The sequence below is a fragment of the Callospermophilus lateralis genome, chromosome 1, assembly GCF_048772815.1.
Source record: "Callospermophilus lateralis isolate mCalLat2 chromosome 1, mCalLat2.hap1, whole genome shotgun sequence".
In the NCBI taxonomy this organism is placed as follows: domain Eukaryota; kingdom Metazoa; phylum Chordata; class Mammalia; order Rodentia; family Sciuridae; genus Callospermophilus; species Callospermophilus lateralis.
The window spans coordinates 210,046,995-210,178,192 of NC_135305.1; the positions used below are offsets into that span (position 1 = coordinate 210,046,995).

General features: G+C 56.0%; 8 protein-coding genes across 15 annotated transcripts in view; 3 read left to right on the forward strand and 5 right to left on the reverse strand.

The window, feature by feature from the left end:
• The window catches only part of Unc13a (unc-13 homolog A), a 51,764-nt gene extending 43,064 nt beyond the window's left edge, over nucleotides 1–8,700 (forward strand). For all 4 annotated transcript variants that reach the window (XM_076870422.2, XM_076870431.2, XM_076870449.2 and 1 more), the window contains 6 exons: nucleotides 1,060–1,116; nucleotides 1,474–1,554; nucleotides 2,183–2,330; nucleotides 5,846–5,938; nucleotides 6,713–6,872; nucleotides 8,400–8,700. In XM_076870422.2, coding sequence (XP_076726537.1) covers nucleotides 1,060–1,116; nucleotides 1,474–1,554; nucleotides 2,183–2,330; nucleotides 5,846–5,938; nucleotides 6,713–6,872; nucleotides 8,400–8,700 — 840 coding nt within the window. The remainder of the gene's footprint in view (nucleotides 1–1,059; nucleotides 1,117–1,473; nucleotides 1,555–2,182; nucleotides 2,331–5,845; nucleotides 5,939–6,712; nucleotides 6,873–8,399) is intronic.
• Nucleotides 8,701–17,862: 9,162 nt separating this feature from the next.
• On the reverse strand, nucleotides 17,863–36,559 carry Colgalt1 (collagen beta(1-O)galactosyltransferase 1). Its single transcript, XM_076846257.2, has 12 exons — nucleotides 36,231–36,559; nucleotides 35,043–35,153; nucleotides 34,116–34,233; nucleotides 28,628–28,762; nucleotides 27,119–27,323; nucleotides 26,035–26,154; nucleotides 22,491–22,567; nucleotides 22,314–22,420; nucleotides 21,987–22,119; nucleotides 20,758–20,885; nucleotides 19,584–19,790; nucleotides 17,863–19,460 (listed from the first exon to the last, which is right to left on the reverse strand). Exons 1-12 carry the CDS (start codon nucleotides 36,509–36,511, stop codon nucleotides 19,193–19,195), a joined length of 1,890 nt encoding a protein of 629 aa, XP_076702372.2. The 5' UTR covers nucleotides 36,512–36,559; the 3' UTR covers nucleotides 17,863–19,192.
• A 3,961-nt stretch (nucleotides 36,560–40,520) lies between these two features.
• On the reverse strand, nucleotides 40,521–51,457 carry Niban3 (niban apoptosis regulator 3). 2 transcript variants are annotated; one of them, XM_076870469.2, is made up of 15 exons: nucleotides 51,293–51,457; nucleotides 49,654–49,784; nucleotides 48,926–49,051; nucleotides 48,491–48,605; nucleotides 46,486–46,653; nucleotides 45,766–45,881; nucleotides 45,585–45,689; nucleotides 45,307–45,469; nucleotides 44,822–45,012; nucleotides 43,829–43,987; nucleotides 43,369–43,485; nucleotides 43,185–43,292; nucleotides 42,427–42,544; nucleotides 41,044–41,127; nucleotides 40,521–40,914 (listed from the first exon to the last, which is right to left on the reverse strand). In XM_076870469.2, the coding sequence occupies exons 1-15, from the start codon at nucleotides 51,345–51,347 to the stop codon at nucleotides 40,898–40,900; spliced, it is 1,773 nt and encodes a 590-aa protein (XP_076726584.2). In that variant the 5' UTR covers nucleotides 51,348–51,457; the 3' UTR covers nucleotides 40,521–40,897. The 2 variants fall into 2 exon arrangements, with proteins under 2 accessions (XP_076726584.2, XP_076726575.2); XM_076870460.2 differs by lacking the exons at nucleotides 40,521–40,914; nucleotides 41,044–41,127; nucleotides 42,427–42,544 and adding an exon at nucleotides 42,554–43,064 and having other exon boundaries at nucleotides 51,293–51,419.
• Nucleotides 51,458–54,003: 2,546 nt separating this feature from the next.
• Pgls (6-phosphogluconolactonase) lies at nucleotides 54,004–62,014 on the reverse strand. Its single transcript, XM_076870477.2, has 5 exons — nucleotides 61,630–62,014; nucleotides 58,492–58,599; nucleotides 57,767–57,868; nucleotides 57,217–57,357; nucleotides 54,004–54,364 (listed from the first exon to the last, which is right to left on the reverse strand). The coding sequence occupies exons 1-5, from the start codon at nucleotides 61,915–61,917 to the stop codon at nucleotides 54,227–54,229; spliced, it is 777 nt and encodes a 258-aa protein (XP_076726592.2). The 5' UTR covers nucleotides 61,918–62,014; the 3' UTR covers nucleotides 54,004–54,226.
• A 6,303-nt stretch (nucleotides 62,015–68,317) lies between these two features.
• On the reverse strand, nucleotides 68,318–93,344 carry Slc27a1 (solute carrier family 27 member 1). Of its 4 annotated transcripts, none has more exons than XM_076846287.2 (13): nucleotides 93,127–93,344; nucleotides 91,363–91,530; nucleotides 79,144–79,538; nucleotides 78,771–78,932; nucleotides 78,625–78,694; nucleotides 77,781–77,872; nucleotides 77,590–77,699; nucleotides 73,485–73,694; nucleotides 72,394–72,520; nucleotides 72,165–72,302; nucleotides 71,920–72,084; nucleotides 71,431–71,577; nucleotides 68,318–69,547 (listed from the first exon to the last, which is right to left on the reverse strand). In XM_076846287.2, exons 2-13 carry the CDS (start codon nucleotides 91,527–91,529, stop codon nucleotides 69,390–69,392), a joined length of 1,941 nt encoding a protein of 646 aa, XP_076702402.1. In that variant the 5' UTR covers nucleotide 91,530; nucleotides 93,127–93,344; the 3' UTR covers nucleotides 68,318–69,389. The 4 variants fall into 4 exon arrangements, with proteins under 4 accessions (XP_076702402.1, XP_076702393.1, XP_076702385.1 ...); XM_076846278.2 differs by having other exon boundaries at nucleotides 93,046–93,344; XM_076846270.2 differs by having other exon boundaries at nucleotides 92,432–93,344.
• A 2,104-nt stretch (nucleotides 93,345–95,448) lies between these two features.
• Nxnl1 (nucleoredoxin like 1) lies at nucleotides 95,449–98,774 on the forward strand. The gene is made up of 2 exons (XM_076870488.2): nucleotides 95,449–95,774; nucleotides 98,186–98,774. Exons 1-2 carry the CDS (start codon nucleotides 95,449–95,451, stop codon nucleotides 98,472–98,474), a joined length of 615 nt encoding a protein of 204 aa, XP_076726603.2. The 3' UTR covers nucleotides 98,475–98,774.
• Nucleotides 98,775–102,957: 4,183 nt separating this feature from the next.
• Tmem221 (transmembrane protein 221) lies at nucleotides 102,958–108,328 on the forward strand. Its single transcript, XM_076870500.2, is given in 4 exon segments — nucleotides 102,958–103,277; nucleotides 105,028–105,049; nucleotides 105,051–105,114; nucleotides 107,859–108,328. Coding segments are annotated over 4 exon segments (876 nt in total).
• Nucleotides 108,329–119,907: 11,579 nt separating this feature from the next.
• Nucleotides 119,908–123,534, reverse strand: Mvb12a (multivesicular body subunit 12A). The gene is made up of 9 exons (XM_076870522.2): nucleotides 123,346–123,534; nucleotides 123,175–123,273; nucleotides 122,962–123,058; nucleotides 121,868–121,994; nucleotides 121,365–121,484; nucleotides 121,178–121,284; nucleotides 120,797–120,858; nucleotides 120,441–120,497; nucleotides 119,908–120,286 (listed from the first exon to the last, which is right to left on the reverse strand). Exons 1-9 carry the CDS (start codon nucleotides 123,433–123,435, stop codon nucleotides 120,224–120,226), a joined length of 822 nt encoding a protein of 273 aa, XP_076726637.2. The 5' UTR covers nucleotides 123,436–123,534; the 3' UTR covers nucleotides 119,908–120,223.
• Between the last annotated feature and the right edge of the window lie 7,664 nt (nucleotides 123,535–131,198).

The window sequence follows — 131,198 nt, forward strand, 5'->3', positions numbered from 1 at the left end:
AGCGGGGCGCCTGGGGGACGGCCTGGCATCAACCTCCAGCTGGGGTGTGGCCCAGGGGTGGAGCACTGGCTGAGGGTGCTCAGGCCCTGGTCCCCTCCCCAGTCCCCCCCCCCCAGCACCACAGGAAAGAAGAAAAACCAACCCCACCTGTGAATGGGTCCTCTCCCACCAAGCCCACCCAGGACCCCACTGCTCCTCAGCCCTGCCCCCTACCCCCATTAGCCAGTGAAGGAAACCAGGCCCAGAGAGGCTGGAGGACATGGCTGAGGTCCCCTGGCACAGTGACGGAGGAGGTTGGACACCTGGCTTCCAGGCTGGGATCTGGTCTCAGCTTTGCCCGTGACTGAGATGAAGCAATGATTATAGTGAACACTGAGCAAAGACGCAAAGCCACAGAATGGGTGTTGTTTCTGTCATTTGCAAGGGAACACTGAGGCTGAGAGAGGTTAAGTAACTTGCCCAGGGCCACACAGCAGAGCTGGGATTTGAACCCAGGCCCATCTGACTTGGCAGAGCCATAGCCGTGTTGCCATCTTATTTTGTCTGTTTTGGGGGAGCAGAGGGGGTAGGGGAGGACCCTTCATTTTAAAGGTCAGACTAACAGCCCTCAGCATTACAGAGTGAATCCCCCACAGAGGGGATGGCTATGGGGGCCAGGTTTATCAGGGCCATTTCCTGAAGCCCAGCACTGCCCACGGCTTTCCCAAGGCTCCCTAACTCTAGAGCTCACACCCACAGTGTTCCCGTCTGGGGTTCCCCCTACCCACTGTCCCCCACAGCCCAATCCTTGCCTGTTTCTCTTCTGTGTCCCACAATCCCGGGGCCATGGTGGAGGTGCAGTGGTGGGTAGTGTTCCCATAGGATTGGGACTTCCAGGGTCAAGGTCGTGACCTTCTCCTTGGCACTTTGGGGTGGGTGGCTCCAGACCCCTATCTCTGGGACATGGCCATTGCCCTTCCCAGAAACCAAGATGGTGTCCAGGGCTGGGTGTCGTCTGGGTGGATGGGGAGTGGGTTGGGGGACCCCTCCTCACCCAGCTGTGTCTGTTGTTACTTGCAGGGGACCCAGATGATCTTCAATGCCGCTAAGGAGCTCGGTCAGCTGTCCAAACTCAAGGTGAGTTGAGAGGTGGGAGCAGAAGAGGCAGGAGATCGTGGGATGGTGACATGCTTTGCAGGCTCAAGGGACAGAAAACTTACTCAGTTTTCTGACTTAAACGCGATTTATTTGCTTCATTGTGTTGGGAAGATGTGCATGGTTCAGCTTCAGGTACAGTTTGATCAAGAAGGCAAATAATTTTGCCTACAAATAGGCATGGAGCACCTACTGAGTGCTAGTCGCTTGCTGGGCACTGGGATTGAGGAAAATGACTCACAGTCCAACTCCCCAGTGTTTAGCAAGGGGGAGACCTATAGGTAGATCCTGAAGTTTGGATCTGCCCTGCCCACCTGGCCCATCTCCCCATCCATCTAGGACCACATGGTACGAGAAGAAGCCAAGAGCTTGACTCCGAAGCAATGTGCAGTTGTTGAACTAGCCCTGGACACCATCAAGGTGAGAGTCCTGTCCGGGTGGGTAGGCAGAGTGCATGGCTGGTGTGGACGTGACCTCGGCTCACCTTGGACCCTCGTGGATTCATTCAGTTTCTAAACACTCTGGGTTCCTTCTCCGGTGCTAAAACTAGACCGACTGAGGCCAGGACTTTGAGGGGCCCAGGTGAGAGGACATGCTGGACAGACACCCTCAACCTGGCGAGGTCAGGAATGGGAGGGAGGCAGGATGGGGGCAGCCCAAGGAGGGAGTAACCAGGGCTTTTGGAGGGGACCTGGGGAGATGGGTCTGCAGAATGCACAGAGGTTCGGATTTAGCAAATGGGCAGGGGGCAGAGAGGGCCTTTCCCCCAGTGAGTACGGGAGGTCTGAAGTCCCCATGGTGGGCAAGATCTAGGGAAGGCCTTGGAGGGGAGGCCCGGAGAGGTCTGGATGGGTGTAGTTCTGAGGGTGCTGGGAGCCGTGGAAGGTTTGGGGGGCCGGTGGGGGAGTAGCAGGGGGTCGTCCAAATGCTGGATGTGGAGGAGGGGGAGGGGACAGTGGGAGTGCCTAGTCTCATGGCTGCGCAGGGCTTCCCCCTCAACCCCCACCCCACCACACCCCCGCCTCACCTCCCTCATTGTCCCCCACAGCAATACTTCCACGCCGGTGGAGTGGGCCTCAAAAAGACCTTCTTGGAGAAGAGTCCCGACCTGCAGTCACTGCGCTATGCCCTGTCCCTCTACACGCAGGCCACCGACCTGCTCATCAAGACTTTCGTGCAAACCCAGGGAGCGCAAGGTGAGGGCGGACGGAGGGTCGCCACCACGCCCCCTGCCGGCATAGGCAGCCCCGCCCCCGTTTTGCGCAGCAGCCACTGGCCCCGCCCCTTATGACACCATGAGCTTGGGTCGAATTGACAGTGAAGTTCCACTGTCCCTAAGTCAAGAAGTGATCTACAGCATCTGGGGGTGGGGCCCCGACCTCAAGGACCAGAGAGCGATGGCATCAACTTAGAGGTGGAACCCAGGGCAGCGGAGGGCTCTGAAGTGATTGTCATCTGGTAGGATCTATGATGTCCCAGGACCATTGAGAGGTTGACAGCTACTGGGACGCCTGCGTCCATCAGGGAATGGTTGACAGCTCCAGGGGCGGGTAACTGGAGAGTGATTGACAGCTCGTTATGGGCGGGACCTTGGAGGTCCTAGAGGCAAGGAATGATTGGCAGCCCCGTAGACCTCTGACGTCATGGGCCCAGACCGCGATGACAGTCCCCAGGGGCGGGGTCTCCATAACGTCTGGGGGCTGTGGAATGACTACTCCAGGACCGGAAGGACCCCGCCTGGGAGCGGGGAGCACGGAGGAGGCCCCATTTCTCGAACTCTCTCTCTGTCTCTAGCTCTCGTCTTGTGCTTCCGCCTCTGTCCCTCTCGGGCTCACACCGCAGCTGGGGCTGAGGGCGGGACTCTAGGGGCCTATTTCCGCTCCCTGGGGACCCACCTTTTCAAAACTGGTGTAGACAGGACAAAGACGTTTGGCCCCTGACCACAGGCTTTGCTCCAGCGGCGGAGGGGGAAGGAGCCCGGTGGCCCCCTTCCCCCACCGCGGCCCGGGCGTCGGCTCAGTTTCCCTCCGAGTCCTCACTGCTTTTAGTGTCCTTGGTGTTCCCGAAGCGGGAGGCTGTCTGTCCGTCCGTCCGTCCGTCTGCCGCTGACGTTTTTCTCTCTCTCTTGTTTTTCCTCCCTCTCGCTCTGCTGTCCCCTCTCCGCGTCCCCCGCCCCCGCCACGCACACTCCTCCATCCCCACCTGTCACTCGCTCTTCTCCCTCCTCCCCGACCCTCCCTCCCCCCTCCCACCCGATTAGTCCATGGTGGAAAGGGGACTAGGTTTACCCTTAGTGAAGACATTTATCCTGAGAAGGGTACGTGCCAATGCCGCCCGCCGCCCGCGCCCGCGCCCGGTGCCCGGTGCCTGCGCCCCTCCCGGCCCGGCTAGTAAAAGGCCCGTCCTTCCGCCTCCCGGGACTGGGGTGCCCCGGCCAGGCGGGCGAGGGGGAAGGACGCTTGCTGGTTCCACATGGAGAAGGAGAAGCGATTCCCCAAGAAGCGTCTCCTAAGCCAGATCCCAGGTCCCCAAACAGGCACCTTCAAGGTTAAGAACTGGGCTCAGGTCCTGAGTCAGTCATTCCGCCTGCGGGGCACCACCAGGCAGATGAGAATCCACCTCCCTGCGACTCCATTTTCTCATCTGTAAATGGGGACAGGCAAGGAATTAATCCCAGGGGATTAATTTCCAGGTTAGAAGAAATTAAATTGGGAGCAATTCCTGGCCCAAGGAAGCTCACGATTGTTAGCTAATGTTGTTAGACTCAGCAGCACATTTTTTGAAGTAGACAGCAGCCGACAAGCTCCAACCCACAGCCAGATTCTGTAGGGTGTATTTCTTGGAAAAATCTCAAAAAGATTTCTCCAGCTGTCCCGGACAGCGTCCATCACCTTCCACATGAGGAGACGGAATGTCCAACAAGGCTAAACCACTTGCCCAGGGAATCTTCTTCCCCTGCAAGGGGACCTGGGACTTGGGGAGCGGGGTGTGGGGCTAGGGGAAGCACACACAGGCCTATAAAAGACCCTTCTCTGTGGAGCCAGCAAACCATGGGAGGGGGTGCTCCGCACTGCCTCCTCCCCCTTCTTACTAGCTTTGGCCTTGGTCTGACCTCTCACCTACCCACCACCGTCTAACTCACCCCTGGCACCTCAGTTTGGCCCGGATTGAGCTTGCTATGAAGCATCAGCCTTGGGGGAGGGAAGGGAGGGGAGGCTGAGCATGTGACTGTGGGGGGTGGGAGCCTGAGACGATGAGGAAGGTGGCCTGGGGTGGGCAGCAACCAGGGGTGATGAGGGTCTCCTGGCCCCTCTACTCCATGACCCTCAATCACTTCCTGTCCAGTGTGAGGTAACCTGGATCAACCTCTTACTGACCTCTCCCCCACCCCTCACCTCCAACTTTCCTATTCCTGTCCCATGCATGGGTGCTCCAGGACTAGGGAGCTGCCTGGGGGGTGGGGTTGGGGAGGGTCTTGGTGGAGGTGCTGGCGGTCACAGGTCCACAGGCCCAGCAGGATGCCCTTCCAAGTCACAGGGGCGGGGTGGGACTGAGACAGGAGCTTTAAAGTTGTGTCTTCCATAATCCCCATGAGGACCGTTGGGGATACTATATTAGTTAGAAAGAGTGACGTCACCATGACTCAAGCTGGCTGTGGAACTGAAAGATCAGAGGGTTGAGATGGCATCAGGGAGACCTCTGTGGGACAGGCTGCTCCTTATTGGGCAGAGACAGCCCTTCCCACTTAGCACCAGTGAGGGACACAGCGAAACTCAGGCTGTGCAAACAAAGTCCCAAGTCTAACTCCTATTGGGTCATGGGACTGTCCCAGAGCCAATCACTTTCAGCCATAGGCAGGGACTGCTTTGATTGGACAGCCATGGTTCATTCCGCCCTCCCTGAATGGACACGGAATGGCCCCGCCCCATCTGAGCCCCAGGGTCTGAGCACAGGTCAGAGGTGAGGCCGGGAGCCTTTCTCAATGGAAATTTGAGAATCTGGTAGACGGGAAATCAGGACCAGGAACCTCAGATGTGTCCAAACAAGCCGTCACTTCAGGAGGGGTGAGGATTCTGGGCCAGGTGATCCCAGTGTGTCGGAGGAGCGGTGAGGAGGCCGTGGGGTGGAGAGGGAGGACTGGGGGAAGGGGAGCAGTGGGGGAGGTTTGAGGCAGGGGAGGTGGTAGTACTGGGGGGCGGGCCGCAGATCCCACAAACACTGATTATCCCAGCGTGAGATGGGAACCACAGGAGGGTTCTGAATAGAGGAGGGATGTGACACTGAGGCCCAAGAAGTCTACTGCAAAGTCCAGATCCGCCCTGATAGAGCTGGATCAGGATGGAGGTAAAAGATATGGGTCAGATTCTGGGCGAAGGTAGGACCCTGGGACCAGAGACTGCCAGAGTGTAGCAGAAAATAAAGAGTCTGACCACATGAGAGTCAGTGGGATGAGAAAAAGGAAGGCAGATGCAGTAGGCTCAGAGAGGTTAAGAGATGGACCTGCCTGAGGTCACACAGCAAAGTAGTGAAAGGCTAGAACCCAGGATTCTTGGCTTTCCAAAAGCACCTGCCATCCCACCCCCTTCAGTGCCTCCCTGTCAAGGCTGATGACCTGGTGCCGCCAGCACATGGTGAGGGGGAGGTGGCCAACGCCCTCCCAGGCAGTGGGAAGGAACTGAGCTCACAGCTGTATTCTCCCCTGTCCCACCAGGCTCTGGGGTAGAAGACCCTGTGGGTGAAGTCTCCGTCCACGTGGAGCTCTTCACCCATCCAGGCACTGGGGAACAAAAGGTCACGGTGAAAGGTGAGTGGCCCGAGGCAGGAGAGGAGGTGCCTCAACCAGGAGTCACCAAGTCCAAGACAGAAACCAAACTCCAGCTGGCTAAAGGGACAAACATTTTGCTTAATGATTCATAAAAACGTAAAGTGCAAGCTGGATGTGATGGCGCACACCTGTAATCCCAGCAGCTCGGGAGGCTGAGGCAGGAGGATCTCGAGCTTAAAGTCAGCCTCAGCAATTTAATGAGGCCCTAAGCAACTCAGGGAGACCCTGTCTGTAAAATAAAATAGTAAAAGGGTTGGGGATGGGGCTCAGTAGTTAAGCACCCCTGGTTCAGTACTCATTACAAACAAACAAAACAAAAGAACTGACGGGTGCAGACGTGGGTGGGCTGCTTCAGGCATGAGTGGACCCAGAAGTGCATTCACAGGGTTTGAGCCCTCTTTCTCCATTTCTTGGCTGTGTTTTCATTAGTTTTGGTTTGTTTTTGTGGGACCAGGATTGAAACCAGGGCCAGACCAGGGCTAGGCAAGCGCTCTACCACTGAACTACATCCCCAGCCCCAAAGAGAATGTGCATGTGTGTGTGTGTGTTTATTTTTAGCTATTATTTTGTTAACCAGAACATGAATTGGGCTGGGTATTTTTTTTGTTTTGTTTTTATTTTTATTTTTGATACTGGGAATTGAACTCAGGGGCACTCAACCACTGATCCATATCCCCAGCCCTATTTTGTATTTTATCTACTTCTGTCATGCTGTGTGACCTGACCAGCCTCCTCTTCTACTTCCCCCAACAGTGGTGGCTGCTAATGACCTCAAGTGGCAGACTTCTGGTATCTTCCGGCCATTCATCGAGGTCAACATCATTGGGCCCCAGCTCAGTGATAAGAAACGCAAGTTTGCAACCAAATCCAAGAACAACAGCTGGGCCCCCAAGTACAACGAGAGCTTCCAGTTGTAAGTTTGGGGTGTTTGGAAAGCGTGGAGAGAAGGGAGGGGCATCTTTCCGGGGAACCTGAGGGCCAGCTAGGTAGGAGAGATGTCTGATGGGCCAGTGGCACCTGGATGTGGGAGTGGGAAGGGCCACGACCTTCATGTGAACACTGAAAAGTGAGGCACCTTGGTTCAAGAGTGATCAGGGAGTTCCCAGAGTGAAGGTCACCCTCTGGGTCAGGCAGCCCCAGGGGAGTCAGTGAGTGGGATAAGGCGCGTGGTGTGGGGTGTCACCTGGGTGGTGAAGGGGAGGGAAAGTCTGGGCAGAAGGGGTATGATGGGATGGACCATTTGGGGGCTAGAGACTAGCCGAAGAGATGTGGGTGATCACGTTGAGCCATAGGTGCTGAGGGGCCTGGGGACAGGACAGGTCACCGGGCAGGACAGAGGGTTGGCTCTTGGAATGAGCAGCCAGCTTTGTTGGGACTGTTGGGTCAGGTCGTCTGGAGGAGTCAACTCTAGGAACACAGTAGAGGGTGGCTTGACCTAGGGCATGAGGTGGGTGTCGCATGATGCCATATCTGGATTGGGCTTGTTGGAGTTGGGAGTAGTATTCCAGGTATGCGAGTCTAGAGGGGACTGAAACCTGGGGAGTAAGATAAGTCTGATCAGGGGATATGGTGTGTGGGGTCACCTGGGGTAGGGCTGCATTCCTAGGGGCAGATACCTGGATCAAGTGGGAAGGGGGCAGTGTTGGGGGTGCTCTTGGGGGACGAAGTGCAGAAGGCAGGGGGCATCAGAGCCCTGTTATCTAGAGAGAGGTTAGTGCTCCCTCTAGGTCCTGTCAGGACAGGACTCTTGGTCCGAGAACTTTGGGGTGTTAGGTCACTTGAAGGAATGCTCCAGAAGCAGTTTCAGGTCCTCATGGAAAGGCCGATGTGTCGCCTGGGTGGCCGAATACTTCAGATAAGGGTGCAATATGGCAGGCTCTTGGTTTGGGAAGTCACTTGGGCTTAAGGGCAGTTGGGAGTGGGGAATGTGCTAGTTGTCATCCATGGTGAGGTGCCAGGGCAGGGTCACATCAGGAGGGACGGAGGGTGGTGGGGGGATAGGGGCCGGGCCACATCAGTGAAGAACTTGGTGGAATGTGGTGGGGGGCCTCTGGGTGGGATATCTGCAGCTCAGCAGGCAGGAGCAAAGGCCCGGTATCTGGTATCTGGAGTTTGGACCAGGGCCTGGCCAGGTCAGGAAGGGCCACTTGAGGGGGGTGATGTTTGGTGGGTGGGGACAAAGGACAGGCTAAGCAGAAATATTACTGAGGTATGGAGGTGGCCAGCTTGGGGGCCAGCTAATAGGGGCGTGATCAGGCACGGACTGCAGCGGGAGAGTGGGGCAGAGGAGGGGTACCGCCTGGGGTGGTCGTGACCCGGCGCCGCCCGGGGCACGGCCTGGTTTGGGCGATTTCCGGGCGGGTAACGGTGTGCCGTACCCAGCCGGGGCGGAGTCAGCTGGGGGAGCGACTGGCGCCCTGACGCCCCACCCTTCCCCTAGCACGCTGAGCGCGGACGCCGGCCCCGAGTGCTACGAGCTGCAGGTGTGCGTCAAGGACTACTGCTTCGCGCGCGAGGACCGCACGGTGGGGCTGGCTGTGCTGCAGCTGCGCGAGCTGGCCCAGCGCGGGAGCGCCGCCTGCTGGTTGCCGCTCGGCCGCCGCATCCACATGGACGACACCGGCCTCACGGTGCTGCGTATCTTATCCCAGCGCAGCAACGACGAGGTGGCCAAAGAATTCGTCAAGCTCAAATCGGACACGCGCTCGGCCGAGGAGGGCGGTGCGGCGCCTGCGCCTTAGAGTGGGAGCAGGCCGGCGGGCGATACTGCGCCTGCGCGGAGCGCGGGGCGGGGCGGGGCTTGCGCACTGGGACCGCCCAGAGGGCAAGTCTCCGGGCTCTGCGCAGTGGGCGGGCTGCATCTGCGCCCTAGACTTCTTCTCCCTCTGGGGAAAGGCGAGCGGACGATGCCCCGCCCCGCCGGGAGGGCACGCGCTAGGGCGCGAAGAAGGAAGAAGCCACATCCCCTACTTGAGGCCACGCCCTCGTCATCTAAGGGGCCTTTCGAGCTGGGATGGGAGGGAAACCTGTCCCTTTGAAGGAGGCAATATCCCAGGGCTCTGGTTCCGGGAGGCCCCGCCTCCTGTCCCCTGGAAAAGCCATAAGATGGGCTCCAAATCCTGGGGCCCAAGACCAATTGCCAAGTATGGAACTCTCAGCTCCCTCGAGGAGCGGGCCTTGGGCAAGGGATAGGGCTTCCTGGAGTCCCCTGAGATGGACTGAGGGGCTGTAGGGACCAGGATGCCTGTTAGAGGGACCCGGGCAGACCGGTGTCCCTATTGCTGTTTGTGCAAAAAATAAGTGGGGGGAGGGGGAAGAATGGGATTTCAAAAGCACATGCGCCCTCGGGCGCCCAAACCCAGGGGGCCAAGGGGACGGCTCTGGGGCATCTGCACTTCCCCCACTACCCTGTGGGGATTTGCCTCCCTTTTCCCCCCATCAAACCCAGTCCTCATCTCATAGAGTTTAACACATCCATTTTACAAATGGCGAAACTGAGGCCCAGAGAGTTGCTTGAGACTTGGCCCAGCTTCCCAGTGCCATGCCCCCTCCCCAGTCCCTTAGACCTGTGTGCCCCGTGGAAGGGTGGGCTGAGATCGGATGACCCGACATAGCTCCCCATTGCTGCTAACTCCCCCTCAGGGGACCTCCCCCAGTACTTACAAGGTGTGGGGGTTATGGGCCAAATCCCCTGTTGCACCCTCCCTCCTTCGGCTGCCAAGCAAGACCCCTGTCCTGAACCCTTTTTCCTGAGACTCCAGTGGGGAGTCCCTGAGAACTCTTGACCTCCCACCAAAAGAGAGTGAGAATTTGGGATCCCCTGGACCCAGGCTCCCTCAGCCCCTTCTTCCTTTGCCAAAATTCTCCAAGCGGGAAAGAACAGAAAGAGACCGGAAACTAGGGGTGTGGTGTGTGTGTGTGTGTGTGTGAGAGAGAGAGAGAGAGAGAGAGAGAGAGAGAGAGAGAGAATACACAGACATGCTCAGAGCTTAGTCTCTAGAATCTCATTCATTCAGAACCCAGGGCCACAGGAGCTGGTGCCCAGGTCGAGCCTCTGCTGCCTGAAGCTGCTCCAGTAGTGGGCACAGTTGGGTAACTTGGATGGAAAATCAGCTCATCCAAGTGGGGCTTTTTGGGAAAGTTTGGCATGGCCTGTGTGCCCCACACATGGACCCAGGCACATTCGGGAAGGGCAGAGTTATGCTGCGCTAGGGAGAAATTAAAATGGGTTTGAGGAATGGGAACTCAGGAGGGAGCAGGGATTGTCTGCTATGAAAACTGAGGCATCCCCCCACCAGAGAGAAAACCACCAGGTAGAGCCAGCCACCGGTGCAGACGCCAGGAGGTGGACATTTGGGGCACAGCAAGAAGGTGCTATGGCTGAAGCCCAGGCAGTAAGGAGGACCATAGGGAGTGAAGCGGTTGGAGAAATGTCAGCCCAGGCGAGGCTCGGCAGGCTGCCCTGAGAAGTTTTGCTTTTATTCTGAAACATCTGGGGATTCCCCAGGAGATTTTGAAGCCAGAGACTCTAGACTGGGTCCCAAAAGCAGCTGTGTGGAGAAGAGATCAATATGGGGGGATACTTGAGGATGTTGAAATTGATTTCTGGAAAAGTTTTTTTGGAGGCTATATTAAAAATAAAAGATAAGCCAGGTGCAGTGATGCACATATGTAATCCCAGTAGCTAAGGAGGCTGAGGCAGGAGAATCACAAGTTCAAGGCCAGCTTCTGCAACTTAGTGAGGCTCTGAGCAACTCAACAAGACCCTGTCTCTAAAATATTTTTTAAAAGGGCTGGGGATGTGGCTCAGTGGTCAGTACCCCTGAGTCCAAACCCGAGCGCCCCTCCAAAATAAAGACAGATTCTGCCTTTAGATGAGCCCCGGGACCACCGGGCGCTGCCTTGCAGGTTGTGACCTGCTCCAGGGTTTGCCGTCTCCAGTTAATCCATCTGCAAATCCTAGACGTTGAGTGACATGTGTTTATGATGATGGTCTCCCGATACATGAATGGAAGCATCAGGAAGGAGTGGAACTAGTTTTCAGTTTGCCTGAAGGTGCTTTGTGGCCCCTAAATTCAGGCAAATTTCAGGTGACCTGAATTCTTGTACTAGAATGTAAAACGCATTGGGGGGTTCCATCCAGGAGCAAGGTGGGGAACTTGAAGCCTCCATTACATGACCCAGGGGCTGATTGGAAATCTGGGCTTGCTGGGGATGCAGCAGCCATAGGATGGATGGGTGACTCAGTTCAGAACACAGAAATTCCCCAAGGGCAGGTAATGTGTGACCTGGGACAGGCACCGAGCAGCCTGGCAGGATACTTCCCAAAAGATCCCAAAGGAGTCTTTCTGGTCAAGTCCTCCGTGTGTGTGTGTGTGTGTGTGTGTGTGTACACACGTACACGTGTGCGCATGAGTGCGTGCGAGCATGTGAGTCCCAGCACTGGCCCAGGCATGTGGTGAGCCTCGGGGAGCATTTGCTGAGTGCGTTTTTGCAACTCTCAGTAGGACTGTTTTTGGAATCCCTCCCACGTTTCTTTACTCGGAGAATTCCTAAGCATCCTTCCAAACTCATGATTAAAATACTGTAGAAACCTCCCCCCTCCCTCAGGACGTCCCAGCTTCTGTCCCTTTTCCAGTCTAACCCTGATGTCAAGACACTAGTGGTGTCTGTGGCTGGCTGTTTCTCCTGGCCTGGGGGCTGAGGCTTCTCAGGAGCCCCAAGTTGACCCAGCATGAGCTGGGCACTGGGGCATGGCAGGGAGGTCGCACCCAGTTGGAAGACGTGCAGGAGTGGGCAGGGGTCTGCAGGGACGGGGCCATGCCCATGCTGCTGTCCTGCCAGCTTTCCTCTCCCCAGTGTTCTGGGAGGTGTCCAGACAGACTGCAGCTGAGTCCCAGTGGGGCACAGTGGGATGATAAGGTACAAACAGGGGAGTCCAGGGGCCTGGCCGCTGTTCGAATTCAGGAAGTTCCTGTCTTGGCACAAGGCCCAGAGAGGGGAAGGGCTTTCCCCACGAGCCACCCAGTAAGTGGACACAGAGGCCAGCCTTGAATAACACCTCTGGATTTTTGCCTTCACTTGGGGTTCCAGGTGGTGGCCCCAGATTCCCATGGAGCAAGGGAAAAAATAAAGGAGGGTGCCCCTGGGCAGGGTGGGGTAACCCTAAGGGTTCCCTGCTTCCGTGCCAAAGCCCCGCCCCGAAAAGGGATGGAGCCAGAGATTCAAGACCCAGAGAGAGAAGGTGCAGACAGGCGACGTGCAAAAGGGGGTCAGGAGCAAGAGGGACCTGCCCTTCCGCTCCCACAATCTGTCCTCCAAGGATTTACATAGATTAGGAGGTGCCCGCCTGCACCCCCAGTTCCTCAGGCCCCCCCAGCCTGCAGCCTCATCGTGCCCCTCCCCCCATCAGAGATGCAAAAAACTTAACACCCAACTAGAAATCCTTGGACCTCCGAGACCCTCCGCTCTCGCCTGGGCTGTCCGTTTTGCAGATGGGGACACTGAGAGCCGGGCGGAGCGAGGACAGCCTAGCACCTCCTGCCCGGGTGGGGCGGGCGGGGCGGCAGGTGAGGGGGACGGGGCTCGGCCGGGATCTCGATCTGGACCTCGGTCCCGGTCCCGTCTCTCCCTGAATGAACATCCTTTCCTAAGAATCGTTAAGGACCAAAGTCGTCTTCGCTGACACGTGTTGCTTTTCTCTTTGCCTTTTATTCTTTTCAAGAGAGAAATCGAGTTGACGCTGTCAACCAAGACCCGCCCCCTTCCCCATCCTCCCACCCCTGCCCGGCCGCAGTGGCTCTCGGAAGACACAGGTCACGGGCAGGGGCTCCGCGCCCCACCCCCGTGCATCCCTGGTCTCGCCGCCAGGGGGCCTCGCACCCTGCCCCAGACCCCGTCAGGCCCGCCCCCAAAGCCCTGCCACGCCGTCCAGGGACGCCCCCCACCCCGCGCACCTTCTCTTAGCATGTGATTGCAAATGTGAAAATCAAAACGTTTGTTTGTTTTTGTTCTGTTTTTTAATTTTTTTTTCTTTTCTAATTCCACCCCGTTGATCTGGTGTCCTCGCGGATGCCCTCATTTCTCTGTAAATATGTGACTTGGAACATGTTTAAAACAAACGAGAAGTGGTCATGAACGCATGGTGTCGAGATGTTTTGCACTAATCTGATTTTTTTGGTCTCTGTAAAAATATTTTACTAACAGCAGACATTAAAAAAAAAAGAAAGAAAGAAAGTACACAGCCTGAGATTTGTGGTGGATGTCTCTGTCCCTACGCGGCCCTAACCTCTCAACTACTCAAGAGGCTGAGGCAAGAGGATCTTCTGAGGCGGGGAGGCCAGCCTGGGCAACATTATTTGATCTGTAGAAAGAAAGAGAGAGGGAGGGAGGGAGAGAGAGAGAGAGAGAAGGAAGGAAGATGGGATACTGGGGTGTGGCTCAGTGGTAGAGAGCATCCCCATCATCAAAGCAAAACCAAAATATTAGCATCTCTCATTTAGCGTTGATCATGCTTCCTGAACGCAGATGCAGCTTATCCCCATGTTATTGACAAAGAAACTGAGGCCCAGAGGAGCAACATCACAGAGCTAGGAAGAGGTGGAGGTGAGATTTGAACCCAGGACATTAGGCAGCTTGTTACTTGTAACTCAAGTTCAGGCACAAACACCAGGGACTCAACCCACACCACTAAGGTTGTCTGTTTTGGTCACAGCAGATGGCAAGGAACTAAATTTTGTTTCCTAAAGAGAAAGCAAGGAGGAAAAAGAAAAGAAAACCTCCACTTTCCTACAGCAAAATTAATTTCTGTTTTCAGCCCCCATCCTACCAGGGAGCAGAAACAGGCTCAGTTCAGTTTTTTCTTTATCAATTCAAGGGCAGCCCGCTGATGTTTGAGGTTGTTTCTACATTCGAGTGGTGAGTGGCCAGGGCAAGGACCACGGGATCCACTTCAGTGAATGCTTTGGGCTGCAAGTAACAGTCAACAGGACTAAACCAGGGACAAGAGGGAGAGGCGGTGGCCTGATCTACAATGAGATGCACTTTTCAGGTCTCAGGCTCTTCTTTTAAGGGAAACATTGTAAATAGTGAACATGAAAGGTCCATGGGGGTCAGGTGTGGTGGAGCAGGCCTGTAATCCCAGCGGCTTCAGAGAAGAGGCTAAGGCAGGAAGATTGTGAGTTCAAAGCCAGCCTCAGTAAAAGCGAGGCGCTAAGCAACTCAGTGAGACCCTGTCTCTAAATAAAATACAAAATAGGGCTGGGGATGTGGCTCAGTGGTCAAGAGCCCCTGAGTTCAATCCCCGGTACAAAAAAAAAAAAAAAACATTTCTGTTACTTGTCTCACCTTAAAAAACAAAACAAAACAAACAAAAAAAAAACCTTATATAACAGAACACAGGCTGTAGCTTGTCACCTCTGACTCCATCCATTGCTTCTCACTGTTACCTCCTGCTTCTCACTTTATTCAACCTCAGGCTAAATTCTGGCACATTCTCAGGGCCTTCCCCAGCCCCCACTCGCTCCCGAACCCCCACCCTGTGATGTCCCCTGATCCTAACCCACTTGACCCCGTTCCTGGCGTCACTTTGCCACCACAGCCAAATTGCTGGGGAACGTCAAAAAAGGCGTCTTCCGTTTCCTGGAGAATGTAACAATTATGCGGTTGATCATCTGTCCCCGATTACATTTTATTGTATCATTTTTTAATTGCTCTGCTCCTGATCCTGCAATTACACGTAATGGTTACTGTGATTTCGCATATCCCCCAATTACACAGTCCCTGCCTTCATTGTGACATATGGTGAGAAGCCATGGGGTTGACTTGAGTCCCGCCCTGCCCAACCCTGTTCCCACCGGAGGTGACAGAGCCCCAGCTGTGCTCACAGACCGCCCTGCCGCTGGGCACAGGCTCAGATTCACGGTCCAGAGGTGCCTGTGGGAGTTTAAATGGCAGCAGGAACCAGAGTCCTCTTCCCTTTCCCTCTGCCGGCAGCCAGGTGTGCCAACAGCTTGTACTTCGGAACCAGCGCCCCCTGGCGGGGGCGGAGTGACAAGCATGGTGGGCGCGGGAGGGCCAGTTCCGCCGTCATTCCTCCAGGAGCCGACGCTCTGCGAAGGGCCGGCTCTGGCCTGCTGCTTGGTTTGTTGTTTGTACTGGGGATTGAACCCGGGGTGTTTTATCACGGAGCCACATTCTCAGCTCTTTTCTTATATTTGATTTACAGACAGGGTCTCACTGAGTTGCTTAGGGCCTCGGTAAGTTGCAGAGGCTGGCTTTGAACTCATGGTCCTCCTGCCTTAGCCTCCCGAGCTGCTGTGTTTACAGATCTGTGCCACCGTGTGCAGCCTATCGCTTGTTTTTTTGTCAATAAAGTTTTATTAGCAGTCACTGAGCTGCTTCATTTGTATATCCCCTGCAGCATCTGCTTTTTAAAAAATTCTTTTTTTAGGGCTGGGGATGTGGCTCAAGAGGTAGAGCACTAGCCTGGCATGCGTGCGGCCCAGGTTTGATCCTCAGCACCACATACAAACAAAGATGTTGTGTCCGCCAAAAACTAAAAAATAAATATTAAAAAAGTCTCTCTCTCAAAAAAAAAAAAAAAAAAGAAATAAATAGATATTATCAAAAAAATCTTTTTTAGTCGTAGATGGACACAATAACTTTATTTTATTTGTTTTTATTTTTAAGTGGTGCCAGTGCCTCACGCCTGCTAGGCAAGCTCTCTCCCCTGAGCCACAACCCGGCCCCTGCGCCTGTTCTTACAGGACAAGAGCAGAGCTGAGTTACTGTGAATTTCCTGTATTAAACCCATCTGCTAAATGACCCCAAGTGGGATCTGTTTCCCACCTTGACCGGGGGCTGATGATATTTTGATACTTATTATGACACATCCACAGGGCCAGATGCGACTGCGGCCACACTAAGGGACAAAGTAGTAGGAGGCCGAGGAATGTCCCTCAGAGGTACCTGCATTTATGGCCTGGTACTTGTGCATGTTACTTTAAATGGCAAAAGACACTGCAGATGTGATTAAGGATTTTCGGACGATGGCAAGGTTCGGGTGGATTCCCCAGAGGGCAAGGGGGTGCCTGGACTCCCAGCTGCTCGGGGAGGCGGAGACAGTGGCGTGAGCCTGGGAGTTTGAGGCCAGCCTGGTAGCCCAGTGGGACCTATATTTTAAAAGTCCTGGATTAGGACACGAGATCAGGTGAAGAAATAGAAATGGAGGCGAGAGTTTGGAGGAATGAGAGGAAGGGGGTCACAAGGCCAGGAAGGATAATGACTCCAGAAGCTGGAAGAGACCTGGAGAGGGACTGTGCCGGGTTCTCCCGAAAGAAGCACCCTGCTGAGCTGAGACAGCCCAGCCAGATGGATTCTGGACTTCTGGCTGGGGAGGAGGCCATCGGCAGCTGGGCGTGGTGGCGCCGGCCTGCAATGCCAGCCACAGTGGATGCTGAGAGACAAAGATCAAAGTTTGAGGCCCACCTGGGCAACTTAGTGAGACCCTGCCTCAAAATGAAAAATCAAAAGGGCTGGGGGTGCCAGGCACGGTGGCACACACCTGTCATCCGAACGGCTCAGGAGGCTGAGGCAGGAGCATCCCAAGATCCAAGCCAGTCTCAGCAATGGCGAGTCGCTAAGCAACTCAGCGAGACCCTGTGTCTCAATACAATATTAACAGGGGCTGGGGATGTGGCTCAGTGGTTAAGCGCCCCTGGGTTCAATCCCTGGTACCCAAACAAAGAACAGAGAAAAAGATGTGGCCCAGGCTAGAGGTGTGGCTCGGGGTAGAGCACGTCCCTTCCTAGCAAGGACAAAGCGCTGGGTTCCAGCCCCAGTATTACAAAACTAACTATGATAAAAGAAGAAAGTTGTTTTTAAAAAGTTTGTCATTTGTATGACAAAGATAACCCCCCCCCAAAAAGAAAGAAATCCTGCAGATGGCTGCGGTTTAGGTAGTAGGATTTTTCTCTTTGCCAAGCTGAGGCTGGAATCCAGGACTTTGCACATCTTGAGCAAGTGCTCTGCCACCGAGCCACATTCCCAGCCCCTGATTCATTTTTAAAATTGCGTGCACTTGTGGGATCTGCGACCCAGCCACCGGTAGTAGTACGGGGGCGGGGCCCTGCGCATGCGCTGCACTAGACCTTCTCGTCCTCACCCCCCCACCCCCCCACCCCCGCAGGCGTCACTCCGCGCGGTGCAGACACGGTCAGGTGTTCTGTCAGGCAGCGGGGATTTGGTGTGGGGATGTGTGTGGGTCCTGGAGCCAATCCTCAAGGACAGTGAGGGACAACGGAGTTCCCCTGTGCAAAGGGGAGTAACCGGAGCACGGTCACCACCTCAGCTGTGTCTGGAAGGAGGTTCGACCCTTCGTCCCTTTGCCGCGTCGGATGTTCTGGTTTTCCACGCGGACCACTCGCCATCTGCAACCCCCCCCCCCCACACACACACACACACGGCGGGCACACTCCACACACCCAGAGGGTTTGCTAATCCTGAGAGCTCGCCAGCATTCGTTCCAGAAAATCCAGACGCACCTGGGCGTGGAGGGCTGCCCGGGACCTCCGCGCGGCCTGGGTCCCCGCACCAGCTGCCAAGGGCGGCGCCTGCTCTCTGGCGCCCCCTGCCGGGCTCCTTCCCTCCCTCCCACGGGGTTCCTGGAGTCACCCCACAACTGGAATCCTCATCTTCAGGTCTGTTTTCTGGGGACACAAACCATGTCTGTGCCCCTCACTTGAAGTCAGTGGACAGTAGTGTGGCTGACCCCACAGCTAGAGGAGGCCCCGTCTGTCCCAGAGCCCAGACTACTTGGGAGAGCCTCAGGGGGCGGGCTGGGACAAGGACACTGGGCATGGAGCGTGGGAGGCGTCTGGGCGGCAAGAAGACCAAGACTTCGGTGGAAACCAACCAGGACCATTTAATACAAAAATAAGCAAATTACCCGTGAGCAGGGCTGCCCCGGGGGAAGAGGCGAGGCTCAGGCCCTGAGGGTGGATTTGGAGGGAAGGCACAGCAACCCCGCAGCCCTGCTAGGAACACAGCCCAGGCCAAGGGCAGCACCCTATGGGCTGCACCCACCAGGCCCCGAACACACGCTCCTCCCACGGAGGCGTGGAGACAGGCAGCTGAGGGAGCAGGCAGAGCGAGACTCCACCCCCAGGCGCCTAGCAGGCGCCTATCGACAGACAGGAGGGCTGGGCAGGAGGGAGGCCCAGCCCCCATCTGCCTCCTGAGCCCCCTCCAGGGGGGCTCAAAAGTAGCCATGTGGCCACTGGGACCCAGAGGTTACAGCTGGTGGGGGAAGAGCTACCTCCCTCCTGGGCCGTGGGGGAACCAAGCATGATTCGATCCAGCTGAGAGTCCACGAGGCCTGGCACACAGTAGGTGCTCAATAAATGCTTGCTGCATAAGGAAATGAAGGACAGCTACACAGTGAGATCCCAGCCCTGATGCAACCCCAGGAGGAAATGAAGGGACCTATCTCACACACCTCTGTGTCCTAGGACTGCTGTGTGGCCTGGCACACAGTGGATGGTGACAAATGCTGACTGAACAGCTGTCACACTGTGTGGTGTCATTAGTGCTTTGTGCACAGCAGGTGCCCAAGGTGAAGGGAAGAAACCAATTAGAGAAGCACCACGTTTACTTGCACCATGCTGAAGTCCCAACACAGTGGGTGCTCAATAAATGCCCTGAATCAGGAACTTACCTTCGTGTCTCAAATACCAGGCATGTGGTAGATGCTTGGCATGTGTCTGAATAAATGAACGTCTTATTTATCTCAGTATTCCCAGAGCCCAGAATGGTGCCCACCACACAGTAGGCACTCAATAAATACTTTGAATGAATTTCAAAGGTGAATACATATCACTAATACCTGATTCTTAATCTGATCAATAAATGCTTGATGATGGATTCAATCTCTGATCAGAGGAATCATTATGCCTCCTGCATGGCCATAACACAGAAACCTGGTACACAGCAGGTGCTTGATAAGTGTTGGGCACATGAATAGATGACCCAGTCTGGTTCCCATCCAATTCCCCTGTGCCCAGCCCTGTTCCTGGCATACAGTAGGCACTCCATTAATGCTGCCTATGGCAAGGACTGCTGAGCAAGAGCTGGCTGGATGCCACCCCGTGGTCAGCTCTGTGTCCACGGGGCCCCAGGTGACCCCGCTGTGCCCTGCAGCTCAGAGAGGGCGGCGCTGCCTGGCTGCCGCAGCCCTCACAGCTCGTCCCGCGCGGTGCTGTCCAGCGGGGACTGAAGCACGTCCGAGTTCTTGGCCTCGCGGCTCAGCGCCTGCTGCTCCCGCATCTTCTGGGACTTGGCTCGGTCCCAGTCGGTCTTGACGTGCTCGTTGTTCCACACGACTGAGGTCTCCGTGTCGCTCACGTAGCCGTCGTCCCCCGTGTAGTGAGTGGGGTAGACGAGCAGCGGCTCCACGGAGAAGGCGTGCAGGTCGCGGGGCGAGAAGTGGGCTTTGTACTCGGACCTGGGGAGGAGGCGACGGGGTGGCCCGGGGAAGGAACGGAGAGCTGGGGGCGCGGGCAGAGGAGACCCTCCTGGAGTCCCACCCCCTGACCCCCTCTGCCACGCGCCTCCGCCAGCCACTCACACTGGGTGCTTGTCAAACATGACGGGCAGGAACTCGTCCACCGGCAGCATCTTGGCCAGCGGCCTGGCGGCCAGCAGCTTGCGGGCCCCTTGCAGGGAGATGACGTAGGCCAGTGTCCAGTAGGAGTAGTCGGCCTCCACCAGGTTCCTCACGCGGGGCACGGCCTTCTCGGGGTGCTCCACCTGCATCCGCTTCCGGCCCACGTAGCTGGGGGCAGAAGCAGCGCTCCGTCACTCTCACCCTCCAGAGGACGCCAACCCAGAAAGCCAGGGACCTAGTGGCCCCCCAGGCTCTGAGACAGCACAGGCTCAGCACGTCTGGGGAGCACTGACAAGGCCTTGTCACTGGGCGCGGTGAGGCGGGACCACAGGGTTTAGGGGTGGGGGCACAGGAGGGGAGTGGGTCTTTCCTAAGGGTGCTAGGGAGCTATGGGAGGGTTTGGAGCAGGGAAGAGCAGATCACTGAATGCTCTGAGGGTGAAGCTGGTTTCAGAGCTGGGGTGGGAGCAGCCAGGAGGGAAGGGTGCAGTCACGCACTACTCGACCGACCACAGGGCCAGGCCTGGGCGGTACCCTGCACGGAGGGGAGGAGGGAGGGGAAGAAGGAGGACACCCTGGCCCACCTGTGACATTCCGAAGTACCACCCAAGAGCTGGCCACCTCCACCCACATTCTTAAACTGCACTCTTGGATCTTGACACACCCCAAACCCCGACCACGCCCAGCAGGCCTGGCAGGCTCCCGGGCCACACCCCCGTCCTCAGCCGGACCACACACTCCCAGTCAAACCCCAGCCACCCTGTGGGTCCAGTGTAGTGTGCGAACCCTGACCACGCCTGCAGGCTTCGGGCCAGGCCTAGACTCTGGGTCACCCTCCCAAGGTCCTACCTGAGACCACACCTGACATGTTCTCAGGCCCATGGACTACCTAAGCCCTTTGATCGGGCTGCCAAGAGCTGGCTGTCCCAGGTCACAAGTCATACCCCCAACCTCACCCACTGACCTACAGGCTCTAGGATTCCCGCAGTGCTCCGGCCACGCCCCCAGACTTGCCCCACCCACCGACTCACAGGCCACGCCCCTGGCTGTAGCTCCACCCTGCTCCCAAGCCCCAGGGCACACCTCTGTCCCTCCCCACGCCCAAGCCCAGCTGTCGGCCCCAGGCCCCCACTCACATGAGGTCCCAGTCCAGGGCCTCCCGCTCCACGTCCCGCATGAGATTCATCAGGCGCCTCTTGAAGAAGATCTCAAAACGCAGGTCATCCTCAAATACCAGCGATTTCTGCAGCCCTCGGTCCACGACCTGTGGGAAGGTGCCCCAGGTGACCAGGAGACCAAAGCCCAGCCTGTGCCTGAAACTAGCAGCTCTGCTTGAAGGCTCTGGGGACCCAGAGAGAAGCAAGCGCACCGGTCCCTCCAGGGTTCAGATCGCCCTGGCTGCGACCTCTCGGTGCCTCCCTCCCACCGGGGCCTTTCCCTGTGCTGTGCCCTCCACACTGAGCCTCCTCCCTGGCAGCCAACAGCGGGCTCCTTGTCACCCTTCAGGCCTCAGCTCAGAAGTCACCCCGACCACCCAATGCCACCAGCTGAGGACAATCCGCAGCCCTGAGCCACTGAGTGCTCGTCTCATCTATCATGTTGCTGCTGCTGCTTTGCTGCTTGTCACCGCTGTCCCCACCTCCCCAGGCTCTCCCCTTGTCACCGCTGTCCCAGCCTCCCCAGGTCTCCTCTGGGTGGGGGCAGGCTCACTCCTGGTGGCTGCCACGTCTCCAGTATAGGCTACGTACACAGTAGGCGCTTAGCAATTACTTGAATGATTGACCTTGAGAATCTTCACGACTGTCCCCTGAGACCATGGCCATCTGGAGAAGCCAGGAACCACCTTTCTTGCTCAGAACCTCCACCCGCTAAGGCAGCAATGGACTTGAACCCAGGTCCCCTGGCTCCAGGGCCACCTGGAACGGCAAGCTATGCCCTGCACCATCCATGATGAATTGCAGGAAAGCAGGGGGACACACATTGGGTACCTGTCACCTCACACCCCACAGCTGACACACCATCTGGTCCCCAATCTGAATCCCAGCCTGACATCTGCCCCGCCACAGCCTCCTGTACCCTGGTGAGCGGCTGTGCTGGCTGATGTCACTGTGGCCACACTCCATTAGTATGTGCTGGGCACAGCAACAGGCTGTGGGAGGGGCCCACCTGCTGCAGGGCCAGGCTGGATCCCCTCCCCCGCCTGTTTCCACGCACAACAGGACAGCAGCTGTCCCCTCAGAGGCTCAGGGCACACTGACGCTGCTAAGGCAAAGGGGCCAAAGAACAGCCCAGGGTCCCGCTGCTGCTGGCCCTGCCTGTGACCCTCAGGAGACCAGGTGCGGTGGCCTCAGGGCCCGCCACCCACCTCCTTCCAGATGTTGTAGTGGCTGAGGAAGCAGCCGAGCTCGCCCTTGGTGAGGGGCCGCCCGTGGTAGGGGTCCCGGTAGCCGGGCAGCATCTGGATGCCCAGCGCCTCCACCTGGCTGCTGTTCATGGCCCTGGACACACAGAGCAGGAGGTCGGCGGGGGCACTGGTAGGAACACCGCCCATGCCAGGCCGCCATCGCCCACCGTTGGTGGGACTCGCCCCGCCCCCTGCATGGTCCTCGCCCCCGCCCCCCCAGGCCAGCGACTCATCCCCGCGCCCCGCCTCCAGTGTGGTCTACACTCGCATATCCCAGGACAGACTCACTTGCCGTCCACGGCCTCCACCAGTCGGGCCTCAATCTCCTGTTCGTGCAGCGCCCGCAGCATGCGCTCCCGCCGGTCCTGCCGCCGCTTCAAGTTGATCATGAAGACCTGCGGCCAGAGCCTCGGTGGGACCCCCATCAGGCTGGCCTCGCCCCTCCCCAGGGAGAACCCAGCCCACCTCGTCAAAGCCCATCTTGTCGGGGGTCCTGGTAGGAGCCGAAATGAACCGGGAGTGCTCCACGGGGGGATGCTTCACTGCGGGGCAGAGAAACCAAGGGTCGCTGGGGTCCTGGGGCCCCTGGCACCCTGCCCACGCCCCCCCATCTCCTCCCAGGCTCCGCCCCTTCCCCAGAAACCACCTCACTCTAGCTGCTGGCGCTGCCCCACCCCAACACACATCCTGAGGGAAGGACAGCTCCCGGGGAAGGACAGGGGGCTCTCTGCTTGCACTGGGTTCCCACCACCCAACACAGGGCCAGGCCCACGGAAGGCGCTCAGTCGTCACTCAGAGCAGGAAAGACATGTGTGACCTTGACCAGTCTGGGCCTTGTTTATAAAGTGGGATAATAAATGAAGAGATGCCGTTGGACCACACAGGTCCTGACAGGTTGAACTGTGTCCCCAAAGCGTATGCTGGCCGTCAACCATCAGGACCCTGGACGAGACCTCTTTGGAAACGGTGTGTTACAGAGGCCAAGGGCCAAAATGAGGAGGGTGGGCCTGCGGGCAGGGGCTGGGGGTCCTCGCCCCTGCGGTCGCTTCTAGGGAAACGGAGCCCCAGGCATGGCGGGAGGCACAGTGACCCCCGCTGAAACCCCGACCGTGGCGCACCGTGAGGCCCTGGAACTGGCCAAGCCCTGGCCTCTGCCCCGCCGTGACCTCCAAGCCCCGGGGCTGTGCTGATCCACAGCAGTGCCCAGGCTTGCCCGGGGTCACACCACACAGTGACGCTGTGACTCAGGTGGGGGTCTTGGGCCACATGGCGTCAACTCCACTTCTGGGGACAGCTCAGCCACGGGGAGGGGGGCAGCCATGTCTAAGGACTCAGCCCAGTGCAAACGCTGGAAAGCGAGCGGAGGCGTCCGTGCATCCTGCCCCACAGCCTTGCGGGGAAGTGGTGCTGTCCACGGCCACCAGGAGGGGACACCCGGGAGCTCTGCAGGGAGCTTTCCAGATTCGCCCCCGCCCCCCGCCTCCTCCCCTCCCTGAGCTGCCCTATGAGTGTTAGAAACTGAGTAGAACAGTTCCCAGTGGGTTCCGGTCAAACCTGAGGGTGCTCTCGGGGACCCTGCGCTTGCCACCATGTGAGGAGGGCGCGTGGTCTCAGGGGCTGCACTCTAACATTGCTGATGAAAACCTGGAGCTTTCTCACACACATGCAACAGCAAGTTCTCGGACCCCCTGGGAGAACCAGGAGAAAACTGGCTGAGGATGTGGTGGTTGTTGGGCCAGTGGGACATGTGACTTGGCCAAGAGCAGGTATATGAGTGGCTAAATGGCTGTGTGGAATACTATACAGAAAGGCAAAGTGAGCAGGCCACTGCTGCATACAGACCCATGAATCAAAGGGAAGACGCCGAGCTCTGTGATTCCACTCATCTAATGCACCATACTGAGGCTGGGGATGCGGCTCAGGGTAGAGCACCGGCCCAGCACACCAGAGGCAAGTTCCACCCCAGCTCCACAAAAGAAAGGAGGGAGGGGAAAAGGGCGAGGGAGAAGATTTGGGAGCAATACCACGTGCATAACACAGTGCAGGTACCTGCATATGGACAGAATTTTTTTTTTTTTTTTTGTACCAGGGATTGAACCCAGGGGCGGTTAATCACTGAGCCACATCCCCAGTCCTTTTTATTTTTATTTTTTTAGCTGTAGATAGACACAATGCCTTTATTTTGTTTATTTATTTTTATGTGCCTCACAAATGCTAGGTAAGTGCTCTACCAATGAACCACAACCCCAGTCCCCCAGTCCTTTTTATTATTTTTTAATAATATGGTCTCACTAAGTTGCTGAGGCTGGCTTTGAACTCGAAATCCTCCTGCCTCAGCCTCCTAAGTCTCTGGGATTACAGGCGCACACCATTATGCCCAGCCAGAAAATGTGATTTTTACTTGGAGCACAAGGAAGTATTTGCACAAATATCTAAAACTTCCAGGCCATCGTCCACCTGTTCTGCGTGGTTTGTTCTGGCTCCTGAGAATGAGCAAAGTAGCCACACACTGTCATGTTCTGAGGTTTTAACAGCAACATGAGTTGTTTTCCTACCGGAAATAATAGAAATAGCTGAAAACTTAAACTCGGAGCACTGTGGCCGCCCTGCAGGTGCTACCCAGGCCCACTCCCTTGACTGCAGCCAGGTCAGCACTGGACATCTGCGGGTGACAGAGCCTCAATCCTGGTCAATCCTGGGTGGACTGCCCCAGGGACAGCAATCTCAAAAGGACCCTAAAGTTTTCCCAAAAGCAGAGGGCAGGGTGACGGTCCACCTTTAGCCACCAGGGGGAGCCACAGACAGACTCTTCTAGAAACAGTGACGGCTGGGGCAACTGAGTCCTGGGCAGAGGCCCCTTCCAGACCCTCCACATCTGTGCCATGGGGCAGCCTCACAGGCCTCTGCCGAGACCTGCATGTCCAGCCCAGGACAAGGCCACACCACCCTAAGGCCGCTCAGCACCCTGTGTTCGTCCTGTTTCTGGCCCAGGAGGCACAGCCGCTAGCTTCGTATCTTATGGGCTTGTTTTTACACATGCAGTTGGTCTCCTGTATCCGTGGGTTCTGCATCCACGGATCCAACTGACCACTGATGTAAATTATTCTGGAAAAAAAAATGTCACCTGTACTAAATACATACCAACTGTTAATCCCTAAACAAGACAGAGCACCCACGTACAGACCACGTGCGCTGCATCAGGGGCTGTGAATCCTCTGGAGGTGGATGAGCATCATAGGCAGCGGGTGCAGAGGGTCTACGCAGAGGACCTTGCGCATGGGTGGGTCCTGGCAGTGGAGGAAGCCCCGAGCCCACAACTGTGACCAAATGCTTAGTTTCCTGTCCGGACGTCCGTAATCCCAGAAACTGGGAGGCTGAGGCAGGAGGATTGCAAGTTCAAAACCAGCCTCAGCAACTTAGCAAGGCCCAAAAAACTCAGTGAGGGCTAGGGTGTGGCTCAGTGGTTAAGCACCCCTGGATTCAATCCCTGGTACCCCCCCAAAAAGTTGTAGAGTTTTCTTTATCAGATACATTTATTAAGTAAAATGGGAGGAGTAAAACCCATTCCAGTTAAATAGAAGGTTGTGGGTTTGGCAGGAGCAGGGGGAAGAAATGGCCTGAGATGAGTGTTTCCTGACGCTGAAATATATTCCCAACGACCATCAGAAAGAAACTGCTGCCCTCTCTGCTCCCACACCCTCTATGGCTCCCCACTGCCTTCTCTACAGCCAGATGTCTGACGCCCCCTGCTGCCAGCCCTGCCCCTGCACCCTGGGATCACCTGCCCTCCAAGCTCTGTCCCCTCCAGCCTTGCTCTGGCTGTGATTCCCTTCCTAGTAAACTCCTATTCCCACTGCACTTACCAGCACCTCCTCCAGGAAGCCCACCCCTGCCTACCCTAAGGTCCCAGCTCACTGCAAACCTGCGGCGCTCATTTCATGTTCACGGCATGGATGCAAAGTGGCAGAGAAAGGGAGGTAACAGCCCTCCGGGGCAGGCGCAGACTCACCCATGACCTCCAGCTGCACGTGCAGGAAGCTCTCGGCCTCGTCCTGGAGGGTGCTGTGCGCGCGCAGCGGCACGGGCAGGAAGCCGTACACCTCCTTGTTGCACACGTACATCTGCACCTCTGCGGCCAGGAAGGACAAGTGAAGGCCAGGCAACCTCATGGAGGGACCACCGGGCAGCACTGGCCGCCTCTGACCAGCAGCGAGCTGCCCAGAGCGAGCCGCAAAACAGCCTACTTGGTCCCAGCCACCGGTGACAGCCCTGGGCACCCCACCCTCCGCCCCGGGGACCTGCGGCAGGACAGTCTGGTGCCTGCACAGACCTAAGGGATCAGGACCCCCTGAAATGCCACCGGGCAAAGCAACAGAAAACTTGGTGACACCCAGCGAGCATCTCAGCAGCTGGGGGACTCCACAGGGTGAAGCCCAAAGGCGCAAGACGTGGTCAAGACGCAGACCCGGCTCGCCCACGGTTGGGGGGGGGCGCACAGCAGGCGCAGGGACCCAGCACCTTCCTGTTGGTGGTTGGAAGATCTTTTTTTTTCTTTTCTTTATTCACTACAGCATCTGCATTAACGTCACTACCCCTTGTTTATAGACTAAACTTTCCCATAGGTTCCTATAAAAAGGGAAACAATTCATATGGTTTGGTCCTCTGCAGTTGGAGGCGCCCACTGAGGGTCCTGCCTGTGTTTCCCCACAGATAAAGGGAACCACATATGCTCAAATGTGGAGGATTGAGAAGATAGAAACGCATCGAGAGGGAAGCCGCATTCGGCAAACTGGTCTCCAAGAGCTGTGGCATCTACTCAGGAGGCTGAGGCAGAAGGACCCTATTTGAAGCCAGGTGGAAACTGAGATCCTGTCTCAGAAAAGGGCTGGGGAGGGAGTGAGGGAAATGAGGGCTGGAGACTGGGTCCCAGAGAGTTAGCCGAACACCTGGATACAGCCACACCTGAAGGCAGTCTAGTACCTTGCAGCTTCAGCTCCTTGAACATTCTGAGTGCTGTTCCGACTTGCTCAGCACCTAACCCCAAAGAACCAGGCAGGCACCCGGGATGACAGAGCCCTCCCTCTCTCACTCACCTGCCTGCTTGCAGGAGAAGGCGAAGACGATGATGTCGTCGAAGGACCAGGTGTAGTCGGGGTGCGGCGGGTAGAAGGCCAGGTTCCGGGAGGCGGCCTTCCGCAGGTCGATCAGGAAGGTCGAGTGCACCATGGGAACCGCGAAGCAGCCCCTGCGGTCGCGCTTGCGGATGGGGATGTAGGCGGGCGTGCGCTTGTAGTAGCCCTGCAGAAGGCGGAGGTCTGCACCCATGGCACCAGTCCTGTCCCCGCCCCAGAGTGGAGGCTGGAAGCCTTGACTGCAAGACTGGGAGCCGGCCTCCAGCTTCCACGGGATGTCCCCGAGGGCCATCAAGCCTGTGCCCACCTAGACCTTCACAGATGGCAACAGCAACAGACGATGTATATGGGAGCAGCAGGCGGCGCGGGCAGGAGGGGCCAAGGCCAGAGGAAGCCGCAGCAGCCGCTCTGACCCGCAGAAACCGAGGCCAGAGGGCAGCGGGCAGGAGGGGAACCTCTAGAGAAGTTCTCAACCTCTGGACACCCTCCAGCTGGCGCCCTCCCCTGGCCCTTCAGAGACCAGAATTGTGACAGTGCAACATTTGGATATTATTTTAAAAAATCAAGCCACTGAACGGTTCACTTTAAAACTGTAAATTTTTTGTTATATGAATTTTCTCTTCAGTTAAAAACAAAAAGAGGGCTGGGCTGGGCTCGGGGGCAGAGCGCTTGCCTTGGGGGCAGAGCGCTTGCCTTGGGGGCAGAGCGCTTGCCTTGGGGGCAGAGCGCTTGCCTTGCATGCAAGAGGCACTGGGTTCCGTCCTCGGCACCATGTACAAAAAAAGATACTGCATCCACCTACCACTAACAAAAAAGGTTAAAAAGGAAAAAAAAAAAAAAAAAAAGGACAGGAGCCGGAGGTGCGGCTGGGTGGCAGGGTGCAGACTACCATGCGGAGGCCCAGGGTTCCATCCTCAGCACCCCAGGGTGGTGGTGGTGGGGAGGAGACAGCACAGATTAGTGTCCTGGCTCCAGTCCCCCAGCCCCTTGCATGCCCCCAACCCACTGACCTTCCACTCCTGTGGCTTTGCTTAGTATCCTACACTCAAACCTGGGGGTGGGACTTGTGACTAGGCCTGACCAATCACAGTTTTGTATTTTCCTGCCTTTAATAACTGGCTCAGGCTGTCCCCTGGCTGGGCACTGCTAGGTTCTTTCCAGTGCAGTCTGAGAATTAAGCCACTCAATGAATGGGGGAGGGGGGAAAGGTTGTTTGAACATCTGGATCAAACTGCGCCTGAACCCCCATCCTGGCACCATCACTTCCTAGCTCTGGGCTTTAAGGCAAGTCTCCTGCTCCGTTTTTCGGTTTGCACCTCAGTAATGGTAGGGAACTAATTGAAGACACTCCCTCAGTAGGCTTTCTAAGGGTTAGCGTGAGGGCATTTGTACAAGGTTGTGTGAAGACAAGTTAGACTCCAGCTAGGACCCCCGCTTGTCACCTGGCCTCCATCCCCCGCCCCGTCCTACCTGGGAAGTCATTCCACACCAGAAGTTGGAGTACGCGGCCCGGGAATCCAGCATAGGAGCCACCACGGTCTTGTTCTCCGCGATGAGCAGGCTCAGGGTGTCGGGGTTGATGAGCAGGTTGTCTGCGTCCACAAACTGCAAAGCACCCACCGGCCGTCAGCGTGGGCCGCAACTCGGAACCACTGGGCAGAGGCCAGCGCCTTGGGTCCTGGCAAAGGCCCTGGCTCCTCACCTACCAGCTCAGCCCTTGAGAATAAGCCGCATGTGGCTGAGTGTTCCCCGAGTTCCCCTGCCTGGGGACCGGGGCGGGTCTGCTGTGCGGTATGGGGGAGGGGAGGGCTGTAGGAGGTAGGGCCTGGTGGAGGTGACTAGGTCACTGGGTTAGTGTCCCCCAGGGCCCAGGTAGTTCCCCAGGAGGAAGTCGGTACAGAGAGCTCCTGGCCACCCGACTCCCCGCACTGCCATGACGCTCGGGCCTCCTGGTGGCGCACTCAGCTCCCAACTATGAGCTACTTGACCCTTTCCTTGTCGTGACTCCAGCATCAGGTATTGTCACAGCAACACAGAACAGACTGTGACCCCCAAAGACTGTCACCAACACCTTCCACGAAGGCCACACAAGGATGTTGGGGACGGCAGTGTCATTCTTTACCCCACCAACTGTGCGCAACCGGAGCCCAGCAGCAGCGGGTCAGGTAGGGGACGGACCTTGACCTGGTCCCAGGCCGAAATGAGATGCCACCACTGAAGATCACAGACACGTGTGGCCAGATGCAAGTCAGGCTGCGCTGGCCTCCACCCGGTCACCTTGCATGAATCCGGTGGTGGCTTTGTTTTTTCCTGGCTTCTTTTTTTTTTTAATGTTCATGAAGAGCGTGAGCACCCAGACCCGCCATTAACGAAAGCAATCCTCTAGGGAAGGCACGGGTTTTTTTTTTTTGGTACCTCAGATTGAACCCAGGGACACTCGTCCCTGAGCCACACCCCCAGCCTTATTTTGCATTTTATTTAGAGACAGGGTCTCACTGAGATGCTTAGCACCTCGCTTTTGCTGAGGCTGGCTTTGAACTCGCGATCCTCCTGCCTCAGCCTCCCGAGTCGCTGGGATCACAGGTGTGGGCCACTGCACCTGGCAGAAGCGCAGTGCTTTAGAGCTGTCACACCATCCCGTTCCCTGGGCTGGAAGCAGGTCTCAGTGCCCCCCACGGTCTCCTCTGGTCTCCCAGGTGCCGGAGGCCCTGAGCCACACTGTGCTGTGTATGTACCTCCTGCTCCTGCCGAGGACCCAGCACGGTGACCTCGCTCCATCCGAGCTGCTCATGTTACCTTGGAATATTTTCTTTTCGGATGACGATTGACAAGCTAATCAAAAGAGTAGTGCAGGAGTCTCAATGCTAACAACTGGCTGATTGCTGGGGTCTGGCTGGTTCCCTTTCTGTCGCCTCCTGTTTCAACTCAGTGGCTGGAGTCCCCACGATGCCACTGGGCGACCTCAGAGCTCAGAAGGCTATTTCAATGCGCGACATATGGCTGCGAGTGCTCTTTTATCTAAACTTAAATTTGGGGAAAACTGTAGCTGTGCTGTCGACGTTGGAAAAAGTACCGCAGCCACGGTGAGGAGCTGGCATGCTCAGACCGACACCACCAGGTCTAGAGAGGCGAAGCTTGAATTCTTCCCCTTTGTTAGGGAACCCGCTGTGTAAGTATGTGTGGTCTTATCTACATGGGGTTGATTACAGGGGCTAACATTTTCTAAATAACAAAAAAGAAAGAAAAAAAGAAAAGAAAACCCCACAGGAAGCAAAGCCGTTGGGAATTCCCAGCTCCCCGGACATAAGGACACGCAGGTCGGGATGCGCCCCAGAACCACGGGCGGCAAATCCAAAATGCAAGATTTTTGAACCCGACATGGCACCACAGGGGGAAGTTCTGAACGGAGAACCTTGTCTCATGCACAAAGTTATTAAAAGCTGTGACACAAAAGGACCTCCAGGCTGTGGGGACAAGGCACACTGTGAAGCAAAGGAATCTAGACTTAGCTGTCAGCCCCACACTATGGGGTTCCACATAGGCAAATGCTCCAAAATCGGAAAACTCCAAAATCCAAGATCCTTCTGGAGCTGGCCTTTCAGGTAAGGGCCACCTGAGCTGCAGGGAGGGCTGGCTTCCCCTCCCCGCACAGTACTCTAGAACGCGGGGTCCACTGCCACACACAGGAAAACGGGGGTTCTCCTCCCTGACAATGAGGGGACCACTCCCGCTGGCAGCCCTCCCGCTGTCCCAGGCTGGAGCCTCGGTCACACCAACAGGCCCCACCCAGCCCCTGGGGACATCTGAAGCCATGACCTTTGTGTATATATCCAGTCCAAACAGCCGGAGGAGCCTGGCAGCGCCCCCCTCCAAAGTTCAACGGAGTTGCCCCTGGACCCAGGATCCGCGATCCGCATGGCTGTTCCTGGTAGCAGCCAGGAGAGCGGCTCAGGTGCACGCCGTATGCGCATGCTCAGAGTAGCACGGCTCATCAGCGCCAGAAGGTGGAAACCACCAAGTGCTGTCACCGGATGGACACCACGTGGTCCAGCCACACAGCGAATGTCACTCAGCTATAACCTCAAGAACAAGACATTAAGCATGGCGCGGTGGCGCAGACTGTAATCCCAGCCGCTCGGGAGGCTGAGGCAGGAGGATGGCGAGTTCAAAAACAGCGCCGCAATTTAGCGAGGCCCCAAGCAACTCAGTGAGACCCCGTCTCTAAATCAAATACAAAATGGGGCTGGGGATGCGGCTCAGTGGTTGAGGGCCCCTGGGTTCAGTCCCTGGTACAAAAAAAGAAAAAGAAAAGATGACACTGAATGACAGCCGCACAGAGGGCCAGGTGTGCTGCTCCCTGACAGGCAGTACCCGAGCAGGCTGAGCCACCCAGGAGGCAGGGGAGTGGCTGCAGGGACGGGGCTGGGGAGTGCCTGCCGGGGTTCCTTCTGGGGTGAGACCAATGTTCTGGAAGGAGATCCCCCGTGTAACATAAGGAGGCGCTATGGGCAGGAACGTTATGTAAATTGCACCTCAATTAAACAAACGCGGCTACTAAGTGGTCTCTCTGGAAGGCGATATTATGGTTTGGTATTTTTTTCCCCCTCTTATGCTTCTTAATTTTTTTTTCCTGCTAATAATATCCCTAACTTTTGAGGGGGAAAACAAGGAGTGGAAGCCCCTTTAATAATAACGTCTAAAACATCAGACAAACAGTTTCACTCCAACATGGTTCTCCAAAGTCCCCAACTAAAAAATGTGACTTTGTGTCAAAAGCTGCTTTGAGCGGCTGTCTGGAGTTCCCCCAGGGGGTGCTGAAGGGAAAGAGTAAAACTCCAATCCCGAACCACAAAAGCAAAGGCCAGCGGACCGGACAAGGCGGCTCTGTGCCGGAGGGGTCCAGGAGGAGCCAGAGCCACCTCTGTGCTGTCCCCTCCCTTCCTCTGCCTGCTCACATATGTATGAGGAGGAACCACACAGGGCTCACTTGGGGGCTGGGTCCATGCCCGCTCCTCCCAGGACAGCAATGTCCTCCAAAGTGCTCTGTCCTCCCCACAGGGCGCAGGCCAGGGACTGCTCCGGCCTCCACCCTGGGCCTCCTGGTGCCCACGGCAGCCACAGGGAGAATCCTAGAGCAGACACAGCCCTGCCCTGCTCACGCCCTCCGCGGCTCCCTGCACCCTCCAAGCTAACCCTCCTCTGGCTTGCGCAGGAGGGTGCCCACCCCAGTCACTCAGTAGCACTGCTGCACTCCTGTCACCGAATGTCCCAAGTGTGCTCCCTGCTCTTGCTGGGGACTCTGCCCCGGGCCTGCTCGGCGGGCTCCTGTTCTCCTCCGGGTCACACGGCCCCTGCTCATTCACTATGTCCCCTGGTTGTGGGTGAAGGGTGGCCCTCCAGACTCACTGGGGTCCTAACCCTGGCTCCTGTGAACGTCACCGGGGTCTCCTGCACCTACAGGAAGGCGTAAATTAAGATGAGGTCCCCCAGCAAGAGGGTGGCCTTAAGTCCACCGACAGGGTCCTCTCAAGAGAAAAGGAGGGGACCGGGAAGCCATGTGACCAGAGCACAGGCGCGCGCTGTCTCTGCTGCATCCCAGTAGCATCGAAAGGGGAAGAGGTGGGGCGGATGCTGCCCTGGCGCCTTGGGTGGGGTGCAGCCTGCGGCACCCCGACTTCCCACCTGCAGCCCCCACAATGTGGGAGCCACCTGCTGGGCTCGGGCCAGCCTGTGCCCACTGCAGACGCCGCAGGGGGACACCACGTCCCTCCAAGTGCTCTGCGTGGCATGCCCTGCCTGCGGCATCCCCTGGCTCTGTTTTGTGGTTTTCAGCGCCCGTCACTTTTCCTGGGGAATCAGGAAGGCAGGCTCAGCTGACCACTGTGTCCCCAGGGCCCAGCTGAGGCCAGCGCATGTGGACACTGGCCAAGGGACAAGCGCAGGTCGTCCCTGCGATGGCAGCAGCACGGAGCCCAGCCCCAGCCCCAGCACGTCGGGTGGCCTTACTGCTCTCCTGCTCTGCACACTCCCCTCTGTCCCAGGGAGGGGACAGGTACCGTTACACCCAGGCCAGGACAGAAGGCGCTCACAGAGGTCCGTGACCGTGGACACGCCTCCTGACACTACCGCGTTCCAGACTCAACCGCCCCAAGACGCAGCTGCCAGCCAGGGCGGGGGGAGAGGAATCAGGCCTCCCTGGGCAGCTCGGGCCCCCAGCCCCTGGCCTCGTCCCCTAGCCTCTGAGAAGTGGCCCAAAGAATGTCACCGGGGGTGTGCACAGAGCTTGGCTTTACTTGTGACGGGGTGACAAAAGTAGAGACAGCCCAAGGGTCCAGCCACACGGGACTGAAGCTCGCCCTTTTGGGGGCAGCGGGAAGTGGGGCTGAGCCCAGGGCGCCCGGCCACCGCGCACACACCGCCTCCCCACCTCCCGAGACAGCGTCTTGCCAAGCTGCCAGGCTGGCCTCACACTAGCCCTTGCACTGCCCGGCCCCGGAGCCACTGGCCGCATGGATCACGCTCTCCTGGGGACTGAGGCCGGCACCAAGGACCAGGAGGCCCAGGATCCCAAGGCCTGGGTCTTCTGATCTCCAACTGCATGAAACTGGAGGAAATGGTACCTCCTCCTGCAGCCTCAGTCTGCCCTTCTGCAAAGTGGGTTACACATGGCCCCTGCAGTGGTGGCGCACTCTGTCACCCCAGTGGCTCGGGAGGCCGAGGCAGGTGGATTGCAAGTTCAAAACCAGCCTCACCAACTGCGAGGCGCTAAACAACTCAGTGAGACCTTGTCCCTAAAGAAAACACAAAATACGGCTGGGATGGGGCTCAGTGGCCGAGTGCCCCTGGGTTCAATCCCCAGTATCCACCCTCTCAAAAAAAACGGCCCCGCATCCTGCTGCTCTGCCTGTCCCTGGCCGTCCAGCCTCCCTGGGCCCACAGCCATGGCTGAGCAACTCACCAAGATGTAATCAGCCCACATGTCCCGAGCCGATTTCAGGGCAGCCTGGCGCAACTTCATGATGTGCTCATAGCGAGAGTCGGACCAGTGTTTGGGTCCCTCCTCGTCTGGGTAGGACCTGCGAAGGGACAGCTGTGATGTGGGAAGCATGGGGCGCGGCCAGAGCCCAGAGAGGGCCTCGGCCACCCTGGGGATGATCAGAGGAGGCTTCCTGGAGGAGGAGGCCTGCGAGCTGAGCTGAAGGCTGGGCAGGAGTGCGAGGTGGAAAAACCTTGGGAGGTGTGTCCTTGCGGGCAGCAGGGCACACACAGGGGACCAGAGGGAGCGAAGCTGGAGGTAAAAGGTTAAGGAGAAAAGCTCAGAGTGGCTGCAGAGGGCCTCCCGTGCCAAGCAGGGCACCACTGAGGATGAAGGGGAGCCGCTGGGAAAGGGAGCGACACAGAGCAGAAAACGCATGCTCAGAGACACCCCTCAGATCACAGGAGCCGGGCATGGGAGGGGCGCCTGGAGCCCCCGAGCCCAGCAGTTTGGGGCTGGGACACTGTGAGATGACAGCCCATCTCTAAAGAAGTGGGAGATCCTGAAGCGATGGAAGGAACCTGGCGGCCACATGGCCCAGGGCTCCCAAAGAACCTCCACACAGGGCGGCTCCTGGGTTCACCCTGAGACAGGAACAATGCAGTGGGTGTCTCCAGGACAAAGGAGTAAAGAATTCCAGGTGAGGGAAGAGCTGGGACAAAGGCCTGGCAGGAGGATTAGGGCCTATCAGTGATGGGAGGAGTCAGGGCTCATGGATCCGGGATCAGGCTGGAAAGTCACAGGCTGAGGGCCTGAGTCCTGATCCAGGGCAATAGGGAGCCATGGAAGGTGTGTGAGCAGAGGGGCAGCCAATCAGACCTGGGGACTCGGGCAGGACCTGGCGCTCACCTGGGCTCCTCTGCCGGCCGCCACTCCACATAATGGTACAAACTCTTCACCGCCACCAGCCACTCCCGCAGCACAGCTGATGTGTTGTCTGCATTGTGGTCCGTGGCCACCCTGTGGGCACAAGGGGACAGTCAGCACAGTTGGGGGGAAGAAGACAGGACCCGTAATGCAAGGCTCCCAGGGCTCCTTTCCTGGCTTGGCCTCCCACCAGCCATGTGGCCCTGGACAGAACACTGCCTCTCCATGCCCCAGTTTCCTCATCTGTAAAAAGGGAGTGGGGACAGGCCGGGTCGCTGAGTGCATAAACAAGCTGGAAAACCACAGGAGTGACTGGGTTTCACTGCTGAGCTGGAGGGTCTCATGACCAGGTCCCCATCAGATGCACGCAACTTAAAAAAAATCCACATATCATAAAGTCACACAGCTGCCTTCCTTCTGTCCTGTGAGAGACACACCTCATAGTGGGCTGTGCTCACGCGTCATTCAACAAACAATTGTTAAGCACCACATGTATGCTTGGATGATCCAGACTGGGGAATCTGGGGCATTGGGGAGAGGGACGCTGAGGAGTCTAGTTTGGCCACGAAGCGGAGAGTTAACTGTCCCTAATACATTTGTTCACCATTAAGGGCACCAGTAATGACGACTCCAGGAAAGTCAGTGACCAGCTGTGGCTCCTGAGGCCAAGCCTGCGCCAGGCGCGACGGCCGCCGGCGGGGCGGCCCCAAAGGCAAGCGCAATGAGCGGCCTTAACTCGCCCCCTTTCCACGGAGGAAACCGAGGCAGGAGAGCAGAAGTCACCAGTCAGGTGACCTCACGGCGCCGGCCTTCCGCTTCCCCCCTGTCATCTGGTCCCCTGCTGGCCCACGAAATCAGGGGACGGGTCCGCTGAGCCCCAAGTCCCAGGGCCACCCTGGAACCAGGGGAAGTTCGAGACCCAACAGGGCAGCAAGAGCCGGGAAGCTTCTCGCTCAGATGTGGCCACGGCCAAGCCCAGGGGCGCCCAGGCCTTGTGGAGCTGTGGGTGCCCCCCCAGGGAGGTGGCGGCCGCCCAGCCGGGGCAGACGCGGGGCCTGGGATCCGCCCGAGCGTGGGTCCCGCGCGTCCTGCGGGCGTGGAGGGCGGCGCGGCCCGGAGTCGGGAGCGGCAGCGCGGACCTGTCCCCCGGGGGCTGCAGGGCGGGCTCACCACAGCGCCGTGCGCTCCCGCGGGTGCCGCAGCCGCTCGAGGGCGCCCAGGGTGGCGGGCAGCGCGTGGGCCGCGTTTCGCGCCACCAGCGCGATGAGCACCCGCGGCGCCTGCAGCGGCGACTCCGGGCTCCAGCGCTCCTCGGGAAAGTAGGCGGCGACACCTGGCGGGCCCCCCGGAGGCGGCGGCGCCAGCAGCAGCAGCAGCAGAAGCAGCAGCGGCGGCCGCAGGCCCGGGAGTGGCTGCCCGCGCCGCCGGCACGCGCGTGGGGCCGCCGCCATCGCGCCACGCGTCGCCTTTAAGCCGCTTTTCTGCCGGAGGACGCGGGCCGCGCCTTAAAGGGGTCATCGGTCATCCAGGCACCGCCTCCGACGCGCGACTTAAAGGGGAGGAGCACGCTTGGCGTCAAGTTAGCCGACTGGGCTTGTCTCCCAGGCTCCGCCTCTGAACAAACTTTAAGCCCCTAAGCGCCGCTGTCCCTCCGACAACTCGAGGCCACCCCTTCGTGACGTCACGGACCAGCCCCCAGAGCTCCGCCCCGCGTTGCCTCCTTAAAGGCACAGAGAGCCGCGTACGGAACCGGCCTGGCGTGGCACCCAGACGTTCTCTCACTCCGGGAGGTCAGCCTTAGGAGCCGTCTAACTTCCACGTGTTTAAGACCCGGGTTGCCAGCAGACGGGCCTGGCTAGATAGGACCCAAAAGATCTGAGTCTCAGTTTCCTTGGCTGCAACATGTGTTCTACCATCCTGGTTCCTGACCTCTCCTTAGGGGTGGTTGAGCTTCCTGGCACCCAGAAACCCGCCTTCAAGTCCAGCTCCAGCAGTGGACGCGCTGAGGCTGTCTGCCTTCTGTAAAATGAGGACAGAGAGAACCCGCAGGCCTGGCGCGAGCGGCCAGTCCTCCCGCAGGGTCATCATTTCCATGGAAATCTTTCCAGGAGATTGTTTTGCAATATATAATGTATTTTCTTTTTTTCTTTCTTTTGGTACCGGGGATTGAGCCCAGGGGCGCTTAACCACTGATCCACACCCCGAGCCCTTTTTCTGTATTTTACTTAGAGACAGCGTTTTACTGAGTTGCTTAGCGCCTTGCTGAGTGGCTGAGGCTGGTTTTAACTCGCGATCCTCCTGCCTCAGCCTCCTGAGCTGCTGGGGTTACACGTGTGCGCCAGGGCGCCTGGTTCTATAATGTTCTGCCTAATCGTGTTTGTGTCATTCTTTAAAATGAACTTTTAAGCCTGATGCTCAAACACAGGTTTATTTACGAAGATGGGGGCGAGACGGTTGGATATTGTCGAATTCAGAGCACGCGCGGAGTGCAGCCCCGTGGGCACAACAGGCAGTAGGACCTGAAATTTAGGGACCCAAGATGAAGTCGGGGCCTGAGGAAGAAAGTGGGCTTAACCTGAAATGCCCGGGCCAGGCCCGACGACCTGGGGCACATGACACTCACCCCTTCTGCATCCCAGTCTTCCCGTTTTCCGTTTCTGCCCACGTTTGGCTATTATGAAAGAATCCTGATTGGTGACATGATTGTGTGGGGTGGGAGAGGACTGGGAAAGGGAATGTTGCCCACCGCTCACTGCTGAATCTGGGTAGGGCCCACGGGGGTCTCTGATGCGAGGAGTGTGTTTGAAACTTTCCACAATAAAAAGGCAAAAAAGCTTATACTCGAGATTGGATAAGGAAAGAGCTTAAGAGCTTTCATGTTATTAAGAAAAACAAGAGGGCTGGGGATGTGGCTCAAGCGGTAGCGCGCTCGCCTGGCATGCGTGCGCCCCGGGTTCGAGCCTCAGCACCACATACAAACAAAGATGTTGTGTCTGTCGATAACTAAAAAAATAAAATATTAACTCTCTTAAAAACAAAACAAAACAAAAAAAAAAAAAACAAGATGACAGGATGTCTCATCCATCTGGAAAGATTTAGACACCCCTAGGGCAAATAGTGGCTTTGTCCAAGAGGGGAAGGCTAACAAATTCTCATGGCTACAATGTTTCCAGAATTAACAGCTCCACCCTGTCCCGGGAAGGGGAACACAGCTGGGGGTTGGAAAGCCTCTCTTTTGGCAGAGCTGGGGATGGTCCACGGTGTCCCATAGGCCAGGCAGGGGCTCGACCACCCAGACGCCTCCAGCTGAGAAGCGCAGCACAAATTTAGCTCAGAAAGTAGAGTTGGAAGAAAAGTCTGGAACGCTCAGGCTTCTCTCATTCTCTTGGGAAAGACGGAAAACCCAGATCAGAAAGGAAGGAAATCATCCGGAGTGTACAGGTCCCTCTGAAAGCTGACCGCAGCGGAACCCCAGGGAAATCCCTCGGAGGCCAGCTTCGGAGGCCAGCTCCGGAAGCCGCTGGACAGGCTGTGACACTGGAGAAGCTGCCAACCTCCGGTGAACAGATGACTTTTTTGGCAAGCAGAGGGAAGTCAGTAACTGAGCTCCTATCTCAGCACAGAAACCGGATACCCAGTTAAGACTGGGGACTGAGGAAAGCTCCTGGGAGAGGGGCTGCTCAGAGGCCCTGGGTTCCAGCCCCAGCACCCTTCCTTGCAAAAGAAAGTTTTGGAGACAGAACTAAACCCGGAAAGCTCACAGTAAGCTGAGGGGGAAAAAAATCATGACCTGTATCACAAAGCATTACTATCCTTAATATACAAAGAGTTGTTCTTTATCAACAAGAAAACACTAAACACTCCTGAAGGGAAAAGTAGGTAAAACCCAGGAACAATTAGCCTTAAAAATAACAACAAAAAATCATGAACATATGGCCAATAACAAGTTCAATTTAGCTATCAAAGCAATTTTTAAAAGACAATGAGGTAGTTATCTATCAAATTAGCAGGTTATTTTTCTTTAATGAAAAGTCCTCATGTGGAAAAAGATGTGTAGAAAATGCAGAAATGCTGGGGCTGGGGCTGGGGCTGGGGCTCAGTGGTAGAGTGCTCGCCTAGCACTAGCACATTCGAGGCCCTGGGTTCAGTCCTCAGCACCACATAAAAATAGATAAAATAAAGGCATTGCGTCCAACCACACACACACACACACACAAAGCCCTGCACAAAAGCAGTGGGTGTCTAAAAGAACACAGTTTTTCCAGAGGCTCAGGGGTTACAGAAGCCTAGATATGGCCCAGAATTTCCATGTGGAGACATTGAGCCAGTGGGAATGCGGTGGATGTGGGTGAAGTCAGCTCCAGGTGTCCCCGGGGAGATGGCGGGTGCAATGGCTGGCATGGGCACCAGACCTGGAAGCTTGGGGCAAGTCCTTTTTCAGACCTGAGCCTTGGTTTCCTCATCTGTAAAATGGTAAGCATCATAATGGTGCCCCCAAAATTAGCATGTCAAGGGCCTGGTGCATAAGGGATGCTCTATGGGGACTTAATGAAAACGTGACAGGAGTGGATAAGCATCCAGGGGGTATGTGGGTAAGGACAGGGACAGAAGGCTCTTGAAGAAGGAGATAAAAATACCGACCAAGCTGCCTGAGTGCAGTAGAGGATGTGACAGACGCTTCCTCTACATCCTGAGATTTCCCCCGGGGAGTTACCCACAAGGCTCTGCGCTTGCATGAGAAGTTGTTCCCTGGAATCTGGGGATTGATTCCAGGGCCCCCTACAGATACCAAAATCCTTAGATGCTTAAACTTCGCACATAAAGTAGCATTAACATTTGCCTCCTGTAAACTTCAAGTCATCTCTAGATGAGTATAATATCTGATCCAATGTGTATGCTAATTAAATAGTTGTTACATTGTATTGTTTATAAGGAAATAATGAACAAACAAAATGTCTGGGGCTAAGAATGTAGCTCAGTGGCAGAGCTTTCCCGAGCATGAGGAAGCCCTGGGTTCCATCCCAGTTCTGCAAAGCTCTGTACATGTTCATTCAGATGCAATTTTTTTTTCTCAAATATTTTTGATCCTTGGTTGGTTAAATTCCCAGATGTGAATCCCACATATTCAGAGCCTTGAAGGACACACAAGGTTATTCCCTGTGGCCTGAGCTGTTTGTCTGAAAGACTAGGAACAAAACACCCAGTAATTTAGTTCTGGTTAAAAAGTCTCAGGGGGCTGGGTACAGTGGAGCACACCTATAATCCCAGCGACTCGGGAGGCTGAGGCAGGAGGATGGCGAGTTCAAAGCCAGCCTCAGCAACTCAGCGAGACCTTGTCTCAAAATAAAAAATAAAAAGTGCTGGGGATGTGGCTCAGTGCTCCTGGTTCAATCCAGTTTAAAAAAAAAAAAGAAAAGAAAAGAAAGAGAGAGAGAGAAAGACTCTTTAACCATTTGTTCTCGTTAGTGCGAATATTCATCCATTTATCTCATTTATCTGCAGGAATTGGTGACAGGGTACTGCTCCAGAACAGCTGGGGAATGTATTAGTTAGCTATTGCTGTGTAACAAATTGACCCCTCAATATGCCCATCTCGCAGTGCCCTCACTGATGATAAACTCAAGGGTCATCCCATGGCCACAATGTCCCCTCCTCCTGTTGAGGACAGGAAGCAGCTGATGGGAAGCACCCTGCTTTGTCCTGGCCAGAAGAGATGGGTCACAGGCTCAGCACCAGCCCAGCTCCCAGGACTGAGCCCACATGCCTGTCAGAGCCGGGGCCCACAGGGTCCTTCTGCAGCGTAGAGAATCGACGGTGGCTTCTCGTCACCTTGATGGTCACCAGCTTGGCCCACCTAGCAGTGCAGGACAGGAGAGACGTGCTGTTCCATCCCCGAAGCCACACTCCCCAGAAGACCATGCACCCTGCACTGCCCCCGGCCCCTTAGAACCCACTGAGCACTGGGGAAACTTGGCGGTCTTACCTGCTCCCTCCTGGCACCACGGGGCCTCCGAGATGCCAACCTGAGCGCAGGGCGAGTCGCTGGTGCCAAGGCCCTTTTTCAATTCTGAAGTAAGAGATAAGCCCCTGGATGCATCTGGAGAGGCCCAGGGGCCCAGGGGCTGCCGTGCAAGTGCACTCTCCTAGAGAGGCCGCTGGACACCAAGGCTCCAGGCGAGGTCTTAACCAGGATCCTGAGCCTGGCCGGGGGCGCTCAGGGAGCCTCTTGCCATGCCCCTGTCAGCAGCAGACATTGCTAACCGAGCCTCGCACCCCTCATCCAACCCGGAGACCACCCCCTCCCAATACAGAAAGACATTAGAAATCAATTGACGATGGAGCCTTGAAGGACCCACAGCACGTCCAGGACCAGAAACCCACTGAGGCCCCTGGATCTGGGCTGAACGTTGCAGTCAGAGAATATCTTTTTTTTTTTCCTTCATTTAAAACTCCTGCTGTTCTAAGGCATCCTGGTTCCTGTTTGGCCACCCACAGGCAAGGACAGCCTCGCCCGGATCCCCTGGCTCCTGGGACGGCAACGTCTCAGGTTTCTGCCACCTCTCTGACCTCCTATGCTCCTTCCTCCCCTCTGTGTCCTTCAAATACAGGCTCTTCTGAGGTTCCTCTCTGTTCCTGACCTCGCTTCTGGGCTCCCCCTTGGCTGCTCCCTCTGCTTGGGCCCACTCCTTGTCCCCAGGACCATGGGGACCACAGCCTCCTTCGTAGCCTCCAGTGTGACTGCTCTCCCCCTCCCCTCACACACCCTCTGTGGCTCCCTATTGCCAAACAATAAAGTCCAAATTCCTCTTCCCGTCCTCCAAGTCCCTGCCCATGGGCTCCAGCAGCTTCCAGCCTCCCTCTCACACCCGTGTGCCAGCAAGATGGCACACAGATGCCATGACATCCCTGAACTGCCACTGCCTGCTGCCCACCCCCCAGCCCACTGTGCGCAAGGACACACACGTCTCTGGGGTCAAGGCCATTGTGGGCTCATGGGCAAACGGACCGGAGGGAGAGGTTTCTAGAGTTGTTCCCCAGCCCAGGCGCTCCGGAGGAGGCTGCCCAAGTCCGAGTACCCGGAGCCTCGGCACCAGCCCAGCGTGAAGCGGGGGTAAAGCCCATTCCTAGTCTTATACGGGTTTGATCCGGGGGTTTGTCCCAGCTTTTGAGCTCTGCCGCCTCCCCTGATCCTGAGGACCCCACACAGCTCTCATGGCCTTGCTAGATGCCCCCTCCCTCAGGGAGCCCGTCACTGTCCACCTGGGAATCTGGACCCCAGTCCCGACCCAGGTCAAAGGGCAAGTGTTACAAGAAGTGGGTGCAGCCAGGGCCTCCAGCCTCCTGAGGCACCGCGGGGCGGGCTCACCCTGGTCAATCCTCTCCAGCAAGACTTCCCGGATGACATCCTCGTAGATGCCCTCGATGGTCAGGGCCTGGCTGCCCATGGCAAGGACGTCCCCCTCAAACTCGGGCAGCTTCTGGAACTGTGGAGAGTTACACGCTACACTGGGGACAAGGACCTCTACACACCCAGGGGGTAGGTGTGGGTAGCTGGGGGAACTTGGGCCTCCGTTTTCTTATCTATAAAATGGACTCAGTGACCCATATCCCCCCCATATCCCCGAGGGCTGTTGGGCAGGTGAACAGCATTAGCAAGGTGCTATGGTCTGACCGTGTCCCCCAGAGTTCATGAGTTAGAAATTTAGTCCCCGGTGCATGCGACGAGAGATGGGTCCTTGAAGAGGTGGTTAGATACACTCCTGTCTCAGGGCCTTTGCATGTGCTGTGCCCTCTGCCTGGAACGCCCTCCAGGGACACACAGCTTGAACCTTTAGTTCCTTGCTTTTCAAGGGTCATTTCCCAAAGAGACCCTCCCTGACACCTGGCAACTCACATACTGCGCATCTGCCTCTTCCCTCCTCCATCTGGCAACACAGGGACCCGCCCAGCCGTCAGGTGGCAGGTCAAGGGTTATGAGAAAGGCGGAGGACCCAGAAGAGCCACCTGGTCCAGCCCCAGGATCAGGGAAGAAAAGCCTCTGATAGGCACAGTGGCTTTGCCAGGGAGGAAGCGCACTGTCCCTTCTATGGAAGCCCAACGCCCGCCCCGCCCCCCGGGACTCACGGTTCTGCAGCTCCGCTGGAGCTGGCTCAGCACGAAGGGCAGGAAGATGCTCAGCAGCCAGCCCCGGACGCACCTGCGCTGCTCAGCCTCGGCGTCGGACTGGGACTTCTGCAGGATACGCCCAGGGGCCGTCCCGCGGCCATTTAGGCAGCCAGGCCCACCCCACCCTCCCTGCAAACCTCACCTTCAGCACCCGCCCTCCCACTCTCCCCAGCTGCTCAGCCGCCTGCTGGCAGTCCAGGGAGGTGGTCAGACACTGGTCGGCCAGCTGCAGGAAGGTGGCCACGGCGTTGGCCATGAGCTGTGGGAAGAGGTGCTGAGATGACATGCCTGCCCAGCGCCCTCCAGCCCGCCCTGGTCAGCCAGCTCCCCACCCCCTCCTCCACCCACCGCTCATCTCAGGAAGAGGGGAGGTGCCAGGGCACCTGGATTGGGAAGTGGAGACCCAGCTGGAGTTCAACCCCCACTGCCAAGGGTTCTTGTGCAGTGTGCAAACTGAACAACCGTGCCAGGCAGCACCGGATCATCTCAATCCCTGCCTCTGACATGCAGGTCAGCTCTGCCGGTCACCCGGGTCCCCCCAGCACAGCTTGGCCACTGTTGCGTGGAGGCCACTCTTCCCCACAGACTCCTGCCGCCCTCACCTGCTGTGCAAGATCCTGGACCCCAAACACCAAGCTCTGTGTCCCCAGGAAGCCGAACGGTGCTGCCAGCTGCCCCAAGGTTCCAAGGCTGCGCTCGGCCTCCCGATAGCACTTCTGCATCAGCTCCGGGTCCCAGGGCATCTCCCCAAACGCGTAAACCTGTGCTCCCGGGGGGTTGGGTGACAAAAACCCATCAATGGATAGAAAAGCAAGCCCAAGGTCCCTGTGGCCAATTTGCTGAAGGAGAAATGCAAGTGGAGACACATGGCACTTCAGTTGTCACCAAAAACCTTGTAGTAAGTAACAGGTTTGGTGAGATGGACATAAAATAGAAAACCTGAAAAAAAAATGATAACAAGTGGTGTTGGCATGAATGAGAGTAAATGGACACACGCTCCCTGTCGGAATCACATCTGTAAACAACACCCGATGCCCTTTTCCTGCTGGGGTCTGGGGCTGCAAAAATGGAGTCTCTCAAACCTCTCTCTCTCTCTCTCTCTCTCTCTCTCTCTTTATTTTTGGTAAGCAGTATTGAACTCAGAGGCGCTTAACCACTGAGCCACATGAGCCCTTTTTATTTTTCACTTAGAGACAGGGTCTTAGTGCCTCGCTGTTGCTGAGGTTGACTCTGAACTCGCCATCCTCCTGCCTCAGCCCCTGGAGAAGCTGGGATCAGCCACGCACCGGGCTCTGCTCACATTTTTGTTTTTGGTTATTTATTATTTCCTTATATGCGGAGCAGAGAATCGAAGCCTCGCACGTGCCAGGCCAGTGCTCTACCACTGAGCCACAGCCCAGCCCTCCGCTCACTTTTCAAACTGAGCCAGATATCTGTCGCGTGGCGCTGAGGGGACTTCCACCAAGGTCCACAATAGATAAAGAGCAGCCTCAGACAAAGATCAGAGAAGGCTTTGCAACAGGAAGGAAGCAAGGTTCGCGTGGCTCTTGGGTACAGTTGACCTGCCACCCGCGGGTCTGAAGTCCCCCCCCCACCTCTCTGCGCAGCCGCGCGCTGGAGGGGTTCCCACGCAGGTGGCGGGACAGGCGGTCCATGCCCTGGGCGAGGAGGGTCCGCACCGCGTCCAGCGCGGCTTCCACGGCGCTCAGCAGCGTCTGCGTGACCTGGGACAGCCGCGTGTCCACCTTCCGGCTCAGGCAGGCCTTCAGCGGGCCCTGGACATCCGCTGCTTGTGGAAGGCACCGGCCTGAGGTCTCCACAGAGCACCCCAAGGCCGGGAGCGGGCGGGACCCTGGCTCAGCAGGGCCGAGGGGACCACAGCGCCCCTCCAGGCCTCCGCCTTCCCGGACCCTCCCGCTCCCAGGCCGCGCTCCGCCCCGGCCCCGCCCACTCGGCCTCTGGGCCCCGCCCTTTCTCCTTGCCGGCCCTGCCCCCTCCAGGGTTCCCAGGCCCCGCCCTGGGCTCTGGCTCCGCCCCCACACCCGGCCTCCCGCGGGCGGGCCTCGCCCCGCAGCCTCACCCCGCAGCCTCCCCGCCACGCGCGCCCGCAGCTGCAGCATCTGGTCGAGGTCCGGGCGGAGGCTCCTGTCCAGGGACGCGAGCAGCTCGTCCTTCTCCGGCTGGAAGGCGCGGAGCCCCGCCGAGACGCCCGCCAGGACCGCGGCGTAGACGGCGTCCGCGAGCTGCCCGACCAGCGCCCAGGACCGGGGGCGGGAGAGGACGCGAGAGTTAGGCGACGTCGTGGGTCGGGAACCGGGGCCGCCGCCCCTCACCTTCCCACCGGCCACACCCCGGTACCTCCGTCCAGGCCCAGGCCCGGGCGCGGCCAGCTCCCCGCAGGTCCCGCAGGCTCTGGGCCCGCGTCGCCGGCAGCAGTCCCCGCACCAGCACCGCGGTCAGCACCTGCAAGACGGGGCGTGGGCGCCGGGCCGGCCGCAGGCGTCCCGGGCGTCCCGATGCCGCGGGGTGGAGCACTGACCTCCGCATCGGAGCCCAGGGTCACGTCGTCCTCGCCAAAGTGGCCTCGGTGCTGCCGGTAGAGCCGGACGGCCTCCAGGAAGGCCCGGGCAGCCGGCGCCTGGCTCCGCTGCAGGACTGAAGGGCGGCTCCTCAGGGCACCCCCCCAGCCTGGCTCCCCAACAGCCGGGAGAGGCCCTCAGCTCTCCAGGAGCACCCAAGGGCCACCCACCTCCGCATCTGGGCACAAGCAAAACCCTCCCGCAGAAAACGCACTCCTGCAGGACCACCTCCACCATAGGGCACCCTGACTCCACTGAGGAAGGGAAACCCCTTATGCAACCACAGCCCCTAGTCAGCAGCTCGGGCCATTCAGAGGCCCCTAACTGCCCCCGGAGCCGGGTACAGTTTGTGCAGTCAACAACCGGTTCAACTGCATGTGCCCATCCTGTTTCCCTCCTTCACCTGGCTGACCCCTCATCTTTTCTAGATTTCAGCTTCAACATCTCCTCCTCTGGAAAGACCTCCCTCACCCCAAAGGCTGAGCTCCCGCAGGGCATGGTCTGTGTCTCCGTCACAGCCCTGGTGTTACTGTTCTCATAACTGCCTGGTGTCCTTTTTAACTTCCCCAGCAACCCATTTTATGGATAAGAAAACTGAGACATGAGGATGTCCCACGTGACAGAGCCATCTGATCCCAAACCCTGAGCCCCATTACTGCCTAAAACTTCCTGCGACCTACCTGTGCCCCGAAGTCGGATGCCACCCTGCAGGGCTAGACGCCAGGCTCGCTGTGCCTCTCTGGTGGCCGCAGAGAAGCAGAGGTGCCTGCGGAAGGGGTGCTGCAGGAATAGGGGGAAGCTCACAGGCGCTTCCAAGAGGGGTTCAGTCTCTTCTTGCACATGGTCCCCTGAAAGCAGGCCAGAAGAAGTCAAGTCATCATTCATCCATTCAGTCACTAAAGATACCCACAAAATACATAGGGCAGCCTGGCGGAAGGGGGGTCGCTCAATAAGCACGAACCGCCTAGGTGTAGCTGCCAGTGTTCAGGACACTCCTGATGCCGGCCCTGTATGCCCAGGGCAGACATCACCAACCCATCCCAGCCCTTGTTCCCCAGCCCAGCTTCCTCCTCAGCACAGCTTCCAGGCAGCCATCACCAATCGATCCCCGCTGGGATGCATCCGAGCGCTGTTTCCGGGAGTTCTGGAGTCAGTCAGGTCTCGGGTCAAACCTGGCTGAACTATTTTCTGACTCTACAAATTGGGCACACAGTTTTTTTCTCCCCATACTGGGAATTGAACCCAGGGGCACTGGACCACTGAGCCACATCCCCAGCCCTTTTTGTATTTTACTTAAAGATGGGGTTTCCCTGAAATGCTTAACGGCCTCAGTATCGCTGAGGCTGGCTTTGAACTCATGATCCTCCTGCCTCAGCCTCCTGAGCCGCTGGGATTACAGGCACGTGCCTGGCCAAATAGGGCACACTTTTTCCTCATTCTGAACCTCAGTTTTCTTGCCTATAAAATGGACTTAATATGATACTGATGACCCAGAACTGGAAATTGGGCAAAATGAGTGTATCCATTTTTGGTGAATTTACTTGGGGTCTCCTCAGTCCTCAGTATTTTGCTCTAATTTCCAGAGAGACACATACAGACTGTGAAAAGACCCAAAAATCCAGGTAGTGGAAATTCCTGGACCTCCCAGCTCAGAGATAAAAATCTAGACACGATTCAGATTTTGAAGTCTGCATGTGGGCCGGGGATATGGTTCAGTGGTGGACATTTGTCCAGCACCATGAGGCCCTGGGTTCCATCCCCAGCCCTAGAAAATAAATAAAAACTAAAAAATAAAATCTACATGCAAATGTGGGGGGGCACCTGTGAAACAGACGGGGTCTTCTGGCCTGTCACTGGCTGTTCTGCCCCTTGGTGTCGGGGCTCCCTCGGCAGGTGCAATGTCAGGGCCATCATTGACTCAAGCAGCCGGAAGGAGGGCGTGGGTCTTAATCAGCAGCCACGCGCTTGTCTGCCTGTTTGCTGGTAGAATGAGCTTGGCTGTGAAGCCGGGGGTGGGATTTGGCTCTGGGCCTTACCAACCATGGGACATTCTCAGCCTCAACGTCCTCATCTGTGAAATGGGGTCATCAGTGCAGAGTCTGCCGGCTGCGCAGGCACAAGATAGCACCCCCAGCCTACCCTGGCCCAGGGGTGTTGCTTCTCACCCTAAACCTTTTCCTGCACCATGTTGGAGGAGGAAGAGGAAGAGAGAGGGAGAAAGAGGGAGAGAGAGAGATAGAGGAAGAAAGAGGGAGAGAGAGAGAGAAAGGGGGACACACACCCCCACACTTGCACCTTCAAGCGCCCTCAGCGGATAGATGAACCCTGCAGCCAAATCTGGGCGACCCCCCCCCCAGTGTCCGTCTCCCCGCGAGCCTGCTGACTCTGGGTTTTCTGGCTTTTACCCACTCTGCCGTTTCGGTTCCCCTCGGGTGACCTGACTGCTCCTCTCAGCCTGGAGAGACTGGGGGTTTCTTCCCAGAGGGCGAGAGCCCCCCCAGGGGCCATGCTGCTCTCTCTGCCAGGGGAGGTGACATCTGGAGACTGTTGGGGTCACGTCTGGGATGGGGGGATTGCCGCAGTGTGTGAGGCCAGGGGTGCTGCTCAGCTCCCGCCGTGCACCCAGGGTGGTCGCCGGCTCCCAGGACATGCTGAGCGGGGAGCCCTACTTCTGGGGAGCCCTACCGGAGGAGTCTGGGCACAGCGCGTCCAGGAGGCGGAGGTACTCGGGCTGGGACGTCAGGAGCGTGTACCCCGTCAGGGCGGTGGAGCCGAGGACACGGCGCCCGCTTTCATATTCCTACAGGACCCAGGACAGGTGCCGTCAGCGGAAAACGCCCCCCCCCCGCCCAGCCCCTCCCCCCGGCCCCAGCGCCCCGCCCCCTCCGCGCTGAGCGGGGACGGTCCCTGGAGCATTTTCCCTGCGCAGCGGAACGCCTTCGCCCCATTTCACGGAGAGTGATCTCTCCCAGCTCGGGCGATGGGACGAGGCGGTCGCCCCCCCAGGCCCAGTGCACGGGGCTCTCGTTCATCCCGGTGCCAGCGCTGGCCCCGCAAGGTGCCGGGAGAAGGCAGGACGCAAGACGCCAGAGGCAGAAGGGACGCGGGCCACCCGCGCACCTCTTTGTGCCTGAACCATTCCAGACGACCGTCCCCACGAAGAACGCAGAAGACCGGTTGCCACCGGGGCGGGTGGCCCTGCAGGTGCATCAGGGCCCCTCGGTGCTCGCGGACGCGCGGCAGCTTCTGCACAAGAAAGGACCAGGGGATGCTGAGCTCTCCATCACCCGGACAGTTCTGGCTGTGGTGGGACGTTTTTAAGTCCAGGTGCCGCAAGTGAAGGGCACACCGCCCCTCCTCCTCCTCCTCCTCCTCCTGAGCTGTTGCCCAGCTTGGCCTCCAACTCCTGAGCTCAAGGGATCCTCCTGCCTCAGCCTCCTGAGCAGCTAGGACGGCAGCCAACACCACTCTCTAACAGCACCCCCCCTCCTGTTTTTCTTTGGGTACTGGGAATTAAACCCAGGGGTGCTCTACCACTAAGCTGCAGCCCCAGCTCTTTTTATATTTTATTTTGAGAAGCGGTCTTACTAAATTTCTGAGGGCCTCACTAAGTGGCAGAGGCTGACTTCAAACTTGTGATCCTCCTGCCTCAGCCTCCTGAGTTGCTGGGATTACAGGCTGTGAGCCTCTGCTGCCACCATGTGTCCTTAGGGACCTAACCAGGGATTCGGTGTGAAGCACACACACAGGGAACATTTGTTCCAAAGATGAATATTGCTAAGGCCCTGGCAGGGCATGTGGGCTGAGGAGGCCCGGACACTCAGGCCCCTGCAACCAGTGGCACCCACTTTGCTGCGAAACAGCTGGCATCCGGCTGGCTCCTGGGGGCCCAGCTCTCTGGAGATCTGCCTCAGGACAGATGCGGCCAGCTGCCTGCGGTAACAAGGCAGGAAGTTCCTCAGCAGGACGTCCACCTCACCTGCGGGGACAAAGGGACAGCCGCCCCATTGGGCCCTAAACAGCTGCCTGGGAAGAGAACAGATGGGGGCCCCTGAAGCTGCTGAGGGGACCTGTCCTGAATCCGTTCACCCTCAACGCCCCAACCGTCTCCACGGGCTCAGGGGACCCGGGCCTCGCTGGTGTCTTACTGTAAATGTCATTCAGAGTCTAAAGCACGGAGCCCGGTCACACATCCACGCCAGGGTCACCAAATTCAGAGCTGGAGCAGACCCCTCACATCCCAGGAGTCCTCCCGCCCCTTTGCCCCGCCACGTTTTATGGCGGAGTGACACTCCCCTGTGTGTGCTCCTGTCTCTTCACCCACTGAAGGGCATCCAGGGTGGCTCCACAGTTTAGCTACTGTGAATTGTGCTGCTGTAAACATGGGTGTGGCTGTGTCCCTGTGGTATGATGTTTTTAAGTCCTTTGGGTATAGACGGAGGACAGGGACAGCAGGGTCAAATGGTGGTTCCATTCCCAATTTTCCCAGAACCCTCCACACTGCTTTCCAGATTGGCTGCACCAATTTGCAGTCCCACCAGCAATGTATGAGTGGGCCTTTCCCCACATCCTTGCCCTCTTTATTTTTTGAGACAGCGTCTTACTAAGGTGCCCAGGCTGAACTTGAACTTGCAATCGTCCTTCCTCAGCCTCCCAAGTAGCTGGGATTGAAGGTGTACAGCACCACACCCAGCTAAATCTTAACCTTGTTTAAACCACTATAGGAAAAAAAAAAAAAACAAAACCCAAGTCTGCACAGGTGACTGACTCACTGTGTCCTCCAGCGGCTCTCCAGGACAGGCTTCGCTGCCTGTCAACAGACTGGAGAATAAGTCCTAGACAGGGGACAGCACTCACCAAGGGCACAGTGAGGGAGGCCAGCACCTGATTCTGAACTTGGGCAGTCTGCAACGTGCACCACAGACCCTTGCACACTTGCAGTTCCTCCCATGACGCGATGCTCTTCCCACATCTCCTGCCTGCCCACTCCGCCACACGCCCCAGCCCTTGTGTGACCCCGTCTCCCCTCTTCCATCTCCATCTGTCACTCCCACCGTGATTTCCAGTCCAACTGCCATTTGGTTGACCATGACTTGTCCCTCTTTCCTTACCATGTCCCCAGGACTCAGCACACAGTAGGTGCTCAATCTCAATATGAGGGAACAGAGTGACTCAGACAGCACCAACACTGGCTCTGACTCCTGAGTCCCCAGGGCATGCAGAGGGACCTGCTGGGCCCAGCCACCTAGGAGGGCCATCCTTGGGGGACCAACTGTGCCCAGGACACCTCCCACCTGGTCCCATGCCCCATACTTTGAAACCTTGCCCCAAACAGGTCATCGGATTCACCAAATAAAAACGCAGAACATTAGTCACATTTGAATTCATTTAAATAAGGAGCCTTGTCCAGCACAAGTCTATCCCACTTATACCTACAAATCACCGCTCCGTCTGGAAGTCACTGCACCCCCCCCGCCCCCGGCTCACCCTTCAGTTGCTGCTGCTGCTGCTTGTCCAAGGGACTGGAGGGCCGGGCCCCCATCCTGCTGTGGTCCCCGGGGCCCCTGGGCTGGAGAGGACACGCTTCTCCCCTCAGCCTCCCAGGTTGCTGGGCACGGGACACCCCAGGAACAAAGTGCCTGGTGGCCTGGGCGCGTGGCCATGCAGAAGCAGCAGGGCGGGGTGCAGGGGTGCAGATGCCAGCCTGCCCCGCCCTGCACCTGCGTCCTCCTCCACTCCCCCGGGGCCAAGCTCCCAGAGCGGGTGGTTCCTCTGGGGCAGTCCCAGGGGGAGGTTGTGGGGACGGGGGAAAGCCCTGAGTGGCTTTGGGGGAGAGATGCAGGGCAGACATGCAGCAGGACAAGACAGAAGTCGGGTGTGGGGGCAGGGAAGGGGGATGGACATGAAGGGCACCTCAGTCCTGGCGTCCACCCCCCACCTGTGCCTCCCTGTGCTGGGCGACGGTCGGCCTGGAGAGGACCCAGTTCTGGCTTAGAAGTCCCCACAAGTCCCCAAGCTGCGGTCTTAGAGGATGGGACTCTTGAAGGAAAGAGGGGAGGACCCTGAGGCTTCACCCCAAGTCCTGGGGCACTGCCCCACCCCCCAGCCCATCACCCGCCCCCTCCCTCTCCTTGCCCTGCCCCCAGCCTAGGGGCTCTGCTGAGTGAACAGAACACATTCCCTGGGGTCTCCGTTACAAGGCTACTAAATGGACACAATGTCTTCCAGCCTCCCTTGCGGCTACATGGGGCTGTGCTACACAGTCCAGCCATGAAGATGTGAGCATGAAGATGGGGTAAATCCCAGGATGTTTCCCTAGAGTCAATCTCCTTTTCCTCTTCCTCTTCCAGTGGCTGAGATACAGACACAATGGCTAGAGCATAAGCAGTCCCCTTGGACTATGAGGTAGATCCCACATGATGATGTTGGCACAGCAATAATGTAGAAGGAACTGGGGTCCCCAAGAGTTTATGACATTGCTCCATCAGCCCTGGCTGCCTTCTCTCCAGAGAAAGACATGAACTTCTATTTTGTTGAAGCCATCCGTCACATCTGAACGTGCCCTGCATGAATACATCAAAAAACTCCTCACAGCAGAGGTTGCAGAAGTGGCAAAATATAGACCACCAGGGACCATCAGTCACAGGGGAGCAAAATAAACACAGTGACCAAACTGTCAGATAACAAGGAGCAGGGGGGATGGCAAATGTCTAGGAGGAGGGGGAGGTGGCCTGAGGACCTAGAGGAACGAGGGCCAAGCTGGGCAGAAAGCTGGAAAAGGGGACAACTGGGCAGCAGGCACAGCACATGCAAAGGCCCTGCGGCTGGATTGAGGTTTAGCAGGGACGGAGATGGCCACATGCCCCAGCAGGACCCTTGCCAGAGGTCCTCACACCACATCCCCCACCTCCCCCTCAGCCCCCGCCCAGCCTCCATCCGCCCAGCCTCCATCCGCCCAGCCTCCATCGCAGCTGCCCTATTGAGAGCGCAGCGGCTTCCCTCCTGCTCTCGGCGCTGGTTCCGCTCAGGCTTCGCCCCACTTCCTCTCACTCACATCTGAGCGACCCACGGGGACCAGATGTCCAAGGGAACTTCACTTTCTGTGGCCCTGGCCTCCCTCCCCCTCCCTCCCTCCCGTGCAGCTGCCTCCAGAGGCAGTTTCAATTCCCACCTGCGCTCAGCCTGCGGGGCTGCCCCAGGACCCCCCACGGCCCCTCACAGCCCCCAGAGCTGCGCAGGGCTGAGCAGTCCAGGTGCCCACCGGCCTCCTGAGTGGGGTCCCTGGAGCTGGGAGAAGCTGCGGGTGGGCAGCGGCGGGCACTCTGGGGAAACAGCACAGCGCCACTCTGGGCAGAATTGGGCACATTGGTGGCCTCAGGTGCTGAGCAGGCCTGCCATCAGCCAGACCCAGGGGCCACCGCTGGCCCTGCCGGGCCGTCAGCACTCAGGGGACGTGTGCTGAGGAGGAACTGTGGCCCCCCCAGGACGGGTCCATGTCCTGACCCTGAAACTTCAGAATGGGACATGATTTGTAATAAGGGTCTCTGCAGAGGGGACTCCTTAGGGTGGTCCCAGTTCCAACCACGGCCGTCCTTTTAACAGGAGAGAGGCGGAGCACAGTGGCGCACACCTATGATCCCGGCCACTCTGGAGGCTGAGGCAGGAGGATCGAAAGTTGAAGGCCAGCCTGGGCAACTCAGCAAGACTGACCCAAAATAAAATCAAAAGGGCTGGGCGCGACTTGGAGGTGGAGCCACTACCGGGTGGTGACCTCGCAGGTGCGAGACCCTGGGTTCACCTCCTGGCACCGCAGAGGAAGGAGGAGGAGCGGGAGGACAGACAGACAGACATACAGGGTGACGGCCACGAGAAGACAGAGGCTGTGACTGCAGCGAGGCGTCCCCAAGCCCAGGGACACCAAGGATGAAGGCAGTGGCCACCAGAAGCAGGAGAGGCCTGGGGTGGAGGCTGCCTCGGGGCCTCTGGGAACCCACCCCCCACACTGACTTGGGACTTCCCACTGCCACCGCAGGGACAGGGTGACTCTCCTGTCCTAAGCCACCCAGTTTGTGGAACTCTGTTTCGGCCACACCAGGTGCCCTGGCCCCAGGGACATCAGGCCCCACCCTCTGCCAATGGACCAGGGCTGCGGGCGGGGTCCCCAGGGCTGCTGTCGTGAAGGACCACAGGACAGTGGGGACTTCCAGCAGTGCTCCCTTTAATACCCAGGTCACCCGGCCCCACAGCGTGGCTGACCCCGCCAGGCAGAGCTGGCGGCTGGGTCCCTTCCTTCTCATAGCACCACGTGGCTCCTCCCAAACGCAGCCGGCAGCCGGGAGCGGTGGCCAGAGGGGCCCAGCCCCGGGAGGTCCCTGGCGCACAGCCTCGGTGGCCCTGGTGGCCCTGGCGTCCCCCTGCCGGCTACAACGTGGAATGCTTCTCAAAGGGCACAGACAGGAGGCGGGCGGCCGCCTCGTCCAGGAACCAGCGCAGCGTCCCCGTGTGGGGCTGGACCAGGGCGGCGGGCAGTGGCTTCTCCTCCTTGTCCTCCAGAATGCGCTGCGAGGAGGGGACAGAGCGTGAGACCCCAGCGCCCTCGGCCTCTCAGAGCCCCACGGTGACTCCTGAAGGGGACCGAGTGGTCGGTAGTCCCTGCCACAGCGCCCGGCCGGGAGAGCGGCAGAAACTGGGTTTTTGGATTCGGACTGTGCACACCCAGGTCTCGAGCATCGTGGGGACAGGACTTGGTGCTCTGTCCACCCCTCCCACACGCTCACTGATTCTGGTATCTGGAGGGAAAACTGAAACTTCACGTCTGTGCAGGGTCAGTTCCCGGGTGTAGGACTGTCCACTGGGGCCTTCTGCTGGAGCTCAAACTTGGGGACTTGGGGACACTTTGGATTCGGGATGCTCAGCCTCCGCCCTCCTCAGCTGCCCCGACCCACAGCCGTGGGAAGGGCCCTGCCCGTGGCTGTGGTGCTGGGCCAGCTCCCACTGCGGAGGCCAGAGCTCTGGGCGTCCAGCCTCGCAGGCGATGGCCCGGTCCCTGCTACAGCAGCTCAGCTGATCTGTACCCAAGTGGTGGGTGCGCTAGAAAGACTTCACTAAGGGCAGTGAAATGGGAATTTTCTAGAAATTTCTTCTTTTTTCATTTGACTTTTGTGCCCAATCATCTACCAAGATAGGACCATGCCCAGCTGGCGCCATGTGGTCCAGGAGGCTGTGGGGTGCTGACCCTGACCTGACTCGTCATCACTGGGAGTTATGAATGCAGATGGCCGAGTGTGGGCAGGTGCTGCGTCCAGGGGTTCTGCCTCCGCGGGATCCACCCACCAGACACCCAGCACATTCCAGAAAAAGAAAAGTGTGTTGAACCCATTCCAACATCTTCCTTTGTTGTGATTCCCTAAACAACACAGTGACAACTCTTTTTTTTTTTTTTTTTTGGTACCAGGGACTGAACTCAGGGGCACTGACCACTGAGCCACCTCCCAGCCCTGTTCTGTATTTTTTTTTAGGGACACAGCCTCCCTGAGTTGCTTGGGCCTCACCGTTGCTGAGGCTGGTTTGAACCCGCCATCCTCCGGCCTCCGCCTCCCAAGCCACTGGGATTACCCGACACCTCTTTACAGGGCCGTGACACTATATCTGGTTTTCTAAGTCCCCAAGGGACATTTGAAGGCTACAGAGGATGTGTCCAGCTGAGGTGCAACAGTGCATGATTTTACAGAAGGGACTTCGGATGGACTTTGGTCTCTAGGAGGTTCTAGAACAATCTTCTGTGGACACTGAGGGACACTGTGCTGCCTTCTCTCCCCCAGGCCCTCTGTGTGTCTCCACCTCTGCGACAGCTTTGGGGACCTCGATTCCTGCCACGGCCCGGGGAGGCGAGTCGCTGGCCTGAGCTCCCACTCGCAGCAGCAGCCACGTGGACCTGCACCACCCCCTAAGATGGGAGAGCTGGGGCGTGGGGGGCTGCACGCTGGCCATCGCTGGCAGGGAGCTTGGCCTACAGGACCATCCAGAGCCGTCTGCACCTTGAACCCCAGCATTAAGCCACCCCGGGAGGACGTCTGGGCTCGACAGCTTTTATTTTTATTATATATTCAAAAAATATTCTAGTGTCTTCCACAGTTGCCCATTGGCCTGTTCGACAATGGCATTTGAATATTTTTAGAAATTACTTATAGCTTTTTTTTTTAGCATTTATTTTTTAGTTGTAGTTGGACACAAAACATTTATTTCATTCGTTTATTTTTATGTGGTGCTGAGGATCGAGCCCAGGGCCTCACGTGTGCGAGGCGAGCTCTCTATCGCTGAGCCACCACCCCAGCCCAACTTACAGCTTATTTTTAATATTTTATTCTATACTTTCTTAAAATGTTCTGTGTAGCTATACTTTATCTTATTCTTATTCCTAACGCAACATTGTTTTTTCTCTTGATTAGCACTGATAGGGCTTTGTCCATCTTTTAGATCTACTTATTTTAGACTTTAAAAAATATTAACCAACCCATCAATTTCTGATTTTAACTGCACTCACTCCTTCTGCTAGCTTTTCTTCAATTTAATATTGTTTAAAAATATTTTTTAGTTTTAGGTGGACACACTTAATTTTTTGTTTTAATGTGGTGCTGAGGATCTAACCCAGTGCCTCATGCATGCTAGGCTAGCATTCTAACACTGAGCCACAACCCCAGCCCTCTTCAATTTAATATTATTGCCCTCTTCCTAATTCTAAAATAAAGCATTTACTGTTTCCTCTTTAATAATTTTAAAAATTCATTTAAGTTCTGGGAATGGTGGCACACACCTGTAATTCCAGCAACTCAGGAGGCTGGGGCCAGCCTCCAGAACTTACTAAGACCCTGTCTCAAAATAAAATGGCTGGGGGCATAGCTCAGTGGTAGGGACTCAACCTCCAGTAACAACAACAACAAAAAATTTTTTAAATTATGCATTTAAGTTGGGGGTGGTGGCACACATGTGTAATCCCAGCAACCTAGGAGGCTGAGGCAGAAGGATTGCAAGTTTGAGGCCAGCTTCAGCAACTTAGTGAGGTCCTTATCAATTTAGCAAGGCCCTGTCTTAAAATAAAACAAAAAGGGCTAGTGCCTCAGTGGTTAATCACTTCTAGATTCAATCCCTGGTACAAAAAACAAACAAAAAATTATGTATTTTATGCTATGAATTTACTTCTGAGCACATCTTTGGCCATGCGACATCAATTTCATCTCATGTGTGTGAATTCCTAACTAGCCCATAATTGCAACTTTGATTTCCCCCTTTGACTCAAGAATCAGTGAACTATTTTCAGATCTGATTTCTCTAGCACAATAGCATTTGGGGTCATATTCTGGTCATATCCCTGGTGCCCATAACCCTCCTGGGACTGGAACCCTGGCCATTACCTTCAGAACAGCAGCCTTGCCTTCTCCAGTGGCCACAAAGATAACAGTTCGGGCTGCATTTAGCACAGGTAGCGTAAGGGTCACACGCTGTGGAGGTGGCTTTGGGGAGTCACTGATGGGAGCCACGATCTTCTCTCGCTCCTGGGGAAGGAAGGCCATGGCAGGGAACAGAAGGCAAGCGGATGTCTGCTGCCTGAACGGTCTTGCACACCAGGCCTGGCCCATCCCTTACCCCATGCTCTCCCAGCAGTCCTACGGCAGGTTATTTAAGGTCCCCCACCTGTTTTTGCAGAGATGGAGATCAAACACTAGTGACAGAGATGAACACATGCTAGGTCAGTGCTCTACCGCTGAGCTGCACCCCCTGCTTGAGGTCTCTGTTTAGGGTGGGTCACGTGGGGCTCAGCAGGGCTGGGCAGGTGGGGCTGGTGCAGGCCAGTCTCAGTCCTGGCTTTAGCCACCACCGCCACCTTGGGCCACCACCCTCTGGAAGCTCCAGACACCAGGGGCTCAGGACACAGGTCCACAGGGTCTACGCGGGTGCTCTCACCTGCAGGAGGGGGTGGTCTGGAAAGAGGGAGCAGGTGTGGCCATCAGGGCCCACCCCCAGGATCAGCAGGTCAAAAACCGGGATGGAGTCTCCTTGGAAGGCCTGGGCAGGGGAGAGGGGTTGAGAGCGCGAGGGCATGGGAGGAAACGGGGATTTGTTAGAAAGAGGAACACAATACGACCCGCCCTCTGCTCCCCCTCCAAGTTCTGGATCGTCAACACTTTCTAAGCTGCGTCCACACTGAGCGGCTGGGCCCTCTTCCTCGTCATCATTCCCCGACTTGCTTAGCGTTTGCATTCTGTTAGGCATCACAGTCACCCCCTCTGATGACCTGCAGTCACACGTCAGCACCACAGCACTCAGCAGAACGACCTCATCAGCCTAGGTCTTGGCGTGTGACGGGGCCTGCGGGAATCAACACCAGAGGGCCCCACGGGACGGCTGTGGCTGGAACCCAGGCAACAGCGCTGTGCAGCTTGTGATGCAGGAGATTATAATCTGAGGTTCCACTTTTCATGTGTCCGACTGGCTAAGAGTCCTGGCCCGGGTCTGGGGACACAACTGTCCCTAAGATGTAGGGACCTGGACCCACCACTGCATGCCAGCAGCCAGGCAACCCTAGAGCTTCCCCACGTGGGGCTGAGTCCTGGGGTGTTTCCTCTGCGGAGCGGCCCCAGGGCCACCTCTGGTTGCTGATGGTCACAGGGCTGCTCAGAGGGACCCACCTGTCTCAGCTTCTTGGCGTAGTCCTCGGCCGCCTCCTCCACGGGCAGCGTGGGGTCAATGGTGATCACTTGGCTGTCTGGGATGGGCAGTCTGGAGAGCAGCTGCGTCTGTGGCAGACAGAGGGACAATGTCACCAACAGCGACGTGACCACCTGGATCCTCCAGCTGAGGCGCTGTCCTGTTCCCACTTACACCCAGGGAGATGGAGGCGCCGAGACCGGTCCTGGCCAAGACCAGATTCCAGGGCCCAGGTAACATGGCCCTCGGGACAAGGTTCACTGGGACCTCAGCTGCCCTTGGGGCCAGAACAGGAGGGTCCCCGCAGAAGGAGAGTGGCCACCCTGGGCAAGCTGGAGTCACAGTGGCCAAGTGCTACCAGCAGCTTTCCACCGGGGGTCCTTCAAGTTCACGGTCATGGCCCCGCCCTCCGCCTCGCCAACCCCCCTACACAACTCCTGGGCCTCCCGGCCGCCTCCTCCTGGGGCCCCCGCACCTTTCCCACTGTGGGCCGCAGGGCCACCCTGACCTGTGGCGGGGAGGCGGCCCCAGACCTCTGACCTGCTGAGACAGCCCACAGCGACCTCCCGCAGCCTCTCGGAGCCCAACCTCAAGCCAAGGGCAGCTCGGCCACCACAATGCTGTGCAGGCCACAGAGGAGAAGCGACGACACTCCAGTGTCCCCAGAGCAGGTGGGGACAGGGCTGAAGGACCTGCCAGCTGCCCTGCCCATGTGCTGCAGGTCTGAGAAGGAGCTCCATGTTGGGGGCAGTAGGGAGCCACGGGGGGTGTGTGAGCCGAGCGGGGGCAGGGTCAGATTCACGGTTGGACGGGCGTCCCCACTCTGTCCCTGTCTGTCTACTGGACTGCTGTGACAAAGGAGCAGATGGGGCGGCCTGCAGTTCAGACGGTCTCGCTGGGTCCTTGTGCCCAGGAAGGGACTCATCGGGTCTCCTGGTCTCTAAGGTGGGCCTCCGTCACCTCCCCAAGGCTCCTCCTCCCAGGACCATCTCCTTGGAGATAGGACTTCATCCTGTGGGGACACGAACACTCAAGCCCAGCAGCGCCACCTGTGCCACCCTCACAGGGACTCGCTGGGCAAACCCAGCTGGAAGCGCCCAGGCCCCTTTCTGTCACCTCCTTCCAGTTCCTCCCTCTGCACGTCACATCGTCACATGGGCTATAGGCCCCGGGCTGTCCCCTCCCCAGGGCTATGATACTACACACCACCCTCCTGGGTGGCCTCGAGCCGACGCCCCACAGACGCAGTGGACACAGAAGCCCAGAGGAGGGGCACCCTCTCGGCCCTTTCCGGCCCAGGGCTCCTCACAGCCTGGCTGAGGCCAGGCGACTCCTGAGCCCTTCACTTACTCCACCCCTGCCCCCGCCAGGTTCTCCCGGGAGTTGGCCCTCGGTGGTCACGGGGACAGGGTGCCCCAGGTCAGGCTGGGCTTCCAGGGAGTCTGGAGCAGGGGCTGGGTGGCTTCAGGGGATCAGGTTCCTAGAAACAGAATGGCCGGTGGAACTGGGTGGGTTCCTTCTGAACATGCTGCGCATGCTGCAGGTCCCCAGGAGGGCGGCCCCGGCTGATTCTCCACGGCAACAGGGCCAAGGCCTCGAAGCAGAAATGCAGAGGCCTAGAGGACCCAGGTCCCACCTCAAGGAGGGAAATGCCTCTGCACCCTGTAGTGGGGTGAATGGTGTACCTCCAGAACTCACAACCACCTAGAACCCCAGAATATGATCTTGCTAAGAAATAGGGTTACAACTGGGGTGTGCTGGGGCACATCTCTACTCCCAGCTACATAGGAGGCTGAGGCAGGAGGATCACAAGTTTGAGGCCAGCCCCAGCAACTTTGTCAGACCCTGTCTCAAAATAAAATAAAAAGGGCTGGGAGTGAAGCTCAGTGGGAGAGTTTGCTCTGCGTGCGTGAGGCCCTGGCTCATCCAGTGCTGCGGAAGAAGAAAGAGCGTAACTTCCGATGAAATTAGTTAAGGCCCATTCATTCTAGACCGGGTTGTCCCAAAGTCACTTAGAAGACTCGCATCCTAGGATGAAAGGAATGAGAGAAGGCTCCGGAACAGAGGGGGCGGCCTGGAGGGAGGCTGCCACTAGCCAAGGAACCCCGGCAGGAAGACCTCCCCCAGAGCTCCCAAGGCAGCGTGGCACTGGGACCCCCTGACTCCAGCTCTAACCTTCAGTGGGTGAGGACATAAATTCCTGTCGTTTTTAAGCCACTCAGTTTATGGTCATTTGCTTCGCAGCCCTAGAAAACCAGCAGAAGAAGCAAGTCCCGGCCCGACATGGCCTTTGGTTTGGCAGCATCCCCTTGTGCCAGCTATCCGTGGCCAGCTCCTGCAGCCTTCCAAGCCAGCTCCCTCACGCTGGGTCGGGGGACGTCCATGCTGCAAGCCCTGGAGGAAACCGCCCGGCTCCCCGTTGCAGCCCTAGCACAGAGCACAGGACCCCACAACGGGGACACTCGGAGAATGGCCACATAATCTCTCTTTTGCTGCTTTGTTAGAATTTTGTCTCTTAATTTTAAAAAATGCAAAGTTTTAAAAAAGTTACACAAGGAAAGGAACAACACACTTTCTTTTTCTTTTGGCACTGGGGATTGAACTCAGGGCCCCTTAATCACTGAGCCACATTCCAATCCCATTTTTAAAATATCTTCTTTAGACACAGGGTCTCGCTAAGTTGCTGCGGCTGGTTTTGAACTCGCGATCCTCCTCCTCAGCCCCAGATAAGGAACAGGGCCAGGATCCACCAGGATCCCAGACGCCTGGCTCTTTGGTCCCCTTACATGCAGGGCGGCCACCAATGGAACCTGTGATACAATGCGTTATTTAGTGTCACTTCTAGCTCTTTGGCCAAACTCGTCCCTCTGCCTAGTCACACTGGACCACCCACATAGAAATGGAGAGTGGTGTGGCCCAGGTGGCACCTCAGGACACCCATCAGTCCCAGACAACAGCAGAGGGCAAGGCGAGGCCCTGAGTGACCCCACCCACAAAGGGGAGGCTCGGGCGGTGGGCGGGGCCCTCTGGGCGTGATTCCCGGCGGCGCCCGTAGCCGCAGTTCAGGAGGTGGGCGCGGCCCTCTCGGCGTGACCCCCGGCGGCCCCCGTAGTTCTCACCCGGTAGAGGCCGTACGTGCTCTCGGCGTGCTCGAAGGGCACCAGCCGCTCGTCGCAGAAACCCAGCGTCCACCGCGCTAGGCTGGCGGGCCCGGCGGGGGCGGCGGCGGCGGGCAACTCCCGGGCCAGCATCGACACGAGGCTGCCGCCCGACAGGCCGAGCGCGAAGCGGCCCCGGGTCCCTTCCAGGCAGCATGCGGCCCGCTGCGCCACCAACTGCGCTAATGACGCGCCCAGTTCCTGCGGGCTGGAGAACACCGAGATGAGGCCCGAGGCGGGCGCGGCCATGGCGACGGCGGGGCGGCGGGGAGACGGAAGCGCTCCCGGCGGCCGCCAGTGCGCCTGCGCGAAGGCCAACCCCACCACACCTGTCTGAGCGATTTGGTCGGTCTGCGGTACGCACATGCGCAGTCCGGCAAGTGAAGCCCCGACAGGGAAGGGCGATGTCTTCTGTGCCCGCCCTTTGAATCTTTGGGAGCTGTGCCTGAGCCCTTCCCTGAGTTGGCTTAGGAGGAGCACGGAGGCAGGCCTGCGTCCCCACAGAAGGGGCCATGGGGTTGGGATGGCGTGAGGAGATTCGGGAAGGTTTCCTGGAGAAGGTGGTATTTTGGTGGGCTTTGATATCTGTTAAGTTTATTTATCTGTTGCATTTGTTGTCTCTTCTAATTAAAATATAAGCTCCCTAAGAGTCAAGATGTTTGTGTTGTTTTATTCATTGATGCCTGGCGAGTCTCCAGAACTGTGTCTGACATAGAGTAAGGAGCTCAGTACATCTGTTGAATTGCTTTAGCAAACACTCTGGAGGCTGCTGGGTCCCTCCGAGGACCCAAAAAGCCCTCCCGCCTGGTTGCACCTGACAAGCTCCATAACATGGGTAAGGAGGGATTTGAGGAGCAGAGGGCTGCCAGGCCTGGGGGTGTAAGGAGCGGCTCCTTCCAGTGCTGAGGTAATTCCGTGGAGTATAGTTAAGTGCAATGAGACTCACTCAGTGCATTTTAAAATCAGTGTCAAAACAATTCCATTTGCCATAGCATCATACAGAATAAAATACTCAGGAGTAAACAACAGAAGTGCAAGACCTGTACACTGAAAATGAAGATTTCACTGAAGAAAGTTAAAGATGTTCATGGAAAGACGTCCCATGTTCATGGATTGGAAAATAAGATGGCAGTACTCCCCAAGTTATAGAGATGCAAAATAATCACTATCAAAATGCAAACTTTTTTTTTGTAGAAATTGAAAAGCTGGTCCTAAAATTCACAAGGAATTCACACTTCCTAGTTTTAAACTTACTACAAAGCTACAGTATTCAGGCCAGTGTGGTATTGGCCTAAAGACAGACATGTAGATCAGTGAGTAGAACTGTAACAAGGACTATCTTCACTTGTGCCTGCAGTTGTAGCTAAAACCAGGATTAAAGACTTGGCATCTCTGTCCCCTTATTGTGTCTGTCTCCTGTGCTCTTAAGTCACCATGGGTTCCAGGAACAAGATCCAACCTCCCTGATAAACAGCGTGAGGTGAGTTGAAGCTATCCTTTCTTATTGTGGATGAGGCTCCACTTGACCAATCCTGAGATAATGATGGGCAGCCCACACCTCAAGATCATCTGCTTTGGCAGCTGTGAAAAGCCTCCAACTGTACAAACCCCAAATGCTTGCCCTCATTCTCCTTTCTGTAGAAACTCAAAGTCATTGTCAGTCCCTTGAAGACATGGCTAAGGACATGATTCTAATCAGTTCATTTCATGCCTTTCTTCATTATCTTTTCTGTTTGGTGTTTGGGGCTGGAGGCCAGAGCTGCTTGGTTGGATCCCCAGAGTCAGACCTTAGGCAGCAGAACTGAGATGCAAAAATAAACCCATATGTCTGTGGTCAGTCTTTAACAAGGGGCCAGGTCTCTTCAATGGGGAAAAAAGTGTCTTCAGGGCTGAGGGTGTGGCTCAGTGGTAAATTGCTTGCTCAGCATTTACTGGAAAAAAACAAAAAGTCTTTTCAATAAATGGTGCTGGAACAATGGGATAGCCACCCAGAGAAGAAGGAAGCTGGACTCTGCTATGTAGAATAATGCCCCCACAAGATGGTCACCCCTAACTCTCTGAATGCGTAAAGGTATGAGGATAGTTTACAAGGGGGAACTCTGATGGCAGATGAAATTAGGTTGATACTCAGTTGTCCTTAAATAGGTTTTCTAGATGGCCAAAGGTAACCAAAAAAGTCCCTATAAATAGAAGAGCAAAGCAGAAGAGGGGTGCCCAGAGGGGTGATGGTGTCAGGAAGACTCAGCCCTCTGTTGCTAGCTGGACAAGGAGACCCAGAGCCAAGAGCTGCAGGTGGTCCCAAAGCTGGAAAAGGCGAGGAAATAGATTATCAACCAGAGCCTCTAAACCTACAGCCTGCAGACACCCTGGTTTTAGTGAAATCCGTTTCTGACTTCCAGTGTTTAGGCCTGTAAGATAAGTGTTATTTTAAGCCCCTGTGTTTGTGGTAATTTTGTTACAGCAGCTAGAAAACTGATACAGATCCCCACCTCACACTGTATACAAAAATTAACTGAAAATGTATTCAAGAACAGTGTCAAAAACACTCAGGGTCACTCCAGGGGAACTGGGCTGCACGAAATAGCCACACAAGAGAAATACCTTTTTCTTTGGGGTCTTGTGACAGCTCCTCTGACCTTAAGGGTCCGCAGAAAGAAAGCGAGCACGTGCTGACCCCTTTTATTGAGGAGAAGCCATTCAGATGAGGCAAGGGGCCAGGTTTCAGGGGGTTCAGTCTGCTTCATGATGTCTGCTGCCAGCAGGTTGACACCTAGGAAGGCCACACCCAAGGGCAGAGCAAGAGAAGGGGACACATAAAGGGCGTTTCCATGGAACATTCCATCCCAAACAGGGCAAAGGGGTAGTATCACAAAGGAACAGGTGAGCATAGCTCAACCCATGGGGCTGTAGGAAGGCACGCCCATGCACGAAGACACATTCTGCTACTTCAAAGATCGGGGCAGTCATCTAGGGCCACTTTGATGTGGCCAGATCATGGGAAGTGACCAACAGAGCCCCAACCAATCAGGGAAGGAAAATGCTGGTCACACAGCACAACGGCCTCCCACAAAGACCTAAATGTAAAAGCTAAAGCCAAGAAACTTTGAAGAACACAAAGGCAGGTGTAAATCCTCAGGACCTTGAGCTAGATCACTTGTTGAAAAGACTATTCTTTTCCCAATGACCAGTTCTTGTGCCCACACTGAAGACCAGACGACCACAGGTGTGTGTGGGGGGAGTTATTTGGGCACTCTTGGTTTTATTCACTGGTCTGTATGTCCTTACACCAAGCCACACTGTCTTGATGACTTGACTTTGCCTTGGCAGGCGCTGAAGGTACAAGCAACAAAAAATGAGAAACCAGCCTCCGTCAAGACTTTGTCTTACAAGGACACTCTTAAGAAGGGGAAAAGAAAATCCACCAAGTGGAAGGAAATCTTGAAATTTTTCAAAAGGCGAAGGTAAAGAAGTATCTAAGATATTCCTCCAAAGAATATAGGCAAAGGACCAATGGCTCGTGAGAAGATGGCCAGTTCTTGAGCCACCGTGGAAATGCACATCAAGACATCAGGATGGCTATGATTGAAAAGGCAGATGACAAGTGCTGGTGAGGATGAAAGAAAAAAAAAACAGGTGGACCCACATGCATTGCAGGTGGAAGGTCAAGTGGTTCAGCCACTTTGAAAACAGACTGGCACTTCCTCAAAGGGTTAAGTGTGAATATGTGATCTGGCATTTCCACACCGAGATGCACACCCAAGAGAATGTTCACAATAGCATTATGTAATTACTTTTGGAACTGAGAATTGAGTGCTTTACTACTGAGCCACATCCCCAGCCCTATTTATTTTTTGAGACATCCTCTCACTAAGTTGCTGAGGCTAGCCTCAAATTTGTGATCCTCCTGCCTCAGCCTCCTGAGTTGCTGGGATTGCAGGTGTGCACAACCATATCTGGCACAACAGCATTACTTATAATAGTCAAAAATGTAAACCACACTGTCCATCCACAGATGACTGGGTCCACAGAGTATGATCCAGCCACACAGTGGAATATTACTTAGCTGTAAAAAGAAGGAAGCCCTGCCACAGGCTTGGATGTGGATGAGCCTTGAAAACTTGATGCCAAATAACAAAATCCAGACAGGAAAGGCCACACAGTGTGTGATTCCATTGATAAGAAATGTCCAGAGCAAGGAAATCCACAGAAGCAGAAAACAGATGAATGGTTGCCAGGGTCCAGTGGGGGTGGGCTGGGGATGAGCTCATAGGGGCGGGGTTTCCATGAGTTGGAGAAAATTTTCTGCAATTAAATAGTAGTGACTGGGGCTGGGGATATCAGTTGGTAGAGGGCTTGCCTCGCATGCACAAGGCCCTGGGTTCAATCCCCAGCTCCACAAAACAAACAAACAAACAAAATAGTAGTGATAGTCGCACAACCTCGTGAATATACTAAAAGCCATTAAATTATTCATTTTAAGAAGATGAATATTATGGCTGTGAGTATTTCAATTGAAGAAATTCAGAGGTGACCGGGCGGAGTGCGGGGGTGGAGAGAAATGGTGTCCCACACGTGGAATATAGCAGGAGCCAAGATGCAAAACCCGGTGCTGGCTGGAAGCCGCTGGCTCGGTGGAAGGAGTCTGAGGGGCCCCCACTGCACCTGGATCCCTGCCCCCAGAGGGACTGGGGACCTTGGAGGGAGCAGGCCAGGGCCCCGGCTCTCCCCCACGGGCCCCAGTGCCCTGCACCCTCCTCCTGGCGTCCCCTCCAGCATTCCTCAGCCACGTGCTGCTCCGTCCCTGCTCTCAGGGCCACCTGCCTATGCCAGGCTCCCGCATCACATCCCTCTGTGCAGATCATCCCAGGGCCTCCCACAAAGAGGGGGCTTGGGCCGAGTCCTTCTGATCCTGGCTGTCTTCTCCAGGTTGAGGGGCAGTGGGGCGACTCATGGAGCTTCCCATTGGGCAGATAAAAAACTCCAGAACTGGCCGGGTGCGGTGGCCCACGCCTGCCATCCCAGCAGCAGGGGAGGCTGAGGCAGGAGGAACGTGGGTTCAAAGCCAGCCTCAGCAATAGCGAGGCGCTAAGCAACTTAGTGAGACCCTGTCTCTAAAGAAAATATTTAAAGGGCTGGGATGTGGCTCAGAGGTCGAGTGCCCCCGAGTTCAAGCCGCAGTACCAAAAAAAAAAAAAAAAAAACCTCCAGAACTCTCCAGGGCTGGGTGCAGCCTAGTGGTGAGTGGGTGCTGGGCATGCAGGAGGTCCTGGGTTCCAGCCCAGCTCCACCAAAACCAAGCCAAAACTGGAGCACCACGCCACGAGGAGACGCCGGGGAGACCGACAGACATTTTGCCAGGCGAAAGCCAAACCGAGAAGGCAGGCGGCTGCTGGTGCCACCGTGGGAAAGCAAGGGCAGCGCCTGCCAGGTGACAGGGGAGGGCTGAGGAGCCGAGCACAGGGACTTTTAGGCCAGTGGAACTGTTTTGTGTGACATAGGTTGAGCATCCCTAATCCAAAAAATGAAATCTGAAATGCTCCAAAAATTTTTAATGTATTTTTTTCTTTTCTGGGGGGGGTGTGCAAGCAGGGCCTGGGTGTACCAGGATCTGCTCCGCTGCGGAGCTACCTTCCGCCCCCAGAGCAAACTATGCCACGGGGGAAACTGCACACCACGGAACTGGGTTTCATGCACAAAATTATTAACGATTTTAGCTGGAGACTGTGCCCTTGTCGGTCATCCCAGCTGCTCAGGAGACTGAGGCAGAAGGACCCAGTCTGAGGCCAGCTTAGAAGACCCTGACTCAAAATAAAGAAAACAACAGGGCTGGAGCCGCAGCTCATGGTCGGGCACCGCCTCGCACGTGCGAGCCCAGGGTTCCAACCCCAACACACACGAAACCCCACAGCTTGATCCTAAAAGTTTTCAGGGTATTGTCTCACCCAACTGGAGGGACCTCCCAAACACAAGTCCATCTACAGTCACAGGCTTTGGGACAGGAAAAAGGGCTTCTGGGACACCGTCTTGCCAGGTGCTCTTGGCAATGACTGCATCTCCCTCCCTGCACCTCATTCCTGGAGTTGAGAGACGGGGTCTTTGGGAAATGATTAGATCCATCAGGGTGGAGCCCCGTGTTGAGTCCTGATGGCTTAATAAGAAGAGGGAGACAGAGAGACAGACAGGCTCCTGCCATGATGGATGCAGCCAAGAGAGACCCTCACAGGGACTGCACTGTGCTGTTTGGACCTCCAGCCTCCAAAACTGTGAGCCAACTGAACCTCTTTTCTTTATAACGTAGGCTGCCTCAGGTACTTCACTGTAATAACAAAAAGCTGACTTTTTTTTTTTTTGGTAGGTGTCCAGCTTGACCTTACCACAGCCATCTTGAGCCATGATTGCCATGACTGTCCCTCAGTAACCTGGTCTTTTTTCACCACTTTCTCAGCAAACTGTACACAGAGCGGCTGAAGTGCGATGTGGAGCTTCACAAGAGCCTGGCTCCAGCAGCTCCAGGGCCGGGCCTGGTGTCTGATCCTAGCTGGAGGTGAGCCAGGAGCACGCTTTCCGTCCTGACCACCAGATGCTCCTTCCTCTGACCCACTGCAGGGTCCACCCGGCTTCTGCACCGTGAGAGTGAAGGACAAGGAGCGACTGGGCTTCTGGCAGGCGCCAGATGCTCTGCAGGTTTATTTCTTAAAATCCACTAGGGAACAAAAGCCCTGTGTGGAGCTGTTGCGAGGCAGGATGGGGACACTGGCCACTGCCACCCGGCTGAGGGCTGGACTGTGCTGCTGCAGGAGGGTAATGTGCACCTGGGTGGCCACTGCAACTGGCTGGCACATGGGTCCGAGATGAGGCACCAGTGAGAGGAAGGGAGCGACTGAGCTGCCCCAAGGGGACTGCACAGATGTCACCACCAACACAAGGTCTGACCGTCACTAGCAGAACCCCTGGGGACCCTCAGGAGTGGCTGCTGGGAGTATGTCTAACAGGCTGGAACCCCTCTGAGGCCCTCAGGTGACACCCCCTGGCAGGAGATCTCCCTGACACCACTGCTGCCGCTCTCACAGGTCCTTCCAGCAGTCACAAAAGTGGGGACACACGGGGCCTTTGTCAGGAACAGGCGGCTGGGTAGCCCGGACAGTCTTCAGGGCCCCTCAGCGGGCGCTCTGAGGAGACGCCTGAACAGAGACATCTAGACAGAGGTGGGCAGGGGCACATCCAAGTTGTCACAGTTCATTTCTGGAAGCTTCCAGGGCATCGGAAGGGGAATGGGGGAACCAGGAGGGTCAGGGATGGCAAAGTGCAGAAGGCAGTCAGCCCAGACAGGAGACTCCGCGGACCCGGGCCAGGCACCTGGGTGGGCCCCTCGTTCCGGGGAGGGCGGGGCCTCTTGGAGTTCACGGCCCTAAACGTCAGGAACCAGCGCAGGGGGAGGCCCGGGCGGCTCCGTAAGGCACAGCAAGGACGGGGACGCCTGCTCCGGGTCCAGGGACACAGACAGGGATGAGACCTGGAGGGCAGCTGGGCCCTGCGCACACGGAGCTCCCGGTAAGCGCGGAGACGGTGCCCAGGGGCAGGGGCGGGAGTAGGAGGACCCCGAGGCTCGGTCCCTCGCACCCCGCAGATGGCCGGCATGTGGCTGGGTGGCTGGGCAGGAGGGGCAGCCCCGGGACAGGGCCCACCAGACTCAGCGGGATCTCAGCTGGCAGGGAGGGACCTCAGAGGGCAAAGGCGCCCGAGCAGATGCGGGTGTAGACGCCCTCGTCCAGGGGCAGGTAGTGGCCTTGCTTCAGGTCCAGGAAGAAGAGCCGGTCCGAGGTCTGGCGGGGGTCGAAGCCCTCGCGCTGCAGCCTGGTCTTCTGGATCTTGAAGGTGCCTGTGGAGGGGGACAGGAGCCTGGGAAAGGCGCTCCCAGGGCCCGGGCCCGCTCCCTCTCCGGTACCTCCCGGCCTTTCCCGCTCTGGCTGCCTCCTGGTGGCTCAGCCCCCTCCTCCAAGAAGGGCTCCCTGATCACCCCATCGCAGAGAAGCCACTGTGCCCTGGCCCCGTGCTCAACCCCCACCCCGAGGCAGGGCTGTGTCTGTCACACTGAGGACTGGAGCCCAGCAGCCGAGGCCCTGGGTCATATGTGGCCCGCCACTTGTTTGTCAATAAAGTTTTATTGGCACAATCCCTGACCACTCATTCATGCATCGTCCATGGCTGCTTTGGCCCCATAATGGCAGTTGAATAGTTGCAACGGAAACTGTAAGGAAAATTGCACCTGCCCTAAACACGGACAGACTTTGTTCTCATCAATATTCCCTAACAACACAGTATCAACTCTGCGCACAGGACTTCCATTGTATTGGGCGTTCTAAGTCAACTAGACGGGACTGACAGTCTATGGGAGGACGCTGCAGGTTCTGTGCAAATACCACACCCTTTCATAGAAGGGACGTGAGAGTCTCCAAATATTGGTATCCACAGGGATTCTGGAACCATCCCCAGTGGACACTGGGGAATGACTGTACTGGACTGTAAAACACCAAGAACACCAAGCCCAGGGTGGGAAGGCATGCCCTGGGCAGCTGCTCGGGGGCAGCGAGGTTTGCCAAATATTCATAGCAGATAGTTCCTCACTCGACTGTGGTGCGCATGGGGTGGTGACAGGGTCAGACCTCGTGGTATCATCACAAGGACACGAGGAGGGGACAGAGAAGCAGAAGTCCAGTGTGCATTTCACAGGAAGACAAATCTCAATTCTTTAAAAACCACAATGCAGGTTTCTGGGGCCCAACCTCAGTTTTAGAGAACGTTTCTAGCATAACTGAGGCCCTGAGTTCCAACCACAGAGAAAGAAAAATAGATAAATAGATGATAGATACACAGACCTATCTCAGAACAAAGGCACAAACAGAGCAAGACACATGCATTCAAGCCCTGGCTCTGCCACTTGCTGGCTGGGTGACCTCGGGCAGATTATTTGGCCTCTCTGTGCCTGTTTCTTTATCAAATGGGTTTGATGGTAGCACTTACTCCATAGGAGTTTGAGAGGTAAATGAAAAAGAGATATGTACAACTTTTGGTGCATAGCAAGTATTATGTAAATAATTGCTATTTATCATGGTTAATTGAACTAAAAATACAACATACACTAACAGCCGAAGAACTAACACCTAAATCATTACAAGGAATTCCTACCAATCAAAAAGAAAATGGAGGTAGGCATGGTGGCTCATGGCTGTAATCCTGGCAACTCAGGAGGCTGAGGTAGGAGGATCACAAATTTGAGGCCAGCCTCAGCAACTTAATGAGACCCTGTCTCAAAATGAAAAAGAAAAGAAAAAAATGTGCTGTGGGTGCTGTGGCTCAAGCATGTGCGAGGCCCTAGGTTCACCACCAGTACTGAAGGAAGGAAGGGAGGAAGGGAGGGATGGGTGGACGGAGGGAGACAGGGAGGCAGGAAATGACATGGGCAAACACAAAACTGGGTGAAACCCATGAACAGGCAATTTACAGAGAGCAACCTGAAAGGTTCGAGGTGGGGACTTGAACTTCCCAGAAAATGAAAAGACGCGCCCACATCTCAGGAGGGCAAGTGGAGTGGGTGTGGAGAGAGGAGAGGTGACCATGTCTGTAAGAGGAGAAGGCGCGCAGGACAGCAGGACCAGCGGCCGTGGACCGTGCATCACACGGGCCTCGGGCCTGACTTAGGAAGATGAGTAAATGGTTGCTGCGCCAACACAGGTGGTGGACAGCAAGGTGGGATGGTCACACCTGTGGTGTCCACCTGAGGCAGGAGGCGCAGGAAGATTGGCCGGGCATAGGGTGCCAGCACTTTCTGCAGCTCCTGGTACATGGAGTTGGGGTTCAGCTGGCTGTGGGGGTCCGCGATGGCTGCCATGCCTGCTTTTCCCTCCACTCCTAGAGACAAAGGTGTAGCTGAGAGTCTCCCACCACTGCCAGGTAGCCTTTGCTCTCTCACCTCCCGTCCTCCCCACCTGGGATCACATTTGCCAAAGCAAAAAACATTTTATAAAGCTCTTGCTCCACCCCCTGAGCCCCCCAGGAAGGATGCTGTCATGATCCCGTTTTCTGGATAACATCATGCATGTGAATGGACTCCACAACCAGGGCTCCCACCTGGTCTGCCAGGTATAGTTATCTAGATTGTGCACTGCCCAAGGGCATCCAACCTCAAGCCCCTTTTGGCAGGGCTCCCTGAGGTTTCCACACCCCAGGACCATACCCCGCTCCCCAGCTTGCCTGGCACAGCCACTCCGTACACCGCCACGTCTGTCTGGCCCAGCAAGCGGCTCAGCACACCCTCTACCTCGGTGGTGGAAACATTCTCCCCTCGCCAGCGGAAGGTGTCCCCACTGCGGTCCCGGAAGTACATGTAGCCAAGCTCGTCCATCACCAGCACATCACCTGGTGGAGGCCAGAGGGCAGAGATAGGACCACGGCCCCCATCCCCACGGCCAGCCCCCAGGCCCCTAGAGGCTGAGCACCTGAGAGGTAGGCGCTGTCACCCTTGCGGAAGACGCTGTGGGCAATCTTCTTGCTGGTGGCGCTCTCGCTGACGTAGCCATCGAAGCGGCGCAGTGGGTCCTGCTGGTTGATCTGGCCCACCAGGAGGCCAGGCTCCCCTGGGGAGGAGGCCAAACTCAGGCTGAGCCGGGTGGGCAGGCGGCGGAGGCCCCAGCTCCCCGGGGGCGGCAGGGGTGGGGGCCTGCTCACCGGGCTGGCACGGGATGCAGAGGCCCTGGGCATCCCGCAGCAGCTCCATGGTGTCCTCGTTGACCTTCACCAGCTGGATGGGGTACACGCGGGTCAGGATGCGGCTGCTGAAGCCACAGGAGCCAACCTGGGCGGGTGAACTGGGTCAGCAAGGCCTGGGTGCGCAGGGGAACGTCCCCTGCCCCGGGGCTTGAGCACCCCTAGGTCATCTCAGGTCTGGGACCTCTGCAAAATCCTGGTGGTAAGGGCAGCATCCTGTCCCTAAACCCATGCCACCCTCCTGTCCTGCCTTGCAGACTTGCGCAGGGACCTGGCTGGAGGACACTTCCTAGTCCGTAAGATCCTCCAGGCCAGCAGGAAATGCACACCTGCGTTGACCAGGAACCACCGCGGCAGTGCCCCCAGCCCTGCCCTGCTCAGTGCTGTGGACAGTGATGCTTGTTCAAGGTGACTGTGTCGCTAGGCAGCAACCCAAGCGGACGCCAGCGTGCCCTCCAGGGCTGGCCTTTCAACAGACATGCGCAGTGAGGACCCTTGCTTTATCAGGGTTATCACGGCGCATCCCCAGCCTCCAGGCCGAGCCACAGGGGCGGGGCATGCGAGGGCGGAATGGATGTAATCATGGTTGCTAACCCTGGAAGCAGGTGTCCGGCTTACAGAGCCACTACCCGGGGACTCCGCGCTCAGCTCGTGCTGTGATGTGTGACAATGACACAGTCAATAGCTGGCGGCCCCATTCACAGAGGAGGAAAGCAAAGCCCCAGAGCCTCAAGTGACTAGCCGAGAAGAGCTGCACCTCCACGTGCCTCGGATCCCCAGGGCCCTGCTCTCCCTGCGGATGTCACACCGAGACAAGGCTCAGGCAGGCTGAGGCCCTTGCCCGGGCCCGCAGCTATGCTGTGACTTGAACCCCTCCCACTTAGGTGTGACGGTCACATCGCTAATATACACAGCAGGCAGGGTCTATGCAGGCCTCCTGTTGCCCCTCTAGTGTGCATCGGGACCCCACAGGTCCCCATGCCACACCCCGCGCCCTGGCCCAGGGAGCCAAGGTCCGGGCCGCCCCGGGGCCGACGCCCTGCGGCGCACACCTTGCCGTCCATGTTGGCGATGCTGCAGTTGCACTCGGTGGCCCCGTAGAACTCGCCGATCTGCCGCACGCGGAAGCGCTGCGTGAACTCCTCCCAGATGGCCGGCCGCAGCCCGTTGCCCACGGCCAGGCGCACGCGGTGCCGCCCCTCGGCCTCGCGCACTGGCTGCTTCAGCAGGTAGCGGCAGATCTCCCCGATGTACTGCACCACCTGGGGGAACCGAGGCTGGGCTGACACGGGGACATCGCCAGCCTGGGAGCCAACCCAACAGGGCAGGAGATGGCCTCGGGATGATGACAGCTGCGACATCAAGCCACATCCTCAGTCACCGCCTGGGACGCTGCTTCTGTCTGCAGGCAGCTTGGCCTCACACCTCTCAGTGGTCCCTCCCTCCATCCCCCCACACTGCTTCGTGGGGACGGCGCATCCTGGTCGAGCCTCGCGGGCACACGACCCCAAGGCCTGCGGAGGTTTGGCACCTCACAGAGCAACGCTCAGCCCAAAGGCCACGCACTTGATGCTGTCCCCAGAGCCTCCGCTGGCTGAGCTTGGCTGCCCACAGGGTCACCCCTGGGGTGGAGCCACTCAGCTGGGGGGGGGCAATGGGACTGAGACCCCACAAATCATCTGCTCACTGGCGCCCCCTTCAGGGCGCCTTCCCTCCCTGTCTCGCTTTTTCCATCCCGACTCGGCTTCCTGGGCTCACTTCCCGGGTGCCCCAGGGGCCCTGGAGTCATGTTGGGGCCGCCTTCTGAATGACTGCTCTCCCCACTTTACAGACAGAAACTGAGGCTCACTTGGGTAAATGGACCAAGGTCATGGAGCTGGTGAGTGGCAGAATTAGGTTTGAAGCTGGCCAGAGTCCAAAGGAAGCAGCTGCTGCCCGGGACTGATTGCCAGGCTGCTCTCAGCACCTCCAGACACAGAATCAAGTGAAAAACCAGCACGTGACCACCTCCACCTGGCCCTGCTCTCCTCCCGTCTCCAGAGTTCCTTCGGCTCTGCTGCTCTCTTGGCTCAGACTGGGCCTCAGGGATTTGCACATGCAGTACTTTCTGTCTGACAGCAGCTCCCTCCAAATGCATCTGTCCAGGTCCTCGGGTCTCAGCTCAAATGTCACAGCCACTGAGAGGCATTCCCTGTAGGTATTTACTAAATATCTGAGAACATACGAACATGCTGAGCACACACCACCTGCCAAGCACAGCGCCTGGAGATGAAGGCCCCAAGGCCCAGAGAGGAGGGGACAGAATGCACCTAGATCACACTCTCATGGAGAGCTCTGGCCCTCGGTTCCCAGACCTGAACCACTGGTCTCCAGGAGAGAACGGGGAACACAGCCTGAGCTACCCATCCAGCCCAACTTGAGCCACTGTGATTGGTTTAAGGATGGGCACTGGACCAAAGTTGAGCCAACGAGAATCAGCACTGGAAAGTTAAAAGAGCAATTCTTTCCCTCCTGGAGTTTCCCAGGACCCTCCTGGAGACCAGGTAAGGAAGGAAGCTGACCACTCAGGAAGCCAAGAGAAAGCTGAAAACAAGAAATGGAAGCAGATGGAGGCCTTCCTGGATCAAACTGTGCCTGAAGCTGTCCCTGTGTGCCTCTCCATTTCTATGAGTAATTCCCTTTCCCTGAGAAAACCAAAGTTTAGTTTAGATGTGGGGTTAGGATTTTGCTTCCTTTCCACTGATAAAGTTCTGCCTAAATTCACAGCTGCCCTCCAGTCTTTTACCAGGTGATCTGAGCAGTGCTCAGCTCTTAGCTTTTCAGCTGAGGCCCAGTCACACAGCAAGAGCAGACAGTTGACGGTCAGTGCCAGCTGGGACCCGCAGACAGACTCAGAGCCGAGGGGAAGACGTGGAGTCAGCCAGAGAAGCAGGCACTGAGTCTCTGTGCTGTGACCTCTAGTCTGCAGAGCTGCACCAGGACAGGGACCAGGAACAGGCTATGACCTAGAACCCCAGCTGGGGCTCCCCTGTGCCAGGGGACCTCGTACCCTGAAGGAACACAGTTCAAGTGGGGAGACGCACGGCACGCTTGGCCTGTGCATGAAGGTGTGTTGGGTCACAGCTTCCTCTTCTGTGAGCTAAGGAGAGCGGGTTCTAGATGACACACTGCGCGGGGCCTGTGGACATGGCTGCAGACACACAAGGGGTTCCCCCCACGCTCCAGCCAGAGGCGGATTTCTGGGCCTGAATGCCTGCTCTTGTTCTCTGGGTATTCTTGACCTTCCAAGGTCTGTTCCTGTGCCCTATAGAGCCCTCAGTGTTCGCCACAGACCTTTTCTTTGACACAAAAGTTCTGTTTCTCGGAAACTGACAGACGGGCTTTGAAGGGCTGGGGGACGGCGCACAGTGGCTCAGCAAAATGGAAGGACAAAGGCAGAGCCTGTCAGAGGCTGCGTGGGGCTGCCAGCGAGAGGACACGCCCTGCCCACGGGAACCTTCCAAACAGAGTTGAACTTGGAGCTGGTCAGGTGTAGAAGCTGGAGGTTCTCAACCAGGTGTGAGGCCACTCCCCAGGGACACTGTGGTCAAGGGGGTCACCCCTGGATCCTTGTGGTCCCATGCCAAGGATGCTGCTAGGTATCCTAAGGGGCACAGGACAGCCCCCGCCTCAAAAAATGACCCAGCCCCAAAGGTGAACAGGGCCTGGCTAAATGCCAATGTGCTGCACCCAATTCCCAGTGTATGTGAAACGCTGGGACAAAGGACCCTGCTGGAGGACGCTCCAGCAATGTCTAGAGTGGGAAAGCATGAAGCTCGGTACATAATGACAAGGAGGGAATGTCCTGGGCGGGGCGGGGGTGGGGGTGGTCCAGCTGAAGGGTCCTTCACCAGCTAGTGGGAGGCAGGCTGTCTGGACACTAATTCTTTTAAATATAGAAACAAAGAAAAAACCCACTTTTGACCTGGTGAGTTGGGGATTGGGTTGGGCCACTGCCCAGACTCCTGATGACACTGAGAAATCACTGTCACTCTGTGGTTGTGCCCATGGGTGCTGAGGTTATGTCTTAAGGAGTCCTTACACTGGGGCGCTCAGCGTAGAGCCCTTGCCCAGCATCTCCGGTTCCACCCAACGCTGCAAAAACAGTCTTCTCCATCAGACACAAAAGGCCACTGGGGGACCCCCCCACCATGGAAGGTCTGCTGTGCCAAGACGGGTGGCTGCCGAGGGCGGGGAGGGGCTGTTAACAGATGGCTCCTTTTAGAAGATGGAGACATTCTGGAACTAGACGGCGGTGACGCTGCAGAGCCCCGGGAAGGCTTGGTCGCTGAGCCCACATCCGGCCAACCGACTGGTCACTTCAAAATGGCAAATTTTATGAGTTCCACCTCAAAAATCTTACAAAGTCCTCATCGTTCCGAGGCTTTACTGAGACGTCCTCACAGGATCCCCGCTGCTGCAGGATGTGGCCAAGGGCTGAGGGGCAGCACAGGGCTCCCCCTGGTCTCTGGGGCAGGGTGGCAGGGCGCCCACAGACCCTCCGCTTGCCTGTTCATATTCAAGCCGTCGTCTGCTCTGCATTCCCTTAAGCTGGCCAGCGGGTCCCCAAGGCCACCCTCCTAGCGGGGCCTCCCAGCGCTCCTCTAGGAGGGCCTAGGAGGGGGCTCTCCTCCAGGATGCCCCGCCCAGAGCCGTGCCCAGCCATGTGACCCGGCTGCACCTCAGGTCCACCCCCCAGGCCCTCCAGCTACCTCGGGGACAGCAGACGCCTCCACCTCTGCCCTCTGCTAAGCCCCCTGGTCCCCCAGCCCTGCGGCCCGCTCTGCCCATCGCCTCATTCCCCGCAGGGAAGACCCGGGAAGCCCAGGCACCGTAGGGCGCCTTCGGGAGCTCACCAGCCCCCAGTCCCATCCCAGCTGCATCCCAAGCCTGTTTCCTCCACGTGCAGAAGGGAGCGACGCCTCTGCCTGCCTCCAAGCAGTTAGAAGGTCCCAACGCGCAGAGGCCTTCTGGCCAGGGGCTGGACGAGCTCAGGGACACTGGCTGCCTTCCCTTCCTCATCCTGGACCACCACCCCCGCAGGGAGAGAGATGGGGTGCAGTTCCCAGCTCTGGGAGGCAGGGGGCGGGGCTTTACAGGGAAGGGGCGGGGCCTGACCGTGCAATTGTACTTGACGCAGTCATCCCAGAAGCGGCTGGCTGAGAATTTCTTGCGGAGGACAACCGTCAACCCATAGATGAGGCACTGCCCCACGCCCATGATGTTCCCTGCAGAGGGTGGGCTGGGTGAGGGCTCGCCAGCCTGCCCCCACCCCCAAGGCCTGTCCCAGCAGGGCTGCCCCGCGGTACCTGCAGAGTGGTACAGCGGCAGGCAGTCGTACAGCACGTCAGCCGCCCGCATGCTGTAGGAGTGGTGGCCGAAGGCTGCGATGCGGTAGTACCTACAGGGACGGGCGGGAGGGCAGGGGCTGGGGCCTCAGTCCCCAGGGACTGGGGGTGGGCAAGCATGCTGGACGCCGGCCAGAGCTACCAGCTCAGGCTAGCTGGAGAGGAAGGAGCGGCAGATAACTGACAGTCTAGGGATCTGGGGTTGGGGCTTGAGGGAGACCCCGGGGAGACTGAGGGATACTGTCTGGGGAGGTGCCGGCCTGACCCCAGATCCAGTGGGCCGGGGCTATGGGGATGAACTAGGGAAGCTGTCCAGACAGAGCACACAGCAAGTGCAAAGGCCCTGCAGCTGGAAGAGCTGGGGGCCAGAGAGGAACGAGTGAGGGATGAAGAGGCGGCAGACAACACCTAGGAAGTGCCAGGGCTGGCAGAACCAGAGAGTGGGGTTTATCCCAAGGCACTGAGGGAGCCAGGTGCAGAGAAGGTCTGATTTAGGGTTTTAACCCTCCTGCAGCCACTGAGGGGGCAAAACTGGGGAGGGGGCAGCAGTCAGGGGAGCAGGAGGCTGAGCAGGCGCAGGTCCAGCAGAGCTGGGCAGAGCACTGAGAAAAGTGGATGAATTGAGGAACAGGTTTATGGACAGGCTGGATACGGGGGGACTAGTGGGGTCCCAGGACAATGGACACAAGGTAGCAGTGTCCTGAGATGGCCATGGGTTTCATTTAATTGGGGGTGTCTGTCCACAGACCCAGGGGGCATGCTGGGTCACTCTCGGGGGCTGGTGTGACAGCCACAGGCCCCTCACCTGCTGTGCACGACTATGGCGGCCTTGGGTAGCCCCGTGGTCCCTGACGTGTAGATGTAGAAGAGCCGATCTGCAGGAGAGGGGCGTTGGGTACTGGAGGCAGGGGGCAGGGGACGGCAGGCTTCCAGGGACCCTCCTGCACTCACCGTCCATGCCCTTGCCAGGGGACTGTGCCAGGGGGTTGGTGGACGCCTCCTTCAGCATCGGGTCCAGGAGGTGAGTGTCAGGCAGGATGCCCTCGGGTCCCAAGTCTCCAGAGCAAAACTTGAGAAGGCTCTTCCCAAGCTGCCCGCTCACCTCAGCCACCGCTGAGGCCAAGACGAGCATCACGGTCACGGCCGCGGCCAGACAGGCCCCCTCCCAAAGCCCAGGACGCGGTCTCTCTGCAGCAGGCGGCCGCCCGACCTCGCGCCTCAGGGCCCAGTCCTGGAAGGCCCCCTTCTGAGGCCTGGGCCCAGTGACTCCCTGCCTGGGGCAGCCCCAGGTCCCCGCCCACCTGACATCCACGCCTGGCCTCACCCGCTGCCATCTCCCCGCCGTAGATGAGGGCCTTGGCACCTGAGGTGCCCAGGCAGAAGGCCAGGGGCTCCCGCCGCAGGTTGACATTGAGCAGCGCGGCCACCACGCCTGCTTTGGCCAGGCCCAGCCACAGCCCCACGAACTCAGGCCGGCCCTCCAGGAAGATGGCCACCACATCGCCCGGAGCAAAGCCCAGCTGGTGGAAGAGGTTGGCCACGGCGTTGGAGTAGGTATCCAGCTGCCCGAAGGTCCAGCAGGCGCCACTGCCGGCGTCCACCAGGGCCAGGCGCTCGGGCTGCCGCCGCACCACGGCCTGGAAGATGCACGGGATGGTGTGGCCAGCACGCTGGTGCCGCCGCAGCTCCAGTCGCACGCGGATCAGAACAGAGAGGCCGCTGCAGGAAGGGGGGACACGACAGTGTCACTGGCAGGGAGCAGCCTAGAGCCTCAGCATCCCCATCTGAGGATCTGGGGAGTTGGGGCTGCGTTTAACCATTTGGTTGCTGGCTATCTCAGGGGCCCAAGGACAGAGGCCATTTTCCAACCAGCCACTCTGGTGTAAATGGAGTCCCCTGTCCTCCTCTCTCCGGCTGCTTGAGGGGCCAAATCCCACCCTTCTCTCTCTGAAGATGTCCCAAGCTCCTGACCATGACCCCTGCACCCTGCCTCCCACTCCATATGCTTCCTCCCCAATGAGGGTCCAGCCCTGTGTGGGGCCCAGCGCCACCCCCAAGTCACTGCAAGGCACTAGGCACAGGTGGCTGCTGTGTCCAGCGGGGGGAGGGGCTGTTCCGCCCAGGCAGGGTCAGGGACCTCCTAGGGGAGGGACAGGACGGGCGGGAGGGTCTGAGTGGCAGGCCAGTGGATACAGGGGGCAGTGGAGGCCAGGAGCAGTCCCTGAACAGCACATGGCTGAGCGGCTGCCCCTCGGCCAGGTGTGAGCTGGGCGAGAAGTGACCTCTGAAAACTTTTACTTGTTACCAAGAATTGCTTTAGCTCACAGGACCAGGAGACCTGGCATTTCTCAGTTTACAACTTGGGAAATTGGTGGTTCCAGCTCCTCCTCCGCCTGGTTCCCTGCCCCGGCCCCAGGCCCGGCCGAGCAGCCCTGGGGGGGAGCCGAGCGCTGGCACCTCCTCCCGCCCGCCTTCCAGGGCCAGCGCGAACGCCCCGCCCCAGCCCCTGTCCTGTCAAAATCACTGCCAAATCCATCCGCCCCGCCCACCCTGCCCCAGCGGCTCTGCAGCAAGGGCCACGCCCACCCCTGGACCCCACATGTGCACAGCGTGCCCTGCCACAGAGGGCGCTGTGGGACAGTGGCGTCTGCGAGCCAGGGGACCAGACACCAAACGACTGGCCTGGGGCTTCCCGGCCTCCAGCACCGTGGGGACACGGACTGAACGTCCGCTGAGAAAAAAGAAGAAAGAAGAAGAGGAGGAGCTCCCGGCTCCCCCGACACCGTCCTTCCCTTCCCTCCCACCCTCCGGGTCTACCGGCGCTATTCCGGGGTCAGAGCAGTGGACGAAGACCACCAGGTCTCACCCTCAGAGGCTCACCGGCACTAGGCACTACACGAGCAAGCTCCAGGGACAATGGTGACAAGGGGCAGTGCAGAGTGAGGAGGACTGGAGCGGGGGAGGCTCCCGAGAGGCAAGTGGCACCTGCACAGGGCCTGGTGAGGCCCCGGGGCAAGGGGCACCTGACAGTACAGCTGGGGGCTCAGCCAGTGCAAAGGCCCTGAGGCTGGGACAGGCCTAGGAAGGAGGCGCTTCTGAGGACCAGAGCAGATGCCAAGGCGGTGGGGAATCAGACGAGGGCCAGACAGGGAGGACAGGTCCACGATGGCCAGGGCCAGGCCCGCACCCCCAGAGGAGCCACGGAGACAGGTGGGGCAGGAGTGCCGGGGATGAGCATCAGCAGAGTTTTAAAGCAAGGGCTCTGGGTTCAGAGGAGATTCCTGAGACTCCGTGCTTGGGATGGCGCTTACCTTAGAAGCCCCCGAAGGCTCCTCCCGCTGCCCTTTGGAAAGGAGCAGGGAACCGGGTCTTTGCAACAGGACCACGACACACACCCACTCGGCTCCTCCCAGCAGCCTCCCCTCCCGCAGGGGGTCTTCCAGGCACCTGGGGGCCTCACCCAGCAGGATGCCCCCCGCTGCCCCAGCACAGCACAGGGTCCCCCAAATGTGCCAGACTCAGGCACTGGCAGGGCTCAGGGAATGTTCGGGCCCACCCTGTTCCCCTTCACTCCTCACCCCCACCAAGCTCCTGCGCACTCCTGCATCCAGGCCTTTGCACGGGCTGGGCCCACGCCTGGGGCACTCTTCCCCTGCCCAGACCTAGCTCAACTGTCCCCTCCCCAGGGCAATCCTGGACCCCTCTCTGTACAGCACCCCACATGCCGGGCTCCCTGCCAGCCCCTGCTTTGCTCCCAGGACCTCCAGGTGAAGTCCACTCACTCGCCATCTTGTCCCCAGCCTGCCCCTCCCTCTCCAGGCGGACAGGGACTTGTGCTACCCTTGGCCCTGGAGACTCAGGAGGAAAGGAGCCAAGGCCCTACCCCCTGGGCTACAGTGAGCTGTCACAGTCCTCCCCGAGGACAGTCTCTGAGGGGTGTCTCGGGGTGTCTGGGGATCACTGGTCAGGTGGCCCCAGCTGGCGAGGCCAGGAACCCTCTCATGCAACAGGGTCTCAGGGCGAGGCCACTCTGCAGTGGGGCCAGAGACGGCCTCTGGGTGATGGATCAATGTCACTATGAAAGGAGTAGGTTTGTTATAAAAGCAGATTTGGGCCAGGCACAGTGGCGCACGCCTGTAATCCCAGCACCTTGGGAGGCTGGGGCAGGAGGATGGAAAGTTGGAGGTCAGCTCTGGCAACTTAGCGAGACCCTGTCTCAAAATAAAACAATAAAAGGGCTGGGGATGTGGCTTGGGGAAGAGCACTTGCCTAGCACCCAAGAGGCCCTGGGTTCCAGCCCCCCACCCTCCAAAAAAGTAGTTTGTCCCTGCTGCCTGCCCACACGCATGTCCTCTGGGCTGCTTTCTTGCCCTTTGGCTTTCACCACAGAATAACTCAGCAAAGGCCCTGCCAGTTGCACCTCTGGATCTTGTACTTCCAGCCTCCAGAGCGGTAAGCAGTCAACTTCTACTGTTTATACACTACCCAGCCTCCAGCGCTCTGTTACAGCAACACAAAAGGGGGTAAGAGGAACGTGCCCAGGGCTCGATGTTACCTTATTCTCTATATTTCTGTAGTTTGAACTTTTCCATTATCATAAAAGGTCTTCACATTTCTTTTGGTCCTCCTAGGGTCCTCATTGCTTTGCAGTCAAACATCCTCCCAGTGGCCTGCAAGGCACCTGGTGGCATGACCTGTCCAACCTTCACCTCACTTCCTCCCCCTCCCGCCTGCTCCTCTCCTGCTTAGCAGCAAACAGTGGCTGCCTCAGGGCCTTTGTCTGTGCCTAGACTCCTCTGCCACAGCCCCATGGCGCCACCTTCTGAGCCTTCACTCAGAGGCCCTCCTGGCCCTACCCAGTGTCTATCACTGTGACTGAGTTTTTTTTTTTTTTTTTTTTCTGGTCCTGGGGGTGGAACACAGGGCCTCAAGGGCACTAGACAAGTGCATTGCACCTGAGCCACGTCCCCAGCCCTTTCTATTATCCATTTTGAGTCAGGGTCTTGCTAAGTTGCCCAGGCTGGACTTGAACTTGCAAACCTCCTGCCTCAGTCTCCCAAGTTGCTGGGATTAAGACGTACACCACGGTACACTGCGGCTGTTAAAAAATGTGTCTGCAGATTCTCTGATGGTCCTTCCTTCCAAAGGTGGGCTCTCTCCTCCCCTTGAGTCAGGGTAGAGGAGGGGATTTACTTCTCATGAACAGCATGTGGCAAGAGCAAGGCTGTGACTTCTGAGGCTGGGGCACAATTTGGACACCTTCTGTTTAGCATGAAGCCTGCCTGGCCCTTGTCACTCAGCACCATGATGTGCAGATGCCCAGGCCACCAGGAGAGGTGTTCCGGCAATACCTCTGAGCTCCTAAGATATCAAATGATTCTGATCCTGGATTTGGAATCTTCCAGTTGAGGTTCCAGACATGACATGGCAGAACTGGGGGAAATGGTGATATTTGAATTCCTGACCCACAGAAGCCATAGGAAATAATAAATAGTCATCAGTGTCTGCATCCCCTAATTCTGGGCAATTTGTTACACAGCAACAGGTGACTGATACAATCATGCCCCATCTTATCCCCTTCAGACGGCTCATCACAATCTCAAACAGCCATCTTCTTTAACTGGTCTCCAGGACTCTTTTGTCCATTTCCATGAGATCAAAGATCACATCTGTCTGTCGACCATGTCAGACAGCTGTCAGCCCAGCACTGACCACTGCTGTGGGGACAATGCTTGTGTCCCACAGATTGGCTCAAGTGCAGCTTGGCCTCTGACTGTGCAGCTGTGGTGGGTTGAAGGGTGTCCCCACCCAGAGCCTCATAATGTGACCTGACTTAGAAACAGGGTCTTTGCAGATGTAGCTAAAGTCACTGTGAGGTGGGGTCACCCTGGATGATCCAAGTGGGCCTCAAGTGCAGGACTAGGGTCCTTATGAGGAGAGAAGGGGACTGGGGTGTGGCTCCGTGGGGCAAGAGTGCTCGCCTGGCATGTGTGAGGCCCGGGTCAGTCCTGAGAGATGACGACAGCGACAGGAGAAAGAAGACGGGCCAGGGAGAGGGGACAGCTGTGTGAAGAAGACACTGGCTCCCAGGAGCTGGAGGAGCAGGAAGGACCCTTCCCCGGGCTCTGGAGGGAGCGTGGCCCTGCTGACACCTGGATTCTGAGCCCTGGCTTCCGGGACTGCGAGAGAACAGATCCCTCTTGTGTCAAGCCCCTGGGCGAGGCAGCGCCACATCCCCACACTGTGGCGGGGCCTTCCTTCCCTGGGCCTCATCATGGATGGGAATGGGGACAAGGACTTTCCCCCAGAGCTGGGGATGTAACTCAGGGCCTCGCGTGTGCCAGGAAGACATCGCCCAGAGCTACACCCAGCCCCGAGGTTCCTTTTATGGGGAGAGGAGTGGACAGTGAGGTTCTGAGAAAGCCTTGCCATCTGTCCGTCTGTCCTCTGAAGATCAAGCCGATCAAGACATCAGTCAGCATGCAGGCGCTGCCACAGAGCACCCCGCGACCCCGGGACTCCACAGGCTGAGGCGGGAGGACTGCAAAGTCGAGGCCAGCCTGGATAACTCGGGGACCCTGTCTAGAAAGTGGGGGAGGCGCCGCAGAGGGAGCTCAGCCGCAGAGCGCCCACCTCGCAGGCGGGAAGCCCTGGGTCCCAGCCTTGGCGCCGCAAAACAGAAACAAAGCTTCTGTGAAAACGAAAAAGGGACCCTGGAAAATTTAAATATGAGGAGGACAGAATGCGAACACAGAGGCTGCGCCAAGGTCCAGCGAGAACCAGGGTCTTCAGGCGGCATCGATCCCGGCTCATCCGTTATATCAGCGCACCACGCGGGGACCAAGGAGCGGGCAGCGCAGCGCAGGAGTTCTAACCCGGGACTCTCTGTACTCCTGCTCACTTATTCTGCAAATCCAAACTGGATAAAGGAAAAAAAAAACCTATTCAAATAAACACAGAAAGTAGAACAGAAGAGAGAAAAAATAGGAGAAAAGTTTAGAGTTTTAGATCAGTGGGACAGTACTTACTGTATACCATGTAAAAGGTTCTGGGTTCAATGCCCAGTACAGAGAGAGAGAGAGAGAGAGAGAGAGAGAGGAAAGAGAGGGGAAAGAGAAAGAAAGAGAGAGTGTTAGAGTTCAACACCCACATTCTTTGAACAAATAATTCTCAAGCCAGACACTATTCTAGGCATTCAAGAACAGGAATTCCAAAATAAAATAAAATAAAGGTGAGAAATCACCAATGACATCATTCAAGAAAACTTCACTGACCTAAATCCTGCCAATGGACCACAAAATAGATAGAAAAAGCCCATCACCTTGAAAAGAACCCATCTGGTTCCAGAAAGAAAAAAAAAAAAAAAGCCAGGCATGGTGGCCCACGCCTGTAATCTCAGTGACGCAGGAGGCTGAGGCAGGAGGAGTTCAAAGCCAGCCTCAGCAACTTAGGAAGACCCTAAGCAACTCAGTGAAACCCTGTCTCAAAATAAAAATTAAAAATGGCTGGGGATGTGGCTCAGTGGTTAAGGCCCCTGGGTTCAATTCATGGTACCAAAAACAAACAAACAACAACAACAAAACTAATAACAACAAAATATCAGGTCACTACAAAGTGTTGGGAACCAAAAGGATTTTAGACTTCTCAACAATAACCGCAGTGTAAAAAGAACATGAGAAATAATTTCAAAGATTGAAGGAAGAGAATTTCTGACCTAGAAGTCTATACCCAGACAATCAGTCAAGTGTGAAGATAGAAATATAGTTTTATATATACAGCCTCTTAAAAACTTAATTTCCTTGCTGTATTTCTTCAAAAGCTAATAAAGATGTGCTCCAAAACATGTGCTTCCTTGGAGTAAACCAAAGAAATGGATGACGAGGGAGTCAGGGGACAGAGATTTAACCCACAAAAGAAGGGGTGCTGACCCTAAGGAGGATGGCTGCGAGCAAGCCCAGGCAGCCTAGCCTGGATAGCCTGGAAGCCATGAAACTAACAGTCTATCTAACTGTGTAAATGACGACAGGAGACAACTGACGTGGAATTAGTTCAGGCTTGAAGTGAAGCTAAAGACAGAGAACTAACAAATACAAAGGCAATCAATAACCCCCGGGGAAACACAAGGTTGTTCAGGAAATGGAAAGTGATCATAGTGTACTAAGTGGTTCAGTTTGTTTGTTTGTTCTTATGCTGGGGACCGAACTCAGGGCCTTGTACATGCTAAACATATTCTCTATGACTGAGCAACACCCCCACCCCAATGGATGATGAGTTTAAAATACTGTTAGAATTAAAATGAGGAAATTCTTATCATCAAACCCAAATTATGATATACAATCAATTCTCATTATTCATGGATTCCTTATTTTCAAATCCTTATTTAAAATGCAGACTCACAGAGATTCCCCAGTCTCCTGGAGAAAGTCTGAGTGGTTGTGGGCATGTTCCTGGCTGTGGCTGGACAGGGAGGCAGCGCTGCCTTATTTCAGCTGTCATGCTCAGGCCAGCGCCCCTTTTATGGTCAGCTTAGTGTCACCTTTGTCTTCATTTCTGTCTTATCTTGCTGGTGATCTTGTTGTTGAAAGGGGGCCCCAAGCACAGTACCAAAGCACTGTCTAGCGTCCCTACCTACAGGAAGGTGCCTTGTGGAGAAAACGCATCTGTCAGTCAACTTAGCAGGGCCCTGTCTCAAAATAAGAAACACATTTACATAAAGTAAAAAGGCTGCAGATTATAGTTCAGTGGTCAGTGCCCTTGGGTCAATCCCCAGTGCCTCAAAATAAAATAAAACACAGGACAACTTGCAACGGTAATAAAAGCTATGTGAATATGGACTCTTTGGGGAGGGGTTGGGGGTGCTAGGGATGGACCGGGGCCTCGCACATGCTGGGAAAGTGCTCCACCACTAAGCCAGACCTCTAGCCCGAAGGTGGCCTCTTTTAAAAGTGTCAGACAACTACTACTATTTTCAGACTAATGGATCACGAAAGCCACCTAAAGCAAAACCACGGACGAGGGGCGAGACTACTGTGTTATTATAAATAATTAAAAATGTGAGACATTAAACGTTGACCGTTTCCACATCCACCCTGTGGTCAGAGCCTGGGAGGCTTGGGCACAAGGACCACGTCTTGCTAGACAGTGGTACAGCAGCGTCTGTGCCATTAAATTCCAGGGTGAGCACCAAGACCACCACAGAGAGCCAGAATTAATAGGGGGACACCTCAGCAGCAAGAACACTGCACATCTGTGCAACTAAAAGAATAACTAAGGTGATCACCCTCTGCATTACTGAACACCAACTGTATGCCAAACACTGTGCTACTCTCATAGCCAGCCTCCAAAGTAGGGGGCTATGCATCAGGTGATGGTTGAGCTGGGGCTCAGAAAGGTGAATTAACATGCCTGAGGTAACACAGCACATTGGGACAGAACAACCCAGAGCCAAACCTTGCTTACAGGGTCCCTCTGTTCCCCTGCAGACTTACCGCCAAACATTTATCAAGTGCTCACGGGATACCAGGAACCGTGAGGTACACAGCAGGTGCTAATGCATGCACCTGAAGGACTACTCCAACACCAGATTTCATCTCTGATTGACACAACTGGGATGCGACAGGTCCACAAGGGAAGACCCTCATCCACAGACAGACCCTCAGGCTCCAGCCACCAAGCTGCTGACCCCACCCTACATCTGAGCACCTACTATGTGTCCGGCCCTGCTCTAAGGTCTTCCTGTAAGAGAACCCCCATGGGGGGTACAGGTGTCAGAGCCACGCGCAGAGGGCCACCAGCGAGGCAGCAGCCAGAGGAAGCAACCCCTGCGGGTCTTCCTATAAGTGGCACAGCTAGAAACGGGAACTGAGGCCACAGCTGGTCCTGCCCAGGCTGAACACGGGAACAGCAGTGGTTACAAGTGCACTCAGCCTGTCCCCTGCTGCCTTCGGCGCTGCCGCTTGGTGTCTCTCAAGGACGCCCACATGGGCAGGCAGTGGATTCCGGTGCTTTGTTCCAGCCACATGCTGGGGTGGCCCCGTTGGGCAGCAGCCCAAGCCACCCCCACCCTGCGGACAAAGAGACCACTGTCCGGCTCTGGGCCCTTCCCAGGGCCTCTTCTTGTCCTTCTGCTCTTTTCATCCTGAGTCCCAGGACTCCAGTGCACGGAGACACCAGCAAGGATAAACGCGACAGGATTTTATGAAGCAAATACGGGGTGAGGCGGGAGAACGGGGCAGGGTGCTGACGTGTTCCTGAACCAGAGTCTAAATTCAGCATGGCATGGTGGCCAAAGGCTCAGATTCCCCTCCCTGGCTGTGTGTTCCCAAGAAAATGGCTTCACTCTCTTTGCCTTGGCCTGCCCACCTGAAAAATGGGATTAGTCAGCATGCTTTCCTTAAAGGGTTGTGAGAACAAGACCTGGTACAGGGGAAGGGCTATTTGACAAGCTGCATTAGTGAGCTACTGCTGCAGAACAAATGACCCCCCAAATTAGCAACTACAAACAACGGTCATTGTCTCATAGATCCATGGATCAAAAATCTAGGAGCAAGCCAAGTGCGGGGCTCACACCTAGAATCTCAGTTATTCGGGTGACCGAAGCAAGAAGATCACAAGTTTGAGGCCAGCCTGGGCAACTTAGTGAGAACTTCAGCAACTTAGCAAGGCCCCGTCTCAAAATAAAAAAATAACAAGGGCTGGGGGTGAGGCTTGTGGTAGAGCACCCCTGGGTTCAATCCCCAGTACTGGGGAAAAAAAACTCTGGGAGCAGCTTAATTGAATGGTTCTGGCTCAGGGTATCTCAGGAAGCTGCCACTGAGGTGGATGCTGGGAGCCATCAGCCAAGTAGGTATGACAATTTCCTTCCCAGCTACTCCCATGCTGTCTAGTGGAAGGACTTCTGAAAGGTGACCTTGCTCAAGGACCAGGGCGGATCCGTTTTTAGGGTGTCCCTGGTTTAGCATAATAGGAGATTAGGGTGTTCCCCCTTTAGAATAGGGCGTATCCTGCTGCCTGAGGTCCTCTTGAGTTCTTAGGGTCAGACAGTATATTTTGGGAGACAGAAGCCCAGGAGTAGTGGATTTGGGCAGAGAACGTGGATTCCGGTGTGAGCTCGGGAATAAAGAATTGCTGTTTGAATCTACAAGCTGTGTGGAGGCTCGTGATTTGTGCCGAGCCAGAGACTGCGGCAGGTGGAGTGTGGGCCTTTGCCCTCCCTGGGCTTCACTGGGAGACAATCCATATGAAACTCACTCATATGGGCCTGTCCAGACGACAGGGCAGCTGGCATCCCTCAGAGCAAGCGAGCCAAGAAATGGCACCCGAGTCGGAGGCCACTGTCTTTTTATGACCTAACCTCAGAAATGCTGTGCGCTGGACTGGGAGGGACCACCCAGGGCAGGAAGAGCAGAGACAGCAATCAGTGGGATCCTCAAGGCTCTTCAATTGCCGACTGTGCCAAGCCACGTCAAGGACATGGAGTGGACCCTGCTCTTGGCTCTGGGGAGACAGATATGACCTCCATCTCTGTCCCTCAGGGCCTACAGTCAAGCGGGGGGAGAGAAACCGGATCAGAGGACGGGTAAGCAGGCGCGTGAGAGAACTACAAATACCAACTCTGCTGGGAGTTCCCAGGCAAGCCACAGAGCCACACTGCCTGCTCCTGCTAGTTTCCACCCACGTGACGCTGGACAAGCTACACAGCCAAGCTGTGCTGTGGTTTGCTCCTGTTTAAGGTGGGACAGCACCGCCTCGCGGGCTGCTGGGAGAGCTTTATAAAGTCACACCTGGGAAGTGCTCAGACATCCCCTGGCCTGGCACAACAAGAGCACTCAGGAGTGTCGGTCATTCTGCCAAAAGTTACAGGTGGGGAGGGCTAGAGACAGCATCTGAGGACAGGACATTTAAGCCACAGCATAAGAAAAAATCAAGAGCAGAGGGAGGCCCATCAGGCAGAGGGACAGCAAGGCAAAAGCCCTGGGCTGGGACACAGGCTGAGCTATTCAGCAAGTACAAGGACACAGACTAGCCCGAGGGGGACAGAGAGAGGGCTACGGCGGGGTGCAGGGGTAGGGGACATGGCCAGGTACCTCTTGGGCCATGCTCAGGAATGTGGTTTAGAACAAGGAGCCACTGAGCGTACTGAGTAGAAAAATCCAGCAGGGGCTCCCTGGGAGAGTGTCATATGGTATCGCCAGGCAAAAGGAAGACCCAAATGTCCCATCCAGAGGAGGCAGCCTGGGTCTGCTCAGGCAAGCTGCTTTGGGGACCAAGTGAACATGGGGAGTGGGGAGTGGTGGGCAGGCAGAGGCATGCTGGCAGGACCTTGAGCACCCAGCCAAAGTTGTCTTTCTCCTGCAGGGGATGAGGGGACAAGGAGGGTGTGTGAGGATCTGCTTGTCAAGATGACCAAGGGGGGCTGGGGTTCTGGCTCAGTGGTTGAGCGCTTGCCTCGCATGTGTGAGGCATGGGGTTCATACTCAGCACCACATATAAATAAATAAGTAAAGGTGTCTATCAACGACTAAAAAAATATTTTTTTTTAAAACTGAGGGGTGGTGGGGAAGAGGTGGGACCATGACATTAGAGAAGAAAGGACAAGTTTTAGAAAGTTTGGAACCAGTCAGCCTGCAGAGGAGCCTTCCCAACTCCATCCATCCCTGCCTGAACCTGTTTCTTCTCCCTTGGTTCAGTGTGCCCACCTCCCTGCCAGGAGCCTGTGAAGGCCAGCCCAGCACATGGCAGGTCCTCGCCTACACCACAAGGGGATGGTTCCTGAGATCTACTCACATGGGAACCCCCAGCAATGCCTGTTTTTGACCCAGGATGATCCCCAGTAGCCCCTTTGAGCAAAATCCTGAGAGATACCCCCAAGGCAGTCTCCAGAGACCCCCAAGCAAGTACTGGAATATACAGTGACCCCCCCCCACAGTCCCTGAACAACACCCAAAGCTCCACACAGATCCCAAACTCTCAAAATGCACCCCAACTACAAAGAAACCTGTCAGTGGTCCTAAAGAGGAACCTCTGAAGACCTTGGAAGGCCTGTACAAATTTCGGGAGTAGCCCCTTTATCCCCAGCCCTACGCAGACCCCAAGAGGTTGCGCAGCCCCCGAGACCACTGAGTTGCCCCTATGAGCCCTCAGGACCCTATCAGAGTCTCTGACGAGCTCCCAGAAGTCTCTCAGTCTCCACAGTCCCACAGAGACCCTCAAACTTCCACCAGCTAGCTGCCCAGAGGCCCAGAGGTTGTCACTGGGGTCCCCAAAAGTCTCCTAAGCAGTCCCCAAAGCTCCAATCGTCTTTGAACATACTCATCTCCCTCCAAAGATTCCCAATCTCTCCGCTGTTCTCAAAGACCCCCCGACCAGGCGCCCCTTCAAGCCCCGGCCCCGCCCCTAGCCCTGCCCATACGGCCCGGGTCCCGCCCCCAGTTTCTGAGCCCTCTCAGCCCTACCCAGGCCCGCACACCACCCGCTACCTCCTCAACCCGCCCCGGGCCGCGCCGCCCCGCCCCCATACCTGCCAGGCCCAGACCCCACTCACAAGAGGTCCCGCCTCGCCGTCTTGCAGACGATGCGCAGGAAGCGCCAGCCGCCGCCGCCCACGTACACACCGAACGCCGCCGCTGCGCTCCAGGTCCACGGTAGCCCCAGCAGCCACAGCAGCGCCAGCGAGGCCAGGGAGGCCGTGCCTGCACCCGGAGCCCGCATCCTAGGAAGCGGAGAGCGCTGAGGGGGCTGGCCGCTGGGGCCCGGCCTCCTGCCGCCATGCCCCACCCCAGACCGAGCTCCGCCCCCAGACCCTGGCTCCGCCCCTGGCCAGCCCAGCCAGGAACTCCGAGCCAAGTCCCGCCCCCTCCTCGGTCTAACGGGAACGCGTTCACAAGTCAGGCCCCGCCCTCAAGCCTGTGGTTGGCTACGTCCCTGATAGGCACCACCCCCCAGGCCGGGGCTCCGCCTCCCTGCCAATCATTGTATCGGGACACACCCCCCCCCCCCCGGCCCAATATTTCCTTAGCCTCAGTCCTTGTCAGGCCCCGCCCCATGCCTTGACTTAGAGGCAAGGCCTTAAACCCACGCTCCATCCCCAAGATATAGCCCTCAAAGCCTGGCTCCGCTTTGTTCCCGACCACAGACCTAGTCCCTTCCTAGTCATTCGTCCAGGTCCCGTCCCCAGGCCATGACCTACCCCTATCCTCTGTCCCAGAAATCACCCTCATGCCCTGTCCCCCAGCCTGCCCATCTCGGACGCTGAGTTTTCCTCCAGGCCCCGCCTCTACCCACTTTTTCACCGCGCTCCGGCCCGCGGCCCCAGGTTAAGCCTCCAGCTCCGCCCATAAGCGCAAGTCTCAGGCGGAGCCCCGCCCCCTCTAAGCCAGGCTCCACCCGGAGTTAGGCCTGTGCTCCGGCCCCTCAGCCCACGCTCCAGACCCCGGCCCTCCTGGTCAGCTCGAGCCGCGCCCCCAGCTTCTGACCTGGCCTGCGTTCCCAGGCCCAGGTTCAGTTCTGGCCACCGGCCCCACCCTCAGGCCTTGTCTTAGTCATCACTCTAGAAAGGCGCCTCACTCCTGCCCACTTGGCACCTAAGCCCCGCCCCACACCCTTCTTCCCACCTGTCCAGGTTTTAGCCCCTCATCCCGCATAGCGGAGGTTGGCCCCTTCCGGAGGCCACGACCATAGAGAGAGATCCCCCGAGCTAGAGAGCCAGCGGCCAACGAGACCAACGGTGCTAGAACGGCCCGCCGAGGCTAGCCGCTGCTCCATGGCAACCGGGCTTCGCCCCTCCCATTCGGCCGCGTACTTAGAAAGCACGTGGGTCCCGCAGGCAGGGGCGTGGCTCTCGGGCGCGCCGGGCGGAGCCTAGATGGCATTCAAGGTTGTCCCGGGGACCAGAAACTCCCAGCTCACACCCGGGCCGCCTGCGCTGGAGTCTTACCCCATACCCCAAGTCCAAGTCCCAAAGCCTCTCCGATACTAAACACGCATTCTAGGGACCGGAGGATTGCTAAACTAACACCCTAGGGCGCAGAGGTTTCCAAGTCGAAACCCGCCTCAGTTTCAAAAGTGGATCAAGGACCCAGCTAACCCTAAATCCATACTCCAAAGCCTTGTCAGTTAAATCTCAGTGTCACACCCCTGGAGCCTGGGGAGGACAATATCCACACACCAGGTTCTCATCCTTCCTAATCATACTCCCAGGAGGCACCCCAGAGTCCTAAATGCTTACCTAGAGGCTCCAAAGCCCTTTTTCTGACCAGGCGTGGGGAGGCACTGACCTGGATGTCCACAACCCTATTCCCTGGCTGACCTGAAGCCACTTGCAGACCCCCGGACTTGGCCGCTCCTTCGTGGGCTTCCAGAAGCTCAGGCAGGAAGCCGGCAGAGACTGTGAGGCCGAGGCAGGGGTCCTCAACTTAGCTCCAGATGGTGGGTCCCTTCAGGGGCTTCTGTTTCTGGTCGACTCCTGCATCTCACTGCGCTGTGTCCATGTGTGCTTCTGCCTTGGGGCCTTCCCATCAAGTTCCCCCTCTGTACCCCCCTGCCCACTCCACCCCTGCTTGTTTTCTGCCCTGCTTGGCCGACCTTCCCAGCGCTGTCTTTGGGAGGTGGCCAGGGCCTGCTTCCAGCACCACTTTGAGGACAGGGCTGGGCAGGCGCTCACCCCACCCCCACTCCAGCTGCCATTGGTTTCTGCCAGCAGCCCACGGTGGGCGAGGAAGCAGATCCGGAGCACAGGCCCAGAGCCAGCCACTGGCCGAAACTACTTTCTCAAGCCAGGGATCAGCAATGACCTTTCTCTGCAGCCGCACTCCTGCCCTGCCAGAATGATTATTGCAATCACACCCACTTTACAGGTAAAGAAAGTGAGCACTGAACCAGAGCTGGCCGCACTGGCTTGGTGCTGAGATTGCAAATATGGGTTGGGAGCGAGCTGTCTCTCCTCCCCTCCTATTCCTCCCTTTTTACCTCCTCCTCATTACCACCTACTGGAACTTATCCTTCCTTCTCTTTCTTCCCTAGTTCCCTTTACCCTAATTCCCTCTTCTCTTACTCACTTCCTCCCCCGCTTCCTCTTCCCTTCCCCTCCCCCTCTTCCTCTTTCCAGCTCCCCTCTCCTGCGATCCCTCCATTTTACCAGGTAAACTAAGCCCTGACTAAGCACCCTACACTCATGACCTCATCCAGTTCTTCCCACAGCACCCCCCATCCCCTTTGGCTTTGGAAACCCACTTTTTTTCCTAAGCGTGGTCTCAACACTCCAGTAGGAGACCATCTCTGCTGCACTGAGCCAGGCTTTTCCCATGGTCAATTATTCTTTTTTATCTTCATTTATGCCTTCACCTACAGAATGCCCAGGCCCCCAGGGACACCCTGCAGTACAGGAAGCATTCCCCCAGTTATCATCCTGGGATACAAAAACCCCCAAACCCAGGGCTGGGGGTACAACTCAGTGACAGAGCACTTGCCCAGCATGCACGGGTCCCTGGGCTCCATTCCCCCTGCCAAAACCCAGAAAGTTTTATCTGGCTCCATGGTGGCAATCATAGTAGTTCCAGCTACTCGGGAGGCGGAGGCAGGAAGATCATGAGTCAAGTCTAGCCTGGACAACTTAGCAAGACCCTGTCTCAAAATAAAAAAAGAAAGGGGAAACATTCCCAGTGCCAAGGTTTATTATCCCCGAGGATTTTGCATAAGGGATTGAAGATCTATTCCCTGACGGAGGGTAGAACTCAGGCTTTGGGACTGAACCAGTCTCTGCCCCTCTTCAACTGATGACCCTGGGCAGGATACGTCTCCCCTCTGCACCTAGGTTGCTGGGTAGAAGTTAATGGGAGCTGGGTATCAAGTGCATTGATCACCCAGTTGCTACACGTGGCAGTGGCTGGCAGTGGGCCCTCTGCTGGGTGTACTGCAACAGCAAAGAAGTTTCTTGCACTTTCCAAAAGAACAAGAGAAAATAAGCAGTATTGAAATAAAATACAAGAAGACCAAGGCACAGGGACTGCATTGTAAGTAGAGCATGAGCACCGTGTAGGAGTGAACAACTTCCCTGAAACAAACGCCATAGTAGGTATGAGCGTACAGCGGCTGTTGTAACAAAAGTACCCTTGCCTAGGGGCAACAGAAACCTATTATATCTGGTAGCTCTAGCGGTCTGAAGTCATGGCAGCAGAGCGCCCTCTGGAGGCTTCAGGGAGGAGCTCTCTGGCTTCCAGCTGTTGGTGGTTCCCAGGGTTCCTTGGTTTGTGGCCGCATCACTCCAGGCTCTGCCTTGGTCTTCACTGGGCTGTCTTCTCTCCGGTGTTTTCTCTTCTCTTTCTCATTTTCTCAGTCCGTCTCTCTCAATTTGGAGCAGGGAATGCTGGATAAGTGCTCTACGGCTGAGCTACACCCCCAGACCCCAGTTTAGTTTTTCTGCAATGTGTTTTCAGGCACACGAGGGCGCTCTCCCCGCACCAACCCCTGCCCTTGGAGGCCCTGCAGAACTAGGTCAAGATTGAGCAGATTAGCGAGGTCCTAAACTGGCTTCCTAGAGATCTCTATTCCTGGGAGAGGAACCAGACAACAGGTCCAGGCCACACCACCTGAGGATCTCTCTCCCTGTCCCCAGCACCCACTTGGGGCTACCATGGTCTCCCTGTTCTCTGGCCACGTCCTGATCCGCAATAACAGGGACCAGGATGAGCTGGACACCCAGGCCGAGCTCAGCCACAGGCTGGAGAACCGTCTGGTGCTGCTGTTCTTTGGCACTGCGGTTTGTCCCAAGTGCCAGGCCTTCGTGCCCATCCTCAGGGACTTCTTTGTGAGGCTCACAGATGAGTTCTATGTGCTGCGGGCGGCCCAGCTGGCCCTGGTGTACGTGTCCCAGGATCCCACAGAAGAGCAGCAGGAGCTGTTCCTCAAGGACATGCCGGAGAAGTGGCTCTTCCTGCCCTTCGAGGATGATCTGAGGAGGTAAGGCGGGACAGGAAGGTCTGGGAGGGCTTCCTGGAGGAGGCATCACTATCAGAACTGAGGCATTTGCTTAGTGATTTGTCCCTTCTCCCTGGGGGAGTGAACAACCTCGTGTGCCAATCCATGTCCTAGAAATTAGGGGTACAGAAAGTGGTGACCATTCACACTCCCATCGCACCCTGGGAGCTTGCGGGTGAAGTGGGGAAACCAGATGTGAAACAAAGACTCAGATCGATACAAAATGACAAATTGAAGGAGCACTCTGGAGGACAAAGGGAGGCCCCCAAGTGGAAATGCAATAGAAACCTCACTGAAATCCAGGAGTCAGAGAATGCATTGGAGGAAGTGTCTTTAAAAATATCCCCAGGCATGTAAGAGGATGGTGGGCACGGTCCCAAAAGCAGGGTTTGCAGGCACAGGGCCCAGCACAGACATAAAGGCCGGAGGCTGTCAGGAGAAAGGACAGCCAGTTCAGTTCAGGGAGGCTGAGTCATTCCCAGTGTGACAGGTGGGTGGAGTAGAGCCCTTGGAAGGATCAGGATCCGATAGACCTCAGCCGGCTGGGAGCCTTGCAGGGTGTGAGAACTCGGGAGAGGGAGCTGATTCAAGTTTTGCAAGGAGAGCCCAATAGTGGCTATTTTAGAACTTGCTCCTTTTTTGCAATGAGAGGCAATTTCATTTATTTATTTATTTATTTATTTATTTATTTATTTATTTATTGGTACTGGGAATTGAACCTAGGACCCTTCTACCATTAAGCTACATCCCCAGACCTTTTTATTTTTTATGTGGACACAGGGCCTCACTAAGTTGCAGAGGCTGGGCTTGAACTTGTGATCCTCCAGCCTCAGCCTCCCAAGGGGCTGGGATTACAGGCATGCACCACTATGCCCAGCTCTTTCATTCTTTTTTAACCCCAACTTTTGGTTTTGTTTTTCTGCAGTGCTAGGGAGGAGCCCTTTCTTTTTCTCATGAAAGAAAAAAAAAAATTCAGGACCAGAATGTGTTGCTCAGGGGCGGAGCGATCACCTAACATGTATGAGACCCTGGGTTCCATCCCCAACATTAAAAAAAAAAAAAAAAAAAAAAAATCCAACTCAGCAAAAACTTGAAAGAAGTGTATAATGAAGTCCACAGCAATTGTGGCATTTTTCTGTATGGGTGTGAGTGTGTGTATCCGTGTGTGTGTGTGGGGGGGTGATGAACCATTTGACAGTGAGTCACCGACCTCGTGACACTTTGCCAATTTCATTCATTTTGGTGCCCAAGTGGAAGGTCTGTGGTCATGGAGCGCTTCCTTCCCACTCCTTGTTATCAGAATTGGGACATTTGCCCAATCCTTCTGCCCTCTGGCAAATAGGGAGTTTTTTCCTCCAAAGCAGGCCAAATTTCTGTCCCTAGGGAAGAAACACCAGTCCCAAGCGCATCGCAGATGACACCTTCTATTTGGGATGAGGTTTTCCCCATCACCCTCCTTGAAAGTGGCCAGCTAAGGTACACACTGCCCGGCTCAATTCAAATTTCAGATACACAACAAATAATGTTTTTGGTATCTCTGTCTCATGTGATTTAGGGTACATTCTTATACTAAGAGTTTTCTTTGTTTTTCTGAAATTCAGATTTGGCTGGGGGAAGGGGGTCCTAGATCTTTAACTGCTAAATATGCCATTTTGCTCCCATGGGATTTTGTAGGTACCACGTGTTCCCTGGGTGTGGGCCTGGGAAAGGACCACCCAAGCAAGCAGCAGATTAAAATTAACAACTGTGGGTGATGGGCCCAGTCTGGCAGCCCAGCTCTTCCCTGATGGGTCTGGCCTAGATACCGAGTTTGGTGCAGGGTCAACCCCGGGTGCACATAGCTTCTCGTTGGCTTTCTCCCTAACACTTAGACCATAATCAAACCTTCTTACCGTGCCCCTCCAGGGCCTTCCGGCTCAGTTACCCTGCCACCTCCGGGCCCTTGCACATGCTCCATCCTCTACCTGAGCACCCTCATCTCAGTTCTCCCTCTTTTCGTCCTGCAGATTTCAGATCAAAGGTCACCTTCTTGAAGTGGCCCTCGCTAATTGGTAGCCCCTACCCGACTTGGTATTCCTTATGGCATGTTATTCATTCATTCGCCCCACAACACATTCCCTGGGCATTACTCCCCCTTGCGCTGATTCAGGCACAGACGATACTAGCGAAAGGAGGCAAATCCGTGCCCTCGTGGATCTACAAAATCACTGGGAGAAAATGATAAGCAGGAGAAGTAGACTGTACAGTATGTTGTGTGCTGAGCGGATCCAGGAAGAAAAACAGAAACGCGACCCAGCAGGGACTTAAGGGAGGGGCTGTGATGGGGTGGGGCTTAACGTGCGCGGTCTGAGTTCGGTGTCCCAGGGTCACGGATTGGCCGGCCCTCCCCGCAGGGACCTCGGGCGCCAGTTCTCGGTGGAGCACCTGCCCACGGTCGTGGTGCTGAAGCCGGGCGGGGACGTGCTCACTCGCGACGCGACGGATGAGATCCAGCGCCTGGGCCCAGCTTGCTTCGCCAACTGGCAAGAGGCGGCCGAAGTGCTGGACCGCAACTTTCTGCTCCCCGAGGACCTGGACGACCCGGCGCCGCGGAGCCTCATGGAGCCGCTGCGCCGCCGCAAGTACCGAGTGGACAAGGAGACGCGGGGCGGGCGCGGCCCGGAGGGCAGGGCCCCCTTCTGAGCCTGCGGAGGAGGCCTGGGGAGCCTCTGCTCCCGGAGGAGGTGTCCCCCAAGTTGCAGGGGCGGGGACCGGCCTCTGCGCTAGCCTCCCGCGGGGCGAGGGCGGGGACAGTATTGAACCCCGGTGGGAGGAGGCGGGCCGAGCTTGGGACCGCCGCGCTCCTCTGTCCTGGTCACCCCACCCCTGGCCATCCCGCCACCGCCTCGGGGGAAGGAAGGCTGCTCTGAGCTGGGTGACCAGAGCCGCCGACGGAGAGGGGCGGGGAAGGGGAGGGGGTCTGTCCTGAGCTCCACCCCCAGGGGCTCCGCCCCGTCCCCATCCCCACCCCCGCCCCGGGTCCGATCCCCAGCGAGAAACGGCGGGGTCCGGGGAGCCGGTTGCGGTCCCTACCCCACCGCCGTGGGGACAGACTGGGACCAAAGTTGGGGCAGGTGGCGAGGGAGTCTCCATTCAGACACCTCCGCGCACTGAGCGCGGGCCCAGGGCCTGTCCTGGTCCTCTGGGGCTTCTCTGGGCCTCCCGGGAAGCAGGCAGAGCTTTAAAGTACCAAGAAATATTTTTGAGACCTGATTCTAGAAGATTTTTCGAGACCTGGTCCCCAAATGAGAAAATGCAAACTAAATTTAAAAAACGTGCTGAGAACGCTAAGCCCATGGTGCATTAAACCATTTGTCCACATATTTCATATTCAAGCTTTTAAAAGATTTCTATTTTACGGGGATGCATTTCCCTATTTGGCGCCATGGACGCTGCGGCCAGTGACGGCCACGGAGGGCCAAGAGTCTCCCAGGTCTTCACCCCGGGGATCCCCGAGGGAGAGAGTAGAATATAGGAATAAAAACCTCCGGTCTAGACCCACTTCTCGGCTTTGTGACTGTCGGACAGTCACCTCCCTTCTCCAAGCCCCGTTTCTTTCCTCCAGAAAATAGCAAGGCCACTCCTTCCAGGCAGATCTGCCAAGAAAGCAGAAAGGGGTTCGCTCCGCGCTCGGAATGCTTTTCCTACGGCGCCCTCTGGCGGCGGAATGGAGCGGCGCGTCTTGGGGCGGAGCCAAAATGCAAATAAGGTGTAAGCCACGCCCTCCGCACCCAGTTTCCCTAAAAGGTGTGGGTGAAGGGGGACGCGGCTTTCCCTCTCTGGACCTCAGTGGGCAATTCTGGGAAATGGCCGTTTCTGGGAAATGGCCGTTTCTGAGAAATGGGCGTGTTGGAGCTTGTGAGATAGCGGCTCTTAAACTCTAATCCCAGGTGGCTGATTTTAAACCTTCTTGAACTAACCGCGGGCACGCAGCCCGTCAGCACGGTGGCTAACCATCCCAGCCAACTGCGGCCCCGTCTCCGTCCGGTCTGCGGGGGCCCAAGGGGTTTGACCCAAGGCCAAGGTGAATGAGATCATCCTCCATGGGGCTCATTTGCAGGCTCCACTTTCCAGATTGAATGCAGACACCATAAACTGAGGAGTCGCCCCCACACAAGGGGTGGGGCCGGGCCAGGGTATCTGGGTGCGTGCAACCCCCCAACAAATAATGATGAACCTAAAACAGCTCAGATAATGTCCCTTGGCCAGATTAGGAAATTGTCCCTTTACTTGTAGGTTTCTTGTATGCTTCCACCTCCTCCTCTAGGCTGTGAGCCCCAGAAGAAAAAGCTTGTCTTGGTCACCACGAGCCTCCCAAGCTGGGCACAAGGTGGTTGTTCCATTACTATTCGTCAAATGAACAAATGCAGGTATTTTATATCTCTGTATCTTAAGTCCTGGAAAAGAACAGGGATGCTGATCTGAATGGGTTGCTGAACCTCAGCTACCCCACCTATAAAACAAGGAAAAGTGTGTCGGTTGAAGCCGGGTGAATGAATGAATGAATCAGTAGTTGTAACCTATGCAAGATGAAGAGGCCCAGAGAGGTTAAGGGACTAGCCCAAAGCCACACAGCAAAAAAAGAATGCCACCTGGGGATGAGGAGTCACCCCTAGGCTCCCCCAGAGCCATTTTACCTCTTAAGGACTAAGGTGAGGACTCGGGGCACACAAAAATATTATTTTTCAATTAATTTTTAAAAATTTATTCATTTACTCTAATTTGTTATACATGACAGCAGAATGCATTCAATTTCAAGTAAATTTGAAATTTGAAAAAAAAAGTTGGCTTCATCAATTGGAAAAGTAACTGGAAATACAAAGCCAGTGAAATCGCTGGTGCATCTGGGAAGTAGTAGAGAGCAGTGGGTGGGAGGTGAGGTGCTGGGTTGAAATCCGGCTCTGCTGGGAAGTCTCAGTACCTCTCTGGGCTACCGTTTCCTCCTCTGGAGAGCAAGGCAATGTTCAGGGCTATTGCAAGGTCTGGATGTGGGCCAGGAAATAGCCACTGCACCGCAGGAGCTGGGTGCTGTAGGGGAACAGGGTATAAGTGTTGCAAGACATAGCTGAGGAGGGTTCACTGCCCAGGCTGCCTACAGAACTCCTTCAACTCAACAACAAAAAGTTAGCTGCCCTTAAAAAGGGCCAAGGACTTGAATAGACATTTCTCCAACAAAGATACTCAACAAGGATGTGAAGAGCTTGACTCAGGACTCATTAGGGAAATGCAGATCAAAGCCACAATGTGGTACCACTGCCCATCCCCCAGGATGGCTATTATCAATTTCAAAAAGAAGGAAATAGCAAGTATTGGTGTGTGCAGGAAAGAGAGGAAAATCTCCTCGCATTGCTGGGGGGAGGGGTGGAAAACAGTTGGGTGAGTCCACCAAAGGTTAAAATGGAGTTAGCATCAACCCTACAATTCCACTCCAGGGGTTCCCGAATACTTGTAGATGCACATTCATAGCAGCAGATTCACATTTTCCAAAAGGTGGAGACCACCCAAGATGAAAAAGCAAAAGTACACAATGGAATATTACTCATCCATCAAAAGGAATGAAGCACTGACACCCACTACAATGTGGATGAACCTGGAAAAGATGTTGACTGACAGAAGCCAGACACAAAAGGCCACGTAGTGTGTGATCCCATTGATATGGAATGTCCAGAACAGGAGAATCCACGGAGACAGGAAGTAGATTACAGAGTGCCAGGGCCTGGGGGAGGGGAATGGGGAGCAAGAGCTAATGGGACAGGGGTCTCTTTGGGGTGATTAAATTGTTTACAGATGAGGCCGAATGAATGGACAACATTGTGAAGGTAATAACAACTGCTCAATAAAAATGGCTTAAGTTTCACCTCAACTTTAAAAAATTAATAGTGGAAGAACATGGTGTGTAGGCTGGGGAAGGAATTCAGGAGGGTCTCCTGGAGGAGAGAACGTTCCCTCAAAGCCTGGAAGGTGATGGAGGAAAGGAGGGAGGGGAACCATAGCCAATTACAGGCCCTACGGGTTCAGCGACAAAAGTGAGAATTATTTGGGGCTGGGGTTACAGCTCAGCGGCAGAGCGCTTACTCGCACTTGGGAGGTACTGGGATCCATCCTCAGCACCACATTAAAAAAATAAAGAAAGAAAGATATCTTTTTTTTTTTTAAAAAAAAAGGGTGAGTTATTTAAAATTTTATTCAAACATCTTTTTCCCCTTTATCTTCCCCCTCCTCTTCTTCTTCTTCCTCCTCCTCCTCCCCCTCCCCCTCCCTCTCGTTCTCCTTCTCCTATACTGGGGTTTGAACCTAGGAGTACTTTACCAATGAGCTACAGCCCCAGCCCTTATTATTTTTTACTTGTGATCCTCCTACCTAAGCCTCCCCCCTTACTAGGATTACAGGCATGCCCCACCCACCCAGCTCCTCCTCCTCCTCTTCCTCCTCCTCCTCCTCTTCCTCCTCAGTACTGGAGATTGAACCCAGGGACTTAACCACTAAGCAACCCCCACTTTTATATCTTATTTAGAAACAGGGTCTCTCTGAGTTGCTTAGGCTCGCTAAGGTGCTGAGGCTGGCTTTGAACTCTCGATCTCCAGTCTCAGCCTCCTGAGCCGCTGGCAATACAGGCGTGTATCACGGTGCCCGTCTTCAAATATCTTGAGAGAGAGAGAGAGAGGGAATAATAGAGTCGGTGTTTAGGCCGCAGACAGTGCTCCTTTAGGCGCTCAGCGAGCTCTGGGTTCCCTAGATCCAGGCTCTGTGCCCCTGCACCTCTTGGGGCCTGCGCCCCGCCCCGCTCCAGGCCCCGCCCCCGTTCCAGGCCCCGCCCCCTCCCTGCTCCAGGCCCCGACCCGATCCGACCCGCGGACCAGGACCGGGCGCCCGCGGGTCCCGCAGAGAGAAGAAAAGTCTTCATCCCAAGTTTTCGGGGACTTCAGCGTCCCGGCAGCTGTCGATACCCCGGGTCCTCAGCCTGGCGACCCCTAGACGGCCCCCAATCCAGCCCCAGAAGCTTCAGGCACCTCCTGATGTCGCGTCCCTTGGGGACCCTCTGGGAGCCCGAGGACTGCCCCAGCTCCCCTGCTTTCTAAAGCTTCTTGCTTCCTTGACTGTCTCCCGGCCCCGCAAGACCCCTGCCATGGCCCGGTCGTACGGCGGCCGGGTGCTGGCCGCGATGACCCTGCTGGGCATTCCCGCGGCGGTGCTGGCGGCCCTGGCCGCGCAGCTGCTGTTCCAGCTGCAGGCGGGACGCGCTGAGCTGCGGGGGCCGCGCGCCGACGTGCTGGGCCCGGAGCTGGGCACCGGCCCGGGGCTGCCCGAGGACGCGGCCGGGGCGCTGCTGCCGCTGGCCGCCGCGCTGGCCGCGCTCGCCCTGGTGCTCGGCCTCACCTGCCTGCTCCTGGCTGCGCTCTGTGGCCACCTGGGCGCGGAGCTGGCGCGAGGACCCAGCCCTGGCAGGTAGGAGGACGCGAGCTCCGGTGTCCGTCGCGTTTGTCCTTTATCCGGCCGAGCCCTGCCCGCCTCCCGCTGCTGTGGTCAGCTCCGGGAAGGCCCGTCCTCCCCTGGGGCTGCTGCTGTCATCCCCACTTTTAACTGCGCCTCAGGCAACGGGGGCTGCTCTCTCCAGGCCTCTGGCTGGGAAGAGGGTGGGCTGGACTTGAACCCGAACCTGGGTTCTAGCCTGGGGTGGGGGTTCCCTAGGAATGGAGCTCAGAGATGCGGGCATGAGGGGGCGTCTATCAGAGGCAGCGAAGGACACTCCCCTGGGCCGGGGAGGACACCCAGACTATTGCGTCTCCCTGCCGGACGCTGGAGGAGAGGAGTCTGGGTTTGGGGGCACAATTTGGTCCATTCAAGCAGATGGAAACTTCTATCTTTAGGGTAGATCCTGCCCATAGCATGCCCCCTTCACCCAAGGGACACCCAAATGCATGTGTCCCCTCGGTCCCCAAATATGTCTGTGGCACCTGCAGGTGGCAGGGGCTGACTCTGAACACCTGGACAGAGCAGGGACTAAATGAACCCAGGCAGCCACTCGCGGACTCACCATCTGAAAATAAAGAAGCACAAGAGATCTATGATGTCAGATGGGGTGGATGCTAGGAAGGAAGGAAATGGGGTGATGGGATGGAGGGGGACAAAGTAGGGGTGACATAGAATGGTCAGGGGAGGCCTGAACTGAAACTTGTGGGAGGGAAGGAAGCAGAAGATGGGGGACTGTGATCCAAACAGAAGGAGCAGCATGTGCCAGTGCCCTGGGGCGCGAGTGATTGGTACATGGGGAGACAGGGCAGAGGTTGGTGTGCTGGAGGGGAGACGCAGGGAGATGAGGGCGGGAGTCTGAGGGACTGGACCAGTGGGCCCCCAGCCCTGTGGCAAGGACTTGGGAGGGTTGTGAGTGAGGAGCTGACAGTGTGTCGCAGGTTTGGAGTAGTTCTCTCTAGCCTCCAGGGAGGTGGGAGGGGGTGGCAGGGAAACCTGGAAGGAGGCCCCTGAGGTGTCCCGTGGGAGGTGAGCAAGGAGAGCTTAGGGACTGCCCGACCTTCACTAGGCGGCCGTCCCTGCCACCTCTCATGGCAAGGGAACCTCATTTTCCTCACCTCCAAAGTGGATCTGTGGTCTGTCAGATGGTGGAGGCAGGGAAGTGGGTGGGTGGACCCAGGGGTAGGAATGGACAGGCCGGGAGTGGGCAGTGGGTGGATTTGGTGGACAGATGGAGGTGGATGGACGGTGGGCGGGAGATGAGTGATCAGTGGATGGTAGGCCAGGCCGTGGACAGAGGGGTGCGGTTCCAGGGCGGATGGCTGCGGGGGGTGAGGGTTGAATAGCTGACGGGATTGGACAGTGAGGGGACAGCAGCTGGATTGGAAATGGGTGACTGGCTGGGTGGAGGGCCGATGGGGGAAGCAGGTGACAGCAGGTGAGTGGGTGACAGGTGAGTGGTCACTGAGGGCTGCGTGGACGGAGGGGAGCGGACAGTCTGAGGGGTCCATATGTGAATGGTGGACGGGGGCTGATAGACGGACGGTGGACAGGGCAGGGCCCTAGGTGGAAGGAGGGTGGCCAGATGATGTGGCAGGGGTCCCACTTGGATCCCTCTTCCCCAAAGGCTGGGCCCTGCTGTCATTTAGGCCCCTCTCCCTCCCTGTCCCCAAGGCCCCTGCAGCCAGCTCCACCTCCCGACCCCTTCTCTTGGTCCCCTCCCCAGGTCCGACTGGTTTCTCTACGACCCGCCGCCACCTCAGGCACGTGGCCCTTGGCCTCTTCTGCTGTGGGGTCTCCGTCTACCTGGCAGGTGCGTGTGGGGCCAGCGCACAGGCATGGCACCTGGGCTTGGGGGGGCCCTACCTGAGGCAGCTCTTGAGCCAACCTGCATGGGTCCAGCTCCCGGCTCTGGCTGTCCCCCTCCGGGGCCTGGGGCAGATCCTCTGTGTGCCTGGTCCCCTGTCATTCAGTGGCAGCCCTTTCCACCCAGGCCTCCAGGAGTTGCTCCGGGGACTCCAGGTAAATACCCATCAAAGTTCACGGTCGGCCTCGGACCCAGAGGGTCTCCAGACAGTGGCTGCCAGCAGATTAGCTCCTCATCAGTTTTGTTTGTTTGTTTTAATATTTTTTAGTTGTCGATGGACCTTTATTTTATTTATTTTTATGTGGTGCTGAGGATCGAACCCAGAGCCTCACAGGTGCCAGGCGAGCGCTCTGCCGCTGAGCCCCAGCCTAGCCCTTGTCACCAGTTTTATGTTTTGTTTGAACAAGTTTTCTTGGCTGGGTGTTTTTTATTTTTTCGTTTTGTTGTTGCTGTTGTTGTTTGTATTGGGGGTTGAACCCAGCCCATTTTATTTTATTTTTGAGACAGGGCCTCACTAAATTGCTGAGGCTGGCCTTCAACTTGCAATTCTCCTGCCTCAGCCTCCCAAGTTGCTGGGGCATCAGGTGTGCACCACAACACCCTCCTAAAAGGACACTTGTGGGGCTGGGGCTCAGGGGCAGGGCACTTGCTTAGCATGTGTGAGGCCCTGGGTGCAATCCTGAGCGCCGCATAAAAATGACACAAATAAAAGCCTGCTGTCCCTCTACAACTCCAAAAAGTGTTTTAAAAAAGACACTTCGTAACTTATATTTTAAGCTTGGAAAAAAAAAATGTCAATGTAGAATCAGCACCTAGGCCCCTGCCTTCTCTAGAAGCACCTGTTTTATTGGAAGGAAAACTAATCAGATTCGTGAAAGACAAGGGATCAGCCATTACTGACTTTATTTACTTTTATTTTTTATGATTAAAGGATGTTTTTCCCCAATAGCTTTTTTCCCTGGTGCTGCTGAGGATTGAACCCAGGGCCTTGTGCATGTGAGGCAAGCACTCTACCAACTGAGCTCTATCCGCAGCCCTTCCCCAATAGTTTTTTTTTTTTTTAAGAGAGAGAGAGAGAGAATTTTTCTAATATTTATTTTTTAGTTTTCGGTGGACATAATATCTTCACTTTTTTTTTTTTTTTTTTGTATGTGGTGCTGAGGATCAAACCCAGCGCTCCGGGCATGCCAGGTGTGCGCGTTACCACCTGAGCCACATCCCCAGCCCTCCCCAATAGTTTTTATAAAACTATTGCAAGTGGTTTATTTGTAATTAATAAACATGGTACATGTTTATGGAAGCTCTTATTATTATTTTCTTAGTCCCACAATAGAAAAAATAGAAGATAAAAATGATGGATTTAAAGTATTTTTATGAAATATAAACCTAGGGTTCATTGTGGAAATTTGTAGATAGATTGTTGTTTGACTTAATAAAAAGTTCTAGATGTGGGATTTTTAAAAAGGAAAGTGGAATCGGTGTCTCATGTATTTGAAATTCTCAGGGGTAGTTGGCTTCAAGTGCGGCTGGATCCAGGGGCTCAAGTGAGGCTGTGTGAAATGCCTCTTGCCTCAGCTTTTCTCTGTGTCAGCTGAGTGTACTTCTCTGAGAATGATGGGCTGTGAGCACTTGGGGCAGGACCTACAACCTCAGGCTTTTCATGGGCTGACAAAAATACTGAGGTCAAAAATATGGAGGAAAAATATATCCTCACATTCTCATTCTAAAATACAAGAAAATCACAGAGAGAAGAAGAAAGTCATTATGTCCGATTCATTAAGCGTTAAATTGAGAATTCAGTCACCTCCCATTTAGACTCCTTTAGAGGTTGGGTGACCTCATTCAGCAAGAATTCACAAGCCCTTCCAGCCAATCACCCATCCACTGCTCCCCGGAGCCAAAAAGAAGAATCATAAAAAACCCTTTCAAAATGTTTAGCACAAAGAAAGTCCTTGGCCCCATTTTAATACATCAGGCATGATGCCCCATGGCATCTTCAAAAGGAAGAGTGCAGCCAGGCACGGTGGCCCACGCCTGTAATCCCAGCAGCTCAGGAGGCTGAGGCAGGAGGATAGCGAGTTCAAAGCCAGCCTCAGCAACTTAGCGAGGCTGTGGTCTCACTAAGCAACTCAGTGAGACCCTGTCTCTAAATAAAATGCAAAATGCGGCTGGGGATGTGGCTCAGTGAGTGCCCCGGAGGGAGGGAGGGAGGGAGGGAGGAAGGAAGGAAGGAAGGAAGGAAGGAAGGAAGGAAGGAAGGAAGGAAGGAGGCAGAGTCAGAGAAAACAGAAACAGCCCAGAAAGTGCGACAGAGTCCCCCAGCCGTCCCGGGTTTCTCTCCTACCCATACCCCAGCCACTGCGGGAAGAAAATCCCTGTTTCCCTATAGGCCAAGCAAAAGTCCCAGGGCTGACTCTGATAGGCTGTGCTGAAGTCATGTGATTTCCCTCCACCAATCACTGTAACAAGGGAGAGCAAGGCTCTGACTGACCATTGGGGCCTCCCTAAATTGAAGAGGCTGGCCTTGAATTTCTCATCCTCATTTCTCAGCCTCCCAAGTGGCTGGGATTACAGGTGTGTGCCACCACACCCGCTGTTGCAGGGTATTCTGTTGTCACTCCGCATCTGGGGGGTCTCCCTGAGGGCTGGAGAGCAGACCTGTGTTAACTGAGAGCCATTTCCTTCCCTAGCGCTGTCCATCTATGCCCTGCTGCTTTTCGAGATTGAGACAGGCGCCGCGGCTGCCTCCATCCTGGGCTCTGGTGCCTTGGTTCTGGTGGCCATTCTAACCCACACCCTGCTCCGGGCTGCCCGGGCCACCCACCATGGTCTCCGTGAACTGTCCCCACCGTCCTTTGAAGATAATACTGCACGCCCTGCTGAAGCCTCCAAGGACAGCCCCAGGGCTCAGCCCCAGCATGGTATCCACCGTCCGACCCCATATTCATTCTGCCTGGAGCTTGGGGACCCCCTTAGGACCATGGCCACTGCCACAGCACCCAAATCCCTGCGGGGAGGCCGGGAGAGCAGCCTGCCTACACCCCGCATGCACCGGACACTGTCGACTGGCATGGGGCACTGGGAGGGGGTCACTCAAGAGATGCGGAGCATGCTGGGCCACAGACCAAGGGCCACAGGAAAGGACTCAACGCTGGTGTGAACCTGAGAATCAGGAATAGATAACTGGTGTAAGGTAGCAAGAAGCAGCTATCATAGAGATAGGTCCAGGCTCAGCTGCAGTAGCAGTAAGACTTGATTTCTCTTACAGTTTACATCATCCCTGGTTATGGTCTTTAAGATTGCCTCATGGTACAGAATAGCTGCCAGGGCTCCAGCCTTTATCTCCCCACAAGGAGGGAAAGTCAGAGTCCAAGCCTGACTCAGAGTCTTCTGAAAGTCTACCTATGAGGCTTTGGGGCCCTTCTGCTCACCTCTCACTAGCCAGAACAGAGTCCAAAGACCAGATCTCCATGCAGGGAGGCTGGGAAATCTGGTTGCCCAGAATGAATGGAGTTCTATTCCAGGTAGGAGGGGAGGCTGGGGCTTAAACAGTGATTCTCTAAGTCTCTCCATCCATTTTACAGATGAGGAAATCGAGGCCCCAAGAGGGGCAGTGACTCACCAGAGGTCCCAGTTCTGAGCATCAGAGCCAGGATTTGCCCCTGGGTCTCGTCAGCCCCATGTTGCTGACAGATGGCACAAGTCTCAGACCCCACACGATGGCCCCCCCCACCCGCCGGGGCTGTGAATGTCTGAAACCCATGTGTGCCAAGCAGCCCACAGCCAGGCGCAGACCCGGAGGCTGGACCCACCCACGTGCCTGGCTGCGGGCTAGTCTGCTCTGTGCCTCAGTTTCCCTGCCTGTAAAATGGGACTGGAGGTGACCCTGCTCTTCAGGCTGCCAAGAGACCCACGAGTCCATACAAGACAGCTGGGGCCTGCGCACAGTAGGTCCTCAGCACACGCAACCATTTCTGTGTTGCTGGGGGTCGGTGTGCCTGGTGGCAGGAAATGGCCCGTGACGAGGCGAAGTGGCTTATGGACCTGATGGAGCTCAGTGTGCACCAGGACACGGACCGGGGTCCCCCACCCTCCACCATCTTGCACATCCTAAATAAACTCCAGAGCTCACCATCTCTGCGTTATTTAATCAATGTCCAAATGTCCCTGTGGCCAAGCCCAGGCCCGTGGTGGCCCAGGGTGACGGAGGGGTGGGCAGGAGCAGTGGGCAGGGTACCTCCTGGGGCCCCAGCCCGGGACCCCAAGTCCTGCCCGTCCTCCCACATGTGAGTCCCCCTGGGAGAGCCCTGGCTGGCCCCACCTCTACCCCAAATGGACAAATGTCCCCAGGATGCTTACAGCCTGTCCCTCCATGGGCCACCCAGGGACTCCAGGGCCTAGGTAGGGAGTCAGGGGGGGCTGAGGCCCTGGTGGAAGCCCTCCCAACAGGCAAAGAGGTGACAGCCCCCAGCAGGGAAGCTGAGCCCTGAGCCTGACTCTGGGCAGGGACCCCACGTGGCCGGTCAGATGCCCCCAGACCCAGTGGCCATCAGCCCAGCCCACTCCCCCGTGGAGCCCGGGAGAAGCAGCACAGGCCTCCTCGCGCCTGCAGACGGGACAGAAAGGTTTGTCCGTGAGCAGCCAGAATGGCGCCAGGGACAGACTTGGGACAGCATGGTAGACATCAAGTACAAGGAGCACATTGAAAAAATGGTGCGCAGGCGCGGTGGCGCTCACCTGTAACCCAACCATTTGGGAGGCTGAGGCAGGAGGATTGTGGTCTGAGGCCAGTTCAGCAATTTTAGTGAGGTTCTGGGTAACTTAGTGAGACCCTGAGTCAAAATTAAAAAATTAAAAAAAGAAAAAGAAAAGAAGAAGGGGGTGGGGATGAGGTACTTAAAAAAAAAAAAAAGAGTTAGTTAAATGTTATGTGAATTTCACCTGAAGTTTAAAATAGCATTGAAGGAGGCTCCTGTGCTCTGGGGTGGGCCCCAGAGTGTGAAGCTAGGTCTCCAGGAACATTGCACCCTGGGCCTCTCCGTCTCACCTTATCTGTCCCTTCATGTCCTCAGGAGACCTTCAACTTGAGCCCTGAACACTCACTCTGCAGGGCTCCACAGGCCGCCTGGCAGGTGTCCACGGGCCCAGCTGGAAGTGCCCTCCTGCTGCATCCCCTGGAAGGGGAGGGGGCCCGGCCTCTTCCCATCTCAGGCACCATCAAGCAGGGAGGGACGGGCCAGGGGGCCAGAGCCAGCACTTGAGTCTGGGAGGCACCTGATGAGGGTTTGGCAGGATCGGGGACCTGCCTGGGGAGCAGCCACGTGACCCACATCCTAGTTTTCTTTCTTATAAAATAGAGGAGCCACCCCCACCCCCACCCCAGCACAGTCAGGTGACATCGGAAGGAACAGTAACGCACGCTCCTTGGTGTTGGGGGAGTGGACTACGCCTGTCAAAGAGGTCGCCTGCTGGGCGCGGTCGCCTGCTCCTGTAATCCCAGCCACTCGGGAGGCCGAGGCAGGAGGAGCGGGGATTTGGGGCCAGCCTGGGCCACTTAGCGAGACCCTCAACTTAACAAGAACCTGTCTCAAGATAAAATAACAGGAACTGGGGACGCAGCTCAGTGGTAGGGCGCCCCTTAATCGCCAGTACTCAAAAAAAAAAATTGCTGCCCTGGTTTGGGGTCATCAGAACCAGACCCTCGCAATGACCGCGGGGTACGGTCATCTGGGAGAAGACCACAGGAGCCCTGCAGGGGGCGCCAGGGAGCGGACAGCGCTGGGCTGTGAGAGCTCCCACCCCAGGGCGCCGGGCTGCGGTGTCCACCCGATTCCCATCAGGTTTGGCTGAGGGCTGCTTCCACCCTCCTGTGTCCCAGGGGGACGCACCGCTGTGGTCTCAGGAGGCCCCGACAGGGTCACGGGAACCTGCCTTCAGCAACCTGCCTCACGTACCCATGAACTTGGAGGAGGCACAGCCAACCTGCTCCAGCTGAGTGGCCTCTATCCAGGAGCAAAAGGAGCCGGGCACAGTGCGCATGCCTGTAATCCTGGAGGCTGAGGCAGGAGGATCGAGGCTCTAAGCAACGCAGTGAGACCCTGTCTCTGAAGAAAATACAAAATGGGGCTGGGGCTGGGGCTCAGGGGTCGAGTGCCCTGAGTTGCACCCCCGGTTCTCTCTCCTCAATTTGCACCACACTCTTTGTGCTTAAGAGGAGTCTGAGGGGCTGCGGTTGTGGCTCAGTGACAGCCGCTCGCCTGGCGTGTGTGAGGCCCTGGGTTTGATCCTCAGCACCACAAATAAATAAATAAGATAAAGGGCCTTTGAGGGCTGGGTGGAGCTGGGTGGTAGAGGAGGAATTGCAGGCGGTGGCTCCAGGTCGGACGGGGTCCCCCCTGCCATCTTCTCCTTTACTTCTGCATATAACATCTGAAAGTGGCCGAACCGAGCCGGCGTCCTCTGTGCTGGTGACATTTAACCGACGCCATCCCGAAGGAAGCTGATCAGTCCAACAAGGACTGGTCTTGGTCTTTTTTGTGTTGCTGCAACGGAATGCTTGAGACTGGGAAATTTATAAAGAGGTTTATTTCTCACAGTTCGAGAGTCGGGGAACTCCAAAATCAAGGGGTGACAGCTGGTGACAGCCTACGTGTCATGGCATGGCACAAGGCATCATTTGGGGGAGAACAAGAGGGAAGACACCAAATCCATTATTTTGTAAGGAATTCGCTCTGGTCCTGGCCTTAATCCACGTGTGAGCGCTGAGTCCTCCAGGGCTCATGGGCCCCTGAGGTCTCACCTCTCCACACTGTGGTCCAGGGGACGAAGTTTCCAATACGTTCAGTCGCAGCAGGGCTGACACACATCCTGTTGCTACTTTCCAAGACAGAATTCTTGGAGCTGACATAAAAGTTTCAGGGAGTCCTGGCTCTTTTTTTTCTACCAAGCTCCGTCTGTGTGGCCAATAGGGATGGTGATGCTGTTGAACAGAGGGGACTTTCTAACAGTTGTTTTGTACTCATGAAAAAAAAATCTAGAAAATATATTTTGGGAGAAATAAATTTAGAAGGCCAGTATTTTTAGGATAGTTCTACTAAGTTGAACCTTCTGGCTCAAATGTGTGCAGATACATTTGCTAGAATAAAGGGAGCAAGAACCAAATAAGTACACCTTGATAGCCAAGCACATTGTCTTTCCCTGACTTATAAGTCATATCAGATGTATCAGTCAGCTATTACTGCATAACAAATTATCCCAAAATGTAGCAGCTTAAAACAATATATATCTCCCTGGGTGCAGTGGCACTTCCCTGTAATCCCAGTAGCTTGGGAGGCTGAGGCAGAAGGATCACAAGTTCAAAGCCAGCCTCAGCCAAAGCAAGGCACTAAGCAACTCAGTGAGATCCCCTCTTTAAATAAAATGCAAAATAGGGCTGGGGATGTGGTTCTGTGGTTGGGTGCCTCTGAATTCAACCCTCAGTATCAAAAAAAAGAAAAAAACCTAACAACAATTCATATCTATTACCTCTGTGTATTAGTCCATTTTCCTTTGCTAAAACTAAATACCAAAGGCTAGATAAATTATCAAGGAAAGAGTTTTATTTAGCCCAAAGTTTTATTTTATTTTATTTTATTGCAGTGCTGGAAGTCAAACCCAGGATCCAGTGCATGCGAGGCAAGCTCTCTACCACGGAGCTACATCTCCAGCCCTAGCTCACAGATTTGGAGGTTCAAGGCCATGGCACCAGTATCAGCTCAGCTCTGGTGAGGACCTCATGGCAGATGGGGTTGTGGCTAGAGCAAATGGGAGAGAGAGATCTCACAAGGTAAGACAGGAAGCCAGAGACTGAGGCAGGGCCAGGCCTGCTCTTTTGTAACAGCCCTCTAGCAAGAATTAACATGGGTCCCAGTAGAAGTGTAATGATGCCAATAACCTAAAATCCTCCCACCAAGCCCCACCTCTTAAAGGGCCCACCACCTCTTAACATCACCATACCAAGGACCAAGCTTCCACAACATGAAATCTGGAGAAACAAACCACACCCCAAATCCAGCACTTGATTGCTGTAGATGGGGACCTGGGTGCTGCTTGGTCTCGCCTGAATATGGTCTGTCTCTCAGGACTCATGCAAGAGTCTAATCCCTGTGTGAGTCAACTTTCCTCACTGTCACGGAACACCTGAAATAGCAACTTGGAGAAGGAGAGACTGACTTCGGCCATGGCTTCAGAGTCTCAGTCCACGGTGGGCTGGCTCCATTTCTTTGGGCTTGATGTGAGGCAGAACGTCACAGTGGAAGGACAGTGGCTGAGCTCACGGCAGCCAAAAAGCAGAGAGAGGGGGAGGGAGAGGCACCAGAGACAAGATGCAGTCCCCAAAGGCGTGCCCCCAGTCACCACTTCCTCCAGCCACAGCCCACCTGTCTGTAGTCCCCGCCACCTCGAGTCACCACTCAGATTTCAGGGGATTAAGCCACCGCTGAAGCCCAGGTCCTCAGGATCCAGTCACCTCCCCCAGAGCTCCACCTCTGGACATGGTTGCACGGGAGACCAGGCCTTCAACGTGGGATTCTTTGAGGACATTTTACACCCGAACTATGACAGTTCCCAGAGTTTTATATTAATGTTATTAAGATAAACAATCTGGGCTGGGGATGTGGCTCAAGTGGTATCGCGCTCGCCTGGCATGCGTGTGGCCCGGGTTCGATCCTCAGCACCACATACAGACAAAGAAACTGTGTCCACTGAAAACTAAAAATAAATATTAAAATTCTCTCTCTCTCTCTCTCTCTCTAAAAAAAAAAAAAAAAAAAAAAAAAAAAAAAAAAAAAAGATAAACAATCTAGCAATGCCCAGTGGCCCACTCCCGTCATCCCAGCGACTTGGGAGGCTGAGGCAGGAGAATCGTGAATTTAAAGCCAGACTCAGCAACAAACAGCAAAGAGCTAAGCAGCCCAGTGAGACCCTGTCTGTAAAGAAAATATACAAAAGGGCTGGGGACGGGCCTCGGTGGTCAAGTGCCCCTGAGTTCAATCCCCAGGACAAAAATAAACAATCTGTCTATGGGTTTAGAGGTGGGGACCTTGAATAGGGATTAGATTAGATTAGAGCAGCTGCCATGATTGAATCCTGGTAGCTCTCTAAGGACACAGGGAGAGATCACACACACACACACACACACACACACACACACACTTACACCATGATGTCTTGCAACCTACAGAAGCTCTCAACAGAGACTGTGCTGTGCTTCTTGGACCTTGTACCTCTAGAACCATGAGCTAAAATAAATCTGTTTTCTTTATCAAGTAGCCTACCTCAGGTATTTTGTTATAGCAATGAAATGCTGATTAATCTATGATTCTACTGGGTCCTTCCCCCTCTAGGTCTCTCACAAGGCTCCAGTCAACCTTTTGCTGAGTAGGACTGGTCACCAAGCTGACTTCCTGGTTGCTGATAGGATTTGGTGCTCTGTGGGCTGTTTAGCTGAGGATCTTCTTTCCTTGGTGATTCCAGGCCAGAGCCATTCTTAGTTCTGTGACACATGGTCCTCTTTAGGGGGCAGCTCATTTCAACAAAGCCAGCAGAAGAGTCTGCAGCAAGATGGAAGCCGTGTCTTCCTCTGTAACCTGACAACGAAGTGGCACCCCGTTGCCCTTCCTGCAATCTTTTGGTTAGAAGCAAATCTCTAAGCTCAACCCACAGTCAAAGGTAAGAGAATTACATAGGCCTAGGGGTCACATGATTTGGGGGATCATCTAAGATGTGGCCTAATGTCTTGTAAATTTTCTGGGCTTTTCCTAAAGAGAAATGAAGAGGTCAGGCAGGTGGGTAAACAAGACAAGAAAAGAGTGCTTTCCTCACAGCACGAACACCTCCGTGAACCAGCTTTCTGCTACTATAACAAACAGTTGAGAAAAATCAACTTATAGCAAGAAAAGGTTTATCTTGGCTCATAGTTTTAGAGGTTTTCAGTCCATGGTTGGCTGGCTCTGTTGCTTTGGCCTGTGGGAGGCCCATGGTGGAACCCCTGGGGAACAAATCCAGTCACCTCCTAGCCAGGGACTGAAGAAGAGACAGAGGGGCTGGAGTCCCACTGTGTCCAGGCACACCCTCCTGTGACCAGAGTCACCCACAGACCCTATCTGTTAAAGGTTCCACCACCTCCTCCCAGTGCCAAGCTGAGGACCCAGCCTTTAACATATGCGCCCTGGGGGCCATTCCAGACCCAAGCTGTAGCAAGGGCTATTTCCAGCCCAGGTTTCTGAGCCGGCAAGAAGGTGCAGGACAATGAGGAAATTCAGGATGGGGTGAGACAAGCAGCCCAAACTAACAAGACTGAAATGTCAAATGTCACCAAAGACGCGGTGCCAAGGGAGCCCTGGGTCCCTGTGGCTGGCGGGAGCACATGTGGTCTTGGCCAGAGCGGAATGTGGCCCTCCCCCAGGAACTTGTATTTCCACTCTGGGGGGCTCAGTTTTCCATGCGGTGACAAAATACTTGAGGTCAACTCAAAGGAGGACAGTGAAGGCAGGCGTGGGGGGCACCCCTGTGATCCCAGCTCCTCGGGAGACTGAGGCAGCCTGGTGACTCAGGGAGACCCTGTTTCAAGTTTAAATGAAAAAGGGCGGGGGTGTGGTTAGTGGTAGAGCGCTCACCTGCACAGATGAGGCCCGGGGTCCCGTGCCCAGGACCCCAAAAAGAAAGAAAATAGATTTATTTTTGGCTTGTGGTTTCAGTGGCCATGGTCACGGGCCCTGTGGCTTTGGGCCTGTGGCAGTTCAGTGCATGGCAGGAGTCCGTGGTGGAGAAGGGAGGTCACCTCATGGCAGCCAGGAAGTGAAGAAATGAAGAGTGGTGGTCCCCATGTCTCCTTCGAGGGCGCCCCTGATGGACTAACTCCCGTCCACCAGGCCCAGCCTCCTAGAGACCAGCTGCCTCCATAACATCATGCCTAGGTCTTATGGGCCTTTGGAGAACATTCCAGACCTGAACTATAACACTACCCAACAGGAACCAGTGTGTATTCATCAAAAGACACGTACAGGCCGGGCGCGGTGGCGCAAGTCTGTAATCCCAGCGGCTCAGGAGGCTGAGGCAGGAGGATCGCGAATTCAAAGCCAGAAGCAGCAAAAAGCAAGGCCCTAAGCAGCTCAGTGAGACCCTGTCTCTAAAATATATATACCCATAAAAGGGTGGGGATGTGGCTCCGTGGTGAAGCAGTGGCCAAAAATGGTCCAACCCAAATGTCTATCCACAGGCAATTGGATGAGCAGAATGTGAAATTATGGATGAATGTCACGGACATAATATTGAACAAAATAAGCCAGGCACAAAAGAGGCCTTATTGGGGAATTACATTTATATAAAGTTGAAGAACTGGGGGAATGTTTGGGGGTGCAGCTCAGTGATAGAGCACCTGCCTAGCATAGGCGAGGCCCTGAGTTCTATCCTAGAACTGAAAAAAAATAAAAATAAATGAATAGGCACAGGCCGGGCGCCTTGGCACACTCCTGTAATCCCAGCAGCTCCAGAGGCTGAGGTAGAAGGATCGTGAGTTCAAAGCCAGCCTCAGCAAAAGCGAGGCTCTAAGCAATTCAGTGAGACCCTGTCTCTAAATAAACTACAAACTAGGGCTGGGGACGGGGCTCAGTGGTCAAGTGCCCTGAGCTAAATCCCCTGTACCAAAAAAATCCTAGGGGAACTGGGAGCAGTCTGTGCACTGTGGAGAGGAGAGCCAGGCAGCCACTGCGCAGGGCACCAGCTGGTAGCAGTGGGGCCAGTACTGTCCCTCCAGAATGCCCTCTCAGTCCCCTGATGCTGGCCTCTGAACAAACAAGAGGAAGAGGCGCTCTGGCTTCCTGGACAGAGGGTGGAGGCTGCTGGTGGCCTTAGCAGACCACATGAACTCGGCAAGAACTAGGAGAGCTTCTGGGACCAAGCCCGGAGCAGGCCAGGCGGGTTCCACGGACTCTCCAGCCCCAGAGTCAGATTGTCCCCGGGCTTGGCAGGGCTCAGAGGGACGGGAGTTTACAAGGTGTGTGGCTGTGTGGAGGAGACTGGTCCAGTTCCACGGGAACAGATGGGTCGTCCAGAGGCCCCGGTCACACGGACACCTGAAAAGTGATCCGGGGCCGGTTTCGGGGCAGCTGGGACGGTAACCAGAGAAAACAAATGGCCTTTGCTTCCCAGTCGGGTCGGATTCTGTGGTCGGCGCCAGAGCAGCCCAGGCGACACCTGGTAGGTGCCCTGCTAGGTGCCGGCTGCTCCAGAGGCCTAGTTCCCGCAGCCGTGGGAGGTTCGGTGAAGGGGTGCATGGACAGCTCAGTGTCTCCCCCTTCTGACTCCCCACCACAGATTCGCCCCTTGGCCAAGCCGGAGCGAGGCTCTGCTGAACTCTCTCCTGACCCCCGACTTGGCCCGGTCGACCTTTGACCTGTCTAGCCCGGTACTATCAAGAATCTGGCTAAGTCAGTGAAGAAAGCATCTCCCCCGACCTCCAGCCCGCCTTCGGCAAGAATCCCCGCACTCCTCGTCTCCCTCCACGCATCGCCCCGCACTCGGCTCCTTGGCTATAACCCCCACTTGCTCTCGCATTCAGAGAAGAGCCCGAAGTCTCTCTATGGCCGTGGTCTCCACGGTCGTGTTTATCCTTTTTTATTTTCTTAAACCGGGAATTGAACCCAGGGGAGCTTAACCACTAAGCCCTTTTTTGCATTTTATTTAGAGACAGGCTCTCGCTGAGTTGCTTAGAGCCTCGCTAAATTGCGGAGGTTGCTTTGAACTCGCGATCCTCCAGTCTCAGCCTCCAGAGCCACTGGGATTGCAGACGTGTGCCACCGCTCCCGCCACCGGCTTGTTTATCGTCAGAATTAAATTCAACATCCCTCGCACCCCAGGACCGGGCCGGGACCTCCCCTCTGACCCTCTCCAGCCGCCGCAGCTGCGGGTCGCTCCCTCCACGCGTAGCAGAGTGCGCGACCCCAGTTCCCGGGTGGGCGGAGCGTCGCCGCAGGAGCCCCGCCTCCGCGTGGCTATTTTGACCAATGAGCGGTGAGCAGGCATTTCCGCCGCCGGAGTTCTGACAGGCTCTGGAGAACCCGAGCAGGGCTTTTCCAAGGCAGCCCCATCTGGCGGGTGCCTACAGCACCACAGCCCCTAAGGGTGCAGTGTGCGTGAGAAGTGGGCCTTGTCTCTGAACAACTCTGGCAGATGTTTGTGACTGCGGAAGGCGGGACACACGAGGCTCGGGGGCCTGCAGACCAGACAGGGAAGCAGCCGAGGATGATCACACCCGTGGGAGAAAGGGGAGTGACCCTGGGGCGGCTCATTTCACCAATGCAGGCCATCCTGATCCGCACAGAATCTGAGTTTATGAATTCTACTTGCTGAAGTTCATAGTTTTCCATGGGCATCCTCAGGGAACTGGTTCCAGGACCTACAGGTTCCAAACTCCACTCCAAATCCCTTACATAAAATTGTGTAGCATTTGCTTGAACCTACAGCACCTCCTCTGAACTTTAAATCATCTCTAGAAAGTTGCATTTAATACAATGTGATTTGAACATAGTTGCTATATGGGGGGGGGAGGCACTCTACCACTGAGCTACATTCCCAGCCCTTTCTATTTGGGGGGGACAAGTTCTCACCAAGCTGCTGAGGCTGACCTCTACTTTTAATCCTTCTGCCTCGGCCTCCCAAGTTGCTGGGATTACAGGTTTGCATCACTATATCTGGCTACAACATTTTTTAGGGAATCGTGACCCCCCTAAAAAGTCTGTACATGCTCAGTACAAACACGGGGGATTTCCACAAATATTTTAGATCTGTGGATAGTTGAATTCAAGGATGCAGAACCCATAAACACTGAGTCAACTGTACTTACAGTCACCTGGTAGGTTCTGTCATTGGTGGACATGCCCAGATGCACACATTCCCAGCAGGAGCTGAACAGGGCTATTCTGCCTTCCTGTTTTAGGGCCTACTGTGCACAAGGGTCCTGACTGGGGCCTGTGTGCTGCCACGTTTTGGGCACTGGGGGGCTTTTTCATCGAGATGTCACTATTGCACCCCCACATGGCATAATGCTGAAATGCTATCTAAAGATGCTGCCTTACTGAGAAAAGAACTGGTGGCTTTGCCCAGGCATGTGTGACAGTCCTGCAGGCCCCGAGTTCAATGGGAATGAGTCTATCACGTGTAGTAAGATGTCTTTTAACAGAAACACCGGCAAAAAAAAAAAGTTAAAGTTACGTATTGATCAGCTGATGAAAATGTTGTGCCCAGAGGCTGGAAGGAACCTCCCTATGTCCCCCAGGAGCGATGCTCCACTATTGCTAAATCAGTTTCTATGGCAACTTCACAGAATGTAACTAGCGGGAATGAGAATCGATTGTGTCTCCAGTGCCTTGAGTGGCCTGAGGGCTAGGAGAGGAGGCCAGGGGTTCGAATCCCAGCTCTGACCTGACCATCCCCTGCCTCCGCGCCCCACTGTAAGTTGTAGATAAACATTGGCCTCCCCCTGGGCTGACAGAAGGCCAGTGACATCACGCACAGGGCATGCTGGGAATTTGGCCATCGCCATATCAACAGCAGTGCTGTTAGTTACAAATCTACAGTCAGGGCTCACCCCTTCCCTGAGCCTCAGTTTCCCCCTCTGGTGAAGAAAAGCCTCTGCCATGACATCACCCACTTGCTCAATGGCTGCAGCTCCATATGCCTGATGAGGACCTGGGGCCAGGACCAGGACACACAGCAGGGACAGGGTAGTGTTTATTACCAGGAGGACGCCCGCGCCACCTCCAGGCACCAGACAGACAGTCTTGACACGTGTGACTTGAAGGCACTGGTTTCCATCCAGCCCCACCCCTGCCCTGCAGGGCCGGGGCACGGAGACCCCCCAAGCAGCCTCTTCTCGCCCCTCCCCAGGCTGCAGCTCCAGCGCAGGGGCTGAGGGTTGGAAGCCCTGTGCCTCAGAGGTTCCCGAGATGGAGTGAGACAGGGCGGCCACCAGGCTGTGGGGCTCAGCACGGGGCTCTTCCCTGGGGTGGAGGAGGGGCTAAGAGACGCTGGGGGGCAGGCGGGCAGCTGCTGTCTTCTCCACCACGAAGCCATAATTGTACTGCAAGGACCGAGAGAGGGAGAGTGAGAGAGGGCCGGGTGATCTCCATCATGGAAAGTCGGGGTGTGCCCGGGGAAGGTAGAGCAGCAGGGGATGGGGCAGCCTGGGGGTGATCCCAGCACCTCTGTGCACCCCTCCACACCCCTGTACCCACCTCCTCCTCAATGTCTGCCAGCGACTTGATGGTGAGGTCCCCAAAGGCAGAAAAGGCCTAGCAGGGAGGGGCACGTTAGTCTTGGGCCTCGTCCCAACCTGGACCCTCCACTCCCTCACTTCTAAGGAGCCCACAGTCCACCCTCCCCAGCTCCTGTCAGGGCCTACAGCTACCCGCATCCAGCTGCCCTCCTGACTGCCCTCATTCGGGGACTGGAGACCTGGCCGCCACTCCTTAGCCTCCAGCCCTCTCCCCAGCCCGGAACATCCTCCTACAGGGAGGCTAGAGGCAGGGCTCTCCTGCATCTAGACCAGCAGTGAAGGAGCGGACCCAGGCTCTCCAGGGCTCTGACTCACCAGCGGGCCACAGCTCTTGCCCTCAAATCGGGGGTGCAGCGTGAAGGGAACCCCGTCCATGGCTAGAAGAGACACACCAAGGGGGGACTCACCTGGGGCTGGAGCACGGCTGCCTGCCCGCTCTGCCCCGGGCTGCCCAGTGTTCACAGAATCAAGCTGGGGCTGGGGACTGGGGGTGTGGCTCGGTACAGAGCTGGTCCAGCATGGGCGAGGCCGGAGCTTCCATCCCCAGGACCTCAAAAAAAAAAAATCCTACAGAGTTGGGGAGGGGAAGAAGGGGGACAGGCCAGGATCCACCCCTGGCCCTGCTGCCTTCCTGGTGTGGTGATCTTGGGGCAGCCACACCCCCGGCCTCTCGGCCTCACCTTCTCCTCTGCTCACCTGAGATGCCATAGAGACTGGAGGCCTCATAGATGGAGTCGCTCCTCCGAAGGGTGGACGCCCGAGAGCCCAGCCTTGACAGCGTCCGCTCTGGAAAGCTGCTTTTGCTGGTGGACAGGGGACAAGAACCCTAGTCAAGTCTGGTCCCTCTCATGAGCTCCCCCACCCCCTGTGCTCAAGGGCTCACCTGGGCTGGCTCGGTGGGTCCAGGGAGAGGCCCCGCATTTCCCGGCTGAGACCTCGGGGCTTGGGCACTGGCTTTGGAGCCTTGGCCTTTCTGCACCAGATGGCAAAGCCACCCATGTCCCTGGAGTGTGAAGGAAGTGAAGAGGGATCCTGGCCCAATGTACAGGCAGGGCTGAGACTAGCTGCCCCAGGGAAGGCCAGGAACGAGGTCTCTGGGTGACCTCCATTTGGGAGGAGATTTTTGTTTCAGCAGCTCAACCTCTACCCTACACGCTAACTAAAACTTCAGGGTCCAATCAGGGTTCTAGCTGCTTAAACACCCAACTCAGTGATTCTTCATGATGCCCCTACAGACTGGTACAGCTGTCCCCACTCCAACATGCAGAATTTGAGGCAGAGAGGTGGCAGAAGGGACAGGAGGGCTCAAGGGAGTCCATGAGGATCAGGAATAAGATCAAGAGTTGGGAGGAAGAAAAAGAAGGCCAAGGTTGAAGGAGGCCCTACCCTACTCGAAGGTATCCAGGCACCGTCTTGGTCTTTCCACTCAGTCGGACATCAAACACAGCCATGTCTGCAGCCCCCAGGGGCACCAGCTTCACGCACATGCGTTTCTTCTTGGACACAGAGGCCTCTGGGAGTAAGGGACAGGGACGTGAGAGAGGGAAGTAGAGCAGGTGAAAGAACCCAACGCTGGCTCCGGGAGATGCTTACCAGGGCAACCTGGCTAAGGCAGCCACCTGGACAGCATTGGGTAGATGGTTAAATCATAAATGGTACAGTCATAGAAGGAGACTGCTTAAACACTTGGGAAGCAATAGGAGCGAGCAGATCTTTGGAGACACAAAGGAGCATTCATGGGTGGCCGTAGGTATCCATTCTGGTCCTCCAAGCCTTACTTTCCCCCAGTTCTCTAATCCAGGGGTCAGCAAACTATGACTCCTTAGCTAATTTGAGCCCATAGCCTGTTTTTGGATAGCACATGAAGTAACAATGGTTTTGACACCTTTATAGAGGTTTTTTTTTGTTTTGTTTTGTTTTGTTTTTTTTTAAGGAAGAAAGAAAGAATCTACCACCTATTCTTTGGCCTCCAAAGCATAAAATATTTGCAATTTGGCCCTCTACATAAGTTTGCCAACTCCAAGGTCCATGAATATTCCCCGAGAGTCACGTAAAAATGGCAAGAAACATTGAGAAACGGGTCAGGCTGGAAAAGCCACACAAGCGTTGCAGGATCAGGAAGGGTGAAGCGGAGACCAGAGGACAAGGAGTCAGCTAAGCTACGGGGATGGAAAGAGTGCTCCCGGCAGAGGAAAGGCCTGGAAGTGAAAAGGAGAACTGGGAGGGTTTGCTGGCCTAAGAAGTAAGGAGCCGAGAAGTGGCAGCCACGTAATAAACAGGTCGCAAAGATGGAACTCTTGGTCTAGGACAGAGTGTGCCAAACACAGGTTTTAACTCAGGACGGAGGACGTCACGCCGCCTTAGAACGGGGTCCAGGTCCCCAGTTATCCCTGTCCCCACCGGTGTGCCAACAACGCGAGCCTCCTCCCGGCTTTCCCCCGCGGGACCCCGGCAGCTCCGGCCCCAGGCGCGCGTCTTACTGGAGTCCAAGGGGTCGCAGACAGGAGAGAAGCCCGGCGGCAGGGAGCTCTTGTCCACCACGACCTGGATGTCGACCACCACATTCTCCTGCGGGTTCTGGGGTGGAGGGGAGCGAGGATCGCTCAGCAGCGGGACGGAGCGCCCGGCACCCGGCCTCGCGAACGGACAGGGCAGCAAGGGACCCCGGTGATGCGGCGGGCCGGCACCCTTACCTCTAGGCTGCCCAGGGGACTAAGGCACAGGAAGTAGCCAGATTTCTGCGCGAAGCTCTTGCCAAAGCTGGCGGGCGCGCCCTCCACAGTGCAGGAGATCTACCGGGAGGACGCGGTCAGCGCCGGGCTCCCACCGGCCGCGGTCCGCCCCCGCCCCCCGCCACTGCTCACCGCGCTGAATCCACGCGGCGGGGGCGCCGAGGCTGACGACCAGACCAGGCTGGCTAGTGGCGTCGCGTCGGGCCCGGGTCCGGGATCCATCCTCCCGGAAGACAGGGAACAGCCTTGGTTCCCTCAGCGCTTTCCAGACAGCGGAGCTCCGGCAGGAGTCCGACTACAACTCCCAGGAGGCCCTGCGAGTGAGGGGCCGGAAGTGTCGTGTGCGCGTGCTCAGAGAGCCGCTGGCCAATCGCGCGGGGGCTCTGAGCCACGCCTCCACGCGTCGCCCAGGTGCTCTCGTGAAAGACGTTTGCGGAAACAACTCTAGGATTTTTCCCACGCCCAGCAACTTCCGCCGGAAATCCCAGCCCCGCGTTAAAGGATTCGTTCTCTGCAACTCGGGACTACATTACCCGGAATCCCTTGCGGCATCAGCTTTTTAAGAGGAGGTGTTAACCCGGGAAATTTGGAAAAGAGTGGAAAACTCTCAATTCTTGTTCTGGGGAGTCATTGCTAAAGAAGTAATTGTAGCCATTAATTTAAATAATGAAAAATATGGCCGGGCAAGGTGACCTAGGCCCATAATCCAAGCTACTTGGGAGGCTGAGACAAGAGGATTGCAAATTGGAGGCCCGCTTATGCTACTTAGGAGAGATCCTGGGCTGGGATTGTGGCTCAGAGGTTGAGTGCTCACCTCCCACGTGCGAGACCCTGGGTTCGATACTCAGCACCCCATAAAAATAAATAAGTGAAATGAAGGTATTGTGTCCAACTACAATTTTAAAAAGAGAGAGAGAGAGAGAGAAAGAGAGATCCTACCTCAAGAAAGAAAATTAAAAAGGCGGGCTGGGGTTGTGGCTCCACGTTAGAGCGCTCGCCTAGCACGTGTGAGGCACTGGGTTCAATCGTCAGCACCACGTAAAAATGAAATAAAGATATTCTGTGTCCACCTACAACTAAAATATAAATATTTTTTAAAAAGGCTGGGGATTTGTGTCAGTGTTGGAGTGTCCCTGATTTCCATCCCCATTACCATCCTCTGCCACGAAATTATGGATCATGACTACTAATATGGAAAAACAACCCCCAGGGAGAGATGGAGGACAAGGCTACTAGGGAGAGAAAGAAAACAGTAGGCTCTGGACTTTAACCATTTCCCAGCAACAATGGGCTCTGAATTTCCCGTATCTACTATTGTTCCCCTGACCACCCAACCTACACATTTTGCTATGATGTAGTCCCACTGAACCCTCTAAAACTCAGACCCTCTTTTGTAACAAGTTGCCATTTTCTCTCTGGAAAAATGCTTAATAGTTAAGCATTGCGGGTCTGTTGAGATCTGACTCCATTTCTTTTTCTTTTTCTTTCATTTGCTTTCCATGATGAGCCATGAAATCTTGGGCACAACTTATTCACAGATTCAATCAGTTTAAAAAAGTGAGTGGGATTGTAGCTCAGTGGTAGGGAAAATATAACTGACCATGGCCTGGGGACACAGATTCAAGTTGTCCTTTAAAAAAGAGTGAAATGCCGCAGTCTGGCTGGGCACAAAATAACCGAGCCACCACAAAAGCCTTGTAGATTCAAACAGCAACTCTTTATTCCCGAACTCTCACCGACACTCTACACGCACGTTCTGGGAAAAATACACTCCCTCCACTGGGCTCTGAGAACCCCTCGAGAACCCAACGAGAACTCAAGGAGCAGGCGCCTGAGGCAGCAGGATATGCCCTAATCCCAGCAGGATCCGCCCTAAACCTGGAGCCACCCTAATCCCTGAGCAGGGTCACCTTTCAACCCAAAAATGCCGTGCGTCATTCCTATTTGGCTATGGCTGTCAGCAGTGAAAGAGAAAGAAGGTGTCATGGAGTTGAGCAACTCCCTGGGAAGATGTCTCTAACAGAATTGCACTTTCACACGATGTTCTTGTCAGGTAGAATTTGACCCAGGCAACAACGTCATCTTGAAACATATCCTCCACCTTAGAACAGAGAGTCACCTTATAGTCGCTCTGACTCAACCGAACTTAAACTTCAGACAATGCTTCACCATCATGCAAAGAAAAGAAACGGTTATCTGGGACTGGAATCAGAAAACACCTGGTTCCGCATGAAACAGTGACCACCTCAAAGAATGAAGGCAGCAACCACAAGGACCCCACACGGTTCCCTAGCAACGACCTAACGGCAAAAATTCCCCCACTCCCTCATGCCCCTGTGTCTGCCCCAGGCAGAAGACAGGTCTAATTTCCACTGGGCAAAATATTTGTCCAAAATAAACCCGTGGTACCGTTGAGCTGCCTCTCCTCTCTCTTTATTCTCTCTTTATTTTCTTCATTCAGTTATTTCCTTATGGTTCTAAACTTCAAAGAGAGGCCTCTGTAACCACAGCTCCAGCTCATATGGGAATTACTTGCAGAAGAATGATGTCTTTTTTTTTTTTTTTTTTTTGGTACTGGGCATTGAACCCAAAGGCACTTTACGACTGAGCTACATCTTCGGTCTTTTGTTTGTTTGTTTGTTTTTGCTAAATTGCTTAGGATCTCACTAAATGGCTGAGGCTGGCCTCAAACTTGCAATCCTCCTACCTCAGCCTCCTGAGTCCCAGGAATTACAGGTATGTCATCACCATGCCTGGCTAGTAAGGGAAATGCAGATGTTGGTCCCAGGAGAGCCAGGTCCTGAGCATTTGGTTGAGGAAGGACAGGCAACAAAAACACAGCTCTGGAGAGGAAGGCCCACACCCAGCAGGGATTTCCTGCCCATTGTCCCACTGTATCCCTTCTCCCATAAAAGTCCTGCTCCTGAATCCCCTAAGATAGAGATCTGCTGTGAAAATGAAGCCCTTTATCTTCAGGACTGGTTTTGAACAAACCTGTTTCCTTCTGCTGGTTACTATCTCCCTCGTTTTAGGGCAAGACAAACCTTAAATTCCAATAAAGGTGTCGGTGAATGAGTGCATTCAGCACACACATTGGTGGGGTGTTCCATTGGGGGTTAAGATAAGGAGAGGAAGTTCTGACCCTTGGACAACATGGAACCTTCCTGCATCCTCAGGGAGGAGGTTGGCCAAGTCAGGGGGCTGTTCTCTGTCACTGTGGATGGTTAACACACATCCCATGAGAATGTGAGGTCAGACACAGAAGGTCAGAAGTAATGGCTTGGGCTTCCTCTGCCACCAGCACATGCCACATCCTGGCCCTAATGGCTCCTTTTCTAGACGCCCAAAGTAGCCCTCACCTCCACAGCCTCCCTCTTCATCTCCTTCGGAGAAGTTCTCCATCTGGTAGTTTGTAGCATTTCATGTCCTGTAATTCCTTCGGGGGTGCTTAATGTCACAGGTATAATAAAGGCATTTAATTTGGTGACATGGTTTTAGACCCCTCGGGAGGAAAAATGTGGAAAATCAGGGAACAAAACATGACCTCCTCTTCTGTATTTCTTAGTGGGTCTGGCGCTTTCCACCAGTTGAAGGCACCTCTGTGTCTGGGCAAGGGACCGGCAGCTGACGATCAAAGAAAGGAAATGGGTCCATGGCACTCCCCATCACCTGGGGGTCACCCCCTGCCGCTCTCTTCCTGCCCTTTTGGTCACTTTTGGTGACCGTAGCAGGATGGGGGAGGAGGAGGCAGAAAAAGAAAAGAAACCCAAAATCTATAAATGGGCAAGGCACCCCCACTACCCGGGGCACCAGCTCTGGACCCCGACCCCCTCCCTCCCTCCCTCTCTCCTGTTTCTTAAATAAAGTTTCCTTTTTGCTCCTGTCTGGGCGTTTCCCTCCAGGGTAAGAGGACCCACCTGATCCTGATTTTTAAGATGGGCTTCAATGGGAACGAGATTATTGGGACTTTTTTTTTTTAGGTGTAGACGGACACAATTCCTTCATTTATTCGCGGCGCTAAGGATGGAACAGCGCCTCCCAGCGCCAGGCCGACCACAGGGACTTCTTGGTTGAGCCGAGGGGAGACCCTTCAAGGCCCCCCGAAGACCCCGAAGACCCCGAGAGCGGCCACTCGGGAGGGGGCGCCCCGGTCGCAGCGCTGCGCTGGCTCAGCTCGGGCCGCAGAGGCGCGGAGCTGGCGGCGACAGGGGTGTGGCTTTGGGCCTAGGTCACCCCCACGGAAGCGCGTGTGGTCAGATGGGGTGTCTGCGGTCGGTTCCCGTGATGCCCTTTGGCGGGCTCTTCGGCGGCCCCCTTCCTTGGCGGGAAGAAGAACCCAGAAGTCTGCAGCCTAAAGCCCCAGGATGGGCGCCATCGCTGGGCGGTGGCCCGGTGGCCCGGCCCTGTTCTGGCTCCTGCCCAACAGACACTGACCAAGAGGCCCCGGGGTGGCTCCGGGACCAAGGAGGGCGAGTTTAGCCCGGACGGGGTAATAGAGGGGCCTAGAGTTAGGAAGGCTCAGGGTCCTTTGGAAGGTCTTTTCGTTTTCTGGGTCACGCACTTGAACCTCGAGGACGCGGTAGGCAGCTGGTCATTCGGCACCTCTGCGTCTGTCGTCGCCGCGTCCCATCCCGGACGAACACCTCTGCCTTGCTGCGGGGAGAGGCAGGCGGCAGGCAGGGGACACCCATCACGAGCAGCCGCCCAGGGGCCTGGGGACCGCTGCACGTGTGACTCTTCAACTGGCTGATGGGTCACGCTGTTTGCCCTTGGAGCGTCACTGCCAGGGGACTCTGTCTCTAACGATGCACCAGGTCCCTGAGGCCCATAGAATGAGTGATGGGCCGGGCTGGGGCTCAGTGGTGAGCGCTCGCCTAGCACGTGCGGGCGCTGGGTGGATCCTCAGCACCACATCAAAATACATACGGAAAATAAAGGTGTTGTGTCCAACTACAACTAAAAAATATTTTTAAAAATTTAAAAAGAATGAGTGACTGAGAGGGAAAGGGACAGCCCATGTCTCACTTTTGATCGGTGACAGCCACAAGTGAAGGTCCAGGAGTGCATCTGTCTGTCCTCTTGGGGGCGAGTGGGTGTGGACTGAAGGCTCCTACCTTCTGCCTGTTTTTTTTTTTTTTTTTTTTTTTGGGGGGGGGGGACCTGTGAGCTAAGAAAGCTTTTCCACTGGTAAATGAGGAAAAATCAAAAAGAGACTACTGCATGACATGAAATTTCAATGTCAGGGCTTGGGCTGCAGCTCAGGGGTCCAGCACTTGCCTAGCAGGAGCTGACCCTGGGTTCCATCCCCAGTAACAGGGGGAAAAGAAAGTGTGACAGAATCCTTAATTTAACCTGCAGTTGGGTAAAATTAGTCAACACAAATCCTATTTTGCTGGGAACAGTGGCACACACCTGTAGTCCAGTAACTCAGAAAACTGAGGCAGGAGGATCAAAAGTTGGAGGCCAGTCTGGGCAACTTAGAAAGACCCTGTCTCCAAGCCTGGAGTGGGGGGTGCACGCCTGTCATCCCAGTGCCTCTGGAGGCTGAGGCAGGAGGATCTGGAGTTCAAAGCCAGCCTCAGCAACAGCGCGAGGCCCTAAGCAACTCAGCAAGACCCTGTCTCTAAATAAAATACAAAACAGGGCTGGGGATGTGGCTCAGTGGTCGAGTGCCCTGAGTTTAATCCCTGGTACAAAGCAAAGCAAAACAAAACAAAAAAAACGTGAAGTGTCAATAGCAAAGCAATAAGTGTCCTGGAAAAGATGTTCAAAGAATGAGACACAGAGGTAAACAGATCAAGGCTGTCTCATGAAGTACCTATTCTGTGACAGAGACAGAGACCTCTTCCCCAAAGTACTGACTGTTCACTGGGACCTGGGGACACCCAAGGGGAACTACCCACAAGGTAGAGCCTGGCACCTCCACCTTGTCTTGTGTCTCTTTACAACCTCACACCTTGGGCCAGATTCTTGCTAACTCTGCACTTGTCACTTGTTCATCACTTAGGGGCCGTTCCTCTAAAAACCTAGTCCTGCAAGATTGGTCAGCTCTCCATGCACCTCACCTATCTCATCCCCCTTCAAGACCGAGGCAGCTCTTGAGGCCAGATTTGCAGGGACGCTCTGCTATCAGCTTTTTACAGCACCCTGTCCTGGACCCATGGAGTGGTTTCTAGAAACTTCCAGCCATTGCCCTAACCCTGCAGTCACCTGGGTGCCAAGAGCAACAATGCCTCATAGACTGACCTCCCCAGGACAAGGTCACCCCGTGACAAGATCACCCCACTAAGTGGGAGCAGTTACCCTCAGACAGGAACTGAGGATGCTCCCCTAAGGGGCCGTCCTCCTGTGGGAGCTGGAACCTCATCACTGGATTAATCCACTTGGTGGATTAATAATCCACATGGATTCCTGGGTGGTAACTGAAGGCAGGCAGGGTGTGACTGGAGGAAGTGGGTCCCTGGGGCGTGCCTTGGGGGTCGTATTCTGTCTCTCTCTTTGCCCCTGTGGCCAAGACCCCAGCAGCTGCCCTCTGCCACGCCCCCCGCCATGCTGGTCTGCCTCAGCGTGGCCCAGAGCCACAGAGTGACCGGCCACGGACTGAACCTCTGGAGCCACAAGAGCAAAATCAACTTTTCCTTTAATACATGGGATGGATTCAAACTAAGAAGTTTCTTCTCAGCAAAAGAAACAATCTGTGAGGTGAACAGAGAGCCTACATCCTGGGAGACAATTTTTACTCCCACACATCAGATAGAGCACTCATCTCTAGGGCATATAGAGAACTCAGAAAGCTAAACACCGAATAAAATAAAATAACCCAGTCAATAAATGGGCCAAGGACCTGAACAGACACTTCTCAGAAGAGGATATACAATCGATCAACAAATATATGAAAAAATGCTCACCATCTCTAGCAATTAGAGAAATGCAAATCAAAACTACTCTAAGATTTCATCTCACTCCAGTCAGAATGGCAGCTGTTATGAAGACAACAACAATAAGTGTTGGTGAGGATGTGGGGAGAAAGGCACACTCATACATTGCTGGTGGGACTGCACATTGGTGCAGCCAATATGGAAAGCAGTATGGAGATTCCTTGGAAAACTGGGATTGAAACCACCATTTGATCCAGCTATCCCTCTCCTCGGTCTATACCCAGAGGACTTAAAAACAGCATACTACAGGGACACAGCCACATCGATGCTTATAGCAGCACAATTCACAATAGCTAAACTGTGGAACCAACCTAGATGCCCTTCAATAGATGAATGGATAAAGAAAATGGGGTAAATTATACACAATGGAACATTACTCAGCATTAAAAGAGAATAAAATCATGGCATTTGCAGGTAAATGGATGGAGTTGGAGAATATCATGCTAAGTGAAGCTAGCCAACCCCAAGAAACCAAATGCTGAATGTTTTCTCTGCTATAAGGAGGCTGATTCATAGTGGGGTAGGGAGGGGGAGCATGGGAGGAATAGAGGGACTCTAGACAGGGCAGAAGGGTGGGAGGGGAAGGGAGGGCTGGGGGGGGTAGGAAAGTCGGTGGAATGAGATGGACATCATCACCCTAAGTATGAAGGCACCGGCAGTTACATATACGTTGTACATAACCAGGGACATGAAGCATTGTGCTCTATATGTGTACTATTAATTGTAATGCATTCTGCCATCATATATAACAAATTAGAATTTAAAATAAATAAATAAACAAACAAACGAACTTTCCCTCTCTGAGTTGTGTTAGTGCAAAAAGACCAGGATGAACGCAAACTTCACAAATCAGCTCAGCACTTTATTCAGGAAGGAAGTTTCACACCGGAGAGGGGATACAGGGACGAAATGACGCTGTGGTGGGACCCACTTTCCTGGTGGAAAATGAGCCCCTGAACAAAGAAAGGACCTGGGCTTATACAGGTTGTCCTGAGAGGGGGTCTAGGGAGCACATCAATTTTCTTCGGGCACCCGGGGATTTGGAGC

Excerpts from the sequence above, each read along its gene's own strand:
- Slc27a1 (XM_076846287.2), bottom strand. The coding sequence starts at position 91,529 with ATGCGGGCTCCGGGTGCAGGCACGGCCTCCCTGGCCTCGCTGGCGCTG. Across the intron at positions 79,539-91,362 it reads ACGGCGAGGCGGGACCTCTT|CGGCCTCTCTGTTCTGATCC; the intron begins GTGAGTGGGGTC and ends CCCTTCCTGCAG. Across the intron at positions 71,578-71,919 it reads GTACGGAGTGGCTGTGCCAG|GAGTGGAGGGAAAAGCAGGC; the intron begins GCAAGCTGGGGA and ends CTTTGTCTCTAG.
- Pgls (XM_076870477.2), bottom strand. The coding sequence starts at position 61,917 with ATGGCCGCGCCCGCCTCGGGCCTCATCTCGGTGTTCTCCAGCCCGCAG. Across the intron at positions 58,600-61,629 it reads GCACGTACGGCCTCTACCGG|ACGCAGCTGCTCTCCAGACT; the intron begins GTGAGAACTACG and ends TGTCTGCCACAG. Across the intron at positions 54,365-57,216 it reads GCAAGGCTGCTGTTCTGAAG|CGCATTCTGGAGGACAAGGA; the intron begins GTAATGGCCAGG and ends CCCTCCTCGCAG.
- Niban3 (XM_076870469.2), bottom strand. The coding sequence starts at position 51,347 with ATGGGGGCCCGGCCCTCCAGTCCCTTGGACAAGCAGCAGCAGCAGCAA. Across the intron at positions 49,785-51,292 it reads GCAGCAGCAGCAACTGAAGG|GTGAGGTGGACGTCCTGCTG; the intron begins GTGAGCCGGGGG and ends TTGTCCCCGCAG. Across the intron at positions 45,013-45,306 it reads CGTGGCGGGGAGGCTGCGGG|CGGATGTCCAGGGCCCGCTG; the intron begins GTGAGGCTGCGG and ends TTCCACAAGCAG.
- Nxnl1 (XM_076870488.2), top strand. The coding sequence starts at position 95,449 with ATGGTCTCCCTGTTCTCTGGCCACGTCCTGATCCGCAATAACAGGGAC. Across the intron at positions 95,775-98,185 it reads TTCGAGGATGATCTGAGGAG|GGACCTCGGGCGCCAGTTCT; the intron begins GTAAGGCGGGAC and ends CCCTCCCCGCAG.
- Colgalt1 (XM_076846257.2), bottom strand. The coding sequence starts at position 36,511 with ATGGCGGCGGCCCCACGCGCGTGCCGGCGGCGCGGGCAGCCACTCCCG. Across the intron at positions 26,155-27,118 it reads CTTCTCCTGCAAGCAGGCAG|AGGTGCAGATGTACGTGTGC; the intron begins GTGAGTGAGAGA and ends TCCTGGCCGCAG. Across the intron at positions 22,568-26,034 it reads CGTGCAGCTGGAGGTCATGG|TGAAGCATCCCCCCGTGGAG; the intron begins GTGAGTCTGCGC and ends TCTGCCCCGCAG.
- Mvb12a (XM_076870522.2), bottom strand. The coding sequence starts at position 123,435 with ATGGATCCCGGACCCGGGCCCGACGCGACGCCACTAGCCAGCCTGGTC. Across the intron at positions 121,995-122,961 it reads CTGCGACCCCTTGGACTCCA|AGGCCTCTGTGTCCAAGAAG; the intron begins GTAAGACGCGCG and ends CCTTACTCCCAG. Across the intron at positions 120,859-121,177 it reads CAGTCTCTATGGCATCTCAG|CCATGGACGGGGTTCCCTTC; the intron begins GTGAGCAGAGGA and ends TGTCTCTTCTAG.